The 121896-nt window shown below is 36.5% G+C and overlaps 1 protein-coding gene across 4 annotated transcripts; it reads right to left on the bottom strand.

The window, feature by feature from the left end:
- Positions 1-1540: 1540 nt before the first annotated feature.
- On the bottom strand, positions 1541-70112 carry atp11b (ATPase phospholipid transporting 11B). Of its 4 annotated transcripts, XR_003673854.1 has the most exons (31): positions 69661-70112; positions 56888-57004; positions 54600-54689; positions 52221-52301; positions 50271-50378; positions 48620-48748; positions 47257-47360; positions 45463-45510; positions 45224-45288; positions 43392-43473; positions 43150-43300; positions 42105-42302; positions 40886-41044; positions 38623-38810; positions 37094-37162; positions 36780-36853; positions 36387-36490; positions 35459-35640; positions 33265-33468; positions 32984-33137; positions 30649-30751; positions 30417-30562; positions 29461-29520; positions 29106-29233; positions 26985-27123; positions 24501-24566; positions 23706-23809; positions 22843-23008; positions 20096-20181; positions 11247-11410; positions 3087-3223 (listed from the first exon to the last, which is right to left on the bottom strand). XR_003673854.1 is itself a non-coding variant. In XM_028443738.1 (30 exons), exons 1-30 carry the CDS (start codon positions 69685-69687, stop codon positions 3145-3147), a joined length of 3489 nt encoding a protein of 1162 aa, XP_028299539.1. In that variant the 5' UTR covers positions 69688-70109; the 3' UTR covers positions 3006-3144. The 4 variants fall into 4 exon arrangements, 3 of the variants coding, with proteins under 3 accessions (XP_028299540.1, XP_028299539.1, XP_028299541.1); XM_028443738.1 differs by lacking the exon at positions 20096-20181 and having other exon boundaries at positions 3006-3223; positions 69661-70109; XM_028443740.1 differs by lacking the exons at positions 3087-3223; positions 11247-11410 and adding an exon at positions 15107-15484.
- Between the last annotated feature and the right edge of the window lie 51784 nt (positions 70113-121896).

The following is a 121896-nucleotide window of genomic DNA, read 5'->3' as shown; positions in this document are numbered from 1 at the left end:
ATTTTCTCCTTTTTTGATGCCTTACCTCCATTTTAGGGCTTCATCGGTTTTTATTGTTTACTATAGCTTTACCTCCATTTTGGGGCGTTTGAAATATTTTCCCCGTTTTTATGCCTTACACCTAAAAATAGTTTTGGGGTGTTAAAAATGTTTTCACCCGTAATTATGTTTTATAGCTTTACTTCCGTTTTTGGGTATTTGAAATTTTTTTCTCCCATATTTAGGTTTTACTATATATAGCCTTACCTCCGTTTTACGGTATTTGTTTTTTTTTTTTACCCGTTTTTGTGCCTAACTATGGCCTTACCTTCGTTTTGAGGCGTTTTAAATCTTTTTGCTTGTTTTATGCCATACAGTACTTTAGCCTTACCTCAAAAACATTTCTAATTTTTTTCATTTCCATGCTTTACTATAGTTTTACTAAGTGACTGGCTCCCCACTGTGGTCTCCCATCCAGACACTAACCAGGGCTGGCCCTGGTTAGCTTAGCTTCTATTTTTTTTTTTTGCCTTACTACAGCTTAAAAATCATTTTGGGGCGATTGAATTTTTTTTTGCCCGTTTTTATGCCTTACTATAGCCTAAAAATTGTTTTGGGGAGTTTTAAATTTTTTTGTCTGTTTTGATGCCTTACCTCCGTTTTAGGGCGTTTGCAATGTTTTCATCTGTTTTTATTCTTTACTATAGCTTTACCTCCATTTTGGGAAGTTTTAATTTTTTGCCCATTTTCATGTCACCACCGTTTGAGCGTGTTTAGAATTTTTTCGCCCGTTTTGACGCCTTACCTCCATTTTATGTCAATTTAAAATTTTTGGCTCGTTTTTCTGCCTTACAATAGCCGTTTCTGTTTTTAGGCGCTTAAAATGTTTTGACCTATTTTTATGCTTAACTATAGCCTTACCTTTGATTTTGGGTCTTTTTACTTCTTTCATGCTTTAATATATTTTTCACAGTTTGTGAGCTAATGACATTTGCACTAGTTTTTAGGGTCTTATGATACTGATTCCTTGCTATAGCTTTACCTCAGAAGTAGTAAAAAATATTTCCATTTTTATGACTTCCTATAGTCTTATCTCAGAAAACAAATCAAATTAACAAATTAAAACAATAAAAAAACTAGTAAAACCAGCATGGCACAAATGAACAAAATACTGAATCCAACAAACCAAAGTGTCAATAATGGTTATTTTCACAGCTTTTGCCCCCCGTAAATTGCAAATATGACAGAGTAAAGACAACTTTCTTTGAAAATAGTTTTTATTTGGTAAATAGAACAGCATTTTCAGCTAAAAGACAAACTTACAGAGAATACAACAGAGGAGAGATGATGGTGAGCCACTAATTCAACCTTAACATTTATCTATTCACTCAACATTTCTGCCCTGTCATCACATTTTGTTTTATTTGTGAATCTAATTTCTTTCTAACATTTTTGGTGTAAACTCATTTTGGAGAAAAGCTGTCAGATGTTTCATTAAATAAAGCAACGCCAGTCCCTTAAAGCCTCGCCTACCCTGGACACGGACATAAAATATACAAGCCAGTTTTTAACCACTTCTTTATTTTATTCTGAAAATCAGATGTTAGCTTCAGCTTCTCCTTGAGGTTTAAATTCGCATCAATCCAAGAGAAGAGGTTAGCGTCTCATCTACGGATGCACCAAAAAAAAAAATACAAAACAGGAAACAAAAGTAATAAATAAATCTGCACTGACGTCAACAGATGGAATAAACAAAGAGAAACATTATATTTAATCTCCGTTACAGAAAGATGCAGCACGGGTTTGTTTTTAAATGTGGGACGAGCAGAAAAAAACCTTCCACACACAAACAAACACAGCTGATGAAAAGAACAAGAGGTGAAAATCAACATGAGTACAATGAACATTCTAGGACATCCTCAGGGTGAGGTATCACTCTGTCATTTATCAGACCAAATGGACTTATGACTCAGCAAAACCTCAGTCAAATGACACGGCCTCAGGCTTTAAAATAAGTCGTCTGACTTCACAGCCTGAGGACGTAAAACATGACCTGACATTGTATTTTGAAGAAACCGGAAATACACATGACGTCATCAATATGTGGTGCATCAGATATTAGAGTATTTTCTATTTTTTTTTTTTAAAGGTTCAGATATATAACGTTACATGTAACTATGTATTTATTAATCAAACAATATGTTGATGTGTCTTAACTTTTAAAAAATAAAAGGAAAGAACTGCTTTTCAAATGACTTTGTCATGTGTATTTCCAGTTCCTTCAAAATAAAATGACGACTTTTATTTTGAAGCCTGAGGCCTTTTCATCTGACGGTGGTTTAGCTGAGTCATGGGTCCGTTTGGTCTGACAAATGAGAGAGGTTTTCCTGATATCCAATGACTCACTCTGAGACCTGAAAATGTCCTAAAATGTACGCTGTACATGAGAGCAAAACGATGAGTCATGGCGAAAGGTGAACAATGACTTTGTGCAAACTCTCTGCTTTTCCTTTAAACATCTCGTAGAAAACATTCCGTCACCTAAATCAGCAGCGACTGGAGAAAAAGACGTCTCGTCATTAAAGGCATCTCATAAAACCAAGACGTTCTTGGATCGTCTGGGACTAAAATGCTGAGTCGTCTGTCGCTCGTCGGGCTGATTGAGAAAAGGCATCGTTAGGGGAACGAGGTTTCCTATCTGATATGAACTCTGCATCTTATGGCTTATTGAACATCCGGCCTCCTTCAGACCGAAGGCTTGGATAAATACTCTAATACACTGAGCTAAGTACAATCAGGAGGCACAAGAGTCACGCGCGTGGTCTTTGGTACCACAGAGCAGATGCTCCAGATGCTACGGAAGCTTCTTCCCTTTCAGGCTCCGTCTGTTACAGCTGTGTGTGATGCTTTGTCCAAACTCATTCCACAAATCTGCGTCGAGTTTTCGGGTCATTTTTTTTATTTTTGTCAGATGTGTGTAAATGTGATCAAATGATGGAATCCTTGTGTTCGTTCAGCGTCTCCTCAGAGTTTGATCTGAGGCAAGTTTAAAAATGATAATGAGAGGATGACAGGGTGGGATGGAGACTCTAAGCAGAGCTGTGGTCCAGGCCCGTCCACGTGTGTGTGTGTGTGTGTGCGTATATGCATGTGTGTGTGTGTGTCTCAACAGGTGGCCTCGATGGGCGACAACGTCAGGAAGCTGCGATCGTTGGAGCAGAAGTTCTCCGTGTCGCTCCAAGACCTGAAAACAGGCAGCAGGGAGCGAGTGTTAGGAGGAGGAGAAGCAGGAGTCCATCTGTGAGCGTCTATTTATGTCTGTCATCATTTATCTCTGTGAGTCTTTGGCTGTGTTGTAATACTAACGTACTACTAATACTAAGTCTGGTGTTACAATGAGTTTGTAGTGCGTTCACATTAGATAGTATAGAAAGAGTGAGTACATGAGAAATACCCTGATGTATATACTATATCAGGGATTTTTTTTTTAAGTATGCACAGTGACGATGGGCACACTAGTCATACTCAACCGCCCCATGATGCATTGCTTTAAGCTAAGAGTCAACATCCCCTTTTCAAAATAAAAGTATCTCCTTTTGTTCTCTATTAGCTATTTTCTTTTTTTTATGGATCAAATGAGCACATGTTGATATTCTACTTGGTCATTTTCTCACTAAAAATGTTTTCAGAACTTTCAAAAGTAGAGAATAATTGTGTGATTCTGGTTTGTGTTGTTGTAGGTTTGAAATGCATCTTGGGAAACTTGGAAGTACACTTTAGTGGGTCAAGATCTTAATCATACTAATAGTATATAGCAGACAGTATATACAACATTAGTATTGCACTTACATTTTATTCTATATTTCTATTTAAAATATGTATTGAATTATTTAATGATGAATTTAAGTTGAATGATAAAGTAATGTTGTTTTAAAATGTGACATTTTTATTACACTAATGTTGATAGATTTAGTTTTTAGGATGACATTTAACGTCTACTCAGAAACAGCAGATATAACCATTAGACTAACTCTGGTACATTTACTGTAATGTTGATGAATCCATCGTCTGTTGTTTGTCTGTCCATGTCAGTCACTCTTCACAATAGTGTTGGTTATTTATTTACTCGGGACCGTCAAGTCGTACTCGTCTGTTTTTGTGTCGGTCCGTCCTGTATTAGTTAGTGTGTGTGTGTGTGTGTGTGTGTGTGTGTGTGTTGTTTCAGTCAATCTCTCTGCGTGCTGTGGATTACAGCTCAGCAGGGAGAAGCAGAGGAGTGATGAATGAGTTAGTAATGGATGAGATGTTAGTAAAAAAAAAAAGTATCAAAGTCTCTCCTCATCACCTCCAAATAACTGATCAGGACGTTCATCACCTGGTAATAATAATAATAATATTCACAGATTTAAAGGAAACATCTGTGAGAATATTAGTTTTATTACAGCTGAACTGGTTTCATGACCCTCCATCAATAACCCCTGAACAAGCAGCTAAAATACACTAACAAACATTGCAAATCAAGTCATGTATCATATTATCATTGTTCAACACAAAATAAGCTGTAAAATGTACCTTTATTGGCTTTAAGGAGAAAACTAGGGAAGATGATTAGGGCCACTGGAAAACTAAAACAAAAATAATCACATTTGTAGAACGCTTTTTTAAATTATATGGTTATCTTTTTTTGTCTTGATTTTTTTCCCACTATTGGATCTGTTTTTTTTTTGTTTTTTTTTCAGTGGCCCTAATCCTATTCCGTAGAAAATTAAGTCTTTAAATTTGCATAAACTTTATTAAAAAAAAAAAATCAAGAGTCAAGTCTTAATATTATTTTATCTTGAAATTAAAAACTAACTCATCCATCATTTTCTTTTTTTTCTTACTTTATCCACAGGTAAGATGTACTTTTTTTCTTCAGAGACTGAAATACTGAAAAACACAAGTAGCAAAATACTGCCTCCTGCTGTTCAAAGTAAGAATAGAAGTCATGACATAATGCGATGTCCTTTCAAATTAAAGGAACCAATCAGCCACGTAAAACAGATCTGTGACCAACTTCAGGTCCTGACCCACCAGTTGAGAACATCTGATTGACTATCATCACATTAGCTTTTGAAATGACTTCATCATCAAATGTTTGTATCTTCAGTGATTATGACCTGAACGCTGCTTTTGAACAAGCTCAGATCAATAAAAAGCACTAAAACGAATCCCCTAAACCTTAATCCAATCAATCATCTGTAACAAGTTACATTTTATACCTGATTTTCTATTGTACAAATTGAAACAAGAATAAAAAAACACAGAAAATTAAAAAAAAACCTCAGAATTCAGAATGTCATTTATTCTATTTCCAAATTCTGAAAATGATCCGTTTTAGAAGTTACAGTAAGTTCAGGATTTCTGTCACAAAGACTTTTCAAAATAAAGCTGAGTTTGAAATGTAAGCAGCAGGTGATCAAAGGAGGAGCTGAGAAGAGACTTGTGTTACTCACAGTATATGAATAAAAAGCAACACAAAATAACCACAAAAATAACACAAAACAACAATAACACAAGCATCTGGAACACTGGCGTCACAACGAACATGTGCACAATCCATCAGGGGATAAAACGCTTCTTTCATTCTCCAAAGTGTAAAGTCTGAGTCACCACTTCCTGCTGTAGCTGATCTTCATACAGTCTAAGCTCCGCCTACTAACTGCATCACAGAAGAAGAAGAAGAAGAAGCTGCTACAAGATAACACTTGAGTCACATTTGTGTCGCTCTCACTTGGCATTTTAGTTGGAAATGTTCATGAATAATTCTCACGACCTTCGTCACCGACGCTCTGTGAAATGTGGACGATGGGTTTAGAACCAAACTCTCCCCAAGGTTGAAAAACACTGGTATTAACATTGTCATTTAATTATAACTTTGGTAAAGCAAAATCATCTACTAGTAGTCAGTTTGGAGCTACTAGTAAATATGAAATATAACTGCCTACTAGTAGAGGATTTTGCTTTACTAGTAATGTCTACTTGTGCGCCCAAAACCTTTAGTAATAAAACTACTAATGAGTCTACTAGCAGTACTAGTCACTAGCAGTACTTGTCACTAGCAGTACTAGTAAACTGATTTTAGTTTACTAGTAGTTCTGGTAAGGCCAAAAGATTCACCAGATAGAACTAATGCTAATGAAGTAGGAGGGATTATAACCAAATCTAGCTCCCTGATTGGTTGGAATATTTTCAAACGCTAATGGGAAGCCTGAATATGCTTTCCCCGCCCCCTATTAGCATATAAGGCTTATTAGTAGAACTAGTGACACTTTTTGCTCCACTAGTAAAATGTAATTGCGCACTAATAAACCTAAATTGAGCACATGTACTCTAAAGGTGATACTAGTAGAGATTATTTATGGTTAATATCACTGGGATTTATTCTGAAAACGCACCATGTGATCATCACCACCATCACAGTTCATTCAGCAGCAGCAGCAGCAACATGAACCCAGGAGAAGAAGAAACGGGCAGATTTACGACAAGATCAAGCACACACACAGACATACACACATAGGGGACATTTACATCACATGAATAATTAATCAGCAAGGTCGAGTAACATTATGCAGATTCAAGATACAGGACGAAGACACACACAGAGAGGTCAGAAGCAAAGACAAAGGAACACACACGTTTACATAGTATACAAAACATCAAAGGCAACAGCTGCCCCCATGCAAAGAGATAGAATGTGGGCTTTCTTGTTTCGTAGCCGAGTCGAGTGACTGACTCCACCCAACAGGAATTCCCCCGGCTTGGAAAACAAGCACGCCCTCATCGTCGGCCTCTGCTCAAAAGCACGTATAAGGCTTCAGGATCGAGTAGAAAAACGGTTAACGCGTACTGGAAGTAGCAGATTAAAAGCCTCCCAGAGACTACACTTCCCAGCAGCCTCTCTGGTTGACTTTGCTGATTCTAGAAGCAGCTGAGTCTCCATCCGATTTAAAATAATTCATTCAAACAACGGGAAAGAAAAAAAAAGAGGTGAGCGCAGATGCTTGAATGTTGGATGTGAGCTTTTACAACCTCATCTTAAAGGTACAGGACATGAAACAATGTCCTGCTGTGTAATGCCACTTCACACTCTGGGTGGCAGTGTTGAGCTGCCCAATTCAGTTTGTGTTTCATGTGTGACAACAAGCAGTCATCTCTACATCTCTTAATAAAATCAATCGATAAAGACCAAATAGATCCTCGTCTACAGATTTGTTGTGCTTTTGCTCTTTAGTTACCGGTAAATGTCTTTAAGATTAATGTACGCTTTAGGGTTAATTTTTTTTTAATTAGATATTTATTTGAGTTTTATGGATATTGGACGTGTTTGTTTTGTGTTAGGGAGCTTTGCAAGAATTATATCTCAAGTACAAAAGAAAAAAAAACAAAACAAAAAAAAACGTTTGCTTTATTGAGTTCAACAATTTGACTGAATTTAAAGTCTGTGCAAAGCAGAAATAAATGTGAGTTTGTCACATTACAGAAAGATGTATCATTAAACACTGAGCCAAATTTGAAATTTCTCTCTGCTCTGAAACACTGGGGGCGTGTCAGTTAGAAGCACTGGAACCACGCCCACGCACGGGAAGGGCGCCACCTCCATGTACTGTGTCTATGAGAGAGAGCAGTGTGAAAGTGGCTCCAGTGTTGATAGTGTTTCTCCCATTGGTTTTCCAAAAGTGCTGCAGTTAAGACACACCCACTCTATACTATAAGATCTACGAAGGACAATCTATGCCAGGGGTGAGAAACTCATTTTACGGACCAGTTTAATCTCAAGTGGGCCACAGATTTCACGCGCAAAAACCAGCAATTTCAACATAATGTACCTTAGTTTGCACTTCCGCTTATAATTGATATAGAAAGTATGTAAGGAAGCGACAATATTCAAGAAATAAGTTACAGATTTTTCTTTAAATTTCCTTGATCTTTAAATTTAATTTGGGTAAATTTTGTAGAATAATTTGAAGGAAATTGCAAGAATACAAAACATATTTCAACAAAATGGAAAAATATATGAGTTTGTGTCATTGGAGGGGCTGAGATATCTACAAATAAATTATTTGGTAATTTACACAATAACTCATATTTTCACTGTCCTTTTTTCTTTCACCTGCGGGCCGAAACGGATACTCCAAAGGGCCTGATTTGGGCCCCGAGCCTCGAGATTGACACATGTGATCTTTGCAATGTCAATAGTTAACAGCTGCTAGTTTTTATAGGAGGGGTGGGGCCAACAGTGACGTAAGAATTGTAATAGTCGTGTTAACACCCATAGAGGGCACTCATTCTTACATTTTTTTTTTTTTTTACAACAAAATAAACCTAATTTAATTAATTTGATCACAATTCAAATCAATCAACCACATTACTTCATACCAAAATATGTTAGTTTTCAAGAGGAAAAAAAATGGTTTTAAGCTTAGAGTTTGCATTAAGTGCATTTATCAAACTGTCCACATTTTTTTTTTTTTTTATTAATAAAAGGTTTTACATATTGCACCTTTCAAAACAAAATAGTAAGCTAAAATTTGGAGAATTTTTTTTTCTTTATTTAGGGATATTAAAGTTTTTTCAGGAGAAGAAAAAAACAGTTTTTGAGTTTATTTACTCTTTAATGTGGCAAACCTTTTAGTTCAGAGTTTGCATTAAACGTCCCAATAAGCGCATTTATCAAGCAGTTTGTGTCCAAACTTTTTAGTAATAAAAGGTTTTACATATTGCACCTTTAAAAACAAAGCAGAATGTTAAAAATTCTAGTAAGTTAACATGTTTTTTTTATTTTTTAATTTAAGGATATTTACTGGGTTTATTTTTATAATGTAATATAATATAATTCTCTTTTTGGATGGAGACTCAGCTGTCTGATAGTGGCATCATTCATGTTTATTGTGATTTCAAGCAGCCGTCTAATGTCGGGCTTCCAATAAATAGGAGATAAATACAATATGTATCATAATAGCTGTAAATATACGCTTGCTATATGCTCTTTGCACTCATTGGGCATAGAATACAGGAATGGGTGGATATAATCCCAATCCACTATGGCAGTTTCCTAGCATTAAGGCCAAATGTGTGTCGAAAATGTATTTCCACCCTAAACCTCTGATTTAAAGGAAAGCGAGGCCAGAATAAAGACAACAGATGAAAGGGACACGAGTAAATCAAGCTGCAGATTCAGCTTTAGGCCTATTAACAAACAACTGTCATTGTACATATCATTTAAATCACACAAAAAAGGTATATTTATCCCTCAGGCAGGACAAATGAGAGAATCTACTGGCTGCTTCGTACAAATCCATCACTTCTGCAGACGAAAATTCATCTTAATTAAATCCTGCAGATAGTGTCAATTTTACTGGGATAATAAAGGGTTTTGTGTCTTCTTGCTTTTCCAGCAGAAAACACAGAGTCAGCGACAGAAATTGATTAATTTAACAGTGGATAACCAATAAATCAAATGTCCAAAGACAGTGTAATAAATAATACATGATTTCTGAACCTGTGAGCTGTTACTAAAGGGTTAAATGGATGGACCAATCAATACCGCCCTGTCACTGCTCCTGCAGACTCAATCCATGAATTAACATGTCGGCTAACACTTAAATCTGTGCCAGGTGCACAACAACAAACCACAGGAATGCTACATCTTCATTACCACCGAGTCTCAGGATGTTGTGGGGAATATTGATTACGCGGCAGAAAGGGCCGATCGGGTCAATCAATCAATGACCCACCCCCCACACATTGTCCATGGGATTCAGGCAAACAGGAGTCAGTGGAAACTGCCGACTAGGCAGATGGGGACAAAGTGTGAGCTCAGCGTTAGCATCTTTACAGCTACGCTAGGCTAAAAACAGTCTCAGGGAGGGATTGGTTTTTGTCACACAGTGGATCTGCAGCTTTAAACCATCATGTTCTAAACCAGTGGTTCTCAACCTTTTTTGGGTCGTGACCCCATTTTGACATCACAATTGCAAAAATATAATTATAATTTTCATTATTATTTTTTTTACCTATTTAACTTCTATACTGTATTTTTTTTTTACAAGTAGATTTATATTTGAGGAAGTGAAAGAATAAAATGCAGTTATTTGAGATTGTGTGTGGTGTTTTAATTTGAAAAAAGTTACTGATTTAAAAAATTGTAAAAATATAATTTTAATTTTCATTATTATTTCATTATCTATTAAATTTGTATACAGTGTTCTTTTGAGATTCATATTTGAGAAAGTGAAAGTATACAATACAGTTATTTGAAATTGTGTGTGGTGTTTTTATTTGAAAAAGAATAACAATAAAAAAAAAAAAAAAAAAAAAAAAAACTATATATTTAATTTTCATTATTTAATTAACTATTTACATAGTTGCCCATTTGAATTCCGGGCAACCACACATGAGGCCAGGACCCCAAGGTTGAAAAACACTGGTCATGTTTTAATATCACTGCGCGCTGGTGCCTTTAAAACTCACTTATCAATCATTTAGGTTGGAATGAAAAAAAAAAAACAATAACGTGCATTCAGATGATTTATGATGAGGTCTCACCTGTTAAAGTGCATTACACATTTTAAAATGTATCTTATAAACTTCATGATCAACCCTTGTTTTGACACCAACATTCGAGCATTATTGAAAAGACTAGAGGTTCGACAGGACAACAGATCATAGCATACGATTGAGACGCAGGCACATGAGCAGAGAGACAAACAAACGCCCGTCTGCACGGGCGACAAACACAAAGACAGAGAGTTCAGCCTGGTCACCATTAGATACAAAAATACTGTGACCCAAACCCAACCTGGCACCCACACCTGCATGCTCTCCAGAAGGCGTGGCCATCATAGCTTATTCAATCATTGGTTTTGGTTAAATGATGTATGGATACATTCTGTCTGCTTAATAATCAAGAGCTTCAGCTTTGATGGAAGATCAAAAATACTGCAGCTGATGATGGCCTGAGCAGTAAAGTCCCAACCCAAACATCCACTTCAGCTTCAGGCCCAGAACGCTGCAGAGGTGTCCCACCCAAAACCCAGCTTTTGCCCCGCCACCAAAACCTTTCCCCAATCACTGTGACCAAACGGCAAAGACTTACAGTAAAATCGCAGTCCCATTACGGGCTGTAACAGTCGGGGCTCAAGCCCAAATTTTTGAGCGTAAGCGTCGCGGAGGGTTCGTCGGGATTCATAATCAATGTTTCCGGAGGCTGCTGCGTTCTGCCCCACCTGTTGTTGCGGCTGGGAACGTGGCAGTTGTTGGCGCTGGCCTTGCACTGTCCGGTCATTTGCTCCATGAGGCAGGCCATGCGGTAACAGCCGCTCTGCCCATGTTGGTAGCAGCACAGGGACTCCACACAGCTGAGGTCCTGCGTCGAGGCGGCTGATAGAGGCTGCAGGATGGGAGAGAGGAGAGGAGATGCACACAAGCAGAAGAGAGCGGGAGAGAAGCATTAAAGCTAATTATAAGTTTTGGGTTTTTTTTTACCACCAAGATGATGAAGGTGACTGAAAGATACCATGCAGTCACAGCAATAGAGGTGAACCACAGGTAACATGAAGCATGCATCACCAGGGAGTGAAATGTTGTAAAAAAAAAAAACAACTGATGAAAACTTATAAGCAACAAAAACATAAAATAAAACCAGGGTTCTCACCAGGAATTTTTCACAGTTTAGAGGGATCGCAAGGTGCACGAGCAAGCACCGCCGGTGCAAGTGTTGTAGGAGGGTCAGTGGGCATGTCCCCCTGGAAATTTATAACCCTGACAGCCACATTTTGTAAAGTAAAGCTAACGTTTTTTAAATCTATATCTTTGTTACTGCCTTACTTTAACCTGTTGAGCTTCAACCACTTTTCTCAAAAAAAAAAAAAAAAAAAAATCACATACCCATGACAACTAATGTTTTTCTGAGCTTCTAAATGACGTACATGGCTCATTTTTGTTCAGATTGAAGGAGGACCCTTTGTGGTAATAGGAGATATGAAATTTTTGAAATATATGATATTGAGTGACAATAAATCATGTTTTAAATACAGAAATCTGTAGTCCGCCTGGGAAAAAAAAATAGAGATTTACATCAAATATAAAGCCAATTCTCAGTAGGGAAGGCTACAAAAGCAGAAATAATTGAGCTAATATGCGGACATCAACTGCAGCATGTTTGGTAATAATAACAAACATACGTTTTTGTACAAAAAATAAATCAGGCAGAAGCCCACTTTGCCATAATTGTGCCAAAGTTTTCCACAAGTTTGTAACTGTCAATTGTCAGTCAAATTGATTCCAATCATTAGTCGTCTTATTTTTGCCAAAAGTTATTTGTTGAGACACTGTACAGACAAGAAATAACATTTGATTCAAAGATGCGCCTTTCAAATTTAAATCAGGTATCATGTGGGATTCACAGTAATTTTGGGACTGTTATGGAATTATTAAGACGGTACCGATTAAAGAAGGAAAAAACAACAGAAAAGCCCCCTATGCTGGTTGAAACACTGCGTAGGGGGCAACATCACACTGTAGGGGACCAAAATTGCATCGTAGGGGGCCCTACGCTCAGAAGCTAGTGAGAACCCTGAAAACAAACAACCTGCAGTTTGGTTTGGTCCGAGTGTAAATTAGTTTAAGTGTGTCCTCTGTGTTGGAAATGGATTCAGTCAGATAAGCTCATCCTTTATTTCATCGATTTTTGACAGAACAGAAACACTACTGTAGCTTTTAGAATAGGGAACAAAACATTTCTTACTTTGACAACACATAAATAAAAACAAACTTAATGTAATATTCTAACAAAATACGTTTTCCCCATTTCCTGCCCATATCTGCCACAGCCTTAATGGCTCATGCTGCTGGTTTTGTTATTTTTATCAGCAGAACACACAAAAAATGAAGCTGAATTGAGATTTAAAAAAAAAAAAAGGAATTTTTCCTGCCAGCAAAAAGTAATAACACAAAACAAAACGAAAGGAGCATTCATTATTTTTTCAGCTCCATCCGTCTAAACCACTGGAAAATCTTAAACATATTGGCCAAAGATGACGCTGCACAATGTAATGAGTTCAGCCACTGCACAGGTCGAGGGTATTTTATGACTCTTCTACAGGCAGTTAACTGCATTCACACACAGTGACATACTGTAAGAGTTGTGGTCTTTTTATGTCTTTAAAAGTCTGGTGTAATGTTAGTTTTCTGATGATGATTGGTAATCACGTCAGTAGCTAATTAAACAAAGATAAAACCAATAGACCAATTGCAAGAGTAACACAAGCAAGCAACACACTAAGCACAGGAAATGAAGTATGAGGTTGGCATGCCAACAGCATCATCTCTGTCTAAACTCTGAACTCCTCCCTGACTAAAACACACTGAGGGGTGAACTGAGACCAAGTTAAGTTAAAGATGGGCACAGTTATGAAAATATAAGGGTAGGAAAACTCAGTGTTATGCATTCCAGCAGTGGTTCCCAACCTTTCTTATGTTCTGTATCACCTAAACCTGAACGCTGTCACTTAGCATTCAGGCCATTATTTTGGCTGGTGATGCACAATATTATCGGTAGAGATGCAATGAAATTAAAATTATTGGCCAAAAGTGAAAATGAAAAAACCAAAGCCAAAAACCAGAAATCAATCATTATGCAAATTATTAGTCCCATTGCATTTATGGCTCTAAAATTAACACATTCCAATTGTAACTGCAGTGTTTGCCTGCATCATTACAACATAATGTTTGTTGAGAAAAGTGTTTTGGCAAAAAACTTTTGGGCCATTTTCGGTGGCCGGAATTTCGGTGAATCACTAATTATCGGCACGTTATTGGCTTTAAAATCTAAAAGTATCGGACATCGGCAATTCCGTCAATATAAATAAACAATAAAATAACAGGTTATTCTTCCTTGATCAACCCATAGACATCATATACAGTACGTAGACGGGACTAAGAGCATCATCTTGCGCTTGAGGAGCAGACTGCAGGAGTGCTTGTAAATTAAGTGATGTAAGAGGCACTCAACAATCTCAAAGTAGAATTATTCATTGAATTTATTTCCACACAAGTTATTTTTTTCCCCCATCATATATAACTCTGATATAGGCTGTGTTCTAAATCACAAACTAATCTACAACTCATACTAAGTCTGATGTTAAAATTAGTATGAAGTGTGTTCACATTAGATAGTATGGAAAGATTGAGTACGTGAGAAATAACCCAGATGTATACTATATAGGGACATTTTTTATGTATGCACGGTGGGCACACTAGTCATACTCAACCGCCCCATGATGCATTGCGAGTGGAACGTAAAATGGTCCTGGGACCGGCTTCAAGCTAAAAGTCAAACACCTTTTCAAAACAAAAGCATCTGTTCTTGTCTTCCATTAGTTTTTAACACTTTTGTAAATAGGGCTCTTGTTTTGAAGTTAACAGTAACTTTTGTCAGTTGCACAATGGTGCTCTGCAATGTTGGCATTAAATGCTTTCTGTCAGTTTTATGGATCAAATGGCCACATGTTGATATTCTATGTGTTCATTTTCTCACTTAAAATGCTTTCAGAATGTTCAAAGGTGGAGAATCCTGGAAGTATACTTCAGTGGGAACCCTAATCATCTGAATTATACTAATAGTATATAGTAGACAGTATATACTCATTGCTTGGTTATCAAATGCTTGAATCTTGTATAAATGCTTGTTTTTATGATTCAAACATTAAATACAAGTAGTTAGTAACTGTTTGAAATAGGATAGGCTGCAAGTATCTCCATTGCTTGGTTTAAAAACAATTGTCATGAATAAATATCTTATTTTGCACAAGGAATGATTCTTTGTTTTCCAGAGAGCCAATATGATAAAGAGTCTGCAGAATAATTCTGTACGTTAAATACACCGCAGAAACTAGATGTTCTCTTCAATTAGGTGTGGGGGAAAAATATTGGCTAGCAGCAAAATGAAGTGCAAAATATCGGCATATCGGACAAAACCAATATCGTGCATCCCTAATTTTAGGCTTAGCTTTTTTATTGCTTTCCCCAGAATTAAGGCACAAAATAAAAAAATCACCATATCAACATGGAGCTTGTTTAATAACAATTTCTATGTACACTTAGCCTTGGTTGGGAATCACTGCATTACAGGATAAAGGGGGGTCGGGGGGTCATTTAATAATGACTGGGTGTGAAAGCATGGAGTCTATTCATACTAGTTTACAACTAGAAATAAAAGGATAAAGTGGCAGCAGCATGCATGGGGACTGGAGCGACTGTGGAGGGTGAACACTTCCTGTCGGTCTTGGTGTGGATGAGCACAATGGGAGAGACATGTGTGGTACTACCTAGGGGAGCATGGCTCAGGGCCGGGGGCAGCAGGGGGAGGATAAGCAGCTAGCAGGTGCCAATTGTCCTCCCCTGGGCTCCGCTGGGCTTTAACAGGGTCATATTCTGGGCTGACTGAACCCTCACCCTCGTCCATCTGAAGGACACAAGACGCTCACAGTGAGCCCGGCTGGCTCCACAAACAGGTCCACAGTTAACAGGCCACACGTTGACCAGGAAAACCAAACAGATCCACCTCCAGCATGAAACGTTCAATTAAACATTATCTGACAATCGAATTAGGAAACTCCGACATATTTATCTAGTGCAGTGCTTCTCAAAGTGTGTTGCGCACCCCATGGTGGGGAATAGACGTAACTTTTCAATTTCATGCCAAATGCCTTTTTTGAGATCATTAACACTAAAAATAAAGCCTACACACAAAGAAAGTCATTATGAAAAACCTAAAAATGTAGCAGAAATTAAAAGAGCAATAATTTATTAGACTATTAGATATGCAACTGGGGAAAAATGTAACTTTGAACTTACGTGCAAAAACAATTATTTAAAATGACTGAACTTTTCGGTTTTCTTGAACCTTTTGCCACAAATTGCAAACAATGTTCCTTTATTTCCTGTATTATCAACTAATTAACTATTTAGTCATTAACTAACATTTTTAAATTTGAGCAGGTGATTTGTTTAATTTAGTTTTGGTGTATTTTAGACGTGCACTGAATTTCCTTTTTTGTTTTTTTAAGCTTTTTGTCACAGATTGCAAACAATGTTTCTTTATTTCCTGTATTTTTGACTCCTGCACTTTTTCATTTGTTTTACATGCAGGTGAGTAGTTCAATTTAGTTTTCTATTTTTGATTTATTATGAAATATGATTTTCTTGTTCCGTTAGTTCAATATATTGCGCAGATGGGGCTTGAAAATGCACCTTCGTTCAAAGTGGGAAATGCCCAAACAAGTTTGAGAATGTCCTGTCTTTTGTTTTTTTATAGATTTAATCATTAACTCTAAATTCAAGAACAGAGTGGATGTGATTTGCGGTGTTGGTTTTACAGAGAATCATTGAGCCAAACGACTATAGTCAGCGAGTCAGTGCAGACAAATGAATAACAGACCCTCACTTTACATCATCTCTGTAGATAATAAACTAGTGAACCTGAATCTATCCATCATTTTATCTCTTAATAAAATTAATTGATTAACACTAAATAGATCTTCTTTTTCAGATTTGTCGTGCTTTTGCTCTTCAGCTGTTTATATCTTTAAGCTTGATTTTTTTTTTTCCACAAAGTTTTGAGTTTAATTAATTTTGCATGCATTTACTGCATTTTTTAGGATTAGGAAAATTTGCAAAAATTATATCTCCTGTACAAAAGTTAAAAAACAAACCTCTGTTCAGTTTGCATGAAAAAATTGTGTTTTTATCCCTGATTTAACATTTCTCTCCATCTGACAGAGAACATGTTTATTGATTATATATTTAGCATCATGGGGATTGGTGATGGTGGATAACAAAAATGCTTGCTTTAGATTTAGGTTAGAATTTGATTTTTTTTAAATTTCTTTTAAACTGCCACCGAATGAGCACAAAGATGATCCCGGCATGTTAAAGTCGTCTCAAGGGAAGCCCACAAAGACAAAAATCTATTAGCATTAGCAAGCTACTAATTAACCTGCTGCTGAATACATCACAGCCACAAAGAAGGAAAGCAACCCAGAGGAGTCCTCTGGGTATTTTGGTGATCACATTGTACGTAATGAGAAAAAAGAGCCTGAATATTCATTTCATGCTCGACTAGTAAACGTCTTGATTTTGAATCCAATGGAAGAAACACTATTTTTGCATTTTTCTCTTCAAGCCAACTTAAAAAAAAAATATAGTTTGACTCTAATCAGTGGTTTGATTTAAATATTCTCTGTCTATATTGTCAAAGGTTTTTTTTAAAGCTTCACAAACATCCTACTTTTCAAAAATCTTTTTTTTGAGCTGATTACCAGTTATTTTGCTCAGTTGTTATATAATATATAGATGCATAAAAGGCATTTAAATTTGTCAGTTTACATTTACATGTGTGGGATTAAAAAAGTTTAGAAAACGCAATTTTTGCATTCTGCTGCACTTGGAAAATACTCAAACATACAACAAAAAAGGCACTGAATTAAACGCTATATTCAATATAGGGTCATTCAATGTCATTTCACTAATGGTCCACGCACTTCTGTCCCAAAAAATTCAGAATTTTTTTTTTACTAATTGTTCTGTGATTATTCAATATGCACATTGTAAATTTTTGGTTAATGGATGAATACTTTTTGAGATATCCCCAATTTAGTGAGGGGGGTATGTGTCGATTTTCACTCATCCTTATTTACATATTTTATGAATAAAAAAATAAAAAATCAATAAATGAATATAAGTCACAGAGGGAAGCTACAATGGCCTCATGTAAAGGATTTTCAATATCCGTGAATGGTGAAATAACCCAAAGATTGAGTCCAAAATAAGTTGCCTCAAGAAAGATTGTTTTATATCACAAGAACGAGTAATCTTTATACTATAAATTAAAACAGAGATCAGATTTTTTTCCTTATATTCCCACATGTAGTTATGGGCCAATGAAAATAAATATATAAAAAGTATTTTTTGGGAATTCAAGAGACTGTCACCCAATAACCAATGCATATATGTGACTGGTCATTAGTGATATGAACAGTCTATGTACATAACTCAAAGCTGATGAAATTACATGGAGCTGAAGCATATGTAAAGTTGTTTACTGAAGACCCATACATGTTTTGTCTGACACCCCGGAAAAACTTTTTTCCAGGCATGTCCACCAGATAGGATGTATAGCAGATATTCTTAAATATTCTGAGAGAATAGGTGGAGCTGTTTTACTATAATAAATTTCAGTTTCCTATGTGGTGTCATTTTTGAGATATTAAAAGCTGAAAATGGAAGAAAAATAAATCGACACATACAAACCTCACTAAATTGTCCATATCTCAAAAAGCATTCATCCGATCAAAGAAAAAATGTTCAGTGTACCTAAAAATTCCAGGATTGCATTGGATGCCATGAAAATTTGTTGAAATGACATGGAATTACCCTATAAAAAAGCACCAAAACTGGAATAGACAACTTACCAGTAATTACTTCTAAAATTATCAATAAAGATGCAGTTGGTTTTTGAAATAATAATAATAGACCATTTATAAGCCTTTCCTTGCAGATCTTTTTGTGATATCAGCTATAATGAAGATAATCTGTGATAAGTCATGGCTGTCATGCCTCCTCATGCTGATCTCAGACAGGTTCAAAGGTAGCGTCCATGCAGCCCTGATGGGTCAACGACTTGTATGAAACCATGCAGTCTGAGGGCTTCTGAATTAGCACATTTCCCCATTCTTAAAGTGACCAATGATTGGTCTGAATTGCTTCAACATGCATCACATTAAAACGATGTGCCACAAGTGTAAAACCTTGCCAGAGGGATTGTGTGTTGGTGCAGAGGGTTACAACTATAATAGTGTCTTTAAACAGTCCCTATATCATACCTATATCCATCTGTCAATGTAGCACGTGGGGGGGGGGGGGGGGGGGGGGGATAATAATGGGTAATAATGATGACAGCACCATGCAGTGAAAATCGGAGGTCACCCACTCATGCAATGGTTTAAAAGTTTAACATCACAGTCTTCTTTAGACACCCCAAAAAAACCAAAATGGTCGACTTTTCCATTGGGCACACAGAGAAAGCTGATTGGCTGATTTGTGTGCATGCACGACTCACAGACATGAAACAAGACCCTGCATCACATCAAACAGACATCTCTGCAGTTGAGATACTGCTGTTGAAAGAACAAAGCTACAACTTTGTTGTGTTTGATTGAATAAAGGATATCACACAGGGGTGCTTGTTCAAGGAAAAGAAAATAGAAGGAAATACTTCCCCCTTTTTTAACATTTAGGTGCCTCTTCAAAACATTAAAACACTCTAAAATATTCATTTTAAAATCACATGTTAAATATAGACTGGATATACTGTATGTCATTCACACTAATGCTAAAACTAGTAAGGCAACTACATTACTGTAGAGAAATAAAAAATAAAAAGTCCTAAAATAATGATCTTTCTTAATCTATTTGATGTCTAAAATAAGTGTTAACCAGAGCATACTATTAAAAATTATTTTAAAATTACTATAAATGATTTCAATTTCGTTTTTTTTGGAAGAGACAATGCATAAATAATGAACATTCTAGTCCGTAAATAAGACAGATAAAGGACTTTAGCTACTTTCCAACTGAAGTCCCCTCATACTTTATGAACTTTGTTGCTGTAATATGTTGAATTTATTCATTATTATTGTGTTCTTTTTGTAATTAGTAAAACTTCCCTTAAAACTAAGCACACACTCCTGGGGTTTAATGCGATTCGTGTTAGAATTTTTTTTAAATCTCATGGCTAAAGATCTACAGTGTTTTGGTTTCATAGGTTACTATAAGGACATTACTGCTTCAGATCCTTGTTTTAAGGAGTGACTTAAAATAAACAGATTAAATGGGGGGCAGCATTGGAAAAATCAGCATAGAGTCTTTCGAAAAAGTCCTTGAAATCAATGGGAGCTGCAATAATATTTAGAAAATAAATATAGTTTGTATTAAGCACTCCTGGTATATTTGCTTTATTTAATCAATTGTAATTCTTCTACTAATATCTGGTGAGGTTCAGTCTAAAGTCTTCTACCTAAGTTTGCCGAGCTGGCTCTTGGCTCTGGACAACGGCTGCAGAGCGATGAAGTCATCACCTATCGCCACACGATTGGAATACATCTACACCGGGAGAGCACAGGCAGAGGAGAGGGCCAAAAAACAACAAAAACCACAGAGACGGGTCAGAGAACACACACACTTACACATAAATTACACAGAAAATCCACACTCTCACAGTAAAGACACTGAAAGACAAAACAGGACAAGAGTTAGAGCAGAAAGCAAGAAACGCCACATGGGATCGGAAAAGGTTCTCCCAGAGAATTCCAGTGAAGGACGATCTAAAACGTGTCAAACTCATGGCCCGGGGGCCAATATCCGAATCACTGTGTAAAGGAGACAACAATATTAGCTGGGGCTCACAGATTTCCTGGTGCTTATATTGCATGATTTTTTTTAACGTTAAATTGTTAGAAAAAACAAAAATGTCTTCCAAAATAAAATTATTACATAATGTGTGTCTGAAATAAAGATATAAAAATAATATTTCCCATAATTAAATAAAAATTGGTCACAAAATAAAATAAAAATTAAAGTGAAGATCCTGTTGGAACTGATATCTATCACTTATTGCTTGAATATTGTTGGTTTCTTACATATTTTGTAATTTATGTCTACGTAGACATGCAAACAGGGGGACAATGATGTTGAAATAACTTGTTTTCCCACATAAAATCTGTAATGAGGTCAAACTGCTCTGTATTTGCCCCCTGAACTACAATGGGTTTGACACCCCTGATGTAAAATAACATAAACATTGTCCAGCTGGACGAGTCCAAACCGCCCCAGTGTGAGTCTTTAAAACACTGTTGTGTGTGTCTATGTGATTATCAGCAGGCAGTCATGCAGTGTCTACAAACACCATGCTGTTCCTGTTTAGGAGCGAGTAACTCCAGACCACAGAGGTAAAAAACACAATGAAACATTTCACAGCATTTGAACACAATTGAGACATACTTCACTGTGTTTTTAGCTCTCCAGCTTTGGGTTGAATGGCTTTAATTTGTCCTGCTGCTAAAACTCTGATTAGGTTTCTCAGGCAGCCTCAGCCTGTATCTGCTTTAGGAACAGCCGGTGTGTAATATCAATTATTTAGCTTTTAGCCAATACATCATTGTCACAAGACTTTGGTACTTTTACACATTCACTGACTGCAAATAACCAGGAGAAATCTTATGCATAACAGAGGCACAAAGAGTTAGTGTTAGAGGTAGGTAAACCTGACACACTACACCATGTGGGTCAAACTGAGGCCCAGGGGCCAAATCAGGCCCTTTAGAGCAGTGGTTCTCAACCTTTTCAGCCTGCAACCCCCAAAATAAAGGTGTCAGAGACCGGGGCCCCCCACTGTAGCTGAAGGTGGTTTAACACAGACATGAACATTGAAGAACAGTCATGTGGAGACAGGACCATCTATAAGGGGGAATAAAGGGGAGAGATTTTTGGGGCCCATCCATAAAGTCGAGCAAAATGACGGTCCATTGTTCTATGAATCTGTGATAACGACATTTATTTATTTCTTTATCTGAATAATATCCACTGTTATCCAGGAAGTTTATCATTATTTGGGCCATAGTATATAGTCATATTAAAGATGTAAAGCCTTGTTTTAATCGGAAACAAAATGGGTTAAAAGTGACAAAAATGATGGAAATGGTGGTGAAATGGGACTAAAAAAAAAAAAAAACAACAAATTGGTTAAAACTTGCAAATTAGAGTGGATAAAAACAGACAGAAAAGTGGTAAAAAGGATTTAAAGTGGCAATATTTGCTGAAAAGTGGTAGAAATATGGTGAAAAGAGGTTAAAAGTGACAATGGGTCAACAAATGCGACGTCAGGTGGAAAAGTGGTGGAAATTGTTTATAAGTGGTGAAAATGTCTTGAAAGTGGAAAAAATATACAAGAAAGGCATTGAAACTAATGGAGAAGTGGCAGAAATTGTAGCAAAAATACATTAAAAGGAGCAAAAATATGGTAAGAAAAGTGATGAAAATAGGTTGAAATATGGCAAGTTTGGTGGAGTTGCAGAAAAATGGTAAAAATAAGCAAAAATGGGCTCTAATTGTTCAAAAAATATTCTTAGTTTCTTGAAGGCATCATGAGAACCCCTGCTTTAGAGCATCCTACTCAGCCCACAGGACAAAGTAAATAAAACAGGACTCATTGTGTAAATTACCAAATAATTCAGCTGTAGATATCCCAGTCTGTCAAAATGTAACAAATTCAATGAAATTCCACAACAGGGCTTACAATTTTTCTCAAATTGTGGAAAGAATTCTCAATTTTTCAGAAATCCTGCAACTTCGTTCAAACCATAGCACATAATTGCCCTAAAAATGACACTAAAATATGTAACAAGGTGAAGATCATGCAAGGACTGATTTCTGTTAATTATTGTTTGGATATTGTGGGTGCCTTAGATTCAATATATCATTTATGGATAGAAATGCAAACTAGGGCACAATAGTGTCGAATTTGCTTTTTTGCCTCCAAAAATCTGGCCCACTTGAGATCAAACCGCTCTATATTTGGCCCCTGAGCAAAAATGAGTTTAACAACCCTACAATATATTCTGATAAGATCGAATGCAGTCAAATCTCTGCTAATATAATAGTTACATGGAGAAAAGCAGCCATCCTTTAATAATGCCATGCATTTATATATATATATATATATATATATGCATTTATCCCAACATCATTCATTGTGTCTCTTGTTACCTGACTCTTCTGTGTGTTGGTGGGCTTTAGGTGTCTGTAGAAGACCTTTTTCACCACATCTGGGAAGAGACAAGTTATGACGATGATGATGATCGCAAACCAGGCCGAACCACTGGACAGCAGCTGCACGAAGACAAAGTACATGTCCTGGGTGTGCAGGAAGGGCCTGGATACAAAGGAATCAGAGAGACAAACGGTTTACAGGCTGTAACCGCTGTCAAATGTAGCATTTAAAGAACAAACGAGGGAGGCAGAAAGGGTGGCCTCACTCCGCCCGCTCACAATAAATTCAGGGTTTAGTGGCAGTTAGAGTCTGGCTGCTCAGATGACTTTTATTATTCCCAGAATCGAGCGTCTAATGACGACTACTGATGTCTGACTTAAAAAAAACCTGTGGCTCCTGCATGTCTGTCTGTGAGGCGGCTGAAAAGGTTAAAGTGGGACTTAATTCATTTCTACAGTTAAATGACAAATAACAGAAGCACGTTATTACCCCACACCAAGAGGTTACTCAGTAGTTTACACATGAATGTCTTTCAGCCAAATAGAAAATACGATCAGAACCATAGAGCTGTTTGATGCTTTATTCTTGTAATAATCTCGCATACACATTTACTACCATTTTACTTTTATTTATGATTTATACTTTTGTACTGCAAAATTTTGTATTTATTTAGTTTTTTTGTTACTATAAAACTATTTTGTCAGAGTAAATAAACATATTTGAATGAAAAAAAACCCAAAGAAAAACAGAGAAAGAAAAGAAAATATATTATTAAATAATTAATACGGTACAAAGGAAACAGTGATCAAATAGACATCTTAAAAACCAGATTTATAAATACAAAAGAAGCTGTTCTTACCAGATGATGCCCCCATAGAAAAGAGAGAAGATGAAATAAAAGGCAATGGACCCCCACGTCACAAAATGACTGATCCATGTCCAGAAGTGAGTCTCCAATGCAAGCTGTCATCACACACACACAAACAAACATTAGAGGGAAATTAAATTACATCAGCACCTTTTTATTACTAAATGAATGGGAGCTTTTTACTGAAATAGTATTAATCAGACTATAAGAATATCTGCATAATAGTCACTCATTTTATTGTCAAAACTGTCCTGGAAATCAAAGCACGGACGTCACTAGACCTTTAACAAAGTGCACATCCCACAGACTTGGTGTTGCATTGAGATCTAGAGACAATTGGATAATAATTTTAATAATTAATAATCATATCAATGACGCTCATATAATGCAGAACTGTTTTAGAGGTGTAAAATGAGCTTCAACATGCACATCCTCACCTGTCTGCTGATTTTCAGTCTTCAAGCACTCAGTGTTGAGGGTAACGTGTTATAAAGTTTTACAGTAACAATATAACTTTTTTTGGGCAACGAGGTAAAGTACTGCACTACACTAAAAATATTGGTAACTAAATTACTTCATGCTCGTAATGCTAAATTACTTCATGCTCGTAATACTCTGAGTGATGGTGTATTCTCCCTTCATCTCTGTTCAGTCACTCTGTTCAGTGACACCGTTACCTTCTACCATTATGAAAGGAAAAAAAACCCCTAACTTTCTGAGGTATTATGACTTAATTCACACTAGGGGCCATTGATTCATTTCCTTTAGAGATTTTGTTCAGATTACCTTCAATGTGACGGTGATGACCATCACAGTAAACACCAGCGTTCCAAAGGTCCAGTTTCCAAACATCTACAAACACAGACACACCATATTAGGAAGCACTTTGTAATGCAATTCAAAGAAAGACTTAGTGGACATGCATATTTAGTGTTTGCTGGCAGCGTATCCGATAGTTAGCGTAACAACCTAACATCGACACCCAGAGGTTACTTCTCCTGTTTCTGAATTCATAATTAAAAGTCACTGTTGCTTCCACTTATGAGGATATTTCCAGCATCACCTCAACAATGATTAAAGTAAAAGCTTCAAACTAAATGGGACAAGTAGAATTAGGAACTCCAAGGATTAACTAAGTGTAACGCAGAGTGACAACATCTTAAAGTCAGTTGTCTTGTTAATGAGCAGCATGACGTTATGAGGCCTTGCCCACTGACTGTGAGTCTACTGAGAGAAACTGAAGGCTGCACTGCACTGTGGGAAGCTTTGCTTTGGTTTCCTGCCAATTCAGGATTCTGCTGGAGTCTTGATATCCAAGGATAACAAAACTTGGGGTAAGGTGTATCATTACACAGACTAGGGTAACACCAGCTCGGGGACTATGGTAGTTGCTTTCTAGTTTTGGTTCTAAATCAAGTACTGTACAAAATCTTCTTTCTTAACTGCATGGTATTATCATACTGATTAATCACATTAGGGGCCTGTACTACGAAGCTGGAATTCCTCGTCGCGTTAACTTCTCAGATTTAATCGGTGTACCCTGTAATACGATGCTGGCTAACTTCTTACCGGGCTAAATCACCATGGTAACTGAGGCTGAACACCTAACTTGGTCGGGACCAGGTCTCGTGCTGGATAAGATCTGAGAGAGTAAAAAAGTCCCGCCTCCTGATCCAATCAGTTTTCTTGGGAAATGACCAGCCCATTCTTAAGGTACATTCACAACGAACGAGACTTTAGCAACTCTGGCAATATTGAAACGTCAAGCGATGCCACTCAATCGCACGATCTGATGTCACTTAAAGTTGAAAATTTGGAACTTTTCAAGCGAATTCGAGTGACGCTGTGTCGCGACATCCAATCGGCAATGAGTTTCTACTCACGTCACTCCCCCAGTGGTCATGTCACTGGGGTGAAGATGAAGCGATGAAGTGAGCAAAAAGCGCGACTATGTTTAAGCGACTCATCACGGGCGATTTAGGCAATTCATACGCTATAACGATGCTGTCAGCATCAGCAGGAACATACTACAGTAGAACAACATGCTCTCATCCCAGTGTGTGAGATAAATTGAGGATGACTACTAGGCCTGGGCAATATATCGAGATTCAAGATATATTGAGATTTCTATTTTTGCAGTATAGGAAATTACAATATAATCTATAATGATATATTCATATTTTATAGCTTACTTTTTGGTTTTACTAATTCTCAGAACAGAATGAAAGACACAGTTTGATGATTCCATGGTCCATATCGCCCTGCCCTCGGGACTAAGTGAATAGAAACACGCCTGTGCTATAATAACGTGAAATTGATCATCTCATGGATTATTATTATATCATGTACACATTAACAGTGTCAGCAGCTTCCTGCTGTGTTCTTTTCTTCCTGCTTTTTCTGCAACAACAGTGTTGTTTTTGGTCTAAATTATGGATTTTATTACTTCATATTTTTAAAGAATGATTCCTCAATTGTGACGTAAGTTGCTCACACAGTTTCTCTGTGATTGTGATTGGTCTGATGTTGCAATCTCTACCCCTGTTGCTGGAGCACACACATCGCAGGCTGAAATCACCTCACTTTAGTTAACATGTTTATATCCTGCTTCATAGTACAGGTGAATTCTGACAGAGAATGTTTGGTGAGGTGAAGCTCGCTAACGGATAGATAACCTTGGATATACAAAACCAGCTTCATAGTACAGGCCCTATATTCCAGCATGCCAATATATCTGACAATTAAAGATGATGGAAAGCATATCCACCCCATCATATCATTTTCCACAGCCTTACCATCAACATTTCATTATCAAAAAACATTTCAGTCTTTCCCCAAAAACGCACTTAATAAACCCCCACCCAACAAAAACATGCATTCAACTGTGGAGCAGACTCTTACCAGCTGCCTGTTAGCACGCAAGATCTGAAGACATGCACAGCGTGAAAGCAGAAGGAAAAAAAGGTGTAATCAACAAAAGAAAGGGAGAACAAAAGGAAACCGTGAGAAGAAACCAATTAAGGTGAGAAGTTTCTGATAAACCACACATCAGACAGAGACAAAAATGGAAAGATAAACACAGAAGGAAAGAGAAGAGTTGTTAATATGAATGGAATAGACAGTCATGAAAGGATCAGAGGAAGCGGGTGGCTGCAGAGATACCGGCAGGTAAAACAACAACAACAACACACTATCAGCTCTACTACATTTGGTTACACATTCATCATGAGAATTGCACCATGTACAATCCCAATGCACTTAAACACTGACCTGTCCATTTCCCATGAGCGTGGTGTCCTCCCCCATCAGTATGTACGATCCAAAGAAGAAGATGAAGGCATGAGCAAAGCCCAGCAGAGTCCAGTACAAGAAAGTCCGCATGGACAGTACAGCATTCTTACTGATATCCCTGAAAGGAACAACAAAAACTTCTTAAATACCTACTTTAAAGGGATCCTGCACTGTTTTTTTTTTTTTACAAATGTGGCAGATAATCTTTGAAATGTACTTATCAGAAGATCTATGCCTAGCAAAAACGCATTATTTTGCATTCCTTTTATTAACTTTTAAAAATGGGACTACTTTACAGTTTTAGAGCCTGTGTTTCGCCATCTTGAATCTTTACGTGATTGATGATGTCACACGGCCTTATTTGCCTGTAAATATCCCATTGTTTCCTATTGGAGTAAAGCATTCAGTCTGTGTTTTAGGTCATTCAGCAGCTTTTTCATTCAAAATGCCAATTTGTGCTGCTTTTGGTTGCTCTAAATAATCAGGAAAAGTTAAAGGTGTTGACGTAACCCTCTTTTGTTTACAAAAACAGGACAAAAACAGTTGTGGAGAGTAGAGGCCCCTTAGGAGAGCGTTTTTTCTCTTGTCTACTGTTGCACCCTGTGGTCATAGATTATTTTTGGGTCACAACTGTTTAATCCCCATAGCCTTTAATTGATCTAACATGCCAATTTCAAATACAGTAACTGCACTGTAAGTATATTTCTATTAAAAAGAGTAAAGAGTGAAACTATTTTGGGAAGATGTTAAAAATATAATGAAGACGATAATATCCAAACAGATAATATTGGAACCTAAACTGTTTCTGTTTGCAAAATATCTAGAAAAACATTGTTACTCTATTAGTGAATGCAAATTGAATGACAATAGTCTTCTTTCTGCGCACAAATAAAAAATGTATCGCACAAAATTGGAAAGATTAACAAACCCAGTGCCACCCACTGAATAAATCAGATGTTGTCGACCTTTCCACTAGAAAAAATAACTTACATCCAATGAGCCAAACAACATGCGATTGAAAAAATGTGGAAACCTTTCATTGATGATGTTGAACACCAACTCAACATTGCAGTCCAAAATCCAAGTAGAAATACAGAACTTCTCGTTTTGTTTTTATATACGCTAAGGACTGAATCATAACAATCTGATCGCCAGAGCGAACGTGGGCCCGTCCGTAAACGGTTGCATTTCCGGTTCATAAAACGGGAAGAGATTCAAATTCTGATGTAGCTGGTTATGATTTACAGTCCGTATAAACAAGACTGAATCATAACATAACCTAACCACTAGAGCGGACATGGGCTCGTCTGTGAACGATCACATTTACAGACCTTGGAGTCGCTGTTAGCTTACCAATAAATGGAAAGAGATTTGTCACTTTTATAATAAGTGTTGATTAGGCCACTGGGAGTGAGGCCCAAGGCCAAGGCAGGCTGACTTGATAATAATGCATCATGTTTTTCTGCAGTCAGTGCCTTCTCCTCATCCTTCTCTCTCTGCTCTGTTTCAGGTGTTGTGAAGCTGATGATGTCAATTCCTGATCTGTGGTTCAAGGCTCAACTAGTCTGAGACACTCTGATGTTCTGTCTCTCTATGCTGTTCTGTTGGTCCTTCTGTCTACTAACCCCAACCAGTCACAGCAGATGGCTGCCACCTCTGAACCTGGTTCTGTTGGCGATTTCTTCCTGTTAAAAGGGAGTTGTTTCTTCCCACTGTCGCTAAATGCTTGTTCACGTGGATCTTGTTGGGTTTTTTTCTTTCTTATTGTGAATTTTATATTTTGATAAGCGCATTGAGATGACTGTTGGAAATTGCGCTATACAAATAAAGTTGAATTGAATTAAGTAACTAACTTTAAATTTATTTTTAATTTGGATAGTCTCGTTCGATTAAGAGAAGCTTTTTATATATTATCTATTCGTTTATTTTATTTAGTTAATTTATTATTCAGCCTTTTGTTAAACCCTGAGCTACAGTTATGCAATAGTGAAAGTGAAATAAGATCCTGTGATGGAAATGGTAAAAATGTCAATAGAGTCATCGGTATGACATGTCTTCCTGTTATGAAACACATGCTGTTGTGTGATTACATAGTCTTACCTGTACAAGGCAGGTTTGCTCTGCAGTACATGTGGATGGACCAGCTGTTCAAACAAACTGTACACCAGGATGGGCAGCGAGGTGAAGCAGATGTTGTACAGTGTCAAATAAACACTGTCATAAAGAGTCTAATGCGACGAGAGACAAAGTTTCACTCACCAACAATTAGATAACTACTCATCAACTTTATTCTATTTGCATATCTTGAAAACAATAAGTGACTGATTCCACGCGCTGTTAAATTTCATGCACATCAGTAATATTAATCTTATTTGTAAGTCTGCTAAATGCATGACAAAAAAAAGAGCTATTTTAACATAATTTTAACGTTCAGATGGGAAGAAAAAAGACTTACCTGTTGTGAAAACAAACAGAAGAACTGGTATAAAAACTGGGGTGTGATAAAACACACATTCTACAGGAGACAGAGAGGAGGAGAGTTAAGTTAAAATGCTCTGTACGCAACGTACCAAATATGAAAGTTCATTTTCCTTAATTCAGCAACCAATAAAACACAGTGGTAAAATAAGATATAATGAAGGAAAAAGAGTAGTTCCAAATGAGCATGCATATGTAATGTCTATTATCGATTAGACCAGTGTTTTTCAACCTTGTCATTGAAAACCAAAAAAATAAAAATAAAAAAATAAAGTTTGTAGCCTATATTACCTATATCGTCATTCTTATCAAAATGTCTTGAATTGGAATCAAATACACATAAAAAAAAAAATTCAGAATCAGAATCAACTTTAATGGCCATGTAATGTATGTTATACACACTTTCATATTTGTTCTTTCTAAGAAGAATAAAAAACAATCTATTAGGATTTTTCACATTTCTTTTTTCAAATAGAGTGCATTTAACAATATGCAGTAATTCTTATCAAAGTGTCTTGAATAGGAATTAAACAAAAAAAAACATTGTCATCTTTCATATTTTGAATAAAAGTTTAAAAAAAACAAAAACAAGTTAACTTTATTCTGTTAAATACTGTTTTGTTTTATATCATTTCTTTTTTACATTTTAGAATTTTATTATATATTTAAATGATATCATCCATCATTTTCAGACCCACTTGCTCATACTTTCAGGGTCGTGGGGATTTCTCTGTGTAATGAATAAATACATTATTAATAATAATAATATTAATATTAATAATAATAATAAATACATACATAATACATTTTAGCAGTGTGTGTGTGGGTGCGTGACCCCTTTAACTGCTGTTTTATTTGGTGCGCACATTGCTTGAAAAATCCTGCGTTAGACATCCTGGGGGTTAAAAGTAACCTCTGACGTGCAAACCTCACCTTGTAGAAAAAGTACTGTACAAGTGTAGCTATGCGAACATAATAGAAGTGTCCATGGACCAGCAGGAGTTTGGCCAGGAACTTAAACCTGGCAATTGCATAATCGCTGTTTCTGACGGCCTGACGACCTTCCTTCCCCATGATACCTGATGAAGACGACGCAGGCGTTGGAGATTTAGGAATCACACTTTTAAAAGCAAACACAGCGAGGGACGAGGTCACAGTGTCTCACCGATGCCAACGTGGGCCTCCTGTATCATGCTGACATCATTGGCTCCATCACCAACAGCTAAGGTGATGGGCTTCTCTGGAGAGGTTTTTATGAGACGCACAATCTGCACAGAACAAAGTGAAACTCAGACCTAGAGTGAGTTTATTCAGGACAGCTTTCAAACAGCTAGAGAAGGGCTGAATGACAACTTAAAATATACATTTAATATGCACAAGAAAAAAGATCATGCAATTATAAAACTGTCTTTGGCGCTGGGTTTTTTTTTTTTAGAAATGTTCAGGAAACACATAAAATGGCAACACTACACTTAAAGGGCCTATATCATGCTTGCTAAATCAACTTTTTTCAGTTTTTAACCTTGTTACAATGTTAATTCCTTATCAAAAACACCCCCAAAGTATTATTGCGATTCCTTCCTGCATCTCTGAGCAAAACAGCATGATATAGGAGCTTTAACCTAGCAACTAATCAATGTGTTATTAGAGAAGGACCTCCAGTGGGTAAAATGACAAGGAAAACAATAATAATCAAGACAAACACCACAAAAATTGAAAGGTTACACAGTGGAAAACGTTTAGTGATTAATCAATAGTGTGATACAATAATGCTATAAAATGTTTAATACGGATCCGATCCAGATGAAACTAAGTAGGGTAATAAACTTGACATTTCAGAGTCAAATTTAATTAAGATCGGTCAATTATGAATCAAGATTCTTAGTTTTGAATTTTCACCAGTGATCAAACAGAGGGTGTTTTATATTGATCTGGATCCCCTCCAGAATTTAACTGAACCTTTCAGGGTGTAAGGTCTATCTTTGGTTTAAATTTTGTTAAAATCTGTTAAGTACTTTTTTAATAAACCTGCTAAGGAACAAGCAAACAAACAAATAAATAAGAGCAAACCTACGTTCAGATATGAGCGTACGATGTGCGTTTGACCATATTCACGCAAGCTTTGGTATTTATCAATTCTGACGTGATCGTACGCTACAGTCAAATCTCACGACAGGTCTGATCTCGTCTACGCAAACCTGAGTGTGTGGATCTGTGGTTCAGAAGCAAAATCTGCCTGAGATTGAAAAAAAAAGTATTAAACAAACCTCAGCTGTCATTTAAGCATTAAACAGACACACATTTAGAACAGATCTAAACAGATGAAATGAATTTAAAAAAGCCCACGTTATTACCGATACCTGCACTTTTTTGGTTTTCCTTCAATAAACGCACTGACAAACCCTACACGAGCTCACCACTTTTTATTAACCAAATTTGTCTTGATCAAATAGCAGGGATTTAAGCTTTTAGGCTGTGGATGAGAAACATTTAATTTAAACCATAATTAGGCATTGCTTTAGTTAGTTATTGGGAATTTAATTCACACCTAAGCCTGAGTCCGTTCAAATACGGAAACGCTGTTCACTGCCTCCGTTATTCTCTTCCAAAGAGCGTTAAAATTTGCTCCTTAAATTCCAGTTTTCAAAATACCAAAAAGGACGTCTTTGTTTTACTTCACCTCAGATGTGAGAATGCTAATTTTCATCTCGGAAACTTTTATTTTCTTGCCAGTATTTTTTTTTTTACCTCAGGGGGCGGGGCCTCCGAACCAGGAATATGACGTGACATGTGAATGACAATGGAATTCAGCCGCCATCATTATCTACACCCGATCATTTGTACGCTGGGATTGGTCCTGTCGTACGACCAAATGGGACGATTAACCACTCACTCCTTCCCTCTGTCCACAGCCACCACCATTATACCTAAGCTTCACACTTGTCACCAGAATGGCTTGTACAACAATATGCACAACTACATCACATCTCACTCTCACTTTAAAATAATCAACTCTTTCCCACGCTTTCCATTTTCTACCTTGAGTCTCTCTTCCCTGTTCCCTTCCCCCTCACCTAGGTGTAACACTGCCCTTTCTTTTTACATCCTCCCTTTAATAAAGTGTTTCTTACCCTTCCTTAGGGAGAGTTGGTGATGGTCACAATTATGTAAAAAAATAAATTCATTTATTTAATTGCAATAACAAAACATGCATTGCCGTCTAAAAAAGATTGCACTTCCTGTAGTGTTGACCTTTGACAGCATGTGCAGGCAAAAAAAATAAAAAAATGCACAAGGTTGATAAATGAGGGCCAAGGAGTTTTCAAAATTTTAAAACTGATCCAGATTTGGGATATTGACCCGGATGATCCCCTTATTTTCTGAAAATGTCATCAAAATCCATCCATCCATTTTTGAGTAAGAAAAGTTCACAGACAAGCAAATAAAATAACACTCTTTGGTGGAGATAATGAAGTTAGGATGAAGATGTGGATGAGTACCTTGGCTTTCTGCAGGGGGGCCATCCTGCAGCACAGCACAGCTGAGCAGCTTTTACACACTTCCATGAAGAGCTTTTCATGTCCTCTGAGCGCCAAAGACAAACTGGCCCCATCCACCACCAACCCGTGTTGTATCACATGGTCCTCCTTTATCCTGACAACAAGAGCAAGTACCAGAAAGAACAAAAAGGTGCCGCATTAATTACCATAATGAATACATAAAAGGTACACACCACTAAGGTTCTTCCTGTACTATTTGCATTTTGCCTCCATGCACTAACCTCCTGGCGAGTACGCGGAGCTGCTCCGCACAGTCATTATCAGTGCGCTGCTGCAGGAGCTCCAAAATGTTCATGGTTCTGTGGAAGTGACCGCAGGAGAGGCTGACGCTGACGGCCGTCTCATGTTTGTCCCCTGTCAGCACCCATACTTTGATTCCTGCCAAACGAAGAGCTTCGATCGTCTCCTGGACTTTGTCTTGGAGTCTGAAAAGTTCAAAGGAGAGAGAAATGTAGTCTACTCAGTCACAGCCAGGTTTCTGTATACAAACACAGTAAAGTCAATCTATAATATACAACGGCGTATCAGGGCCACATTAAAATAAAAAAATAAAAAATCTGCGCACTACAAGATCAAAGTCATAATATTTGGAGAAAATAATCATAATTTTATGAAAATATAATTGAAATACAATCAGGATCTTGTCTGTGGTTTATTTTCATGAAATTACGACTAATCTCAAAATACTACGACTTTAATTATTTGATGAAATAATGACTTTATTCTGATAAAACTATGATTATTCTCGAAATAGTACAACTTTATTCTCATAAAACGACGACTCCATTCTTGAAATATTATGACTTTAATTTGATAAAATTACAACTTTATTCTCTAAATATAACAACTTTAATTGGATAAAATGACAACTTTATTCTCATAAAACTACTACTATTCTCGAAATATTACAACCTTAATCTCGTAGTGCTCAGATAATACACCGTCGTAATAATAAATCTTCTTGGGGGTTTGACGAGAAACTTAACATTTGTAAAATATATGAAAATATTAGCTTCTGAATTTTGTCTGATGAGCTTTAAAATGCAAAAATCCTCTGTGTATAAATGTAACTATTATAAACTCTAAGAAAGGTGTGAGATTAAATGTGTGTTTTTTATTTTTCTTGACAGCAGGCAATGTTTTAAAATAATTGAGTTAAAGAAGAAAATACTATATTTTCTGTCCATATCAGGAGGAATCCCTTAGATTGTGCGACTGATGAGACAGAGAAGCAGCGGTCGAGGAGAAAAAGGAATATGAGCGGGGTGATGGAGTGGGGATAGCGAGCGGCTTATGAGAGCAGCAGATGGCGAGTGTAAACATATTAACATTAGAGCAAAAGGCTCAGTGAGGTGACGTCAACATCACGCTGCTGACCAAACACGCTTTATTACAGACAAATCCTCCACCTGTCACGTTTCTCTGTGTTCCACCAATGTCTTTTTGATCAAGTCTCAGTCACAGCAGCAACACACACATACACCTTTTATTGCCTGTGAAAAAAACCTGAGGCCTGTTGTGGCACGTGCACGGTTTACTATTGGTACTATACTTTAATCCAGCAGACTAAAACCAAGGATGATGCAAAGCACAGAGGGATGGACATAGAACTATTAAAACAAATCAAATAATTTATCTAAAACTACGGTAAGATTAGCAGACGCCAAATACTATAATTTTACTGTGATTAGGGCTGGGCGATAGGGAGCAAAATATACAACATAAGGGACAGCATGTGTGAGTGAGTTCTGTATTGTGGCTTGTTTAAGGGAAGGTCTGGGTTGGGATGCACTCGGAAATCCATCTAACTGTGTTTTTCTTGTTGTTCTGAATAGTAGTTAAAACAATATCGATATAGGTAGTACTGTAATTTTTGCTAAAATAGAAAACTCATCATCTTCATATATTGCCCAGGCCTACTGCGATGTCTAAATTTGAGGACTACTGTAATAAAATCACGTTAGATAAACAACTTATCAGATTAAACGTATGTCGCTGAACCAAAATCATAATGCTGCTCTCATACATCCTTATATGACATATGATTATGAATAATTAAGCAGTCAGAATTAACCCATGTCAGTACAATTTATATCGACCTTTTAATTGTAGCATGCACATGGTTTTACATTGGTATTAGATTTTTATTTTGACATACATTTTTGTTAAATTATGGTTTTCTTTTTTGGTTACTATTAATTTTATTTTCTCAGAGGAGTTAAAAACCAATATTTTGAAAAAAAATTCAGAATTGTAAAAAATGAATGTGGGAAAACATGAAATTTGGAAAAAAAATAAAAAGGAATTTGGAGAAAAATAAAAGGTATTTTACAGGGCACTACCACAGATTTAATATTAAGTGTAAGGCTTTATCTTAAGGACACAATGACGGATATATTTGGAGTATCTGTGTACTTGTCTTCTACTCCCGTTGCTCCCAGGAGCTGCAGGTCTCTCTCGATGTAGCTGAAGGCCTCCTGCAGCTTCTCCTCTCTCTGCTGCAGCGCCGTGCGAGCAGCGTTCAAACGCCTGTCCACCTCCACGTACTCCGCTGCACTGAAGTGGCGACATGCCACCACCAAAGTGCGCAAACCTTTCTATAAAAAGAAAGGGAGAAAAATGCGTGACGTGAAAGGTAAGTAAGAAAAGCATATGACATATGAAAGGGCTGGATATGAGGGTAGAACACGGAGGAAAATATTCCCCCCGGGGGGCCTCAGCAAAGACCAGAGCACCGAGTCCTTGGTGCTGATGTCTAATGACATGATGCGAGGGCTGGATGTGTGTGTGTGTGTGTGTGTGTGTATTGTGTTAAGAAATTCACAGTCTATTTGGCGCAAGTAGCGACAGAGACCAAAAGTAATCATTGTAACACTTGGAAATGTCAACCCTTGACACATTGAAGAAACACTGAAAGTAAGAAGAAAAGGTCATGTTTGTTCGCTTTTATGCAAATAAAAAAAAAGCTCTGCAAACCATATAAGGCAGTGTTTTATTATTATTATTATTTTTCAAATACACAATGAATATCAAATGATCCTATCCTATACTTAACTTTTCTCAAATATAAATCTAGTTTAAATGAAATGCAGTATAAATATATCTCAGGTAGCGCACTTGTCACTTTGCGCACTAATCCTGGCTACTCTGTGTTTGTAGCACGCTTCAAAAACTAATTCAAAAAAAAAAAAGTGCAATATCAAAATGGGGTCACGACCCAAAAAAGGTTGGGATTGGGAACCTCTGATATGAAGTATTTTTTTCACTAAATTAAAGTGTGTGACAGTGAAGCGATTTGTGTTAGTAGGAATATTTTCCTTAAACAAAGAAAAATGAAATGTACCAAGGCAAACTCGTCAACGTGCAATCTTGTTTTTTCAATTTCGCCACCGGTCGTAAAAGGAAAGATGGCAGACTCCGCCCCCTTGGTGAAAAGGATTTGACCTCCTGAAAAGAAGAGATAAAAATAGTTAAGAGACGCACAACATCAATAAACAACCACAAACATTTATGTTTATTTTTTACACGTTTGACAAAAATTAAAAGCATTGTGTGTTTTTTGTTTTGTTATTTTTTGTTGTGCAGTCCTTTGTATAGACTTAGGAATATATGCCATCATCAAAATCAATTGTAATTTATTTTACTTTAGTTTCTTTTAAAATGTGTGATTTGTTTTTGCTGTGCTTTAACAATTTTTTCAATAGTTGCACCAAAAATATCCGATGAGCTACCTTACCTGAGGGAGTTTGTACTATGACACTCATTCTCCTGCGGTTGGGATCAAACTCCAACACATGAAGTAGTTTATACCTGAGGGACAAACCAAGGTACAATCATTGTAAAAACACTTGTGACTGACACACACACACGCACACGCACACGCACACGCACACACACACACACACACACACACACACACACACACACACACACACACACACACACACACACACACACACACACACACACACACACACACACACACACACAGCTCACTGTCACATTATCTCAGACCTGAACAGGACTTTTGACTATGTTTGGTTAACCTACTTCTCTGACTTTCCAAATGTCTGGATTTCCATGGTATTCCCACTGGTTCCAGTGAAGGCCACTCCAATCCTGGAGAACAAACACACAACAACACATCACTCATTTAACCGTTGACCGCTTATAGATGTTGTATTTACAGTTGTGAAACCATTATAGGATCCAAACAGATAGTTTATGGAGCGTGTTGGAAACAATAAAAGATCCAAATGCCAAACAAAAGCTTACATTTGTAAATATTTAATGCAGAGTTGATTTGTTCTAAAGAAAATTAAATATCATTGTAAAAGATGTATATAAAAATAAATGCAGAGATGTATAATAACAAGAAAGTTTACATATTTTAGCTGGAATAACAAGAAAACTCAGAAAAGTAACTTTTTATTAGCAATATTTTATACTCTATTCCAGTGTTTCTCAAATGGGGGTACGTGATGGCACTACAGGGGGTAGGGTGAGAGAGAGAGTGGAAAATTAACAAATAAAGTGTCAGTCTTGGTCCCATCCCAGACATGAGATGACTGGAAATGATAAAAACTAGAGAAATAAATCTTTTCAGGAGCCACTAAATCAGTGTTTTTCAACAATGGGGCCTGAAATTTCCTGAAAAACTAAGAAATGAAATGATTATTCTTTTTTTAAATTAAAACAACAATCTTAAACAACTGTATTTCTATACTTTCACTTTATGAAATATAAATCTAGTTCAACTAAACTGCAGAAAAAAAGATTATCTGAGTTCAAACATGATCAAAAATGAATTCTAGAAAAAAAAATGTCTTTGGTGTCGCCAGAAATTCTTGATCTCAAAATGGGGTCACGATCCAAAAAAGGTTGTGAACCACTGCATTAAATACTGTTTCTTTCCACTTATTTACAAAATTAGATTTTTAAAAAATTTGTTTTGTCACTAGTTTATTCCATCATTATGCTCTATAGTTGTTTTTAAATAGTTTTCTAAAGTAAAAAAATGTTGTAGTCAGGTAAAACATTCTAACTATTCTTCTTCAAAACTCAAAGAAATAGCATTAAATGTGAAATCACGAAACCACTGTATATATAGCAGTATATAACTATAAAGCTACAGTACACTGCCTAACATACATAAAAGCAGCCTGTCACCATTTCACATGCTGACAGTCTGACCACTGATTACATTTCCTAATTATCACACGCAGGTTCTCTGTTTGTTTTTGAACAGCTCGTTATTACCTTACATCAAACTGTATATTTTAAGATCCCAGTTCCCAAGGTTCTTCAACAAATCCCGGGACAAAAACATGCTGCGTGTGATGCATTTCTGTGACACCAAAAGTAACATGAGGCCAGCGGTCCAAGCTCCCTGAATTCCCCAAGCAGCTGACGCCACCAATAAATGTGTACAGCAGGCAGAGCTCACAGCCACCATTACGCCAGAGGCAAGCCCACCTAAATGTATACCGAATGAAAATAGGTCGCTCCCCTTTTTACATTCCTATTGTATTTTTTTTTTTTTTTTTTAAATGTATTTGGTAATTCAACAAAAACTCTACCTCTTTGCTGCCTCCACTAAAGCTTTTTCATCTGGAGAGGAGGCGTAGTATTCCATGTGGTTGGATGAAAAACCGTTGGCATGTGAAAACGGGTCTCCTCCCGCCAATAGGCAGTCGGGCTGGTCGTAGCTGATCTGAACCGTGTGACACAGAGCCACTGCACTCAGGAATAACAGTTCCTCACCAATCTGAGCAGAAACAAAGGAAAAGGTTAGTGAGATTCAGCCATTTCAAACAGAATTCTAAAAAAAGGCGTTTTCCTTCGGAATTCAGTAAAATAAAAAATAAGGTTCGACAAAAAATAGATATTCACTAAGATCTGAAATAAAGGGTGGTAAACCAGGTGCGTCCCTAAATCCTTTGGTGGCGCTGTTTGCTCACCTGCTGTACCAACATTGTGCCACTACTAAGTACACATATAGACGTGGTTGAGATCGCCCTATTTAAATGAACATTTTGATTGTTCAACATGGAGAGGTGAGTGCACAGAAGCACACAATGACATTTGAGGAAGTTCAATTGGAGGCTGGTGGACTTCTCTGTCTGCTGAACAAACATTTAATAATGTAGTGTTTTATCACTAGTTCACTCCATCATTATGCTCTATAATTGTTTTTAAACATTAATAAATGTTTATTAAACAAGGTAAACAAATAATGTAAAAAGCAAAACAAAACAAAAAAAGAACTTTAAAACCTAAACTAAAACCTATATTTTTCCCCTAACATAATGCGGGTGCGCCGCTAGGTCCAGTAACTTTGCTCTTAAAACAAGCAGATTTGGACAGAAACTGTCCTATTGATCTGAGTTAATGTAGCAACAGAGTGTGTCAATCAGTCGATCAGAACCATTTGAAGATGATCTATTGAGCATCATCCAGCAGGTCTGAGCTCCTGAACAGCACTCTGTCACGCACACTGTCATTTGTGATATTGTATCATCGCTGCGTGAATTACGCATGCTGCTCAGCTGATTCTGGCCTGATGCTCCTGCCATCAACGCAACACAAAAGTTTTACGGTCAAAAAAGAAAGACACAGAAGCTCATTCGAGTTGTGCGTCAACATTTACTGCAGTGGATCTCTGCGTGCATGTTTGCACCTGCTTGTCAGTCGTACTATTTTCCTGTGCTAAAACAACTACCGCAAACAGTTCCAGATTTGATGAATTGCATTGCGCCCACTGCAATAATTTATTTGCATTTCCTCCTCCCATTTTTTTGGCTCCCCTTGTGAGATCCACCTACTTCACAAATTCATTAGAGGGAAATGCGCACTCCTGATTCCCTGGGGTACGTACCCCTTTATTAGCACGTGGAGTGACATTTGCACACATTTTAAGAAACATTTTGTGAATCAGTCCCTTAAAGAGTAAATGAAAATAAATTCTTGGGAGTGATAATCGCTGACAATTGCTAGAAACTTCACATTCAACCAATCCAAATAGTCTGGATCAGAAATCACTCTACATTGTGTATAATTTACTCATTTTGCCTTATTTCTAGATTACTATACAGAGGCATGGGAAACGCCTACAAAACCTCACTTAAACAGCTTTCTATTCTGCAAAAAAGAGTAATCAAAATGGTTCATAATGTAGATTCATAATGTTTTTTAAATCCAAAATTCAGTGTTACATAAAGCAAGCAATTATCTGTTACCAAAATATATTTAGGAAATGTTTCATGAAAGAGAGGGAGGTTATCAAATCAAAAAGTTTTGCAGCGTTCGTAAAACAATGAAAAGCTTCTGTATTCGCATTTGTAGAACAGATTAAGTGCTGAATTTAAAATAATCCTGAACATAATTCTGTTAAAAAAGAAGCATTGCTTTGTATTTGGAGTAAAAAGTTGTGGGATATGACATTATTTGTAGAGGTGGTATGGCTAATGTAAACAAACATTATTTCATGGATTCTATGTAAGTATTATATTGCATTAACTGTTTATTCACATCATAGTTTTCAGTGTTATTTCAGTTAGGAAATCTAGAAAAAAGTGAAAGGGATAGGATTAGATACTTCTTCTTACTGCTTTTCATTCATGTACAGTAAACTGAGATGCATAAGAATTTGAAGGTGCAAGATACTGTTTTGTTATTTCTTGATGTTAATTTATTTAATTACTGTCTAAACTGATTTTAATTTGTCATTGACATGATCAAAATAAAGAAATCAAATCTAATCCTTTGTGGCTGCAGTGGTGGAAACATGGCGTGTGTGTCCGTTAAAAGCAAAGTAAGGCTGTAAATATGTGTTAGTGTTACCAGGTGAGGTGCAGAACCATCTGGTGAATCGTCTGTCATTCCCTCTGGCACCAGTTTGCCATTAACTTCCCGGTACTTGGTCCCGTTGATTGAACACTCGCGGAAATGCATCTCGTTTTCTGTCAGCGTGCCCGTTTTGTCAGTAAACACATACTCCACCTGGAAAAGATAGTAGCACCATGCATGTTAAATGGCACAGCCATTACTTCCTCATTTAAAAAACGCAGTCCAGGGTTTCTGGACATCAGCACATCTCATTTTGTGCTTTTAAATGCTGATTCAGCGTCATTTCAAACCTTTATTGAATCACAATTAAGTGGTGAAAAAACTATTGCACATGTTTGTTAATGGTTATGGATTTCATTTGGAGTAGCACTCAGATTACTCTCCTTTAGTGCTTTAGTGAAGACTTTTTGTAATTATTTTTAATTACATAAAGATGGACAAACTACAGCAAAATAGGTGAATACACAATATTATATTTTAACTTTATTCTCAAAATTTTGACTTTATTCTTCATTTGCGCAAAATAATTTTCTCTATTAAATTTGGCCCTAATCAGCTTCCGTACGATAATAACTAAAGTAAAAAAAACTAAACAAAAATGTGCAATCAGTTACAAGTACAATTAATTTAAACACATCCATCCATCCATCCAGCCATCTTCTCCCGCTTAGCCGTTTCCGGGTCGCGGGGGCAGCATCCTCAGTAGGGAGGCCCAGACTTCCCTCTCCCCGGCCACTTCCTCCAGCTCTTCCGGGGGGACCCCGAGACGTTCCCAGGCCAGCCGAGAGACATAGTCTCTCCAGCGTGTCCTGAGTCTTCCCCGGGGCTTCCTTCCGGAGGGACGTGCCCTGAACGCCTCACTAGGGAGGCCTCACTAGGGAGGCGTTCAGGGGGCATCCTAAAAAGGTGCCCGAGCCACCTCATCTGGCTCATCTCGATGCTCGATAATTTAAACACATGTACAGTATTTTAGAATTGCTGATTATGACAGTAAACACTTGCTTCATTTAATTTTATTTTATTTTTTTAGAAATGTTGGTTTCCATTTTCTGTCTCATACTTCAATCTGTAGTCATTCTTTTAATTAAATACATTTATTTTACTCTAATAACATATTGAATGTGTTTCTTAACGGCTGACAGAAATATTTTTAGTAATTGCATTAGTTAGTTTTCTTTAACCACAGGAACAAAACAAATGTTGACCTCCATACCTGCCCCAACTCCTCATTGAGGTCCGAGGTGTTAACCTGAGCCTTTTGGTCGCTTTCCTCATGGTAGAGATCCAAATCCCAGCCAATGAAAAAGGAGCCTAAGAATTTCTGCATCTCCACGGTAACGTAGAGCGAAATGGGGATGATGAAGTTATAAAGAACCATAAATGCCAGGAAGTCTGAGATGAACTCCAATATCTGAGAGAGAGAAAGAAAAATAAGGCGGAGAAATTAAAGTGAATATTTCTTACAGTAAACACAAACATATTTAACATTTTTAACCAACTTAAAAGCAGGAAGATAAAAATTTTGCAACGTTGCGATCGGTTTGTTAAATGAAATAAAAATTAAAAAAAACTATAGGAGATAAGTGAAAAACAAATAGGGAAAAAAAGAAAGAAAAAAGAAAAGAAAAGTAGGAAAAAAAGGGGTAAAAAAGAGAAACAATTGTCAAAAGTAGAAATAGAGTAAAAAATAGAGTGAAAATGGGACTAAAATTTCAGGACTAAAATCAGAACATTGACCAACCAAAACAAAAGCAGGGCAGGCAAACCAATTTATACCATTTGTCTGTGTGACATTAAAAGATATTATCAAAATAGTAAATAAGGAGACAGTTAAGAAGTCAGCTACAGAGGAAAAAAAAAATCTTTTTTAATGAACCCAAACATGCTAAACAGAATAACATAAAAAAATAAAACCAATGGTGTAAAGCAAATCTAGTTTGCTTTACACCAGACAAAAACCCAACAGACTTTTACTGGTCACTTTTTGCGCTTTGTAACTATCGAGGGACGATAATTAGTGACATTAGCACCAGTTGCACCAATGGAAAGTATTTGTTGCTGGTGTTTCTTGTACAGAGTGTTATTTCTGTCTCTTGCTACAATACTCAAAAGCTGCAGTTTTCTGACAGATCAGTGTTGGCAGGTGAAGCAGTTCTGCCAGCACACTCGCTTGCTGACAGGCACGTCTTTTCTCCTGTTTTCTCATGAATCTAAGGACACTATTAAGTATTACTCAGATGTTCAAAGCTTGGACAAACCTGACTGCTGTTTCTCTCTTGTTCAGTCTTTTTGTTGTAGAAAGGCTCGTCCCATTTATCATCAAACTGCCAGGCGTACTTCAGGATGGTGCTCAGGATGGCCTCAAACAGCAAAATGCCCAGGTAGATGATTAAATACGTGTTCATTGACCTGAAACAGGGGAATAAGATGTACAATTGTTTCACTAGGCTTAAACTAGCCCAGGGAAGCAAAAGGTTTACAAACTCTGACGTCGTCTCACTTTTCTACAGCAGAGCGTTTCTGGGACTTGCATTTGTAGTTCAGCGCCATCTTGGACTCCATTCCAGTGTAAACTGCTACAGCTGCAACAGCACAGTGATGCCATTATTAAGACCCAAGCCTTTTCGGGTATTACACCTCACTTTAGTGCAGCTTGAAAATTTTTGTAGTCATTTTTTGAGTATTTTTGGTGTTTCAGGGGTCATTTGTATATAGTTGTTGTCAGGTTGTGTTTATTGAGTAAACTTTCTAAAAATTTTTTAATCATTTTATACATTTTCCTGTTATTTTTCAGTTATTTTTGTGCATTCTTTGTCACCTTTTGTGTTTTTGAAGTATTACAAGCATTGACTATTGCGTACTGTATTGAGTTTTGTGTATTGTCTTTTTGCTGTCGTTTTGTGTAGTTTTTTGGTCATTTTGTGTGTATTTGAGAACATTTCGTGCAGTTACTTTGGTGGCTGCACAAAATTAGACTGAGGGCCGCCAGTTGCTAATGTCTGCTCTAGATGAACAACAGCCTTATGATAGAAAAAAATATCTTCGTTCCATTAAATGCTTGGATAGACTTCAAGACCAGAGAGTCAGACTTTTATTTTCCAAAAGCCCTTTTTGTTCTCTGTCATTTTTCCAGAGTTTACAGCACAAATCATGGTTTTATATATCCACACAGAGGACAACCTTTGCTAAAGCTTGACAGATAACATTTTATGCACATTTAAGGTGATATAGCACCAAAATACACAAAAACAGGAGAAAAAAGCGCATAACAAAAGGCCAGAAAATATGGAAACTACACTTTTTCATTGGAGATTTTTAACAGCTTTGGGTTGCTACAAGTCCATTGTTCTGACTGTAGTGCACACCTAGGGACAGGAAGGCTCTGTTATGAAACATAAAAAGTCTTCTAAACAATGAGGACTAGGCCTCGTCACAGCAGGAATAAGGAAACTTTTATTTTGGTAGATATTCTCAAAGGCAGCCATTTGTTTTTATTTTAAAGCTCTTGGGGTGAATTTAGAAGAAGCTAAAGCATGAGATACCTTTACTTTTCTCGATAGCAAAGTAAATCTATTTGTATAATGCATTTAATACATGTCTGCTGCAGTTTGTTTCTTTGCAGCAAAACAACTAAAAGCTGTTTCACCATGTTTGGTTTAAACTCTGGCTAAACGATCTAACCCGTACCAATAGATCTATAAACAGAAACCCAACCCACTCAGTAACGGTTTAAAGGAAGTGGGAAGATAAACAACAACAAACTGTACTGCTCTCAGTTTTAGGTCCATTTAAAAGTAAGAGGCTAAACTCAGCTCTCCTCAACATGTATTTATTTATCTTTGTTCAAACTTACCAAAAATCACAGGGGAGAGCCATGGTTTTTGTGTATTTTTGTTGCCGTTTTACATTTTTTGGAGTCATTTTACATATGAGTCATTTGAGTATTTTTTCATCATCTTTGGTGTTTTAAGGGTAATTATAGTGTATATTTGTTGTCAATATGTATATTTTTATGTCATTTCGTGTATTTTTGTTGTCGCGTTGTGTTTTTTGTAGTAAATTCTCTGTATTTTTGTTGTCATTTTATATATTTTCCTGTTATTTTATAGCTAATGTTGGGCATTTTTGATGTCGGGTTATGTTTTTGGAGTAAAACCCGTGTGAATAGATTTAGGAAACAGAAACCCAACCCACTCAGTAAGGGTTTAAAGGAAGTAGGAAGCTAAAATACAACAAACTGTATTTCTCTCAGTTGTTTAAAGCAGGTTTGGGTCCATTTAAATGTAAGAAGCTAAACTCAGCTCTCTTCTACTTTAGTTTGTTTAAACTTACCAAAAATCTCTTTGGTATTTTTTAACCTGGCCCCTCGCAGCAGCAGGTTCTCTGGTCCCAGTGGTCTGATGAGGAAAGATGAAGAAAACCAAAAGTACTTGAACAACACATTGATGAAAAGCTTTGCAGCTGAATATAATGGAACCTAAAATGTTTTGGTGCTTAATTAAACATTAACGTTAAATGTAATTTTGATTTCATCCAAATTGGACGTCGCAGCTGGGTTAAGCTGTGCTCACCTGACGATTTCTTCTCCATGCTGAGTCACTGTAAGACGACCGACAAACCTGGAAGAATGACAGTGTTTTGGTCATGTGGACAAACAGAAAAATGTAAGTGGAGTTCTTAGTTAATCTAATACTGTCCCTTTCACAATCGATGGTCTTTTGATTATTAGGCCTATGCAGCCTAAGCTCACAAGCAGTAACGTTTGTGTTCAATCACCTTACTGATCATGTCCAAAGGGTAAGAAACACAAAAGAAATATTAATTGGAAGCAGACCAGCTTACATTTCAGTCTTTTAGGGTGAGCACAAAGTTGACCTAAAATCAAGCAGTTTTTTATTGGTCAACATGACAGCTTAAAAGTCTTTGAAACAAGTGCTTTTGAAATTGTATTATACACATTGCACTTTTTGGAGTACTTTTGTGTGTTTCCTATTGAGAGTATGTGGAAAAACACCCAATCAGAAGCATGCGTTTAACCTCCTCTGACTGTCTTTGTTGTGTGTTTTTGTCATTTTCTGTATTATTTATGGTGTTTTTGTGTATTTTGTCAATGTTGTGATTGAGTACATGCTGTTTTTGTGCTCATTTCAGGTATTTTTTGTTTGTGTCATTTTGTGTATTTTAGTTGTCACTGTGTGTTTTTTGTGCATTTTGGGTGATTTGTTGGGGTTTTTTTAAGCATTTTTTTTGCTGTCGTTTTGTGTGATTTTGGAGTACTTTTGTGTGTTTACTTGTAGGAGTATGTGGAAAAACACTCAACGAACCAATCAAAAGCTTGCATTTAACCTACTCTGAGTGTCACAGTAACCAACCCATTTTGCATATGTTTTGTCCTCTTGTGCATTTATGCTGTCAATTTGTGTGTTTTTTTGTTTTAGTAATTTTCAGTGTTTTTGTCATTTTCTGTATTATTGTTGTCGATATGTGCGTTATTTGGGTAATTTATTTTTATTTATTTGGTGTTTTTGTGTATTTAAGTTGTCATTTTGAATAACTTTGTTGGCATTTTGTTTATCTGGTTTTTGTACTCACTTAATGTCATTTTGTTGTTGCCATTTTGTGTATTTTCGGTCCTTTTGTGTACATTTGTTTTCAATTTGTGTATTTTTTTGTCAATAAAGTGAGATTCATTTTTAATTGCAGTTTCTGTGGAAAGCTACATCTGTGTTTATGCATTGCTTACAAATCAATTACACTCAGACATAATGAGTGCCTTCACTGCACCCCAAAAATCTACAATATGTTTCTATGCTAAGCTGTAGTTATAGTTAAATAGCTGCTTGAAAAGTCACTCAATGATAGAAATCCGGATATTTCCAAGAACATGGTTATGCTGGTAGTTTAATATTGAAACATAAATCAACACTTTAAGGCCACATTGCTCTTAAGGTGTTTATTTCAATAAAAATTGATTATTTTTTTTTATCCCCAAAGCTAATGAACCTAAAACCAAGTAAAAACATACTATATAAAAATCAGATGAAAGTGAGCATTAAGTGACAGTTAAAGTAATATAAAGAATGGAAGTATAAAATAAAGAGACCAGTGAAGTGATGGAAGGAAGAGATGATGAAAAAAAATCTTACTTATAATACATGAGTTTCACCATGCAACTTTGACATTTCCTTTATGTTGTGTGAATGACATGCTTCAAGATTTTTATCACAGAACATTTCATCTTTACCAAAGGAATATAATAAATCATTTTCTACATGAAAGGACTGCTTGAATCAGTTTTTTTCTTTATCGTCCCAACTGATAAAAATGTCCTCAGTCAGTTCCTGAGCTGATTTAAGAAGCATTACCTGTACAGGTCAGGTTCCGGCTGCTGACACTCCACCACCGCCTGCAAAGCCTCCAGCTGGGACTCTGACTGACACACCGCCGTCTCTGCCACAGAGTAATGAGTCTACACACAAACACACAAGGAAAGCCATTAAAAAGTGTTCAAATGCCAAGTGTAAAACAATGCAACACTAATTTAAATTCAACAACGTGTCATATTTAAACCTTGAATTTATAATTTCTTGCCCAGGAACAAAAATACAGGACTTTCATCAAACATTATTTTTTTAACAATGACATTATTTTCCTATAATCTGTAAAACAATAAAACAAATCTTATATGCAGACTTAGTTTTAGTCAAAATCTAGTCATCAAGACTATTTCACTTATAGTCTAGTTTTATGCAACTAAATGACTGTAATATTTTAGTCAACTAAATCTTTTACAGATGTAGTGGACTAAAATATTAAGTTAATATAGTAGATAAATAAGTTGTTATTGTCCATAATGTTTAAAAATAAATGTATCTCATCATAAAAAAAGACTTAAAAAATGACTGAAGGCAATCACCTTTATTATGCATAACAATCAGTCCATGAAAAATCTCATGTATACCTTCTTAAAATCTCTCAATCATTGAAACAATGAGAAACACTTCCTCCTAGAAATAAAAAAAAAAAAACAAAATATGAAAAAAAAAAAACCTCAAGGCGTACAGAACTGTAAATAATCACACGATTCTGGAGCTTTATTTTGTCGGTTGTCTATGGTGACGGAGGTAATGAGGTCGAGACCAGATGATGGAAACTTTACCATTTTTCTTCCTATAAGCTAAGGTTCTCCCAATTGCTCTTTCATTTTTCTCGTTTTGTTTCAAATCCCCCTCTGAACCTCCATGAAGGTTTAATAATCCAGGAATATATATATATATATATATATATATATATATATATAGATATTTTTTAATTAAATCCACCAGTATTTGGTCTCTTTTAGTCTCTCTTCTATTTTCCTCGTGTGTGACGATTTCGTCAGAAAACAAAGCGGCATTTTTAATGATTCCATCATGTGTGAGTAAAATTACTGCAATGTTATCGTACATTATATTAGTTGTAAAGAGAAGCTCATTAGCTTTCAGAAACTGGTGGAATTTCTCAGATAGAGCAAATGTTAGCGGAGTTACATCTGTTAAATCAACGTGTTCCCCGAGATGCGTTCAGGGTCCCTTGGAAACCAGGAAATTTTGATAAGTTTGTGAAATCCGGCTGGATGGTCCAGACAAAAGAGGACATGTCTGGGTAAAACATGACGTATGGTTACCCTATGTGGGAAACATTTTGGCCAACACATGCAGGGAAGTGGGATCGCACGCACGTACGCACCTTAAGGTTGGTCTCTCCATCGAGGCTGGCTGTGGTGATGTGACAGGTGCCGTCGGCACGATCTGATGAGAGCAACACCAGGTCGGCTGGGAATGTTTCATCTTTCGCCACCCGAACAATGTCCCCCACCTAAACGTATAAATATATATATAAAAATAAATTAAAAAAATGCTGACTCAGGCTATATGTCCTGATTATTAACAAAAGCAACATTTCTTATGCAAACAATCCAAAATGTGGTTTCTACTTTCTGCAACATCCAAATCTGTGGATTTTAATATATATTCTGCATTTTTTTAAATGGGAAATTGGATTAACTGTTTAATAAATGAATGTGCATTTGGTGAAAGTTATGCACTTATTTTAAAAATGAAAATGTGAAATGTTTTGCTAAAAACCTAAGAAAAAAGAAAAAACACATTTATGGTGTCTTCGAATAGACTTAGTCTTTTTCCCTCTAACGGTTAACTGAGTCTACTGAAATAATCAATATCACATGAGCTTTACAAGAATGAGAGATGCATTAATGGATTTCAAACACTGCATTAGCTCCAAAGACACATGGTTCACTGTCTATGAGAAGCCTGGAGTCAGAGGATCTGTGTTCACGGTAATGAAACAAGGTGACAGGACAGTTAATAACACTGCATAACAACAAGGCTAGCAGATGAGCAACACGTATGCACAATAAGGATAATAACTCCCAAATCTCTTCTAACTCAAAACTGTCCAAATGATTTATAAAACAAGCAAAGGTGCACTTCTAAAAGAGCTGCAGAAAAGATTTTTTAGCGAGAAGGGGAATCAAATTTAAGAGGAAAAATACATTTCAAGATATAATATGACAGAACAACACTGAAAATGATGAGTACAACAACAGCAGGGGTTAAATTATGGAACTAAAGAATGAAATAAAACAAAGCAGCAACTTAAACCGGTTTAATTAGCTTTTTACATCATATATCATTAATAAGTATAGGAAAGAAGAGCAACAGTTTTACCTCAAACTGCTACATTATATAATATATATATATATAAAGGTAAAAAAATATATGAATACTTAATAAACATAATAAAAGGTATATATTGTGAGAGAATATCATTAATTGAAGTATTGTCACTATATTTTGTATAATTAAAAATGTAAATGATGAAATTTGTATAGTAAACATTAAATAGTAAAATACTTTTATGTATGTATGTATGTATATGTCTGTACATGTATGTATACTGTATATGTTTGATGTGCATGCATTAACTGTATATATGAAACTTTGTGTAGACTACAGTATATATTAAAAGTGTATTGTAAAAACAGTTGTTTTAGTTTCTTAAATTTTTTGGGTGATATTATCTGGAACAGTGATTCTGAACTGGTGGGTCGGGACCCAAAAGTTGGTTTCCCATCTGATTTTTTTTTAACATAAGCTGGTTAACTGAAAGCGATGAAGAACAGACCTTCTAATAGAACTCTAATGTTTTTTTTTTTTTTTAATATATTAGGATTTGCACCAAACAGTATCTACAAAAAGACATTTTATCACTGCATCCATTTTTAAAGTGGTGCTAAAACACACAGAAGCGAGGAATGAACAAATGTAACACGCAAATACATTAAATAAGACGGGTGAGACTGCTTTAACAATCATACCCTGATGTTTCTGGACCGAGTCTGGACCAAACTCCCACTGCGAACCACAAACACCGGCGCTCCGTTAACCTCATTGTCAGCTTTGTGTCTTAGCCAGTCCTCGTAGCCCTGTGAAAAAAGACATGAAAACTAATGTAGTGTACCGTAGCGTGTTCTTTGGTCAATGTAGAAGACAAAAGTTGAGTTATGGACATAATTATTCTGCTTTGGATTCGGATTCATTAATGATCAAAGCAGAAAGGAAGGTAAGGTAATAAAGATCAATTGTTAGCATTCAATTATTAACTGTTCTTGACTTTCCCTTTTTAAACAAAGCAATGTCTGTAGGGAAGTTGCATTAGTAATATTATCAGTGTGTGAAGCCCACAATAGTTCCCTACCAGTGACAAACAGCTTTTATGCAGTTGACTTATTAAGTTACAATGTAACAAACTTTTTAAAAATATATATATAAACAGTGGTGGGCACACCTGACTACACTAAGCTTTGATTGCATAATCTACTGGCATGATGAAAAGAGAAAGAAAATAAAAAAATAACTGAAGTAAACTTGAATTGTTATTTTGCACTTTAAAAGTATAATAATTTTTTTTTTTTATTGGTTTTGCAGTTATTTTTCAGAGTATTCTAGTTTATAATTTATCTATTCTATTCAACTGTAGAATATTCTTATGTTTGAGTTAAACTAATGGTTATTTTGTATTTTAAAAATATATATTCAGGGCCCAAACACCAAACGTGGAGCAAAGGCCCTAATTGTTCCCGTTTTGTCATGCTTTTCTAATTTACTTCATATTTATTTTATTCAATTGTAGAATTAAAAGTATTTTACTTAAGTAGTGAGGATGCAGGCGGCATCTTTTTCAACCCATTTCAACCTCATTGCTAGTGTTCAGCTCATGCTAGATTAGTGCTAATGCTAGGATAGTGCTAATGCTAGGATAGTGCTAATGCTAGGATAGCTCTAATGCTAGGATAGCGCTAATGCTAGGATAGTGCTAATGCTTGGCTAATGCTATTGCTCGGCTAATGCTATTGCTAGACTAATGCTATTGCCTGGCTATTGCTAATGCTAGGCTACTCCTAATGGTAGGCTAATGCTAACGCTAGATAACGCTAGGCTAAGGCAAATGCCAGCCAATACTAATGCTAGGCTAATGCCAGATAATGCTAGACGAATGCCAGCCACTGCTAATGCTAGGCTAATGCTAACCACTGCTAATGCCAGCCAATGCAAATGCTAGGTTAATGCTAATGCCAGCCAATGTTAATTCTAGGCTAATGCTAGTTTAAAGTTAATGCCAGCCAATGCTAATTCTCGGTTAATGCTAATGCCAGCCAATGTTAATGCTAGGCTAATGCTAGTTTAATGCTAATGCCAGCCAATGCTAATGCCAGCCAATGTTAATGCTAGGCTAATGCTAGTTTAATGCTAATGCCAGCCAATGCTAATGCAAGGCTAATGCTAGGTTAATGCTAATGCCAGCCAATGCTAATGCTAGGCTAATGCTGGGTTAATGCTAATGCAGTGCAACGCGGGAGGGCAAGCACCTGCATCCTCACTTGAATTTTCTTCAGAAAATGCAAATATTCTAGTTACGTATGCCTTTTTTTCTTTTCTTTCTTTAGTATTTCTTCTTTTCATTGGTAATATTTCTCGAGCCTCTAACAAAACAAATTCCCCCTGGGATCAATAAAGTATTTCTGATTCTGATTATTGTTTTTAGAGTAACATAACTTGATCAAGCCTTTTTCTAACACTCCACACCTCAAAATAAGTAATAAAAGGATGGATGATTCCTGCTGATATTATATCAGATTGATATAGGTATTGGCCAATACTCGGTATTGTAGTACAAAAAAAAAACAAGTCTGATGGGGACACCCCTAGCTGTAAGTTCCTTAATGTAAGTGAGGAAAGAGGAAGCCATGGTGTGCTGGTGCTCTCACCTGTTTGATAGCAGTCACTGTGATTACAAAGAAGAGTGGCAGACCGCTGGTGACCGGGGAAGTTGGAGTGTCTATCATTAACTAAAACAGAAACATTATTGTTTTCAAACTACAAATTAACAGAGGAGAAAGTCAACAGAGAATTCAAAGCTGATGCATCAAATAGGAAACACCTAGGACTTCCTTTAATGGGTAACTGCCAGATCCCAAGCCACCACATAAGTGAGCAAATGTTCAACTAAAGCTGAAGTTCATCCTTTACTTTAAGCTCCACAGTAGAACAATCTGTCACAAAGATTAAAATCTCACACCAACGTCCACATCAAGTGTTTGACACACTTTTACGTACTAATGAGGAGTTTGATTTAATTTAATTTTTTTTTTATTTTAATTACTTTATTAATCCCTGAAGGGAAATTATGTTACACATTATGTTATTTTTTTAGGGACATGCTTCTCACACACACAGGCCCTTTGGAACATAACATAAACATAAGCTTTGTAACCAACAGGCATCAACACAGCTTTACAACAAAAAACAGGGAAAACAAAGAAAAACTAAAAAGAAAGAAAAAAAAAACTAAAGAAAAACAGAGAGAAAAAAAAATCCACAATTCAGAATATTTTCACCAGTTGAACAGTTTGTGATACATATATAGTAGATTCAATAATAGCTTATGTATTAAAGGCTTTCAGACATAATGCTAAAGGCAGTTATTCATGTTTTCTGTGTAGTTTAGAGCTGTTTAGACCTTTAATGTGCCACTGATCACATTTTGGTACTCAGTGGTGTGGTGGGTGTTTGGTGCTGCTGGCGTCGGCTATGACTGTTAGCATGTTAGCATGTGTGGTGCTGATAGCGCTACCAATCAGCTCAGACTGCATTGCATCAAGTACAGGAGTTATGAGCTTTAAGACATACTGTAAGTAAAAAAAGGTCAAAATAAATAATATAGAGGGTTCTCACCAGGATTTTTTCACAGCATAGGGGGATCGTGTGGCATGCGATCAAGCGTCACAACGGCTAGCGTTATATGGGGCTCCGGCAGCTATGCCCCCCAGAACATTTTGAAATGTGTAACTCTCCGAAAGCCAAATTTTGTGAAGTAAAGCTAAAATTGTTTACGTATATATATATATGGCCAGACGGGGGCAACCGAGCAAATCGTCTGTATTAAATAGACGATGTGGCTGACGTAGAGTTAAATAACCCATGCACGCCTGGAAGTGCCTTTTGTGTCCAAGTGTGCAACAATTATTACATCTGCAGCAATTAAAAAAAGAAAAAAACAATTTAAAAAAATTAGGGATTAAATTCAAACCCTACGCTCACCAGAGCTGACGAGAACCGTGAAATATATCATTTTTAAATGGTATTGTTTGTGACCACTGGTTTAGAGAATCACAAATTTTAATTTCAGACATCTTATGCGTGCAAGTTCACATGTTCAACTATTTAAATCTGCTACAGTTAACAACTTGAAAAGCAGACCTATACCTGTTACTTAACTTTGGCAAAAAAAATAAAAAAAATCAACAATTACAAAATACTTTTACAGTTCAAATTGTTCATGCATGAAAACTAGGTAAACTAGTGAAATTGAACACTATAATTATACTGACATTACTTTTATACTCTAATTACATTTGAGGAGGACTTAGGTACTGAAGACACTCACACTGACGCAAACATTTTTACTAGTATGTAAAAAGTTTAAAAAGAGTATTTCATTATTTGAAAAGACTTGGGGGGCAAAATGTTCAATGACAAAAGTACTCTAGGTAAACCCTCAGGGAGTGGAAGAGCTTTACGAAATACATTCATATTAATACACTGCGTTACCCAGGGCTAACAAAAGTTAGTTTAAGCTAATATTAAATACTTAACAAATAGACACTACAAACAGTTAATGTCAATAGAATAATACAGGAACCAGGGAAGCCTCTAGGATGAAATGTGAAACATCTTTAGCAGAAACTACAAGCAGGTCAGAGTCCTTTAACAGGCACATGAATCCTAAGTTAAACTGTGGATTAAGTGATCCTTCAAACAAAAAGGCAGGTCACAGACCCAAAAAAGCCTGAAGAGCCTGGAAATTTGAAAACCAGATCCTTGTTCAACACGGGGTGATTGATGCATAGTGAAGGACTGATGCTTTGGGCAGACTTTAAAGATACAAACTGCCAAGTGTGTGGGCGTAATGCGTTAATACTGAGGCAGGCCTGTCTGTCCTCAGGTCCCTGAGAGTCGATGAGTCACTAACACACACACACGCACACACAGTAGTACTGAGGACAGGAAAACCGAGGTCGCACTCGACACGTCACCACTTAACTGCAGAAAACGTGAACCTGAGCAGAAATGGTTTGTGTCATTACCTGCACGAGGAAGATAATGAGAAAATAGAAGTTGGCGATTCTTCTGAACTGCTCGAAGAGATTCTTGGGGATAAAATTCCAAACGGTGTACTGAAAAAAAAAAGAAAAGAAAGACATGACAATTAGGGTGTGAGCAGATCTACCTTGTATAAATCTGGCATTTACCGGTACTACAACACCTCGCTTCAGACTAGGGTTTTTCAACCTTGGGGTCGTGACCCTGTGTGGGGTTGCCTGTAACGTCTAGTAATAAAAGGAATTAAAAATTACTAATTAAAATCATATTTTGTCATTTTTTTAAATGTATTTATTTATTTGTTTTTATTTATCTATTTTGCACAATTCAAAAAACAATACATAATAAAACAAAAATACAGCAGACACACAATCTCAAAGAAGTGTCTTTGATACTTTCATGTTCTCAAATATAATACTAGTTCAAATAAAATGCAGTCTGAAAATATCTGAGCTAGTGCATATTGTCACTTGGGGGGGGGGCACTTCCTGTGTGGTATGGGGAGCTAACTTGACAGCCGGCAACACAAGTTTCATGTCCCTTGATTAAAAAACTGCATTTGATGTTCCTATGGACCATAATAATTAATCATTAACTTGAACCCTTAAGTAGCCTACGGTAAATTAATTACAGCAGTAAAGTAATTATACAGCATGTAGTGATATTAATGCAAACAAGTCATTGATACAAAAACGTATTGCTAATTCACCACCCCAACCAAGCTCTAATATCTCTTATATTTTTTGACATGTGTACAGGCAATCTAAAATAGCCACTTGTCAACCACTTACTAAATATAATTAGGTGATTAGAATATTGTAGGCCGACCTTGGGTGATATGGACCAAAACTCATATCTCAATATATTTTCTCAAAATGGTGATATACAATATAAATCTTGATAATATTATTTCAAATTGAGTCTGAGCAGATTTTGCCCAGCCCACTGGGGTCCTCGTACGCCAGTTTGCCCTTGTTTGTAACAGTATGAAACACAAATATGATTTAAAAAAAAAATAATTGAGTGTTTCAGCACTTTGAAAAGTACAAAAAACGTAATCAGTTATACTTTCTTGCTGTATCTATGGTAAATGTATTGATTGGCATATTTTTGTTTTGTTGTATATTCTCCTAATCCTCTCCCCAGCAGTGAGAAGTTGTTTAGCATTGATGTTGTAACCAAACAATCAGCGTTATTATCACTCACCCTGCCACCACAGCACAGCTTCACACTGATTAATCCAGCACACTGCCAGCTGATGCCAGGACTTAACTAGAAGTTCCACCAGCAAAGCACGAACACTGTCTCCATTACTCATTACAATACAATCGTTACTAGTTGTTAGGAGCAGGGTGGCTGTGAATCAGGTGATAACATATTTAGGAAGTTAAACTCAGTAAAGAGTTTAGGACTATATTTGATAACCCCTGTTACCTTGGATTAAATGTAATCTTTCACCACGCGATTATCGGATCGATTAAAAAAATGTCCAAATTGATTTTTTAATCATTCTTTTTAACAAAAACATTTTAATTGCGCTAATATAAGCATAGCAAGTAAACGCCCGGTCACTAGGTGTCAGTAAACCACATCAGACCTTGTTAATCAACCTCACTCCTCCAGGCATTTTAGCTGGAAGTTGATTGCACATTATTTTCATAAAACATACTGGGCACTTTTATAGATGTATGTGGTTACTTTATTTAAGAACTTAACAGAATCAGAATCTCTTGTAGAAGTTAAACTTTGACAGTTTCAAACATACCCACTTGTTCTTGATTTTGGTACTGGAATTACAGTTACCATTCACTTGTTCTCAGGTTTAAAAAAAATGAAATTAACTGTATTTCATACCATTTTGTACTTGTAAATGTAACATTTGTAACTATTGATATTGCAGTATATCACAATATATATTGTATTGTTTAGTATCGAGATACATCAGGATATATCGTATTGTTTCATCGCAAAATACATCAGGATATATTGTATTGTTTAATAGCAGGATATATTGTGATATTCTTTATTGTTTAATATCAAGATGGAATTACAGTTAGTTACCATTTACTTCTTCTCGTAAGTAAAAAAATAAAAATAAATATTAACATGTATTGTATTTCATACCTTTTTGTAAAGGTGAAATTAGTATTTATTGAAATCGTGATATATCAAGATGTATATCGTATTGTCGAGTATCAGGATATATGTATCGTGACAATGCAAATTGCTAATCTTATGGTATTGTCAGATTCATGGCAATGCACACCCCTACCTTGGATGACACAATTTTGTTATCAGCAAAGCGCTGTGGTACATAATGGCCGTGCTGTGGGAAGCGGTTGGCTACATAGACTGTCCGGGTGTCGCTCTGATGAGGGGGGTCCAAGCCCTGAGGGGAGGAAGGCAAAAACAAACTGTTACCACACAACCACATTACATTAAAAACAAGAGTGTAATGAAACAGTCCCAATGAAGAGGAATCATTAGACCATTCATCTAAGTAAATATCAAAGGAACAGGAAGTTTTTATTAGGTTTATTCAAATCTGTAATATGTTTATTTATTCAGACACTTTTTTTCAGGAAATTTACTTTGATCTCCTGACGTGTTTCGACTGTCAACTGCCAGACTTTTTCAGAGGCATCTGTTGATCGCTTTGATTTTTTTCTTGACTTCCATGTAATACTTCCAGTAAGTTTATTTTGTCTTTTTTTTCAATAATATGTTAAGATTTCATTTATTCAGACAACCTTTTTTTCCAGAGCCTTGAAAGTTTGATCAGTGTTGGCCGCGGCATGCGCGCTTCCAATTTTACGTGACATTCGTCATTCGCCTGATTTGAAAATATTGAACTACAGCAAATGTTTTTTTCGTGTGACACACAGGCACGAAAGCCAATCAGAGTCCTTGTTGACAATGACGTCGGGCTGTCAACATGAACACCGGTCTTTTCTTCCATTTCAGCATGGAGGACCAGGAAGGATTTGGCGCAGTTCCTGAAGAAAACAGTGAAACTTACTAAGTTGGATGTGTCTGGTGAATCCAGGAACGCCGGCGTCAAACGTTTTGACGGCACTTCAGCTTCCACAGAAGGTAAAGAGCATCAATTTTACTGGGGTCCTCCATACTTGATGATGAAAAGAAACAGAGTCTGGTTGGCGGCGCTTCTCTATTCTCTTCAGACGCGCATATGAAGCGAGTATGGGGAAAACGTTTTCCGATAATGCGGAAGCTTTCGCGCGGTGCACGTGTCACAAAAATTTATGCTGCGTCTGGTGTGAACGCAGCATTATTCAGGTATGAACCCAGCAGGTCTCTCAGATCTATAGACACAGGTCAGATAGTGGAGCCCAGAGCTCACAGTAAACATAGTGATGCTGCTTTTAGTTGTTATGCTGCAAAGAAGTGGAAGATAATGTCAGCAGAGCTGAAGTCAGCATCACATGTGAAAATCAAAGTTAAAGGCACTTTGTTTCTCTACTGCATATGATTGAAAGGGAGATTTTTGGTCATACTGTTAATGATGTAATGTGTTGGTTGATGATTTTAAATGTTTCTGCTGCTCATTTTAATGTTTTTATTGCTATTTAAGCTGTTGAATGTATACTGTTGCACTTTTTGATCATGTAAAGCACACTGAGTTGCCTTGTGTATGAAATGTGCTATACAAATACATTTGACTTGCCTTGCAAACGGCTGAAAGTCTTCACTCCATTAAAATCTACCTGAGGGGGATATTTTGTACATTATTCACTGGAGTTTCAGTTACTGTAATGTTAGCCGTGTAAGGTCCTTCCCCAAAGCTCTCCTTCAGTGCAGGGAAGATATTTACAAGTCAAAGAGGGAAACCTTAGGTTCACTTTATTATCAAATCAATACTGCTGCTAGATTTCTGTATATTTACAATCTATTTTTGTTTGTATCAAATATTGCAGTGCTGTGTGTCCATTTTCCTTTCAAGAAGTGAATTCTGTAATTTCTGTCTGTTTTCTGTGATCATTGGGAATCTGAGGCTATAGCTTAAATAGAATATCAATGAAAAAAAACCAACATCACAACAGGGTTTTCTCTTGTTATATAGGGCCTGTACTATGAAGCTAGAAAAGTATATCCAGGATATTTCTCCATTAGACTTCACCCAACAAAAGTTCCCCATCAGAGAGCCCCTGTCCTATGAAACACGTTAACTTAACCCAGGTGATTTCAGCCTGGCTACGTGTGCGTGCAGCGTCAGACCAATCATAATCAGACCTACAACACAATTTAGTAATAATTCTTTAAAAATATGAAGAATTAAAATCAATAATTCAGACCAAAAACAAAACTGTTGCTGCAGAAAAAGCAGGAAGGAAGGAATGCAGGAATTGATGAGTGTTAGTGCTTAAATTAAAGATATTATACAATATTCATCAGAAAAAACAGACACTTTATTAAGGCACAGACCTTGTCTGTGGCTCTGATGCTGCATTCATACAGCTCATCCTACATCATAAAGTGGACAATATTTGTATTTTATACAGCTTGAATTTTTTTTACATAACTGAGGCTCTTGGCTTTGCCACAGAATACATGAATGAATGACTAAAAGAAAGCACCCAATGCACGAAGGCTTTATCAGCTGACTAACGCATATCAGTCCATCAGATAATTTCTATATGTTTCACATCCAATCTATAATCAGGGATATGTACACAGAATGATCCACCACATCTTGGGCAGGTCGTTTTCCAAGAGAACTGATTGGTCAGGAGGCGGGGCTTTATACTTGCTCATATCCTATCCAGAACAAAACTTACTCCCAACCAGGTTAGGTGTTCAGCCTAAGTTACCGTGGTGATTTATCCCCTTAAGTAGTTAACCAGCATCGTAGTACAGGACACACGGAATAAATCCCAGAAGTTAGCATTATAAGAATAAATTCAGCTTCATATAGTACAGGCCCTTACAGCTAACTGGGTCAAGGGATTTTCAAAAGTGCAATGAATATTTCCTGGTCAGCAGAGGTTTGGGGGTATCAAAGAAAAAAACAGGACAGAATCAAAAGGTGAACAATGATAGCTTAAAATACGAAGGAAGATCATGCAGAGTTTAAAACAAAGTTATCCAAAAATAATGCGGATCTTGTAACACGGTACAAGACGGGTGATTGATGTTTTTTTGGCCATTGTTCAGTGAAAGACAAAGTGAACATGCAAAAGCATGAAGTGAGTAAAGCCGAGTGGTTCACTGTCGACCACAATGTTAGTGTCTGATGTGTTGGCCTTGCTATGTCTGACTCAGAGGTCACTGAACAGCAATGTGATCTAGCCTGGAAGCTGGATGAGTCCGACTAGTTTACTGTCATGGTCTTGCTGATACAATTATGCTGGGATTAAACAGTTCAATTTATGAAAAACTGTTCAAATTTAGGAGATAAAATAAACATTAATAAAAGTTGGTCTCAAAATTAAACCTGCAATCGAAACATTCCACACACTGTTAGTGATCATAAGTTATCCTCATTGTAATTTGCACAGTTGTGACTAAATATGCAAACTACTTATCTCTACTTAAAATATGTATTTGTCTATTGCACCATCAGGACTGGGAGAAGAAAGTTGCCACATGTTACAAAGTGGTTATTTGCATACTGGGTTTAATAAATTAAGTTGTTACATATAAAGTAGATTTAGGCCCCGTTTACACACATACTTTTTGTTGTGTTTTAGCGGTCCATTTACACGGCAATGGCGTTTTGGTGCTTGAAAACAAAACTTAAAAAAACAGGCTCCAGAGTGAAAGTTTTGGAAAACGCTACTTCTTCGTCTCCTTGTAAACAGGGAACCGACACTCTGTTGGGCATGCGTACCTGGCCCATAGCTGTCAGAACACGGCCCGAACTCAAATAAAGCTGATCTCTCTTTAAGCCTGAACCCACTGCTGCCAACACTATTAACTTTCGTGCTCGGCGTGCACGTGTAGGGTAGTTTTTTTAATAACTCCGCCAATCGTTCTGCATACAACTGTAAACATGACAAGCAGTTTCATGTGATGCTACGCGCTACGAAGCAGTTTACTGCTGCAACACACACAGCTCAGCATCCTGCTCCATACATACTGTATGTGACACACAGCAACACAATGAGTCAAGAAAGAGTAATTTATGCATTTTATACCATAATTTATTCATGTACCAGAAGACAGCCTCCATTCACCTCCTCAGCATCCATTTGTGTGTCTTTCTCACGCTTACTGAAACACATCACCTGACCGTTCATTTACCGAGCAGCGTCTGAACCAAATCCAACCATGTTAAAAAGATAGAAATTAAGCCAGACCCCGGGTTCGGGCAAATATTTACAGCTCTAATGCTGCGTTCACACCGGATGCATCACAAAATGTTCGTGCGACCAGATTACATAGAAAGTCAATGGATAAACGCGGCCCAGAGACAAAATCTTTCCTATGCGACAGTGCGGTCAGATCCGTGCGTCAAGAGCGTTGGCCGTGCGAGCGCCCCCAATTCCCCCGTGCGAGAGCCCCCAATTTTTCGTCATATTCGCAAGAGTTGAAAATATTGAACTCCTGCGGCTGTTTTGCATGACGAAAGCCAATTAGAATCTTTGTTGACGATGACGTCAGGCCGTCAACACAAACACCGGTCTGTTCACCCATTCAACCATGGAGTAGAAGCTGTGTGTGACCACCTGGAGCTACTGTATAACACGGCCTTTATAACCGGGACCCGACTCGGAAGGATTTGGCATGGAGGAGAATCAGCGAGGAGGTGGTAGTAGCAGGTAAAAGTTCTCTCTGTAGTTTTCATCTTTGAAAGTTAGCACTGAGCTAGGATAGCATTAGCCGCTAATCACACCGGCTTTTTTCATTGGTGGTTTATGTTTATGAGAGGAGAAAAAGGAGCAAAGCTCCTCGCTTCAGCAGGCAGTGAAACTCACTGAGTTGGATGTGTTGCTGGTGGGCGGTGCTCAGCTTCAAACGCGCATATGAAGCGAATGGGGACATTTCTTGATACCTGTGGAACGTTTCGTGCGGCAGACGCGTCCGGTGCCGCAGAAGACGCATTCGGTGTGAACGCAGCATAAGTAGGAGTGCAGCACTATGATTGTCGCCAGAATCTGGTGCATGAAATACGTCTCCACTGATCCAAGTGATGGTCACGTAAGTCAACACTTTATTGGAGAAGATTCATTAAATACCAAAACCACACTGCCATCTATTGACCTGACATGTATACTACATTGTTTTTTATGCTTCCTGTGGTCTCATGTAAAGAGAGATCGTTTTGAAAATGCAGGACAAAAACGAAAACAGAAGCAAAACGTTGTTGTGTAAACAGGGCCTTAGTTTTGGTCATTTTGCATTTAGAGGTAGTTAGTTAACATTTGTGTAACAGCAAAAAGCTGTGAGGATTGCCTCAGTTGGGAGTTTCTCATTGTTATTCATCCTTGTTTCCTAACCTGTCAGAGGAGTCAGCAGCAGGCTTAGATTTCTTAATCATTACCAATCCTCTCTCATAGCTCCAGTTAGACTGCTGCCTTGCAAAGTAACCTCACACCGTCCCGTCTGACTGCAAGAAACATGTGGCATTGCAAAAGTAGGAGAAAAGCCACACTAGAATATATTCTAACTAAGTCACAAAGTACAACACTGTGTTTTTCAAACAATGTGGAGTCGCCTGAAATGTCTATTAATTACTGATAAAAAAATATGTATTGCTCATTTTATCACTTCTAGGTCCAACATAGGCAACAGGAGGCTCGTGTGGCCCCCAATATAAAGGAACAAAATGATGACTCAAAGAAACACACACAAAAATATAAACACAGACATTGACAAAATGACAATAAAAATACACTTAATGACTCAAAAAGAACAAACGTACACAAAAATAACACAAAAGAAATCTAACGTGAAGAAAAATGAACAAAATTACCCAAAAGTTGCATAAGGTGACTAAAAACACAAAAGTAACAGAATAATGTATGAATTGACAACAAAAATATGCAAAATGATTAAAAGAAACATACAAAATTAGGAAAAAAACACACAAAAAGACAACAAAAATATGTAAAATTTTAACAGAAATACACACAATTAACCAAAAAATGCACAAGACAAATAGAAATGCACAAGACAAATAACTGAGAAATGTATAAATTGACAACAAAAATATACTAAACGCCTAAAAGAATCTTAGATTATTATTATTTATATATACACATTTATTTTATTATTTACCAAATTCCTATTATCATTAAAACATTTTAAAAATGTTATCACATACTTTCACTTTCTCAAATGTTAATCTACTTAAAAAAAAAAAAATGTCTATGGGGGTTGCCAGAAATTTGTGATATTTAAATGGGGTCACGATCCAAAAAGGGTTGGGAGGGATTGGGAACCACTGGTCTAACACATCTTTTGTTTAAGTGTTCAGAAATCATAATGAACAGAAAAGATCAAACTGTTCTATCATGATCGTGTTCTCTGAACAGAAATGAGGAACAGGGTCACTCAAAGTTTATGAAAATACAGAACAAGAACAAGAACTGATATGATATGATATATGTCTAGATGCTGCTATTGGCTAATGTCCGACTCCTGTCCACAGCTATCAGCTGCACAGACACACAGGCTCAGTTTGAGTAACATTAGGGAAAATGATCATGTGTTTTCCGAGCTGTTCTATGTTTTTTTTTTTAAGGTGAAACCAGTTATTTTTGTTAAACATCCATTCACAAGCGTCTTTGTTCTGATGAACAATATCCAAGTAGGCATGCTTTGGCATTTTCAGGCATGCATGTAATGCTAAATGCACGCAATAGCATGCTGGATCTAAATGGTTCCATTGTGCTGCTCAATATACAAGAAATATCCTCCATTCTCACGTGGTATACTATAGGCTGATTATTATTGCTTCTGACACTAATGGATCTCTTATTGATCAATCCTCACACTAAAGCAGAGATTGAAAACTTTGATCACAGAAGGGCCACAATAAATTATTACAGAACAGAACAAAGGGTTTTAGTTGCCGTTTTGTGTGTAGTCGTGTGTCTTTAGAGTAAATTTGTCATTTTCTGTGCATTTACTTTGTGGGCCACACAACCGAGGGTCACGAGTTGCAATGTCTGGACAAAAGTATGACTGAGAATGGTGGCAGTAGAACGGGGCCAGTATAGATGGCTTCAAATCCAATAGGATGTGTAATTTGGTCCAATAATTGAGTTTTCACCAGTTTTCTAGCATGTGATATACGTACATTTTATTTACTATTAGATTGTTGAGAATAGTAAACATGTGGGTAAATGAGAGACAACTTGATCTAATGAACTCACAAACAATTGCAGAACTTAAAATAATTTTAGGATGAAGCAAAACAACAACAATTTAACAAAACTAAATGATAATTGGGGTGACAGAAGATGGCATTGATTGGAGCAAACGTCCCTGTGGCTACAGCTGTAATTTACCTTCACCTGCATGACTGTGGTGTGATTGTGAATGAATATTTCTTTGAGTTTTTGTATAAAAATTAACAACTGCTATAAATGCAAGCCGCTATTATTTATAATCATCATCATTACAATGACAGAACACATGCAAAACAAGATAACATTTGTGTGGAAGTAAATACACATTTTTGGCCCTTTTTTCTGTTCTCATAGGAAATGTTTTTCGGTCTTTCTGAGTTGATGAGGTAAAAATATTTTTTTTAAATGTGCCCTGTTTTTCTGTTTTTATAGGAACTATTTTTGGGTTTTTCTGAGTTGATGAAATAAAAATAGGGATATCCCAATACAATTTTATATTTCCGATATGATAACGATATTGCAGCCTTGCATATCGGCCGATACCAATATTTAACCGATATCAGCATGAGTCATACATTTTTTTTTCTTTAATAAAAAAATCATAATTATTTATTTTGTAGTGTGGAATATTAGAAAAGGCTTGATCAAGTGATGTTACTAAAACAGAGAACAATAGTCAGCAACAGTAAGAATGCGAAAAAGTGACCCATTTATTATTAACCAATTGGTTACATACATTTTAACCTTCAACATAGAATCTACAGTATATAAAAGAAAATAAATTAAAAATGAATTGGAAAAAAATAAAAATATCGGTAAAGCCGGAAAGTTGAATCTTATAACCGATATTCGTTTTCAGGCTAATATCGGACTGATATCCGATATCTATATCGGATTGGGACACCCCTAGATAAAAATAAGTAAATTAAAAAATTGGCCTTGTTTTTATAGGAAATATTTTTCAATTTTTCTGAGTTGATCAACTCATATTTCCTATAAAAATCCCAGCTTTAGTTTTTTAACTTATTTTTATCTCATCAAGTCAGAAAAACCTAAAATTATTTTTCATTCAGTGAATGCAATAAGCTTCTGTACATTTGTGAATGCAGTGTGGGCAGAATTCAACCTTTTTCTTTTGTGCGCTGACTCTGGTGCATAGTCATTTTTTACAGCTGTGAGGTAATTATTACAGCCCGCATAAACACTACAAGTCCCAGAGTGCTTTGTGAAAGTCACGCCTCTGCCAGGGTAACACAACCTCGTTAATCTCCTCATCATTTTTAATATGATGTACTAATCAGAGCAGAATGATGTTGGATTAAAATATATATACACTGAAGAGCAATAAAAGTGTTTTTTTTTTTTTTTTTAACTTTAAGTTTGAGAAGTTCTGCTGATGGAAAAGGTAAAACATTATGTAAAACTCCACCACGTCATCTTCTAGCTGATATCAAGGTCAGACAAATGCCTCCATGACTATTTAATTAAGCCATGGTATTAAGATGGCCTTTAATTACTTCTTTAATTAACCAGAAGGTTCCTTATTTGGGGTGGTTTAGGTGAGCTGAGCTATCTGAAAGTCAGGGGCCATGTTTTCTCTGTGGTAATGGACTAAACTTATCTCCAACACCAGGAACTAAAGTTTTCAAACTAAAACTTTGTCAAAAGATTTAATGAATGTCACTGTCTTTCCAACACAGTGAACAAAACGTGCTCTGAGAGGCAGACAGATGTGGGAATTCAACAACAGTTCAACACTGATTAAACTCTGTGGCTTTTGTGGTAGAAACACTTTAACTGCATCTAATCTAATGATATGCATCCATTCATTCTGCCTTTAGGCATAGAACAGGAACTACAGACCAGAGGTTAAGTTTTTAGACCTCATGAAAAGATAATTCTTGGGTAAAAGCAGTCAGATATTTATATTTATCTGAGAAAATTTCATCAGCTGAATTTAAGTTTAAACAACAATAAAATCAATGAGTCCCAACGGTAGATTTCTCCAGCTGTGGGAAAAAGTCTATACTCACAGATCTATTAAAAATAAATTCAAAATCGTATCTTTACGTAAGATACTGTAACAAAACAGAGATTGGATTAACAGTTATTATAGGAAATATTTATTTTCACTTCATTTTCAGTTTAACCGTTAATTACAATGAAAAGTTGGTCTTAAAAAGTATTACTGTAGATAACCAGGTATTATTTACGTCAGCGGTATTTGTTCTGTACGAAACTGCATAATTACCAATGCAATTTGGTTGATCAACCTACATAAAAACCTATTTGATTTTATTTATTTAGGTCGTGTCATTGGGAATAAAGACATTAAAACAGTAACTTTTGAAGGGGTTAAAAAATGACATTTTATGATTCAAACAATGTCCTTAGATTTTGTGAATGTGCTGAATGTTTAATTTTTCTGCATATCATTTTATGACCATCACATGATGTAAATAATATATGTAAAAAGAACTCTTGACTACATCAAAGTGCGGTCAGTTGGTCTATGAGACAGCAAAATTATCGTATTAGGGCCACATTAAAAATTTAAATAAATCTAAGCACTACGGGAATAAAGTCACAATTTTCTAAGAATAAAGTTGTAAAATTTTGAAAATAAAGCCGTAATTTTATGTGACTAAAGCTGTCTTAAAAAAAACAAAAAAAAAAACAACTTGAAATTGTATAGCGCTCAGAATTCCCTGTTGAAGTGAATGCGACATAACACTCATAGCCCTGAAGTCAAACACTTCCAGCCAGTTCCTCCTCCACTCAAGAGGCTATTTGCTCCAAATCAGCCTGGTTCTTTAATGAGAACAAACGCAGATGTGTGCAAACTCATTTTAAAGTCCTTAAACTGATAACAGTGTGGTGATGATGGGCCAAAAGGCTCAGTATTTCACCATGTGTGAAACCTAAAAAGCAGTATAATCTCACTAAATGCAGACAAGATCCTGTTTGTAATGTATTTCAATTTTATTCTCACAACATTATGACGACTTTAATGATCTCATAAAATTACGATGTATTTAAGATATGACTTTATTCTCTAAAAATTACAAATTTATTCTCATAGTGCCCAGATTTTTTTCATTTTAAGACACTGTCTTAGCAGAACAAGCTTTAGATTAAGAAAACAATTTCTACATAGGGCTGGGCAATTTTTCCTTAAAAAAAAATCTGATTTTTAAAAAAAAAAAAAAAAAAAAAAAAATAGAATTTCGAGTTTTTTTTTTTAAATGCACTTAAAAATGACTGCAGACATCAAATATATTGTCAAAAGTAGGAGTGTGACGATATCTCAATATGGCGATATTTTTTCGCACAATTGATTATCGATATGCCCCCACTAAGTATCGATTTTTTTTCTTCCTTTTTTTTCGTTTAAGATTTGTTTTATTATTTTCACTAAATGTGCAGGTATGTCTTCACAGAAATGGTGTCACTGTTTGATGAAGGAACCAATATTTTGTTTACTGGAATATTGCACTATAATGGTGTCACTGGTAAAAAAAAACCCTATTTTTTGTTTACAGAAAGCACTATTGGAGATAGTTATTCGTTTACATTGGTATGTTGACACTTATTTACAGAAATGTTGCACTAAAATAGTGTCACTGTTCATAGGAAACTTTTTCAGAGATATAAAATAAAATTTGTATTTTAAATGTAATTTATCACTTAATCTTTTGTTCTTGTTATGTCATAGATTATCGTAGATTGATTTCTGACCAATATATTGACAATCGCAGTATCGTCATATCGCGAGATAATCATTATTATGAGCTTTGTATCGCGTATCGTATGGTACACAGAGGTTCCCACCCCAAGTCAAAAGTGCAACTTTATTCCTGTGATTGTCCTCAAGAGTGAAAATGCAGAAGAATCCCTAAATAAAAAGTAAATGAGGCTCTGTCATTCAACAATTTCAAGCTTTAACCCAGGTTTAAGCAAAGGTGCAACAGCAACTTCACAGTAGATTAAATATTCTGATTAAGAAATCAGATAACTACATATTTTACAACATGTAACATTACAATTAAAAAATAATAATAAACTCTTCCCTTAGCATCTGAAACATGCCTGTGCCACACAAATAGCCTACTTAAAGGGTAAACAAAGAGGAGGCTGGCTCACATAGTGCTACGATAACCCACAAGTACGCAACGCAAAAAAGTCAGAAAAAACTGTAGTGAAAAATAAAACAAAATAAAATAAACCTTGAATTTGTAAAAATAAAAATCATTTTTATCTACAAAATTGATAATTCGATTTTTTTTTTTTTTTTGCCCAGCCCTAAGACTACATTTTAATGAGTTGCCAGTTTTCTTCACAATAGTAGTTAGATTATTTGATCATGATTTTTTTTTTTTTTTAATTTTGATTAGCTATTTAACTGCTTGTTTTAAGGAATAGAGAATGAATGCAGATCACAGTGTCATTGGTACATAGGTAGAAGTGTTTCAGCTTAAATGGACTCACCCAAAACAAATACTCACTCAGTCTCAAAATCTAATATTTTTACCCATGTCTAAAAGTTCTGAGATTTAGTCAAAACATAGTGAAGAATCTACAAAATCAGTGAGTCACAAATGCCCACATAAGCAACTTTAAATTAGTCCCTGTTACAAAATAAACACTTCTTATTTCATTTTTTAAAGTCACAATATAAACGAGTAAGTCCTTTGCTAGCTACCTGTATTAGCCAAGGAAAGAAGGTTAAAGCTAACAAACACACCCTCTATTTGCCTGAGCGGTAGTGTGATAAACCTACTGGTCACCCAGTTAACTGATGACTAGGAAAAGAGTTTCAGTTATTATTATTATTATATAAACAAGGATACATGGACATAGATAATCTACACATGCAATACTTTAACACTCCATAAATGTCATTTCTTTAGTCTTTACACACTGGAGGAACGATATTCAACTTTTTGCCATTTATTTAGTTATTTATTTATATATTTATCTCTTCTTCATGGCAGAAATGCCTTTAGATTTGTTTAATTTATATATATATATATATATATATATAAAAAAAAAAATAATAACTTGTTATTTTTCAATAAGCCAATCTGTTGTTTGATTGTAAGTACATTGTTTAGTCCCTTGGTTTATACATTATTTTTCTTTCTTTCTTTTGTCTTTTAGCTTTCTATATAATCTGTATTGATGTGAAAGGTGCCTTTTTTGTTGTAAAAAATAGATGTTCAATTAAAATAAATAAATAATAATAATAAAATAATAATAATAATACTTTAACACTCACCTGGAAAAACTTTCCCCCCCCTTTTTTTAAATCATAAGCAGACAGCATTAAAAATCACAACGGACTAATCTTCCAGCTAGCTTTCACATACACACTTATGTGACAATTCAGTGAAAAAAAAAACTAATTATACATAGCTACTAATAGCATCCACGAAGAAAGAAAGAAAAGGAAAGAAAAAGTGGTGAGTCCTGCACTGTTTTGCTAACACACACTCGGAAGTCAACCATCAGCCAACAAGTAAACTAACAGGTTTAAAACACCACCTGAACGAGCCACACAACATTGTTTTGGAAACAGCTAATTAGCAACATTGCGTTGCTAAAATGTATTAAACTAAAAGGTTTTAAAATGGCGCTTTTTGTGTGTTGACTTTTTTGCGTGTATTTGGGCGGTTAAGTATGACGTGTGTGTTGTTAAAAAGGAGGAAAAACCAGTATCTACGTGTCTCACCAGCTGCTGTCGTATCCACCGTAGCATCCTCGCAGGGAAACACTGGGCGCAGGCAGCAGCACAGCCGCTAGCCCAGCGCTAGCAACCAGCTACCCCGACACTACCGTCCCGAAACATCAAGATCGCACCTCCGTGTAAACTCTGCTGCTCGGTCCCATCCCTTCCACACGTCCACGCAGCGCAGTCACAACACACAGAGTCACCGACCGTGCGGGGCTACGAATCCATCCGCCGCCAGACAAAATAGATCCAGGTAGAAGAAGAAGTCTCAGGAGATGAGGAGCTGCTGCCACATCTCTGCTACGATCACTTTTCCTCTTGTCAGCACTCACTCACTCACTCACTCACTCACTCACTTACTCACTCACACGCACGCGCGCGCACACACTCACCCACCCGGGTAGGTAGGGTATATACACGCGCACATATACAGGCACACACGAGTCCACAGCGGCCTATTTACGCCCCCTGCCTGTCTGCATGTGCCCATAATAAATGACACAAACTCAGCACAGATTCAACTTCCATCGTCGAATTTTACAAACAAATACGAGTTTTCAAATAAAAACCAACAGCACTGTGACTGAAAAATAGTAAAATATAAATACATTAAAATAATTTGGGCACCCCTGGTCTAAAGAAGAAGAAGGAAAAAAATGCATGTTATGGCAAATAAAAATATCTCATAGGTGTGTAGATCAAATACCAGCTCCTCATTACAAGTTACATACCACATAAATGTTTTCATAAAAGAAAAAAAAACACAAAGCTTTATACATGCATTAAAAATTAAAATAAGAGCCAAATATAATTGTATCACCATGTGAATTTCCTGGGAAATCAGCACTTTATGATATTTATTTACAGCTACTGGAATAAATAAAGATAGCATGGACATTTCAGAACCACTTTTACTTACTTTATATGAAGGAAAACATTTACGTGGTTTGTAACTTGTTGCAATGAGGAGCTATTTGATCCACACACTATTTTATTGTATTAATTACATGTCACATGCATATTTTTCATTATTTTAAAATCAGGGGTGCCCAAAATATTTTCATTGAAGGACCAAAAAGTAATCGCGGTGTAGGGCCGTGGGCCAAAACTAAAGATTCATATTGCAGTACATGAAATTAAATTTGCCAATAACATAACTGTGCAAAAATAAATACTTAAAGTAGTTTAGAAATTGAATAACACTTTTCTTTATTGTGTTTCATGGCATTAAATTATGAAACATCTAAATGTCTAGTGCAATACAAACTCAACAAAATGGGACACAACATATCCCACCTATACGATCAAAACATTTTCCCTGCCTTGAACAATCTTTTAAAAATAATGTAATTTGACAGCAGCTGTAGATTTTTCTTCTTTTGAATCATTGTACTGTGTTGCATTATTTTTCAGATTTAGAAAAAAAATCTCTAAAAAAAAAACTATCTCAAATATGGGCAGCGGGTCAAAACGAATCACTTGCAGGCCAACTTTGGCCCACGGGCCCCAATTTGGACAGCTTTGTTTTAGATGTTTACTATGTTTTGTTGCTTCAACATATAAGGGAAATGCCCATGTTGCAAAAAATTATATAATTTAGGGTAAATAGTATTATTAACTGTGATTTTAAGTGATTATTTTATTTTTTTAAATTTAGTGTGCCACCTTAATATAATAAATGAGCCCACATGTGTCAAACTCAAGGCACGGGGGCCTAAAACAGCCCTTTGGAGCATCCAATTCGGCCCGCTGGAGAAAGTAAAACATGAATCATTGTGTAAATGATATTCAACAATATTTGCAGGGGCTTACAGTTTCCCTGGTGCTTATATAACATGATTGCAGTCATATTTAATGTTGAACTTTTGCAAAAATTCAAAACTCTTTCAAAATCCTTAAATGTCCCTCAAATGATTACATAATATTTGCCTTAATTAAATTGTTATTTTACTGGTTGACCCTAGAACACAAATTGGTAACACCATCACGAACGTCAGGTGATTTTTACCCGATATATTATAACCAATAAAAAGTTATAATAAACAAAATATTACAATACATGACAAATTAGAGTTGTGTTCTTTTATTGTCAACTATACCATGCCTAAAAAAATGACAAAAAAAAGCTACCATGGGTGGATTCTTAAAATAATAACCAAAATTACTAAAAAAAATTAGGAATGTAGGAACAAAAAATTCACAGAAAATTAGATGAATGAAACTGAAAACTTGGTCCACACATTTCTGTGGCATTTGAGGCTTTCATGGTGAAGGCATAGTTTCCTTGATACACAAACAGCTGCAGGAGAGTGGAAATAAGAAATGGCATTTTTCGATTGGGTAAAAATGATCATTTGACTAAAATATTTTTCATCGTATGTGAATTTCGTTGTAAATCTGCACTTTATTATATTTATTTACAACTACTGGACTAAACAAAGATAGCATGGACATTTCAGGACCACTTTTACTTACAGTACAGTGTAGTAATATTGGGTCACTATCACTATTGCCGAGTAAAAAAATCACCCACTGATAGTGTTCTAGTGTTAAACGTATCGGCAGAATGGCCAATGTCCGATACTTCATTTTAAAGGCAATGCTGGTCTTTACCGTTTGAAAATGTCTATTCGTACGGTTGCCTTATGGACAACCTCCAGTGCTATTGATACGGTTACTGAAGTACAAGTACATAGCGTCTTAGGGTTAGGGGTTAGGTTTAGGGTTAGGGTTAGGGTTAGGGATTAGGGTTAGGGATTAGGGATTAGGGATTAGGGTTAGTGTTAGGGGTTAGGTTTAGGTTCAGGTTTAGGTTTAGGTTTAGGGGTTAGGGGTTAGTGTTCGGTTTAGGGTTAGGGTTTGGTTATAACCCAATATCTCAACAATTTTTAGGATTAGGATTAGGGTTAGCGTAAGGTTTAGGGTAAGGTTTAGTCTTAGTCACGCAACCTAAACTGGCCAATGACTGACCTATCATGTGACCTGCATATGGATAGAATGTCGGTATATTGATACGGCAACCGTACGGATAGCCACTGCTTTACCGTTAACACGGCGATAATATCGTGCATCACTTGGTAATACTGTAAATTTTGTCATTAGTTCTATTTGTTATTAAAAATACATGAATAGGTGCCACAAACACTGAAGAAATGACTTTGTCTTCATTCACCATGGAAACAAACTCTTCACCCATTGACTTTTTGTATCTTTTTTTGCACTTATCATCATCATCATCATCATCATCATCATCATCATCATCATCGTCGTCATCATCATCATCATCATCGTACTTACTGGTCTTGGATTTCTCTTATAAGTCATCTCACATAAAATGATGTCATCTCTGTGTTTCACGTCATGTGATCAATCCATTCCTGTGCAGCACATTCCACTCAGTCAATAAAGGGCAGAGGATGGAGAACTTAAATGGATAAAAATCCATCTGTGAATTGTGTGTGTACTCTGTGAGCTTTTGAAATGGATTCACTCAGACAGGCCTACACAGTGACGAGCACAGACATGACATTGTCATTAATGGCAGGAGGGGGCGTCTGGCTAAAGTTAATGATCCAGTGTGATCAATGTGTTTCAGAGGCTATATTTGGAGCAGAACGGCTGCTGATGTCCAAGTGTTTTAAAGCTCCTCGACTACACGTTTGTGTGATTTTTCATCAATATCTCACTTGTTCCTTGAGGTGCTTTTGATATTTAACAGTATATCCCAGTGTTTCTCAAATGGCGGTAAGTGTACCCCCACGCGACCCAGGATTTATTTATTTATCTGAATAATATTCACTGTTTTCCAGGAAGTTTATTATTATTTGTGCTTCAGTAGTCACCTTAAAGATGTAAATCCTTGTTTTAATCAGAAATAAAATGGGTTAAAAGTGACCAAAATGGTGGTGAAATGGGATTTTAAAAACCACAAAAATTGGTAAAAGTTGCAAATTACAGTGGCAAAAAACAAACAGAAAAAGTAGCAAAAAGTGTTCAAAGTGTCATTATCGGCTTAAAAGTGGCAGCAAAAAAGGAGTAACAATTAGTTTAAACTGGCAAATAATGGGCATAACAAATCTTGAATGTGGTTAAATTGGCAAAAATAAGCAAGAAATATGGTGAAGAGAGGTTAAAAGTGACAATAATTAAACCTGGGATTTTGCCTTTATTAGTCATACACTGTATGTTATTACAGATGCAAAATTTGTCCTCTGCATTTAACCCATCCCTGAGGACCAGTGGGCAGTCATTTTTGTGGTGCCTGGGGAGCATTTAGGGGTTAAGGGACTTGCTCAACATCCCACAGTGATGGCACGGGTGAGATGTGAACCAGCAACCCTCCGATTACAAGCCCAGCGTCCTTAATATGTGACATAGGAAAAGTGGTGGAAAGGGTTCATAAGTGCCAATAATGTATTGAAAGTGGAGAAAAGACATTTAAATTTGATGGAGAAGTGGCAGAATTGGGAGAAATGTTGCAAAAATGCATTAAAAGGAGCCAAAATATGGCAAGAGAAAGTTATAAAAATAGGTTAAAACATGTCAAGTTTGGTGGTCACAGAAAAAGGGTAAAAATAAGCAAAAATGGGCTCAAATTGTTCAGAATATATTCTGTTTCTTGAAGGCATCTGGCAACCCCAAAGGGGGGTCCTGACACCAAGGTTGAGAACCCCTGCCCTACTTGGATTTAGAAATAAGAGATGGGGGTACTCGAGCCAACAAAGTTTGAGAACCACTGACCAATCCCACTGTCAGTGGTCATTCTATCATGAAATGTTGTCAAAGGCAGAGGATGAACCACAGTAAAACTACAGTAAATCTAAAGCTACAATGTGCATTTATCTCCAGGATTAGGACAGATTTAGAGCTGCACTATCTGCCTGTGCCACAGTGTTTTGGTTCAGGCCCTAGTTTCATCCAGCACACACATCATCCAGTGTCACGTGCCTTACTTGTGTGTGTGTGTGTGTGTGTGTGTACGTATGTGTGTGTGTTCCATTTGCTGTAGTGTGAATGTGGCTGGAATATCGTACAGTCATCATCAAACATAGATTTACTCTGCAAATTCCAGGGATTATCTGCTGCCTGTGTGTGTGTGTGTGTGTCTGACCTCCAGCAGTCACATTCATGTGATCGTCAGGAAAATCTGCAAGTTTACACTGACTTACATAATGTCGCTGCCACAGCAACATCTGGGAGCTTCTACCTCACAGCTGGACACAGTATGTCAGCTTTTTAATATGTAAAGGCTTATGGAGGGAGAGATGCTATAGGAAGAGAACCAGGGTTGGGGTCAATTACATTTTTCAGTTACAATTACGTTTTCATTTACCCATGTTCAATTACAATTACAGTGACCAGCATTTTTTCCATTTACAATTAAATTACAATTCTTTTATATCCTCAGAAAGTCAATTACAATTACATTCTCAATTACTAAAGTTCAGTTACTATTATTCACATTGACTGAGACTGAAATAAATAGCCTAATAAAAGTTAATCTTCCTCCTGTGTTAGCTTTCTGTTAGCATCTCTTTTGCTAACTGGTCCTAAATCATCTGTAAAATACACTAAAAACAAATATCCATCATCTAGTTTCTTTCCTACCTATTGATTACATTGTTTGGCTTCCTAATCAATGAAAATATAGGTTTTAATATTTTTGGTGTGAGCCTTTTTTGTGTCACTATACCCCTCGATCAGTTTTACAAGAAATTTACTATGCTCTCCTGACATGTTTCGACTGTCAACTGCCAGTCTTCTTCAGAGGCATTTGCTGATCGCAATGATGTGTCCTTGACACCTGCATAATAATTTTAACTTTAACTTTTAACTTTCTGTTTTCTTTTTGAATAATGTGTTAAGGTTTAATTCATTCAGGCACCTTTTTTTCTTCCAGGAATTTTACTTTGATCTCAGTAAACTTCCTGTGATCAAAGTAAATTTCCTGAAAAAACTGTTTAATTTGAATAAATGAAATTTTAACATGAAGTAACACTCAGTTTCTGCGTTTCAGTGATCAATCAAAATGTGGAGCATCGCACTGATGAATTATGCCGCAACTAGGGCTGGGCGATATGGATCAAATTTCACATCTCAATGTTTTTTTCTCAAAATAGCGATAACGATATAAATCTTGATATTTTTAACCCAATAAAGTCCTAGCAGAAATACAAATCTGGGTTAAATTTGCTAATACAAAATGTCACACAGGCACATTTATCAACACTAACAGCAGCACAATATGTGCCACTTTTGGCTTTTTCCCCTATAAGGGACAGCACGTGTGAGTGAGTTCTGTAGTGTGGCTTGTTTAGAGGAAAACAAAGATCAGGAACTGTCATGTCCAAAACTAGAATTTCAACTAAATCAACAACTTTTCTTCAGAGGGCATCCAGTTTTATTCTAATACAGGAAAATATTAAAATAGTGTGTACTGCTCCAAATGAAATCTTTTTCCTTCCTTTCCTCCTCTGAACGTGCATGTGTGCATGTGAATGTGCACGTGCAGCATTGAACCGATGGAGATATTTTATCATTCCTGTGTAACCAAGCTGAGGCTGATCCTCTTGTTAAATACACCAGCACTAAGTGGCTTTCAATCATTACTGCTGAGGATCCATATTAGTCCTAATAGGCTTATGAGAAGTTCAGTGTGTGTGTGTGTGTGTGTGTGAGGGAGAGGTAACACAAGTTTAATGGATTGCCTTCTTAACTGAACATCTGAATCAATACCATGTTGGGAATAAATAACTAAATAAATAAAGGCATGCTTTTAAATCAAGGCTTTCTAAAGTGTACAAGAGAAAAGTTAATCACAATAGAAGCTGCAGTGATATGACGTATACAGACTTCTAAGCAGCCTATGTAGGAAGTAGGCCTGGGCAATATATCGAGATTCAAGATATAGTATCAAGTTTTCTATTTTGATAAATATAGAAAATGATAATATCTCCTATTTTGTATTAAAATACTTTTATTTGTATGAGTTGCTGCTTTCACTACTTCTCAAAGTAGCATAAAAAGCACAGTTAGATGGATCACTGAGTGTGTCCGAACCCAGATCGTCTCCTAAACAAGCCACAGAACTCACTCACACGTGCTGTCCCTTAGAGGAGAAAAAAAACCCAAAAGTAGCTCATATTGTGCAGCTGTTTGTTAATAAATGTGCCCTTGTGGAAGTTTTGTATCAGCAAATTTAACCCAGAATTGTCTTTCTGCTAAGACTTTATTGAGTTAAAAATATCAAGATTTATATCGTACATCATCATTTTGAGAGAAAATATCGAGTTTTGGTCCATATCGCCCAGCCCTAGTAGGAAACATACTATACATATGATCAGCATGCATAATAAAGAATTTAGCATTTATTTGCTACACAGAGCAAATTGACAGCACACACACAATTATTCCACACTGTGGTTCTTTGAAGCTGGGATTAAATGAAAATATTATAGAACTAGTTAAGAAACCCTTTGTAAATACTTCTATTCTTCATTTTTCACATGTTTTAATTCAACAATCCTAGCGATTTAGATTACAGAGCTAAAGCTCTTTATTGAATGCAGGGATGTCAGAGGGAATCCCAGTCTGGTGCTCGAACATTTGCCCACCGGACAATTACTCACCAGACAAATGGTTTGCCCACCCAAACAGTAAAAAAAAGTAAAGGATATTTGCCCACCATTGATATAGTCTACAAAGTTAAACTAATATATACTACAAAGTAAAACCTGGTAAATCCAAGGTTAGGTTTGCAATTTTTAAATATGTTTTGTATTATTTAGCTGTGGTCAATTGTCCATTTTTCAAATGTTGTGCTACAGGTAACTGTCCTTAAATCCTTTATTCCAGGGTCCATATAAGGCTTTGAAGTTAGAAAAATGATACCAACATCAGAGTGACCCACAACATGAAGTAAATGCAATGCTTTACCACTGGTGTATTTCACACTGTACAAAATCAGTCTGTGGGTCTGACTGGATGCTATGAAGGCCCAAATTTGGATTGCAAGCCTTGAATTTGACACATGTTCAAATGGCAGATTAATATACATCTTTATAGTTGGAGTTCTTGTTTGAAACTTCATCATAATTACCTGATATTAACATTTAATGTGGATGCTGTGTGTACTGTGTACAGGTAAGAATAAGGAGGAGGAGTCTATATGTCATTTAAAACAGAACCAATGGGCGACAGAATAATGATAATTTATCCCAAATCCTAAAGCATTGACCCAACATGGCCAGTCCAGGCTTAAAGTTAGAGATAAAATACTTGTGATTTATTTGTGCTTTGAATACCAAAGTAAAAGCTTTACATGGATTTGATTTCCAAGTCCAAACAGTGGTGAGTGTCTCCCTCTGTTGGAGAAACGGAAGTACTGCTACTTAAGGTTGTTATGGCCCTTTGCAAAACACGACAGTGAATGCATCATGCTGCATTAACTGACCCACATGAGATGAGTATTGAGTACGTGCATAAATTCAGGAAAAAAAAAAAAAATACATTATTGTGTGGGCCTCAAAACAAATAAAACAAACAAGTTAAAAAAAACACAAGAAATTACTATTCAAAATTTCTCAAAAAACATACGGAAATTAACAAAATCACTGAAATAAAATACACAAAAATGTCAACAAAATAACCTACAAAATGTCAACAAACTCAAAGAAAATTATGCAACTAAAATAGCACAATGTTAACAAAAGTATGCAAAACAACAGAAAAACACACAAAATGACCTCATAAAACATAACAAATATCAACAAAAATAAGAAAATTGACAGAAAAAACGAGAAAAAGCACCCAAACAACAAAGACAACCAAAACCAAAAAAATGGTAAGGAAAGTTGTCAAAACCCATTATTTCTCTTGTATTCTGTTATATCACAGCTGCAGGTATCTATGGGGTGCCGAATGTAAAAACTCAGTCATTTTTCCATAGCCAACATATTTTTTTTTACATTTTGCTCACTTTTCTTACATTTGAGACAGAAATTCATGTAAAATAGCATGTTCTATAATATAGAACATGATATAGAATCTATATCATTGTTAAAAATGTGTACACATGACAATCTAAATGTAAATGTAAAATCTAAATCTAAATGATAAAAAGGTCACCATTACATTTAACATTCAGTTTTTTAAAACACATTTGTTATACTGTGTTAACAAGTTTGGATGAACTACGGTTGGCCCGGCCTAAAAAGTACAGACCCCAAGGTTGAACAACCCTATATAGTGTTGTAATAAGTGTCTGAAAGTGTGTGTGTGTCTGTGTGTGTGTGCGTGTGTGTGTGTGTGTGTGCAGCTGCAGTCTGTGCTTTCGATCTGCTTGGTTTCTACTGAGGCAAGCAGCTGCTTGAATGAGAAAATCTCTGCCCTTCCATCATTCTAACACACACACACACACACACACACACACACACACACACACACACACACACACACACACACACACACACACACACACACACACACACACACACACACACACACCAGTGAAATAATAGAAAATATTGAATTTCTCATGTTCCACGTGTCTATTACAACTTACACGTTATATTTAATCACACATTTGGAACTGAACGTTATATGATATATATTTACTTCATGATTACAATAACTTTGCTGCCATCTGCTGTTTATTCCTGGGTTATGTTTGTTACAATCCAATTTCGAGCACACATAATAAGAATATCTATTATTTTTATTAAATAATTGCATGTGATGTGTTCTCTGTAGTTTTAACAAAAACCTACGAGCCAAATTAGACTCCCGCCTGGCCAGTTTTGGTCCACAGGCTGTATGTTTGCCACCTGTGGTATAACATGAAGCCTTTAGACAATTTTCATTAGTTATTCTCAAACCAGATTGTTATATTACATTTTTATATGCTTGTTGAATAAATATTTATTAAAGGGGCTAATTGTTTCCCAGCCAAAAATAACACAAATATTGAAACGACCATAAAATATATCATTATAATGCTTTAATTAGTTGGTTTTATTATCCTTAATCATTGCAATAGATTCTTAAGCTATGGAGCCAATATGATGTGATTAACAGAGGTGAAAGTAATGAATTACAAATACTCACATTACTGTAATTGAGTTGTTTTTATGGGTACTTGTACTTTTTTGAGTGTATTTCTAAATCAGTAATTTTACTTGTACTTAAGTATGTTTTAAAAAAAAGTAAAGTAATTCATTACATTTCTACACCCAATCACTACTGAGTAAATCATTATTATTTTTGTTCTTAAAATGATCAACAACGGACATTGTTAAACTACAAAAAAAACTGAAATGACCAGACAACAATCAAATTCATCACATTACAACTGACCAATCAGATTAAACATGATTAATGTAATGCGCCAAAACAGCATTAAATATTGGTTATTTTCTCTGTTTTAGAGTAAAAATGATTAGTAATAGAATAAATGTTAGCTATACTTGAGCTTGAGAGTTTTTAATTTTTAATTTAATTAATTGCTGCTATTTTATTTTTTTTAAAAAAAATTGTACATTTTGACAAACCTTTTATTTTATACAGATGTCTTTTTGGAAAATAAATTACGATCCATTTGTGCAAGATATGGTCTCTTCCGTTTTAAGTTTATACATGAGATGTTTACTGTATGCAAGGGAACCGTAGCAAGATTTATTACCAAAAAAAAAAAAAAATGTGGGGGGTGAAAGTAAATTGTAACTTTACTTTGAGAACTATTTCATTAAGATACTTTTCACTTGTACTTGACTATTTTATGACTTCCTTGTACTTCTACTTGAGTACAATTTCAATATACAGTGTCTGTACTCTTTACACCTCTGGTGATTAACATTCACAACCTGTTAGTAAGTGAAGCTTTGATAGGGCATGATGTAATAATATGTTTACGTTAGGTTACTATAGAAACCCTGCTGAGTGTGCGAGTGCGATTGCGTGTGTTTGACGTTGACGTGGTTACGTTTGACTCCTGTGACCTTAACCCCCATCGCTCCTCGCCTCTGAGCAGCAGCTGCTTTGGACAGGGTTGGTCTGTATGAGTTCAGACACGCTCCTCCACAGCATCTGCTTCAGCAGCCCCCGAAACTGCTTCTGTTGGACACGTGTTTCCATAGAAAGAGCTGATATGCCTTCTTTCATCTCCGTAACATTGCTAAAATCAGATCTATCCTGTCTCAGGGCGACGCCGAAAAACTAGTCCATGCTTTTGTTACCTCTAGACTGGATTATTGTAATTCTCTTTTAGCAGGCTGCCCGAGCAAGTCGCTTAAGACACTTCAGCTGGTTCAAAATGCTGCAGCACGTGTACTGACTAAAACTAGGAGAAGAGATCACATTACTCCTGTATTAGCCTCTCTGCATTGGCTTCCCATAAAATATAGAATAGCATTCAAGATTCTTCTTCTCACTTATAAAGCCCTAAATGGACAGGCACCAGCCTATCTCAAGGATCTTTTAGTGCCATACAATCCCCCCAGAACACTACGCTCTCAAAATGCTGGACTACTCGTTGTTCCATTTGTCTCTAAAAGTAGTATAGGAGGAAGAGCTTTCAGTTATCAGGCCCCACTTCTCTGGAACCATCTACCAACCACGGTTCGGGGGGCAGACACCCTCTCTACCTTTAAGGTTAGGCTCAAAACATTCCTCTTTGGTAAAGCTTTTAGTTAGGAACCAGCTCATAGCTCATAATTAAGATGCAATAGGCATAGACTGCCGGGGGGGGGGGGGGGGGGGGGGGCGTTAAGAGAGAGGTCATTTAGGCTAGAGAGGGACCGGAGAGGGTCCCATTCCTCTCTCAAACACTCCCTCTATGTCTGCTTCTTCCCTTGTGTGTTTGCTCCTGTACTCCTTCTGGCTTTTGTCTTGCAGGTCCGTGGGATCCTTAGTGTGGAGTTACAGAGTCTCAACAACTCTGTCTCCACCCTTTCCTCTGCACACACCCAACACAGCATAACGTGGATGGCTGTTCATCATAGGAATGGGATCCACACAAGGTTCCTACTGCTTAACAGAAGGTTTTCCTTGCCGCCATGATGAATTCATGTTGGGTGTGGGATACATATGTATGTGTATATACGTATATATGCATATGTGTGTATCCATAAAATGAAGAGTCCGTACTTAAGACTGCTCTACTGTAAAGTGCCTTGAGATACCATTGGTTATGATTTGGCGCTATACAAATAAAGATTGATTGATTGATTGATAATGCTCACGACACTGACCGTGGGGGTCTTTGTTCTATGAGCAGTGACTTATTATTTAAAAGATTTTTATCATAGAATAATTTCAGCAAGTTCATTTTGTCTTCTTTTTGAATAATATGTTATGGTTTCATTCATTTTAATGAAATGTACTTTGATCTCAGTACATTTCCTGAGATCAAAGTAAAATTCCTGAAAAAAGGTTGCCTAAATAAATAAAACCTTGACATGAAGTGATACTGTTAAAGTTGAGCATGTACTGCGCCAAACATATTTTTTTCCCAGGAAATTTACTTTGATCTTACATGTTTTGACTGTCAACTACCATGGAATTTTTCAGTTTCCATTAAAAAGTTGTCTGAATATATGAAACCTTAACATATTATTCAATATTCAAAAAGAAGACAAAAAAGAACTTGCTGGAATTATACGCGGAAGTCAAGGACACATCAAAGCGATCGGCTGACGCCTCTGACGCAGACTGGCTGTTGACAGTCAAAACTTGTCAGATCAACGTAAAATCTCCTGGAAATATTACACAGAAGTCAAGAAAACATCAAAGCAATCAGAAGACACCTCTGAAGAAGACTGGTAGTACACAGTCGGAACATGTCAGGAGATCAAAGAACATTTCCTGAAAAAATTTTGCCTGATATTACACAGTTATCATAAATGTCGTAATTGGCCCTCATCAGCTTCCATAAATTTGACTTTATTAGCAAACCTTATATTTTTATCACATTATTGTATTTCAACTTTATTCTCGAAATTTCAACTTTAATTTCGACATTTTGTCTCTATTCTTGATTTGCCCAAAATTATTTTCTCCATTAAAATAGGCCCTTATCCACTTTCGTACTCTATAAAGCAGTGAAACTTAGTTAAAAAAAAAAAAAAAAAGCATCTAAGACGTCATTATTATCACCATTGCAGATGTATTTCCCTCTGTTTGCTGAGGCCCTGGATCAGTATGGCAGGATGTGATGATAAAGTGATGAATAAACACGGGCTGTTATTGACCTTCCGGGCCAGATTACAGGTGTTTGTGTTATCAGGGAAACCTCTGCTTGAACTGTGAAATACACTGATCCAGCTACGATAAGTACAGGTTAAGGTAGGTAAAGTAAGGTAATTCTGTGTGAAGTGTTCAGTTTTAGGGGCATCGTTCACCGGCAGTTTGTCTTCATCTTATATTAGTTTTACATACAAATGCAAAAATAAATGGCGTCATTTACCTCAGATACATGTACCGTATGAACCATGTTCACCACCTGAGGCAAGAGAGGTACACCTGCCTGTTCTTTAGTAATTATCAGTTGTGTAATTGTTCCGTTACATGACAAGCCTTCCATCATCTAAGTTGTAAGTGCTGGTTTTTTAAGCGTGTAGTTTGAAGGGAGTAAGAGAGTCTGTGTGTGTGTGTGTGTGTGTTTAGGTGAAGAGGGCGTTGTTGGTACCTGTATGCTGGTGTGGCTCTAATCCTTGTTTGTTCTGCTCCATCACCAGAAGAGAATGTCTGTTGCACACACACGTGCACACACACACACGCACTAATGGCACACCTGCGAACATCGCGCACTCGCTTGCACAAATAAACGCATGTGCACACACCTACAGCCCACATACATATATAGGGCAAAATGCAGGGTTGTCAAGTGGCTGCTCGCAGGCCAAGTGTGACCCGTGGAATGATGTCATCCGGTCTCCTGAACACTTCTATTAAAGGGATCCTCCACTGTTTTTACAAATGTGGTTTTGAATTGCCCTTATTCGAAGATATAGGCCTAACAAAATACAGTATTTTTTACCGTATTCATTTTATTGGCTTTTAAAAATGGGACTACTTTACCGTTTTAGAGCCTGTGTTTCACCATCTTGAAAACAAGTGATTGATGACATCCCATGGCCCCACTGCTTGTACACATCCCATTGTTTTCTATTGGAATGAAGCATTCAGCCTGCATTTTAGATCATTTAGCAGCATTTTCAGTCAAAACTACAATTTGTGCTGCATTTGTTTGCTCTAAATAATCAGGAAAGTTAAAGATGTCGATGTAAACCTCTTTTGTTTACCGAAAGACTCAAAAAATAATTCTATGATCGCAGGGGGCGTCAGTTCAAACAGTTCAAACAAGCAGAGAAGAAAAAAAAAAGGAGCAGAGAAGAAGAGCTTTCCTAAGGGACCTTTACTCTCCCTTAAACAGTGCGCAACTGACACTCTGGTGGCTGAAGTTAGCGAGTAATCACGGACTGTTGAAGACACACAAACCCTAATTCGTTTGAGAGAAGTCCTTTTGGGAGGGACTCTTTCAACAGCCTGTGATTTACTCGCTAACTTCAGCCACCAGAGCGCGTCAGCGCACTGAGCTCTTCTCTGTTTCTTTGTCTACTACCAAACCACAGAGTTGGAACTGTTGCCCCCTGTGGTCATATAGTTGTTTTTCAAGTCACCACTGTTTTTATCGTCTTTCCATAAACAAAAAATTACATCGACATCTTTAAATTATCCTGATTAGTTACAGTAACATAAAGCAGCACAAGTTGTCATTTTGACAGAAAAAGCTGCTAAATGACCTAAAATGCTTCACTCCAAAAGAAAACAATGGGATGTTTACAGGCCAATGGGGCCATGTGACATCATCAATCATGTGATTTCAAGATGGCGGAAAAGGCTCTATACACCAGTAAAGTATTATGAAACTAATATGGTGCAATTATAATGCCTGTTGTTAGACATAGATCAGTGGAGAATCACTTTAACATCAACAGTGAAATATATTTGATCTTTGGGTTTTGTCACTGCAAAATATAGACGAAATCACCAGTTCCCTTATCATCACTCCCAGAAGCCACAGAGGCTGGATTGATGTTGTAGTCTTGCATAAAGACTGGACGACGCTGTAACTTTGAAGATCACAGAAGGCACACAGACTGTTTGGTTGTTGGTTCATTGCTGCAGCTCTTTTCGCTCAGCGTGCTATCAAACAGACACACACTACTGCACCGTCAATACACGGTGTGTGGAGCCTCTGTCGTCTGTCAGAAGCTGAAAAAATGTTGGGAGTGAGTCTGACACAAACAGCAGCTCCCAGTAATGTTTCCCACTGATCCTGAACATCACCACAATGCAGTTACACCACACTTTCTCATTTCTCTCTATTTGATCTTCAGTTTGCGTATGGGTCAATGACGTAGAAGGATTTTCATTGAATGACAGTTCATCAAAATGTGCAACATCGAACAAAGTTTGCATGAATATTATGATGGAAATAAAATTAGAAACACTTTTTACATTTTTTTCATTGTATTTATTTATTTGAGAGGGATAATGCAATTCAACATACAGTAGATACACAAGTTTGCAGCTGATGCACATAGAGTATATACAGTAGCTAATGCTAGTTCGCAACTTCTATCCCTTGTTGGGCCTTTCTACACTAATCCTAATCCTAACCCTAAAACGCTACGTACGTGTACTTCGGTAAACATACCAATAGCACTCGGGGGTTGTCCGTACGGCAACTGTATGAATAGACACTTTCATCTTTTTATTCATTTAAACCATTTCAAAACTCAAATAAATGCAGTTGGACAGAACGTTTATACCAGTGTTTTTAAACCTTGGGGTCGGGACAACATGTTTAATTGAGACCACCTGAAATTTTTTAAAAACTACGAGATTTTTGTTTTTTCAAATTGTTTCTTTTTTTAAACGCAAACACACAATCTTAAACAACTGTATTCTATATGTTCACTTTATCAAATATAAATGTAGTTCAACTAAAATGCAGTAAAAAAACAAAACAAAAAAACAGCTCAAATATGATCAGAAAACAAATTCTAGAAAAAAATGTCTTTGATAATAAAGTGGCGTCATGATCCAAAAAAGGTTGAGAACCACTGGTTTATCACCTTATATTTATTGACACAGTCTTACTCCATTAGATAATGACTTGATCACCTCAAAGACTCTGCAAATGCATCTAAAATGTTTTAGGACAATTGGAGGAAACCTGATAACCTGAGGAAAATCCAAGTATGTTTAACTAGAACACAGGAAATCTTCAGTGACAGACTCTTAAATCCAGGACGGCTTTGTCCGGCTGTACGGGAAGTTCATCAGCGTCCACTTAACCAATTGGAGCATTGTTGGATCGTGTGTGTTTTTAATGCAAAAATGCCAGAAATTCAAATTAAAACTATCAAATTTAGCCAAAAAGCAATTATTTGCCATGCTACATTTCCCCCGAAGCCTCAGGAATGACGCAGTGTGACTCTAATGTCTGGGAATTGAGACATACATACCAGTCAGTCAGTGAACTAATCTAGCAGAGCGGCCGACAGGAGGGGGAAAGACCACCAACACAGTCTAAAACTGTGTGCGTGAGCGAGGGCAAACTGTTATCTCTCCACACCTTTGATATGAGTCTGAGATTGAGCTGAAGTGGAAAGATTTGCACAGTTGGTTTCACAACTTGTCTTATCTCCACTGGCTGAGGTATTGGCTGATACTGATGTTACCACTGCTACTGTGAAGAAAGAAAAACCCACCTAAAGCAAAACGAATAATAATAAGGTTTCTCATATTCACACACATGGAAACTATTATATTATTTTGGTAGATTTGTGTCTTGATTATTTAATGAAAACAAAAACAATGTTTCAATTAAAAAACATTTTTAAATAAAAAAGTTTCCTTTTTTTGATTGAGGTTGTGTTTTTTTTTAAATTAAAGCAATCTATTTGGTATTTGGAATGGATTGAAAACAACAATATTCAGCCAAATTTCAGCCAAAAATAAATATTTTCGATCAAAGAAAAAAAAGTGTTGAAATGCAAAAAAAATTTGAGACCCAAATTTTTTCTTCTTTCATTGAAAATGTTCATTTTTTTTAATGAAGTAAACTGTTTTATTTTTAATTTTTTTTATTGAAATGGTTTTTTTTGATTGACGTAAACTTTTTTTTTTCTTTTTTAAGTTTTAAGTCATCTTTTTTGTATTTGGTATGGAGGCATCTTTATTATTCAATCAAAAAAAAAAACAAATATTTTAAATTAAAGAAAAAAAGTTGTTCAAATGCAATTACTTGTTTTTTTTTTTTTTATTGAACAGTTTTTTTGAGTGAAGGAATTTTTTTGAAGTTGTTTTTTTTTTTTAAATGAACAATAAAGACACAAATCTACCCAACACAACATCACTGAAGTAAGAGTTGGTCACACAGTACAACGTTATATAAGGTCATTTTTAAAATCCCGCCCTAATCACACTGTAAGGTGATCGTTGTGTGAAACAGTAGTCTGGGTCTTTAACCACACCCACAAAACTATTGTTGCATGCTGCAAAAACTCCTCTCCATCAAACAATAGATCTTTATGTGTCATTTTATCACAAAACTGCTTCTAATTGTACAGAAAAGTGAATTAAACATTTTCAACCAACAGCTTACATTAACAACTCCATTACTGGAAGAGTTAGCAAAAGGAAAGTTGTATGATGTATATATTTATAATACATATGTATATACAGAGGTGTAAAATATATCCTACTCAAGTAGCAGTATTGTTACTTGATTGAAACTGTACTCAAGTACAAGTAACTCATACACAAAATACTCAATTAAAAGTAAAAAGTAGCTCAATAAAATAGTAGTCAAAGTAAAAGTTACTAGTTATTTTCACCCTCCACGTTTATTTTTGGTAATAAATCTTGCCACAGTTCCCTTGCATACAGTAAACATCTCTATAAACTAAAAAAGGAAGAGACCAAATCTTGCACAATTGGAATTTAATTTAATTTCCACAAAGACATCTGTATAAAATAAAAGGTTTGTCAAAAATGTATAATTATTTTACAAATAAAATAACACCAATTAATTCAATTAAATTATCAGGTTATAACTATAGCTACATTTATGAACTTTAAAACTGAGAAAATAACCTCCATTCAATGCTGTTCTGCATTACGTATAATCTGATTGGTTGGCTATGATGTGATGCATTTGATTGTTGTCTGGTCATTTAAATTTTTGTAGTTTCACAATGTCCGTTGATCATTCTAAAACAAAAATAATAATAATAATTTACCCAGTAATGGTTGGATGTAGAAATGTAACAAATTGTTTTACTTATTTTAAAACATTCTTAAGTACAAGTAAAAGTATTGATTTCGAAATATGTTAAAAAAAAGTACAAGTACCCGTAAAAGCAACTTAACTATAGTAACGTGAGTACTCGTACTCAGTTACTTTCACCTCTGATTACACCACACAGCACGATATGCACAATAGTAACACCACATTATACTTTCAGCAGAAGAAAAATAGCTTAAAGCAAAATCAATTTGAATGTTCCACCCTAACTCCCTCTCCCTTCATTCTCCACCCCCCTCACTACGATGTAACGCTGCCCTCTCCTTGTTTCATTATGTCTTTCCCACTAATAAAGTTTACCTTATCCTTCCTAGGGTAATGCTAGTGATGGTCACGGATAAGCAACAAGACTCATTTCCCCCAGTGACGTGATGACTGTGACGTGGGAAGAAACTCGTTGCCGATTGGATGTCGTGACACTGCTTCACACTCGAAGTCGCTTAAAATGTTTGAAATTTTCAACTTTGAGCGACCTCCAGCGACTCAGGTCACACGATTGAGTGGCTGGAAGGGAGGTCGCTTGACGAGGTGTCATTTACATTGATTTTGAATGTAATCTAGTTGACGATGAGGTCTCGAATCAGTCACTTTTTTTTTATAGCTGACAAATTTTTTTATTTCATTTGAGACAGAAATTTATGTAAAACAGCATGTTATATATCGTTGTTAAAAATGTGTACGCATGAAAAATGTATCTAAATGTAAATGTTAAATGTAAATCTAAATGTTGTATCTAAATTTAACTGTGAAATGTAAATAGTTGCCAGAGTCACTGAAGTCGCGTTTGGTGTAATATTTGAGAGCATATGCAGACAAGGCAAAAAAATAAAATAAAAAAATTACACAATCTATTACGCACCAGATTGCGATGTTTTTTTGTTTTCTAATTCCTATTGATCTGAATAGATCATACCCAGAGTAATTATGTAAGTATATCCAGAGTTAAAGTCAAATAAATGCAGGGTTCCTTTTCCAAATGCACATTTTTTCCCCAAAGTATGGTATCGTTATCGTGAGCCCATTATCATCCCACCACTAATATACATGTATATATATTTATATATATGAGGTTTCCACCATATTCCTGCAACTGCGGCTAACTCAGGTTTATAGAGTTAAGAGACAAAAAGAAAAAGCAGATGAAATACAAATGCCGACATGCACAACTTTACATTGTGAACTCAGTGATCCTCTCTGCAGCTCCTAGTGATGCCAGAGGAGGAACCATGTGCTGCCAGTGCTACATGTGGAGTCAGGTGTGTGTGTGCAGGTCGCCACACCACCATGTTTACACCAAGCCTCCATCAGCTATAGACCAAACATGTGTCATAGCTGCTCCTGCTTCTCTCCATCCTGTCCCTCTTTTTTTTTTACTTCTTATCTTTGCTTGTGAAGAGGGAACGTGCCGCTCAACACCCCCAGATCTCAAAGACAAAGCAGGAAAGCCAGGAAGACAGAAGTGTGTGTGTGTGTGTGTGGGCTACTAAGAATGGATATATTGTCATGTCTTAGCTTGACAAAAGAATGAATATAGAAACTATGCATTAAGGGTGTAAGAAAAAATCAATTTGGTGATATATCGCAATATTCCACTGCACGATTATCATATCGATCCAAAAAAATGCCCAAATCGATTTTTTTCAATAACGTTTTTTTTTAAAGAAAAAAAAAAAAAAAACATTCTTAATTGCGCTAACATATACATAGCATTTAAACGCCCTGTCACTAGGTGTCAGTGAACCACATCAAACCTAGTTAAACTACCTCACTCCTCAATGCATTTTAGCTAAAAAGTTGATTGCACTTTATTTGATTTTTTTTAAAATAATTTAATTACATTTTTGATTCAATTCAATCCAACTTTATTTGTATAGCGCAAATTACCACAAAGTCATCTCAATGCGCTTATCAAAATATAAAATTCATAATAAGAAAGAAAAAACCCAACAAGATCCACATGAATAAGCATTTAGCGACAGTGGGAAGAAACAACTCCCTTTTAACAGGAAGAAATCTTCATCAGAACTAGGTTCAGAGGTGGCAGCCATCTGCGTCGACTGGTTGGGGTTAGTGGACAGATGGACCAACAGAACAGGGTAGAGAGATAGAACATCAGAGTGTCTCAGACTAGTTGAGCCGTGAACCACAGATGAGGAACTGCATCATCAGCTTCACGACACCTGAAACAGAGCAGAGAGAGAAGGATGAGGAGAAGGCACTGACTGCAGAAAAACATGATGCATTATTATCAAGTCAGCCTGCCTTGGCCTTGGGCCTCACTCCTAGTGGCCTAATCAACACTAATCAACAAAAAAAAAAAATAAAAAATAAAATAAAATAAAAATAAATAAAACACTTATTATAAATATGACAAATCTCTTGCTGTTTATTGGTAAGCTAACAGCAACTCCAATGTCGGTAAATGTGACCGTTCACAGACGAGCCCATGTCCGCTCTAGTGGTTATGTTATGTTATGATTCAGTCTTGTTTATGTAGACTGTAAATCATAACCAGCTACATCAGAATTTGAATTTCTTTGTGTTTATTGAACCAGTAAATGTAAGAACTTAACAGGATCAGAATCTGTTGTAGAAGCAAAAATTACACTTTTTTGAAAAATGTAATTTGACAGTTACCACTTGTTTTTTATATCAATTCTTGAATTACAGTTAGTTTCTATTTACTTGTGCTCGTAAGTTAAAAAATAAATAAATCAATAAATAAATTGTATTTCATGCCATTTTTACTTTGTAAAAGTGGAATTTGTAATTATTGATATTGGAATATATCGCATTGTATTTATATTGTGTTGTTTAGTATCGGGATACATAGTACTATGACATGCAAATTGTGAATTGTATTGTCAGATTTTTTTTAGTTTATTACTGTTTTGTGTTGTTCTAAAGTTGTGCTAAATGTGTTAAGTTCATCTGACATCATTGTGTTTGTACAAAAGTGTCTGTTTCTTCTTTGATGGATTTACAACCAAAACAATGTGTGTGCGTGCGTGTGTTCACACATAAACTCTGATGAGGTCATGTGACCCACAGTCCTGTTAACAGTAATAAAAAAACACACTTATCCCTTTCCTCCATTCACTGTTTTACTGTTTTCTTGCTTGTATTATGTTTATATTTGATGTGTTTGTGTTAAACTGATTTTAGCAGAACCAGTGTTTTTTTTTTTTTTTAAATGGTAAAGATAAATCTGTTGGTTAATAATTAAGATTATTCACGTCAAATGACAAAGGTCATTTTGTTATGAATAATTAACTGTAGTGTGGGTGTGCACCTTATTTGTTAATTTCCAATATTAAGTTTTTGATTTACTTTAAATGTACCGTCTTTTGTTGTTGTTGTTGTTTTTTTATGAGAAGTTGGAAGTTGAGTTTAGTATTCTTATCGGAAGTTTGTATTTTTTGTAAATGTTCAATAAAATTTACAAAAGGAAAAAAAATAAAAAATAAAAAACTGTGTAGGTCAGGGGTGTCAAACTCCTTTTAGTTCAGGGGCCAAATATGCAGTAGTGTAATCTCAAGTGGGCCACAGATTTTATGCTGAAAAACGAGTAATTTCAACAATATTGTGCCATAGTTTGCACTTCTACATATACATAAAATACAAAATAAGTAGGAAAACTGACAATATCCAACAATAAGTGACAGATATCAGTCCCAATAGTATTGTTCCTTTAAATTTCCGAGATTTTGTGACCAATTTTTATTGGATAACAATAAATATTATGCAATAATTTGAGTTTTTTTTTTCCAACTGTTTAACATTAAAAAGGACTACAATCATGTGACATAAGCACCAGGATTGTTGACTTTCATTTACACAATGATTCATGTTTTCTGTATAAATTTTTACTTTCACTTGAGGGCCGAAATGGATGCTCCAAAGGGCCGTATTTGGCCCCCAGGCCTTGAGTTTAACAAACGGTGTAGGTTGTTGTTTTTGGTTTGCTGTGCAGTTCTCTATGTGACCACTAGCTGTCAGTATATACCCACCTATAGTCAGTCAGCAGGTCAGTAATATTTGCAGTAATAACTTCTGTATTTGCTTTGTAATTCCAAACACATTCACGCATATTTATTTAAAACACATGGATTAATTTCAAAGTGGTACCAATATTTCTTAAAAAAAAAAAAAAAAAAAAAAAAAAAAAATCTGTCAATTAAAAAAAATAAATGAAAAAATATGAATAAAATTTGCTCCATCGTATAGGTTCTTCCTGTTGCGTGGTTGTTGGGAAACAATTTGTCCATATTTGTTTGCAGCAGCTGCTTGTCTTTGTAGTGACGTTAATCTAACATGGACTAACATGGAAACAGCAACACAAAGCAAAGCTACAGCCATGAAAGCTCACAGTCAGCCTCAGTCAATATTTGGTCCTGGTTGAGCATCAAACATGTTTGCTCTGAGATGGTCATATGACACCGCTCATACTAAACACTGATAGGGTAAAGACTAAAGTCAATGGTCAGTAATGTTTAATGTTTAAACTGAGACATTTATACAGAGGCTTATTGCATACACTGAAGAAAAAAAAAATAGTTTAGTTTTTTCTGAAGTGATGAGATAAAAATAAAAAATAAATTGCCCTTTTTTTCCCCTGTTTTTATAGAAAACAGTTTTTCGGTTTTTCTGATTTTAAACTTTAAAACTTATCTCTTCAACTCAGAAAAATATTTCCTATTTGGAGACCTTCCATCCCGTTGTGCTACTGACCAAACTTCTGGTTAACCTTAAAACAAGGGCCCTGTTTACAGAAGCATTAAAAACTAATGTAAAACAAGAAGAGATGCTTTTGTTTTGAAAAAAGGATGTTTGACTTTTAGCTTGAAGCCGGTCTCAGGATGACTTTAAGTTCTGCAATGCATCATGGGGCGGTTGAGTATGATTAGTGTGCCCACTGTGTATACTTGGGAAATGCCACGATATAGTATACATCAGGGTAGGGCTGGGCAGTATACCGGTTCATACCAAATACCAGTATATATTTTCATTATGATATAAAATTTTTAATATCCTGCCGTACCGGTGTATTTGATAACTTTCGAAACTCTACTCTGACCCGCGTTTCAAACTTTTAATTTACAAATATGACAGTTTTAAAATATATCTGCCTAATAAACAAACGGTTCATTAGAGGTCATTCGTGGACCACTGTTTGAGAAAGGCTGGGGTCGAAGATCTAACATGTGTTTTGCTTTTTTTAAATGGCAGAGAGAGGGTGGGTGGGAGAGAGAGACCCATCTTTGGAGGCTTTCACTTTGCTTTGCATGACATAAATGTATGACGACTGTGCTGTGTGCAATATGCACGTGTGTGTTTGTGCAATAGTTCACCCAGTGTACAAGTGGCTTGGTGCAATGCCAGCGAGAAAAACCTAGCAACAAGATTTCAGAGAGAGAGAGAGAGAGAGAGAGAGAGAGAGCTGGCATAAGCACAGCATGAGCATATGGATCTTTGTTCATCCGTTTTGGAACATTTAGTCATTCTGTCACTCCAACTGGACTACTTAGTGAATTGGTGCTACTTCTGATTCTGTATCACACTCTCACACACACACACACACACACACTGGAGCCAGCCAAAAGCCGACTCTACTGCTCTACAGTCTGTTATTCTTCTCACGGCCTAAAATGAAACCAAGAGCATTTTCCAATTAATCCTTTTACCCACGTGTGATCTGTGGCTTTCACACACGTCGTATCCAGACTCACCAAGTGAGTCGTTGCCAAGTTGCTGCTACTTTTCTGACCACCAGTGGTGATCAGTGATGACAGAAGGCTGCACTGATTCTCACCCCACTATTAGCATATAGCCTAGGTTCCCAAATAGGGGTACGGGTACCCGCAGGGGTACACAAATGGTCATGGGGGTATGTGAAAAAAACAAAAGACAAATTGTGAATGTGGTTAAATTGGCAAAAAAGAGCATGAAAAATGGTGAAGAGAGGTTAAAAGTGACAATAATGGGTCAACATATGTGATATTATGTTGTAAAAGTGTTGCAAAGGGTTCACGGGTGCTGAAAATGTCTTGAAAGTGGAAAAAATGTTCAGAAAAAGCATTGAAATATGATGCAGAAGTGGCAGAAATGGGAGTAATGTAGCAAAAATGCGTTAAAAGGAGCAAAACTACGTCAAGAATAAAAGTGATGAAAATAGGTTTAAATATGTTTGGTGTGGTTGCAGATGATGAATAAAAAAAGTTTCTTGAAGGCACCTGAAAATGGGGTCCTGACCCCAAGGTTGAGAAACTATCCCATCAAAAAAAAAGTGCAAATATGGCGGGAGCTACATTGTTTTGCGCTAGCCAAACGTGCATGACACCCTTTGCTAAAACGTACTTTTGTGAAAGTGGATTTTCATCTTTGACAATCAAGAAAACTAAATACAGAACAAGATTTTGTGTGGAAAAGACTCAGATTCCTTTACTGTAACAAAAAAAAAAAAATCACAAATCCAAACCAAAAACCACAAAATATCGAGATCACACAAAATGAGAATAAGAATGTGCAAAATTACTCCAAAAAATACAAAATGACAAGAAAAAAATTAAACAATCATGCTTAAAAAAACACAAAACTACAGAAAAAGATACAAAACGACCCCCAAAACTCACAAAATGACAGAAAAAACAAAAAGAATATGCAAAATTACTCAAAAAACACAGAATATGACAAGAAGAAAATTAAATCATAAAATGAAAAAACACAAAATGGCAACAAGAGCACACAAAATGACAGAAAAATATACAAAATGACAGAAGAATTTACAAAATAACAATACAAATATGCAAAACTATCCCCAAAACACAGAATGACAGAAAAAATACGCATATAAAAAATTTGTCAAAAAACACAAAATGACAAGAAGAAAATTAAATAATTGAATCAAAAAACACAAAATTACAACAAAGCACACAAAATGACTGAAAAATATACAAAATGACAACTGTAATCCACTAAATTACTCCAAAAAACACAAAACCACTACAAACACACTCAAAATGAGAGAAAAATATACAAAATCATGGCCAAAATACACACATCAAAATTAAAAAAACATCAAATAACATGAAGAGCACACAAAATCACAATAAAAATATGCAAAACAACCCCCAAAACTAACAAAATGACAGAAAAAAAACTATTAGAAAATGCAAAAACACATAAAATGACACCAAAAAAAATTCACAAATTCAATAGAAATACACAAAACCACAAGAAGCACAAGCAGAATTAGAGAAAAATATACATAATGAGAGAAAAATACAAAAATAGACAACAAAAGTACATATAAACCCTTTGTTCTTTACAGTATTAATGCCCAGATTGGTTATTATCTAAAATGCTGTCTTGAATGTTGATAACTTGACTCTCGCTTTAGAGAATCACATTTTTGTGTCCCACACTATAATAAAAGTTCCCATCTCTACACTGAATGTTTCTGCTGAATCATTGTTTCCTCCACATAGTCCACATGGTTGTAACCTTATAACCTTTATAACTGCGTGTACATGTTGTGTCAAAAACCCAAACCCGTGATTTCTTCCCAGCTTCAAACCTCTGTAAGAGTCATTAAACCATTTTTAAATGAGCTTCGTTCAGAAATAGTCTAAATCTGTCATGCTTTAATGTAGTGTCACATTCCTTCAGATTACCATCATTACTGTAATTAATGCATTCATTTCCGCCTATGTTTTGAATTGAAGCCCAAAGTGCGACACTTTTTAATGTAATGTGGGACTAATGTGGTGCAGAACATTTGGTAATCTGGCTCCCACATGCCTCGAATCTGCTGAAGGGCTTTTATCAGCGGCTGCACTGCTCAAACTCTGGCTTACATTTGGTCGGATGGAACTTGTGTAACATAAATGGATGGTGTCCTTTTTTGTTTTATGCAAATTTTAAGTTTCCTGATTTGTATTTACTGTACTTATTCAAATTTAAATAAACAATAAATGTAAACTCACTTTATGGGAAACTGAATCCATAACACAGACAGTCAAACTGAAAAACTATACTGTATGTAACCGTTACTAATGGGAATGAGAACTGTTTATGCAATAGAAAGCACTTTAAATCAATGTTTGTGGACTCAACTCCATTATAGTACTCACGCCATAAAGTCAGCAAAATGATGGTCCATTGTTCCATGAATCTGTGATATAATCACATTTATTTATCGATCCTGTTTTCCAGGAAGTTTAGTATTAATATCTGTGCCATAGTATATAGTCATGTTAAAGATGTGAATCCTTGTTTTAATCAGAAATGAAATGGGTTAAAAGGGACCAAAAATGGTGGAAAAGGTGGTGAAATGGGATTTTAAAAGCCACAGAAATTGGTTAAAAGTTGCAAATTAGAGTGGCCAAAAACGGACAGAAAAAGTGGTTCAAAAGGCAAGACAAATGTATTTCTATAGCACAGTACATACACAAGGCAACGCAATGTGCTTTACATGATCAAAAAATGCAACAGAAAACATCCAACAGCTTAAAATCTATGAGAACATTATTTAAAATAATCAGTAAAATCATTTAAAATCAACACATTACAACAACAACATGAGCAAAAATCTCCCTCTCAATCATATGCAGTAGAGAAAAAAAAGTGTCTTTAACTTTGATTTAAAAATGTTCACATTAGATGCTGACTTCAGCTCTGCTGCAGTTTGTTCCACTTCTTTGCAGCATAACAACTAAACACAGCATCACCATGTTTACTGTGAGCTCTGGGCTCCACTATCTGACCTGTTGCTGGGTTCATACCTCACTAACATCTCACTGATGTATTCTGGACCAAACCCATTCTCAGATTTATACACCAGCAGCAGAACTTTAAAGTCTATTCTGAGGCTGACTGGGAGCCAGTGTAAAGATTTCTGACTTGGTTTTTAGCTTTTAAAGATCCAGACTCAGTATACTCGCTGACAGCAGTCCTCTTTTCCTTGTTACCAAAGACAATAACCTCCATCTTGTCATGAGTTAGTTGAAGGAAGTTTTCACTCATCCAGCAGTTTACTTTATCTAAGCAGTCACACAACACCTCAATGGGACCATAGTCATCTGGGTTCAGTGATAGATATAGTTGCGTCATCTGCATAGCTCTGATAATCAACCTTACAGTTCTGTAAAATTTGTCCTAAAGGAAGCATATAAAGGCTAAACAGAAGGGGTCCAAGAACCAGTGTTGGGAAAGTTACTTTAAAAAAGTAATTAGTTATAGTTACTCACTACTTGTTCCAAAAAGTAACTGAGTTAGTAACTGAATTACTCTATAATAAAAGTAACACATTACCAAGGAAAGTAACTATTTGTGTTACTGTTAAAAAAAAAAAAAAGTTGCTATATGTCAAAGAATTCAGATTTTTTAGATGAGTGTGTCGTGAGGTGCTTCATTAAATTTGAGTTGATTACAACAGATGTGGACAAAGTCTTCACTCCTGGATATAATGAACACTTCACATACACGTTTCTGCCTTTGACCACAATTAATTTAAAGTAGTGTTTGTATCGTCACCTTAAAAATGACAACTTTTCATCAGACTGCTCCACGATCACCATCTCTGCTGCTTCATCAAATCTGCTCTGTGTGTGTGTGTGTGTGTGTGTGTGTGTGTGTGTGTGTGTCGTGTGTGCTGGCACGTCACCTTAGCCAATCATAATCGCTCACCTTGTTTTTAACCCACCTCCTCACTACATTGAGTAAGAAGCCAGGGGTGCTTTCGAATAAAAGTTCATTTAATCAATGCATGTAATGCATCGCATTTAACGTTCAGTAACGATAACGGCTTTGCAACGGCGTAAAAAGTAATTAGTTAGATTACCCCGTTACTGAAAAACAAACGCCATTACCTAACGCTGTTATTTTAAACGCCGTTATTCCAAACACTGCCAAGAACAGAGCCCTGAGGAACTCCACAGGACATTGGTAGTCTGTCAGATTCAAAGTTTCCAATGCTTACTAAATAAGGGTTCAAAGTGCCAATATTAGAATTACTTTAAACTGGCAACTAATGGGCCTGAATCGTGAATGTGGTTAAACTGGCAAAAATAATCACGAGTTATGGTAAAAAAAATAGGTTAAAAGTGACAATAATGGGTCAACATATGACATTGGGTGGGAAAAGGGGTGAAAAAAGTTTATAAGTGCCGAAAACGTCTTGAAAGTGTAAATATTGTGCAGCAAAGGCATTACAATGTGATGGAGAAGTGGCAGAAATGGGAGTAATGTAGCAAAAATGCATTAAAAGGAGCAAAAATATGGCAAGTTTGGTGTTGTTGCAAAAAAGGGTAAAAATAAGCTAAAATAGGCTCAAATTATTCAGAAAATGTTCTTAGTTTCTTGAAGGCATCTGGCAACCCCTTCCCAGTGTCTTGCAACCCCAAATAGGTTCTTGATTCCAAGGTTGAGAACCTGTGTTAGGTATCGTATCGTTTTAGGGTACGTTGCTGCTTCCCATCTTTGATTAAAAAAGTATTCAATCTCATGCACACTTTGAATTACTAAATATGAGTATCTGGCAAAAAAATAAACTGAATCTGAATCCTAACTAAAATTAATATGAGAAAAAAAGGATTAAAAAACAAAAAAGCAAGCTTTATAAACCCATAAAAACTGCTTTCAATGATGAAGCATGAATACATCAAAACCCAGACTGTTCTGTATGAACACCACACACACACACACACACACACACACACACACACACACACACACACACACACACACACACACACACACACACACACACACACACACACACACACACACACACACACACACACCCACACACACACACACACACACAGTGTTTCATGAGCAGTGGCGTTTACAGAGCACAGACGTGTGAAGTGCTAACTGAAGTTGTTAGTGAGTTGACAACACACACACATGCTGTTTTGGTGAGTGCGCTCATGCTGGGTGGTGATATGTGTGCGCTTTTATACGTGTGTTAATTACCAGAGAATTTAACGCACACCGTTTTACACCCGACAGGAATTTCCTGTTGTTAACCTGTCAGACGTGATATGATGTGTGTGTGTGTGTGTGTGTGTGTGTGTGTGTGTGTGTGTGTGTACAGTGTGTTGTATAAACTCAATGTACCTCAGTATTTTGTTTATTATCTCCATCACATTGACTGTCACTCTTTGCCTTGGTGTTTGCACCAGGTTGATTATTTTTCATGGTAATGGTTTGAGATTAAAAGTCAAATTTACTCAAAAAAACATACGTAAACCAACAAAGTGATTGAAAAATACATAAAATGTCCACAAAAACCTACAAAATGTCAACAAACTCAAAGAAAAATATGCAAAACGACACCTAAATTAATAAAATGTCATCAAAAGTATGCAGATTGGCAAAAAAAAAATCACACAAATTACGATTGCAACAACACATCATCGGTAGGGTAAAATTAACTTGTCTTACAACGGTGTAAATGTAGCTCACGTTACCTAAAGAATACGAAGAATGACAGAAAAACATGAAAAATTACCCAAATAGCAAACAAAATGAGAGAAAATGTCACAAAACAACAAGAAACAAAAGACAAAATGAAAGAAAAACACATAAAAGGATAACAAACTACACAAAAATACACAAAATGTCATGAAAACCTACAAAATGTCAACAAACTCATAGAAAAATATGCAACATGACAACTAAAATAATAAAATGTCAACAGAAATAAATATTAATGTCAACAAAAGTATGCAAAATGGCAGAAAACTACACAAAATGACCTAAAAAATTAGCCAAACAAAAAAACTAAATGACAGAAAATACACAAAAGACTCCAGAATATACAAAAAAACCCCAAAAAACATGAAAATGACGACAAAAACTAAAAAAATAGTTAAAATCATTTGTTTAATGTTGTATTTATGTTCAGATTGGCCATTATTATTTTATCACTCGACCCTTGAATCAAATGATCACATTATTTGATTCCCCTGCTGTGATAAAAGTCACCCACCTCTGATCTATAAATGAGAAATTTTAGATCTATAAAAAAAAGAAAAATGAAACAGAATCTATCTGTAGAGAAATGTTTTTTGGCAAAAGCTCGATGTTATTCACACACACACACACACACACACACACACACACACACACACACACACACACACACACACACACACACACACACACACACACACACACACACACACACACACACACACACAATTTGCTTCCACTCTTATAGGCCTGATTAATGGGACCGAATTAGCAATGGTAATGACCAGGTGTTTGAGAACCAGCCAGTTTCTTCCAACATGAGGGTGTGTATGTGCCTGTTTGTGAGTGTGTGTGTGTGTGTGTGTGTGTGTGTGTGTGTGTGTGTGTGTGTGTGTGGTTGAACATGGTGTGGTGTTCATTGTAGCTCCAGAAAATATAATCTCGGTCTGTAAATCCCGCTCTCCTCCCTCGCTTTCTCTGTGCAGACACGCACACGCACACGTACGCACACACACACACACACATTCTTATTCTGTGGTGTTTTATATTTGCACAAGACCGCTGAATAATTTATATAGTAATCAATTATATAACATTAAAAATCTGTATTTTAAGAAAAAAGGTTTTTAAGAACTTAGAGACTTCAGATGTTTTTTTTTCTTAAAGCTGATTTCTGAGAAATCTATGTTTATGTATGTTTCTTTAAAAAATACCTAACTAGGCTTTCACTATGGTCTACTGCTGGTGGTCATTCATATACATTACTGTATATAAGCCCCTCCTTCGTCCTATAGACCCCTATACAAATGGAAACAATTGCCGAGTGTGAACAGCCAATAGGCTTCAACTTCCTGTTTTTGAGACTGTCAGTCAAAGTCAATGTGGAACTGTGCACGGAAACAACAGCAAACAGATAAAATATGATTATGGCTCTAACCTGACCCATAGACATATATCAATGTGACCTTGTTATGTTCTGCGAATGCAGAAAAATAGAGGCGTGGCTTCTGGTAGATTGGCAGAGGCAGTGGGAGGAAGTGAAGCTGTTTAGGGCGGGACATCGAGACATTTCTCAGTAATTCCAGATATCAGCTTTAAAGTGTAAGTACACCCTGAAACCATAAATGATTAGGTTTGAAGTAATGTAGTTTATTGATCCTAGTCCCACTCTTCACATTTTAGTACAAGTATTTAAATTTAGCGTTTTTAGTTGTAAAATGTCAGTGACTGCCCTCTATGGGTTGAACGCCGGCTGTTGCAATTTAATTTTGCTATTGGCTGAGATTAGATCAGTGTCACTGTTGGCCCCGCCCCTCCTATAAAAGATGAGAGGAAGGACTAGGCTCCATGTGGAACTGTGGCGGCGGGGCTGCTGTGACTGGACGTGTCTTAAGAGAAGTGTTGTAAAAAACGTCTGGCCAGATTTTACAAACTAATCATAACGTCTGAGTTTCCCAGGGTCAATGAACGCATCTGGGAACACTTTAATTACAAGACCGTAACTCAGCTAATATTTGCTCTATCGGAGAAATTCTACCAGTTTTTGAAAGCTAAGAAGTTGTTCTTTACAGTCATTATTAATCAATATCTCATGCAGGCACTTGATTCACTAACTGTTTATGTTCGCTCAGGTGTTTTTTGTTGGCTTTATATTTTTGCATTTACCTAAAAGTGAAATAAAGAGAACAAGGGGAGAAACATTTATAGCTCTTTTGCTCCTTTTTATGCATACTTTTGCTCGTACTTTTACTTTTGATACTTGAGTATATTTAAAGTAATTTTCAGGTATTGTATTTGTACTTTTACTTAGTAATTTATTTCTGGTACTTTCGACAGGTGAGTGAGTTGTATAAGAGCGTTATAGGAAAATAGGAAAAGCTGTTATCAAGCAACTCCGGTCCCACACACGCACAAGCACACAAACACGCACACACACACACACACGTTTATCGCCCTTTCTTGTTCCCACACGCTCACCTTACATCATTACCTGGCTGCAGGAGCCCAATCGGCCAATGGGAATGCAGGAGCGCGGTCATGTGACCTGATCATGAAACCCTAGCAGAGGGATGAGGTTACACACAGTGGTGCTCTGATAACTCTCTGTCTCTGCCTCTCCCTCTCCTTCTTTTCCCTGCTCTGCAATTTACAGCTTGGCTTTCACCTTTGCTTTCATGCTAAGCTGTTGGATCCCAAAGCCTGATCAATGTGTGTGTCTGTGTGTGTGTTTGTGTGTGAGTGTGTTTGCTTTTCTCAGGTTCAACAAAACCACTAGCTGATTGTAAAGTTGCGCATGCTAAAATAAACAGCAAATTTTTGCAACATTTAGCAACCACCCACTTTAAAATATGTGAAGTTACTTTTGACCAAATTTCCAGCAATATTTGTGAAATATGTGATAGTTTTTTCTCGTAAAAATAGAATGTCAATGTCAAATCTAAATGGTAAATATGAAGTCTAAATGCAAATGTTAAATATGAAATCTAAATCTAAATGTTAAATCTAAATGTCAAGGAGGAAACTAGATATTTAGTTAATGTGCAAATTCACCATTTAGATTCAGCATTTAACATTTAGATTTAGATTTAACATTAAAATTATATTTTTACGAGAAAAAAATCATCACAAATCTGGTCAAAGAAATAATAAATCACGTTTTGTGAAGGTGGCTTGTTGCTAAATGTTGCAAAAAAAGTTGCCGTTTATTTTAGCATGTGCGACTTTACAATCGGCACCCGGTAATCCACGAGTTTGAATAATCACAACCATTGGCGTAAATTTACACTTTAATCTACAGGAAAAAAACAAATGTTACAGTGTAAAGTCTTGGTGGAAAGGTGTGTGTGTGTGTGTGCGTGTGCGTGTGTGTGTGAGGTCCTTACTTTGCCAGTACACCAGGGCTGATCAATAACTCCTTACAGAAGAGAACATTGGTTGGAGATCCCTTCACAATAAATATGTTTAGCGCCCCCAGAGGCTACACAGGGAGCTACAACTTTCACTAAAAACTGCTGCAACACAAACAAACAAACCTGAAATTTTAGTTTAGTTTGTTTAACAAGCAATAAGAGATTACAAAAAAATAATTAGAAACATATACAAAAATGTGTAAGGAGAGGTCAAGAAGCCATCAGGAGCCATCATGAGAGACAGAAATAAAATAAATAATGTGTAGTTACTTTTGACCAAATTTACAGCAATATTTGTAAAATTTGTGATATTTTTTCCCATAAAAATAGAATGTCAATGTTAAATCTAAATGTTAAATATGAAGTCTAAATCTAAATGTTAAATCTAAATGTCAAGGAGGAAACTAGATATTTAGCTAATATGCGAATTCACCATTTAGATTCAGCATTTAACATTTAGATTTAACATTTAGATTTACATTTAACATTTAGATTTAGTAATGTATTAATTACCAAAATAACAGTAAGAATACATCAAATATATACATACATCCAGGGTTGTAAAGATGTATCCTACTCAAGTAGAAGTACTGTTGATTGAAATTGTACTCAAGTACAAGTAAAATGTAACTCAATGAAATAGTACTTAAAGTAAAAGTTACTACCGGTAGTTACTTTCACCCCCCGCGTTTATTTGTGGTAATAAATCTTGCCACGGTTCCCTTGCATACAGTAAACATCTCATGTATAAACTTAAAAAGGAAGAGACCGATTCTTGCACAATTGGAACTTAATTAATTTTCCAGAAAAGCATCTGTATAAAAATGTACAATTCTTTTAAAGTAAAAAATAAAACCAACACCAATAAATTTAATTAAAAAAATAAATAAAAAAATTCTCAGGCTGAAATAACTGGCATTCAATGTGATATATATATATATACTGTATATATATAAATATGTTGTCTGGTCATTTCATTTTTTGTAGTTTCACAATGTCTGTTGATCATTTTAAAATAACAAGAATAATACTCATTAATGGTTTACTATAGAAATGTCATGAATTTCTTTAATTCTTTTAAAACAAACTTAAGTACAAATAAAATTACTCATTTAGAAATACCCATAAAAGCAACTCAATTACACTGACGTGAGTACTTGTAATCCGTACTTTCATCTCTGTGTATCAGCATATCAATTTCCTTGGAAATCACCACTTAACTACATAAAGATAGCATGGACATTTCAGGACCACTCTTACTTAGTTTATTCTTTAGATGCAGTCAGTACATACAGTGTAGTAATAATGGGACACTATCACTATTGCTGGGTGAAAATCACCTGAACATGTGCACTCTAAAACATCGGAGAACCCAAGACACTCTGACAAATACAACACTTTTGCTCTGGAGAAAACCACCCTCCGATAGTGTTCTAGGGTTAAGATGAGCATGATGTTAGTCTCCCATCATCATCTGAAGCCCAGTAACCTAATATTGATCAATACGTATAGATGTGTTTCCTGGTCGACGCAGGCGGCGGTGCTGAGAGATTTGTCGGAGCGTTGAAGGTTGTCGTTGAGTGTGTTATCCGTTGACAGAGACTGACAAGACCCTCTCCTGTCTCCTCATGTGAAACAGGAGCCACGTACCTGAGCACGGTGATGCTCCCATGACCCCTGACCCTACGCGCTGGGTCATTCTCATGCCATGCTGACCTGCCATGAAACCAGAGAGCGCTGCGGGGGAGAGGAAGTGAGCTCACATCAAACGGTTATGCCCAGGTATCGATACACTTCCTTTGTTTCACGAGTTTTAGGCTGAAATTGGAAGGTTACGGAACCAAGTCAAACATGAATCTTGCACTCACTGCAGTTTGGTTATATCTAATATCTGCACCAAAGTACAGAAAGCTTAGTTGTGTGTTAAAAGAGCAAATCTCAGATGTGTGAGAACAAACAGAAGGGAACCTTAGAAAAAAACAGTGTGTGGTGTTTGTCAAGTTCAAAAAAACCTCAGAAAGACTTCTGCAAAACCAAAGATCTGATGAAAGTTAGCAAACCACAGCCAAAAGAAATGGCCCAATTAGTCTATGGAGCTTCTTTTAGATGGAACCACAAAAAGCACGACCCAAATTCAATAAATCCCATTCAGTGAGAACAAACATTCAGACATAAATTCAGAAACACTTATCAGTATTTACTCCTACAACCAAGTGACAAACTCAGATTTTCCATTTTTGCATGAACACTTATTTCTGTTTAATTGACTGTCCTTGATTTGATGAAATCTCTGACATACTCACGTCCCCAAATCCCACCAAAAATACTTATTAATGGCGGTAAATCTAGTAAATAATCTAATCTTTCTAGGCTTCAGAAGTGCAAAACAAAACACATAAGACTGAATCCTCACCAACACTTTTTTTAGATCGAGTAGCACAAGATTTTTGACATATCAACTTGTCATTGGCAAGATATTTTCATCTCTTCCAAACACTTGTGACACAAAATAGGGACAGATATAGTAATTATCTGTGATATTGCCACAAATATACTGTAGTGATTTCCGTTTCGGGATGTTAAATGATTTTTATCAGTTTTCGTGATTTCAGAATATCAGAGACCCTACTTTACGTACCCCAAAATACATGTATTTGGTCAAAGATCAAGGTAGCTCTTGTCATTGGACAATACAATGATATATAGATCACTGTAGTGTAGTTATCCATTGACCAGTCAATCTGGGCTACATGGGTCAACCCTTACCAGGTCCTCCTGTGCTTATTTAAAGGAAACCCACACTTGCACTGAGAGAACCAAAGAACCAACTGGTCCCTTTGCCCAGGCCTGGAAATTAAACCCAGGGAGCTACTAAACCTTTGTTCTGTCACATAACAAACTAACATTGATATAAAAATAGTTATATCAATGAACTGAAAAATGATTTGATCATTTGATGCTGATTTATTGGAGGCACTGGCTTAAACCAGTAATACATATCCATGAATCCTCACCAGAGCTTTCAAACTAAGTCAACAAAAAGCTAAAAACTGGTCCTTTCATAGAAGGTTTACTCTTGAACAGAATATCAGTCTCCTGTTGTCCTCCTCTTGTGTCAAATAAGTGGAACAGAATAGGTGTTGATCTTTGTGTCTCCACTGGTCAACGTACCGGTAGTTCCCATTTCACCCACAAGAGATTGGGCGGGGACTTGTATGTGTTTGTGCATCTGTGCCAGAGTGGGTTCCTCTCCCTCCCTTGCCCCGTATGGGGCGCTGATTGAAAAGTTGCACATGATAAAATAAACAGCAACTTTTAGAAACATTTAAGAAGAAACCACGTTTAAAAAAATGTATGTGAATTTTTTTTATATTACTTTGGACCAGATTTACAACAATATTTTAAATTTGGGATAATTTGTTTCTGATTAGTTAAATCATCACGTTAAATCTAAATGTAAATGTTAAATCTAAATATTATTTTTAAATCTAAATGTCATGGGTGAAACTAAATATTAAGCTAATGTGCAAATTTATCGTTTAGATATAACATTTAGATTTAGATTTAACATTTAGCATTTAGATTTCACATTATAATTTTACGAGAAAAACAATTTCACAAATTTCACAAATATTTCTGGAAATCTGGCCAAAACTAACAAAAAAAATTCACAAATGTTTCGTAAACATGGTTTGTTGTTGCAAAAAAGTTGCTATTTATTTTAGCATGCGCAACTTTACAATCGGCGCCCCATAGTACCGAAAGGATAGAAAAAGTTGCCATTAAAAACAAATGTTTTAACTTTCTCCACCGGCCTCTCCCTGCTGCTGTACCTGGTTTCCGCTGTTGGATCGCACTTTTGTCTCCCTGTAACTAATATGACACATAAAAGACGGCTGACAATAGGAGCGGCGCTAAGCCCAAATCAGGCTCCACCTGAAACCAACCTGAGCCCCAGGCAGTGAGTGAGCGGAAGAAGGAAGAAGGAGAAGGAGGAGGCAATCATGGCTTATTTATCTTTTTCATATGCTTTTTTTTTTTTTTTTTTTTTTGGGCTTCATCTCCAGGAGCAGAGTGATTGTTATTCCTTTCAGGAGGAGCTTTTGTCCCACTGGAGGAAGAGTTTAATACTCAGACCCCTGGGGTTAATAATAGCTTTGACCTCTTTGATAAATCTGTGTGTGTGTGTTTGCCTTTGTGTGTAAAAGTGTTTGTGTGCACAGTTTCTCCTGCTCTTTAGCTTGATAGCGTTGTAATAAGCCATTTCAAAGATAATACCAATTGTCTTTGAGCTGTGATAAGCTGCCAAACACTCAGTGGCTGCTTGACATTTCATTGTTCTGCTCGACTCACCGTGGTTCACATTATTGTTATCATTAAGGCTGGATATTGTTGGGTGGACAGCTCAAACAAACCCAGAGAAAGAGGTTACAGTAATCCTTGTGTAAGAGATTAGCGTTATCACAGAAAAAAATGAGGCTGTGAGGGACAGTGAAAATTGTTGTTTTTTTTTTTTAAACGTGTGTTTCTCACTCAACATCTCACCAAGTCACCTCATGGTTTATGCTGACTCAGCAACTGTTGATGTTGTGCCATCTTCCATTTTTTGGTAATATCTTGTTTAGTCACAGAAGAAATACAAGTCACTTTAATCTACTTTTTCAAACAAAGTTGTTGGAAACTTCTGTTCTTGATGACTCTAAATTATCAGATAAGGTTTTTACAATTACTCTATGATAAAAGTAACGCATTACCAAGGAAAGTAACTATTTGCGTTACTGTTAAAAAAAAAAAAAAAAGTTGCTATATGTCAAAGAATTCAGATTTTTTAGATGCGTGTGTCGTTGTGAGGCGCTTCATTAAATTTGATGTCGACAAAGTCTTCACTCCTGGATATAATGAACACTTCACATACACGTTCTTGCCTTTGACCATAATTAATTTAAAGTAGTGTTTGTATCGCCACCTTAAAAATGACAACTTTTCATCAGACTGCTCCACACTCACCATCTCTGCTGCTTCATCAAATCTGTAGTGGTTGTGTGTGTGTGGCGTGTGTGTGGCACATGTGTAAAAACACTGGCTCTGATTGGCTACCATTTAACACGACGCCGCCTTAGCCAATCATAATCGCTTATTTTGTTTTTAACCCACCTCCTCACTACAGCTGTGTATGAAGCCTGGGGTGCTTTCTGATAACAGTTTATTCAATCAATGCATGTAACGCACCGCATTTAACGTTTAGTAACGCTAACGGCATTGTAACGACGTTGTAATGGTGTTGTAATGGCGTTGTAACAGAGTTGTAATGGCGTTGTAATGGCGTAAAAAGTAATTAGTTAGATTACCCCGTTACTGGAAAAAAAAAAAAAAAACGCCGTTACCTAACGCCATTATTTTAAACGCCGTTATTCCAAACACTGCATACCACTTGTTTTTGATATTGATACTTGAATTACAGTTAGTTACCATTCACTTGTTCTCTCAAGTTTAAAAAAATTGAACAAATTGTATTTCATACCATTTTGTACTTGTGAAGTTGAAATTTGTAATTATTGATATCGTAATATATCGCAATGTATATCGTATTGTTTAGTATCGAGATGTATCAGGATGCATCGTATCATGGCATGCAAATAATGAATCGTCAGATTCATTGGAAATCACAGCACTAATGGAAAGTGTCCACAAACCATTGGTGTCAGAAAAGCTAATCGCAGTTTTTTACCTCATCAAAACGCTGCCGCCCACGATATATTTTTTTTATATGAGATAAAATCAGAGTTTAGGCCTCAGTTATTAATAAAACCAAGATCATATGCTTGAAAAAAGATGTAAAAGGTTGAAATTGCTGCTTTAAAGAGAAACACAATAAATCAAAGTAAGATTTGGGATCTTTCCGATTATTCCCCAAAATAAACATCCGCAACTTTCCGTCCGGGAAAACACAAGTGAACACAAGAAATCACGGCGTGAAAAGAAAAAAATAGAATTAATTATATAGACTGTCTCAGGATTCACGCCAATCACAATGTATGTAACATATACAATAGTAACATAATTGATAATGTTGACGACAAACATTTACGTCGATGTGTCATTTAATGTAAATTTATGATAAAATCAGGCCGGCGGCCACTTTCTGCTTCATTTTTGTTGCAGTACCATACATGACCTGCTGGGCTCAGTGTCGCTTGTGAAGAAGAATTACGCAACAGAAGAAAAACCAACCTAAAGTCTCAAAAATGTAGGACCATTATACTACACACCTGAGGTAGAACTAACATCTGTGAAACTATGTGAAATATATATATATATATATATATGCGTACTTAAGATCAGAGAGAAAAACAGAGAAAATGATTTATTCTACAGTTCATTAGGCCTTGTGGCAGAGGTATGTCTTTAAATGTTTAAAGAAGGCCAGTGCTATTATTTTGAAGGTCTCACCCAAACCTTGATCTGATCCCTTGACTCTAAACTGTAAAGACACACCTTTAACAGCAGTAAAGTTCTTCCTTCTGTTCAACACAGCTCAAGCTATCCATACTATTCTCCTTCTCTGGTCATATATCAAATATCTTCAAGGACAAATACTGACGTTTGGCCTTAAGAAATCTTTTTGCTGAGGCAACACCACTCATCCTCTGTCTCACTGTATATTCCAGACCTTCACACATCTCAGTCATGGTTCTTTTTAATATTTCAGGCATTAATTTTCCAAAGCTAATTTGAGTGTGGTACAAACTCCCACACACGCAGAAAATTGTCTGACAAGTACCCAAACAAAGTTTGTTGGTTTTCGCCTCTACTCTAACTGTAAGAACATGGACGTTAATGAGGTGCCAAGACGTAAGGCTTGTTATTTAAGTGTGTGGATCTGCGTGGATGCTCATGACTTAAGTTGACACTGAGGTGGAGCGCTGAATCCTGTCCAACAGAGATAAGGCATTCTATGACAGGGCTGCATTAACCTACCTGACACAAACACACACACAGCATGGTGAGGGAGGGACAGGGGGGTGTGAGAACATGCTGTAAGAAGCCTCGGCTCTTTCTCTGTGACACTAAATCCAATTCATGGCAGTAAACAGTGATGGAGCTGCTGGAGAGACACCGAGGTGCAGGAAGGAGGTTTAAAACTCAGCAACACCACACACAGTACAAGGAGGAGGCCCAGGCTCACCCACCGACCACAGTATACTCTTTTTTAAATATTAAACGATGAAATAAAGATCGAGAAGTAAATAATGAAACAACCCGTAGAAGTAAAAACTTTAATGAAACAGAAATTAAAGACAGAACAAAATAAAGACTCACTCTGAAATGTGTACATAATGTTGCAGCATGCTGAACTAAATGCTACACACAGGATTATTAGTTTACCAGCACAGCTCAAATGATGACCTAGAATCCCTGGATACTTTTTTGTGTTAAACCTAAAAAAAAAGAAGAAGCAGATTTCAGATCACACCTGAGAAACAAAGAAACTTGATCTCAAACCCATTTGAAATGAAACGCTAAACGTCTGAATAAAGATCTAAATCATGAAAATGAGACCTGCATAGAAGGAGATTTAGCTTTTTACAAACTTAGCTTAAACCTACAGGGTTCTCGCCAGCGCTGTTGAGCGTAGGGCCCCCCTACCGTGTAATGTTGCCCCCTACGCTGTCTTTCAACTAGCTTTTCTGTTGTTTTTTTCCTTTTTCAATCGGTACTGTCTTAATAATTGTTGCACACTTGGACAAAAAAGGGACTTCCAGGTGTGCACGAGTTGTTTAAACTCTCTTTTTAATCTACATAACTCAGCCACACAATCTGTTTAGTACAGGCGATTTGGACCCCTGCAGCTGCTTTGCTGCCCTCCATGTTGCCTGTGTGCATCCTCCGCTTTGTAACCCATCATCACTATCCAATATAAACAGTGTACTTCATAATCTAAACAAAAACAATCAATTTGGTTTGCCTAAACCAAGAGTAGCTCTTTAACTACATTCATCCTGACCCTTTAACAATTCAACAAATAACTTTTGGCTTTAAAGTAAGGCAGTAACAAAGATAAACAACATTAGCTTTAAACATGTCACATGATCCCCCAACGCTGTGAAACATTCCTGGCGAGAACCCTGATTTATCGACACAAAGTTTTATTTTGTAAAGCAAACATTGGACTGGTGACATGTCTGGTGGGTGGAGGTGAAATGCCTACTCGAGCAAGGCCCTTAAATCTTGAATACATTTATTGGGATTTATTATATATCTGCTTTAATAATACAGTGAACCAAATCTAACTGTGTATGAATAAAGTAACCTTGAATATGATTCATATTCAGACTTCCTAACCCAGCAACTTAGGGTTAATTAATTTTATATACTGTAAATGCAGGACAAGCTGTAAATCACACGACTCAAAAACAGCCCAAGGTGCCAAAGGCTTCAACGTTTTTATATCACACAGAAAACAAGAAAGCAACAATACATGAAAACAAACAAAATAGTAAAACTGATCAACTTAATAGTTCAATATATTATTAGATGGTTTGGGGGATAAAAATATTAAAATAAGACAAAGAAACTACTGTCATGACATGTTGCCTTCAGTGTTTTTTTGGTTGCCGTGGTTCTTTGTATTTTTAAACGTCCTACGAGATGAACTCATCCCATTAAGTTGTATTGTTTTACTTCTATAGGATGGCACACCACCGTCACAAAACGGAAACGGAACACACACACACAAAAAATAAAAAGAACGAGAAAAGAGAGGGGCTGAATGGAAATGGGTTGTAATCCTTTTAATTCTGAATTGATCATCGTTCCCCATCTGGTGCCAAACTAACATCCCTCCATGACATGCCTCAGGGTGTCTGCACTTGTTTGTGTGTCTGTGGGCGTGGACGACCTGTTCACTGTCTCATTTACCTCCTCACAGCTTGCATGTGTGAAATAGCTGCAGGCCAAAACCTGAGTCGTGGAAAACGTATTAAAGAGAAACAAACAAAAATGTATAAAAATACAAGGTATACAGTATATAATCATCAACAGTAATTCACATTCATGCAGTATAGTGGTAAATTGAAATTAAATGAGTAGGTGTGTCCAAATCAAGATTATTAGTTAAAGCAGCTTTAAAAAAAAAAAAAAAAAAAAAAAAAAAAAAAATGATTAAAGCAGCAGTATGTAAGTTTTATATATTTAGTATATCCAAGGTGGAGAGAACAGATGCAATTCACTTTACAGTTTGGATGCGGAGTGGTGGGGGTCTGCACTGACTGGCACTGACGGTAGCAGCCGCTGCTCAGGAAAGTAACTACAGAGTGATGTGTGCAATCATGTCAGAGTTTTGAAACACCAGAAAACTCTCCAATAACACAAGATAAAGTCCCTACATTTGTCATTAGTCTCTATTACAAAAAAAGTCGCTCAGAGCTCCACAGTTGTGCGCCTTTACAATGTAAGCAATAAATTTAGTTCAACTTTATAATGCACCAATTACAACAATACTCATCTTGTAGCGCTCATCAAAATATAAGATACTTAACTCATTCACTGCAAGGCCTTTTTCAGAACGACTACCCCACTCACTGCCTTCCATTTTAGACCATTTTGACTGATTTATAAAGACCCACAGAATATTTTTTATACTATGACTATCTGAAATCTGAAACCAGATTCTGAAAAATTAGAGCCTCAACTTTCATCAGAAAAAAGTTTGTTTTTAGATTGTTTTATTATTCCATAATCAGCAAATGAAAAGAGGCAAGTTTCACACAAATCACCAGTTTCTGACAGAAAGCTGAGAAAACAGGCATTTTCTGAAAAATCCTGTCAGTGACTTTGAAGCTATACTTTTTTGTTTTAAGGACACCTCAACATTGGTTCCCTTCTATAAAACAACAAAAACAACACTGAGACCGGGCTTTTGATGGCAACATTATTATTATTTTGTTATCTGGGTCAGAATTGAATGGATTTCTTACTGTTTTTTTGGCCGTCCTCCAAGTCTCCCCCCCTTCGTTCTCAATAGTCCAGTTAGTTCCACACATGCTCTGGTCGAGTGTGCGCTGCTATCAGCTGCTGGAAGCTTTACCGTCTTCTCGCATAGCACCATTTACTGTCTTGCTCCTGGTTTGTATCGACTCCCTCCCTACCGATGGTGTTAATCATGGCTGATCTCTCATCTGGAGGTGCTGCCACCTTCATGCCACCAGTTGGTCACTACACTGTAGTACAAGCCTGATATACACAGGAGAACTCTGTCACACTATCACCTAGCAACCCCAGTCGAAAAACACAATTGATGTCAAAAGACGTCATTGGCAGTCAACGTTACTAAACCAAATGACGTCTATAGACGTCAATGAGTTAAGAAAAAAAAAAAAAAAACAACAATTCCTCATGAACAGGTTATTTCTATTCAAGTCTCACAATTCTACATACTGCAGCTTTAACAAAAACTGCATAAAAACTTTATCTTTTTACATCCATTTGTGTAATGACAACAGTCTGACTTTACTCTCCCTTCTTATCGACCTCATATATGTTTTCAGAGAAAACTGATTTTACACCAGGAGTGGACAGTTTTATACTAGAGACTGTGGCAGAAAGATGAAACTGTAACAATGTACATAGTCCAAAGTGGAGATTGAAAGTGCGTAGCTATGAGGACACACAAAGCTACTTGCACAGCACCATTGTCTCCACAAATACAATTAACCTACTCAAATTTAATAAATAATGTCCCTGTTATGAATGAATCACATCCCCAAACTTGGGAGCATCATTCTTTAGGTGGATAATCAACAAAAACCCATCGAGCTCGAGGAGATCATACAACAGCCGTGGAATATTTCAGGTATATCTATACTTACAGATACCTTTCTATCATACAGTACAAGTGTGTCTTCACACAAGCTGTGCAGAGCGGCTAATAATGAGCTATTCGCTACAATCAGCAGAGAAACACCTGGAACATGTTTGAATCTGGACACCAGGACCAACTTTACCTTCATCTCTGTGTAGGCTTGTTGTTTTGCAAATATACCAGTAGAATATGACTACAATTAGATATACTTTACATTTATTCATAACTTAGAAATTAGTGGCTTTTGTACCAAGAAAGCCTTCAGTCGTTTTAACCTTTCCTTGTTCTTCTTCTGGTGGTTCCCCTCTTTATTTCTTCTTTTTGGCAGATGATCAAAAAGGCAAAGTGCCAGAAACATTCCTCAGTTTCAAATCTGGTAATTATGTTACGCGCGCTGCTAAAGAACATCATAAAACTCCTGAGTACATCACCACATAAACAATTGTAACGGTGTGTGTGTTTTTTCACACCACAGGACACGATCAAAGTGATAATATTACAGGCAGTTACACCAGGCTCTGCCGCTGCTGCTATTCTGATACCGGCATGATTGTGTAGTTAATGACAGAACCAACCGTTGGTGCTAAATTATGCAGGAGGGTGTTTTCTGCTGCCGGCTTGACAACTGTCGCCTCTTACCGTGTCTGTCTCTGATCATGTAGATATAGGAGCGATTATTAAACGCTGCACTTTCTGTGTCAGTGGGGAACAACCAGCATGTTTTATTGCAAAAACAACCAAGTTCCAAAAAAAAAGAGAACAGGCGCAAAGAGAACGTAACTTTTCTTTGTCTTTTATTGATCCGTCTCTGTAAGCTTCCATCGAATATAAACACTAGTTGTCACTCCAAAACAAAGAGTTGTTATTCAAGAACTTCAACTCGACACAGAAGTACATCAAACAGAGCAAGGATTCTTTATCGGCCTTTATCTATACAATAATCGTCATTTATTGATCTGCTGTAAATGTTTTAACCCAGGGGTGTCAAACTCATATGATTAGTTCAGGGACCAAATACGCAGCACTTTGATCCGAAGTGGGCCACAGATTTTGTTGAAATCGAGTAATTTCAACATTATTGTCCTCTAGTTTGCACTTCTGCGTATACATAAAATACAAAATATGTAAAAAACCGACAATATCCAAACAATTAGTGATAGATATCAGTCCCAACAGGATCTTCACATTACATTTTTGTGACTGATTTTTGTTTAAGGCAAATATTATGTAATAATTTGATGAAAATTTAAGTATTTTGTAAGAATTTTTAGTTTTTTTAAGTTTAACACTAATAATGACACCAGGAGTGTTGACTTTCATTTACACAATGATTCATGTTTTTTATTTAATTTTTCCTGTCTCCTGTAGGCAGAATTGGATGTTCCATAGAGCAGATTTGGCCCCCTGGGCCATAAGTTAAACTTAAAGCTGCTGGAGACAATTTTTTTTTTATTGGAATAAAGACATAAGAAGACCTCATAGATCAATAATTTGAAGATCATTTGCTAGACGGAAGGTGTAAAATGTTGAAATTGCCGCTCAAAAGTTTGTTTTGATCTTCCCTGTCAACATGTGTATTGCAGCTTTTTACTTCGTTCTCGCCGTGATTTTATTTTGGGGTTTACCCGGAAAGAACCAAATCTGTCCAAATTGAATGTTTCACGGACTGATGAGGTGGTATCACAGGAAATAATGAAGAAACAAGAATACACAGTAAGAATGAAGTAAAAACATTTTCATGCGTCGTCCAGACTGCACATCCCACAATGCAATGCTCAAACAAGCATTGCACTGAATATAACGCTAAGAAATGTCAGGGTCTCCTGTTCAGTCTGCACGTACTATGACATCTTTTTTTTTAAGCAAATGATCTTTGATAACTTTGTTATTGAGGCCTTTATCTGATACAATATTATCGTCCAGAGCAGCTTTAATGCCACCAGAGAATCCAAATACTCACGTGGGACAATTTTGCTCAAATTTTAAATAATGTGACGGGAAAGTCACTAACCATGAGATAACCAACCATACAGTTCAGTTAAAAACCTTTTTTTTAATTTAAGACAATATTGATCACAAAAAACAGCCAATTTCTGACAAATAATGGGCAGATTTTCAGTAAAAAGAAGACTTAAATTTTTCTAAAGAAGCTAATTTCTTAAATCCACCACTGTTGTTGCTAAATCTGGCAAATTTTGTTCAGCCAGGAGAGAGTGCCTCCGATTCCAATACATTTTCTAAAAAAGATTCAAGAGGAGCAGTTTTAGGCCAGGTTTTTTTTTTGGCACAAACACTTCAGATTAAACTGGATCTCTGAAGTGAAATGAGTTGGACATCCCTGCAGACGTCTGCTGGTACCAATCCAGTGTCATATCATCATGTTGTGTAGATCCCTGCTTTTACCCGGTAACACACTCAAATCTTTCATGTGCGATATCACCAAGCCTGCTTTCAGTCTTCACACAGTAGCTAAAGTAGATGTGGTTTTGAAGGATCTCCACATGCTTTCAATCACTCATACTCAGTCTCTGCTTCAGGGCCCATAATTATGAGAGACACAGACTTGTGCAGTTAGGAAACACCTTATCTACCATCTAACCCTGACCCTGTGTAATGCTCCATGAAAGCAAGCTGCTCAAACTGTAACTCGTGCTGTATCAGAATCAGAATCCTTTCATTATCATGTACACGCTTTCATAGACACAACCAAACTGTGGTCGGAGGTCTCAGCTTCCACGGAAAAATAAATACTGCATGAATATTTAGAAAAAAGTAATCAGATAAACGGCATAAATAGTCAGAAAAAAGCATAAATAATCAGATAAATTACAGAAATAGTTAGAAATAAGGCATAAATAGTGAGAAAAAAGCATAAATAATCAGAGAAACGGCATAAATAGTCAGAAATAATGCATACATTGTCAGAAAAAAGAATAACAAATCAGAAAAATGGCATAAATAGTCAGAAATAAGACATAAATAGTCAGATAAATGGCATAAAGTCAGAAAAAAGCATAAATAATCAGATAAATGACATAAATAGTCAGAAATAAGGCATAAATAATGAGAAAAAAGAAAAATTACATAACTAGTCAGGAGGAAAGTACAAACACAAATAAGAGAACAATATATAAGAAAGTATACAAAGAGTTGCTGCACAAACAAGACTAGAAGGCACTAAAAACGCTTTCTGGTATAAATTCAAATTGACAAAAAAACCAACAACATTTCCTTTTCTTCTTAAATCTAAAACTCAGTTTAAAGGTCAACGGTTCCCATGTGTCGCTGTCTATACAGTAAGTTGTTCCCACGTAATTTGCTGATTAATCCTCTAATTTTCTAAACTGATGAACTAGTGAATTATAAAGTGACAACCGGCTTGGCTTGAGTCACTGAACGCAGCTTCAAAGACGAGTAACACGCACACGCACACGCACACGCACGCACACACACACACACACACACACACACACACACACACACACACACACACACACACACACACACACACACACACACACACACACACACACACACACACACACACACACACACACACACACACACACACACACACACACCTGCCCGAGGCTACTGTCCTGCTGCTGTTCTCACTACGACAACCTGGAGACAAACTGTTTTTTTGTGCCTTAATTTTACTACATACTTTTTTTTTTACAAGCACAAGTTTATTCCAACTCTTTTAAGTGTTTCATTGTGCACGTGCATTTTTCATTCCCATGTAAGACACTGTGAATATGTTTAATATCCGGCGGAGGATGTTATTTGGCCTACAAGGTAACACACCCAATGACAGGAAGCCTCATTAAACAACAGGAAGCACAGACTGAGACAAAAGTGTCTCAGTCTGTTTCACTGTTGCGTAACAAACTGAAAAACGCGATCATAGCAGCAAAGGCTATGTTCAGACAGCTGGCATATTTGGATAATACGTGACCTTGCAGCACGCACTGCACTGTGTTTACGGTCTGTGTGTGGTACTGGTAATATGCATAATATATATAATATATATTCTGCTATGGCTCCTCCTGGGACGCAGAATTGTGACGTTAATCGCATTTCAATGACGTAAAGGTGGGATATATCAGATATGTTTTAGATTTAGGATCACATGAAAGTGGCCTTGATTAGGATTGTGATGTTCAAACGGTCTTTGATAGATTGAATACAATTCACATATGGGCAAAAATCTGATTTTGGTCACGTTTTCCTACAGTTTTCACAAAACAACGGTTTGCCCCAAATTATGTAGTTTGCTATATCTCTACAACGTAGAGGAAATGCTTGACATTAAAACATAATTGCTCATCTTCCCCATATAATCACTTGAGCGGCCCAGTGCTGTGGTAACTGGCATTATGATGCAAGCAGCGGACCCTTAAAGTCCTCTTTGTTGGGAAATTTGGATCTTTAGAAAATTTGGAGGTCAAATAAACACATCAACATGGATTTTATGACCTTGAAACCAATGAAAAACAATTTTTTACCAAAGGGGTGAATTCAGCCAAAAGAAACATGTTTTTGCCTTCTCAATAGTCTGTGATGATGCAACATTTATTTTACTCCTTATGCACTGATCACCTTGATGTTAGGATGAGTTGCATTTATACTTAATAGGATTAGGTCTTCCATACACGTGCAATAGGCTTTCATGCTTACTGATGCATTTTTTTTCCGTTTCTGTACATATCATGTTGTCAAAAATGACTAAACTATGAAAGGTATGCACTCAGTTATACCTGTTTGAAAGGTTGGATGTACAAAGAGGTGTACGTATACTCTGTAGTGTTATAAAAGGGTATATTTGCGAGTGCAAAGTAAAATAGCGTGTGCGATTTCCCTGGTTTAATTCTATGGAACATGCGCATGATAAATTGATAAGCAAAATTTGCACCAATGTTCGCTGGACTTAAGCAGATGGATAATAAATGTCATGTCCTTAGACCCTCCTTCGGCAAGGAAAAACTCAAAAACCCAGTGGAAAAATTAATTACACACAAATATGTAATGTACATCCAAGGTGATGATAAGCGTTTATAATGCCGTGTTTGCGGAGAAATGTGCATGTTTTGCTGTTCGCTTTGAGCACAGCCTCGGCCATTGCCCGCCAATAACTTCCGGAAACTATTTGAGTCTATTTCGAACTTCCGTTGTTGCAACTCTCTCTCTCTCTAAACACCTCTGTGTGCGTGCAGCATGTACATCCAAGGTGCGCATTAGGTTATAAACACTATCAGCGTTTATAATGCTGTGTTCGCGGAGAAATGTCAGGACGCCCCTTCAACCTCTCATGTCCGGTCTAACCCCCGTTCAAAATAAAATTAAAGTAAACGGTTCGCAACGTAATCACCAAATAAATCCAAAATAATGGACACACACACTTGGCCCATGTGCACACTGTTAAAGAAGTTTCAGGTCGATCAGACACTGTGTCAGGGAGATATGCGCTCCACACACACGTTCCTTGTATTCATAGATAGATAAAAATGCCCAAATTAAAGCTTTGATTGATGTCAGATCTTTCAGAAATGAGGCGGCATAGAAAAGTAGCCACCCAGGCTGTGTGCCAAGAACAACACTGTAACACAGGAAGTCCTGCATTATGATTTTAATTCATTTCTCTGTCACTATGTTCGACGATTTGTCAATTATGGGACATGTTTCTCTAGTCTGAGTCTCAGTTCTTTGATGTTAATTTGACAAGTAGGATTACACTGAAGAGCTTTCTTCAAGGAGATGGTCTTCTGAAAGCGGAAACTGAGTCTATATTTGGTTTCTTTGAGGTTCGTGTGTTACATTCGTGCTATTTGGTGCATGAGATGCTGAATTACAAGGCTTGTAATAATAGTTCAAATTGACTTAATCCAACTGGAGCATTGTTGTGATATGGTCCGGATTAACAAACATGCAAGTGCTAATTGATCTCTACTGCATCCATAGCAACATAGACATATAAGGTCTTGTCTACGTCATCCACAATATGACTGACAACCCCCAACAGGTGATTGTGATGTGATAGTGGCGGGAAACAAACACAATAACCAAAGTGTGACCAAATAAATGAGTGACAAAAGACTTATGAGTTAAAATGGACAGTTTTAAGCCACAAATTTTCATTACAGTTTTCCCAAATTCATTCAATTTTTAATTTTCTGCTGCTTTGATTCTAACATTTGTTTCATGTCACATATGTTAGTTCTACCTCAGGTGTGTAGTATAAGTTTTCAATAAAATAGTCCCAAACTTTTCAGACTTTAGGTTGGTTTTTCTTTTGTTGCGCAATTCTTCTTCACAATGTAAATGGTGAAGCAACACTGTGCCGAATTTTTGAATTATTGTATATGTTATACACATTGTGGTTGGCACGAATCTTCAGTCAGTCTATTTTTTTTTATTCTTTTTTTTATTTTGCTCCCCCAACCCCGGGCAAGAATCTCGAACTCCGCCTATAGTCTGGTGTGTTAAGAGTCAATTCAGCCTCTGAAACGGGTCTGGGCCGACAATAGTAAATATTAAATTGGTTCATTATCTACAACCAAAACTCCTTGTGTGTGTGTGTGTGTGTGTGTGTGTGTGTGTGTGTGTGGTGGGGGGAAGGTGACAAGTACCAACTCATGACTCCGTGATTTGTACCATGGAACCGAAAGTAGCCAATCAAAAAGCATCTGTTTGAGAAACATGTAATGCTGGGTTTCAGGCAACTCGGAACTCTGCATTTGTGAGATGAAAATTCACATCTCCGAGTTCAAAAGAGTTTAGCAGCATTGCGTTAAGATATCTCAAACATGGCTGACCTCTTTACCGAGTAGTTGCTCCGACCGTCACTTTTTCAAGTAGGAAGTCGGAAAAACCCAAGTGCTGAGTTGCTTGGAACGCAACATTAGAGCACATTGTTTGATTTTGTTTGGTCACGTGAGATGTCTGTGGTTGGAAAGAATTGTTCAGTGTGTGTGTGTGTGTTTGTTATGTGTGGGGTCTGTAACTGATAAAACATATGTAGATTTAAATCATTATGTACCCCAATGCTTTTTTTACTCAGTTGTAGTTAAGAATCTCAGGTTTTACCCAAAGTTTTCGAGTGTAGGTATATACAGTAGTTGGAACGTAGCTCAACAGATGAAACGAGAACATTTCCTTTGTCCTAATTACAGAGACAGTCTGCCCAGATCTTCCGGTCGTCCTTCTACTCTGTCACACACTCTCATTCTATAATAGAAATAGAGTCTAGAGGTCTATTCGTGCCAATCCTTTGAGAAAGAAACAATGACAGTTCAATCATTGTGTTACCAAGTTAGCCAATCATTCAAACTCTTGCATGAGAGTATAATGAGACAATTTGTGAAAAGAAAAATATTTTACTGAAACTAAGTTGGGCATTTCTTTTGGCGTTGTGAGGCTGAACTGGTTTCATAAAGCCTGGTCAGTATGAAGTGGTTAACTCTACTCAACTGTCTCTGCCTGACTCACAGTGCTTGCTGTGATCTATGTCTCCCCCTCAGGGGAAACACAATCATCAGTCAGGAGATCCACCCATCCATCCTTCCATCGTGCCCAGGGGCCCCCCAGGCCACTCCTAACCCCAGAACACAGCACCCTCCCTGGGATGAAACCTGGCCGCTCGCCTTCGTTTCCCCTCCCTGGAGCCTCCAAGAAGCCGCTGGCTGTGACTCGTCTTACAGGGCGTCGATTCAGCCTGAAATCAAACCCTGGTGAGAGAACAGAGGCCTGGACGGCCAGACAGATAGATGGATGCACAGACGGTCAGGTTGGATGCACAGATTCATCCAGGCTGGGCCGAGGGAACAAGGAGACGTCCATCGGGACAATCAGCCATGAACAGAAGATGGAAGTGTGTCATTTTTCCTGTGGGAGTCGGAAAACCATGTAACTCTTCTAAATGACTGTATGAACAAAAAACAGGAAATCTAAAACTAAAGAAACGGTTGTGGAAGGAGGAGAGAGTGGAATCAGAGAGTTCTCTGTTTAGCAGCTGTTGTTTCTTGACACACAAAAAAAACACACACGCTGACACACACCCATGGAAAACTGAAGCACACACGGCACAGAAAGACTTTTGAGCATACATTTGATAT

This window comes from Gouania willdenowi, chromosome 4, assembly GCF_900634775.1.
Source record: "Gouania willdenowi chromosome 4, fGouWil2.1, whole genome shotgun sequence".
NCBI lineage: Eukaryota > Metazoa > Chordata > Actinopteri > Blenniiformes > Gobiesocidae > Gouania > Gouania willdenowi.
This window is presented reverse-complemented; position numbering and strand designations above follow the sequence as displayed.

Bases quoted from the DNA above. Each gene is read 5' to 3' on its own strand.
- atp11b (XM_028443738.1), bottom strand. From the start codon at position 69,687: ATGCTACGGTGGATACGACAGCAGCTG. The intron at 30,563-30,648 runs GTGAGACACTGT...CGTCTTCATCAG, and splicing joins GGAGGCCCACGTTGGCATCG to GTATCATGGGGAAGGAAGGT. The intron at 23,810-24,500 runs GTAATCTGAACA...GTGTGATGACAG, and splicing joins TCATCACCGTCACATTGAAG to CTTGCATTGGAGACTCACTT.